Raw genomic sequence first — 144,179 nt, 5'->3', positions numbered from 1 at the left:
AGTGTATAAAATATTTATTTAGACAGAAGACCCAGGTGCCTTCTGTCACCACTGCCATTTGGGGACACCGCATGGTTTCACATCTTGCTGGGAACCCCGCAGGCAGCCTCCTGTGGTCATTTCACCTTTTCAGATTGGGGGGATATCTCTCCCTTCAGGGAGATCTGGATGGCTCATGTGGACATCGACTCTCTGACCCAGGTATATCTCTGGGTCATAATATGGAATGCCCTCTAGTGGCCGGGCATATACTTGCGCTCTTTTGTCGACAATTTATTTCAGGTCTTCAGAGCAACCTTTAAAAAACAACATGATACTCGCTTACCATGTTGCCCATACAGCCTGATTAGTCGTCCAGGTCATAGTTGGCGCAAAAACTTTTTTTTGACAGATTTTCTTTTTGTAAAGAGGCATAATTTGCTTTTCGCTGAGGGTCTAACTGCTGGTGTCGCTGTTCCATTGGACAGAACCTGGCAGAGGTCATATTACATATTATACAGAGCAGTAAAAATGCTCCTCTTACAAATTTTGAGGATTATTTTTAGCCAAGGAAAAGGACATAATTTGCAGTAACTCAAATCTAGAGTACATGGATATAAGTTGTGGTAAGACGATTCACTCGGCCACTTTCGGAAGTAGACTGGGGAACAGATTTTTCTCTGCAGGCTTTATTGTATGGCATAAAGCCCTGCAGCTCCAGCAAAAGAAACACAGCCTTACTGGCAAAGCTACAAAACAAAAGATAAATGATAGGACAGGTTCGCCCACACAGGTTGTAGCCCAGCCTTTAGCTCCTTCCTGAGCTATGGCATTTCAGTCTGGAGACCTTGCCTCTCCAAACTCAACAACAGAAAAAAAAATAGTGACTGAGCATTTAAGCTTGATCAGCAACACCCTGAGGGGAGGTAGGGTGAATGACTTCTCACCCTCTTTGCCATTCACATAAAACCACACCCTTTAGGGGAGTTAACCCCCAACATATAACATGCTGGAGGAAAGTTTGCAGGTTTCAGTTCACACAGGTTAGCAGCCGAAGTGACAACCTCCCCTCGCATATAACACCAGTGACTGTGTCACATGTTCGCCCCCTCTGCCCAAAGCTGGGGGTTTGGGCACCTTCAGACACCAGACAGGGAATTCTAGACAGGGCATCATCGTTCCCATGCAACTTACCAGGCCTATGCTCCACATGAAAATTAAAGTCTGGAAGACCTAAGAACCATCTAGTTACCCTAGCATTTTTACCCCTCTTTTCCCTCAACCATCTCAAAGGGGCATGGTCTGACACTAATTTAAACTTCTGGCCTAGTAGGTAATATCACAGTGCATCTAAGGCCAATTTTATGGCTAAACACTCTTTTTCTACTATTGCGTAGTTGTTCTCGCAGGACAAGAGCTTCTGGCTCAGATAGAGAATGGGATGTTCTTCTCCATTTATCTCTTGAGAGAGTACGGCTCCTAGACCAACCTCTGAAGCGTCTGTCTGGGCCACAAATTCTTTCTTAAAGTCTGGTGCGACCAGGACCGGCTGCTTACACAGTGCTAGCTTCAACTGTTGAAACGCGATCTCTGTTTCCTCCGTCCACTTCACCATGGTTGATCTGGTGCCTTTTAAGAGGTATGTAAGTGGCGCGGCCATCATGGCAAAGCTTGGGATAAACCGGCGGTAATATCCCACCATTCCCAGGAACAATCTCACTTGATTCTTGGAGAGCGGTTGCTGACAGGTCTGGATTGCCTCCACTTTATTGACTTGTGGGTTTATTTCGCCTCTCTAGATGACATAGCTCAAGTACTTGGCTTCCTCTTTTCCAATGGCACATTTGCTCGGATTTTAGTAAATCCCGCCTTCCTCAGAGCATCCAGAATGGCCTGTAGTTTAGGTAAATGACTAGCCCAGTCTGGGCTAAAGACTACAGTGTCATCAAGGTAGACTGCGGCATACTCCTTATGTGGGGCTATGATCTGATCCATAGCCCTCTGGAAGGTGTCTGGGGCCCCCTGTAGTCCGAACGGCATACGAGTGTATTGAAAGAACCCATGAGGTGTCGAGAAAGCTGTCTTCTCCTTGGCCGTCTGGGACATAAGGATCTTCCAATAGCACTTTGTTTGGTTGAGGGTGGTAATATACCTCGCTGGTCCCAGCCTCTCGATGAGCTCGTCGACGTGGGGCATCACACTTGGACACCTCATTCAGCCGGTGGTGGTCGTCACAAATCCTCCACTCTCCGTTGGGTTTTGGCACGAGGACGATGGGGCTCAACCATCCACTTTGACTCCTCTATCACTCCGAGGTCTAACATCCTCTTCACCTTGGCCGAAATCACCTCCTGGCGTGCTTCAGGAATCCTTTACGGCTTCAGGTTCACCATTACATGCGGCTCATTTAACACATTATGTTCTACCACCTGGGTATACCCCAGCAAGTCAGAGAACAGGCCCCGATTCTGCTGGAGAAGTTCTCGACACTTTGCTTCTGGGCTGGCAAAAGGGTCTTCGCTATCGTGACATCTTCGACCGGACCTTCGGGAGTGGCTCCCAGGCAAGGAGTTCTAACGGGTTCCCAATGCCGCCACGACTTGAGCAGGTTTACATGGTACACCTGGTGTGGTTTTCTTCAGCCAGGCTGATGGACTCTGTAGTTCACTTCACTGAGTTTCTCCACCACCTCATAAGGTCCTTGCCACTTGGCCAGGAGCTTACTTTCAACGGTGGGAATGAGAACCAAAACGCGATCCAGAGGCTGGAACTGTCTCAGTCTTGCCGACCAGTTAAAGACCCTCGCGTGGGCTTCCTGCTCCTGAAGGAGATGTTCCTTCCCGATGGGCATCATCTTCGCCATTCTCCCCTGTAACTGGACTACATGTTCAATGATTCTCCGGTGGGGTGTGACCTCGGCCTCCCAGGTTTCCTTGGCAATGTCAAGGAGACCTCCTGGATGCCGTCCATACAGGAGCTCAACTGGAGAGAAGCCAGTGGAGGCTTGAGGAACTTATATGATGGAGAAAAGTAGAAATCGGAGCAGGTCTGTCAAAATCTCTTTTGGCAGACCTGTCCGAGCAAAAATATGGACCAGCTCTTGGTCTATACTTTTACTGGATGAGTTCCTTAGGGGTACCGGGTCGCATAGTCCATGACCACCAGGATATATTGGTGGCCCTAGGCCAATTTAACTAAGGGACCCACGAGGTCCATGGCAATCCTCTCAAATGGGACCTCTATCATAGGTAGTAGAACTAAGGGACTGCGGAAGAGGGAGGTTGGCACGGTTATCTGGCAGGTGGGGCAGGACCTACAAATAGTTTAAGATTTCCCAGTAACATTCTGGCCAATAGAACCTCCTCATTATTCTCTCCTGGGTTTTCTCAACTGTTGCTGTCCCGCCAGGATATGTGAGTTGGCCATGTCTAATACCCTCCGACGGTATGACCCTGGAACTAACAGCTGTTCCACTACCTCTTCACCATTTAGTTAGTCACCCAGTATAAAAGCTCCCCCTGAACTGGAAAGTGTGGGTACCTGGTGTTCGCCCCCGGCACTTGAGCAACACCATTACAAACAGTAAAATTGTTTCACGCCCCTTTCAAGGTCACTTCCCGAACTTGAGCTGACCCAAAGTTCTCTCCGGGCACCTCCAATTCAGAGAGGTCGGCCACCTTGGTCACAGTCTGGTCCTCGTCGCCGGCAAGGAGACACAGTGGGAACTCATCCACTTCCGATGTCGACCGGGGTATTTCTCTCGGGTCCTGGCTTTTGTCCACGTAACTCAGTCTCGATCCCTTCCCTCACAAGTCCCAGAACAAGAGAAAATCACGCTCCAATATGACGGGATGTATCAGGTCCTTGACCACCCCGACCTCGTGGGATTGGGCGCCACAGTCTGTTCCAACTGTCACTCTGGCCACCGGGTAGTTCTTGGCGTCCCCATGTATGCAGCAGACGCCCACAGATTTGGTAGGGATCCAGACTCCCATAGTCCAACAACCCCAGGACCATCACCCCATTAACAGAAATGGCACACGCCTGCAGCCCCTTGCTGGGTTGACAGTCCACACTGCAGGCTGGGTAAGCATAATATGAACCTTGTCTGCCTAGGCTGCAGTCCATTGACTCAACAGATGTATGACACTGGGCGGCTACGTGTCCTGGATTGTGACACGGCCAACAGATTACATCCTTAACAGTCCTTGCGGCACCTTCAGTGGAAGTGGGGCGCCCCCCAGTTGTGGCTCTGAACCCCTTCCGTAGTAAACCCACCCCCTTTTGGGCACTCCAGAACAGGGAGGGATTTTTCGACCATTTGGTACCTCTCTACCAGACCCACAAGGTCGTCGGTGTTCCGAGGGTTGCCCTGGGCAACCCAGGTCTGCACCGGCCTGGGTAGGGAATGGATGAACCTGTTCATCACCACACGCTCAACCATCTGGGCAGGAGAGGAAGACTGTGGCTGCAACCACATCTGGACTAGATGTAGCAAGTCAAACATCTGTGAGCGTGGAGGTTTGTCGCCAGCATACGCCCAGTGGTGGACCCTTTGCGCTTTGACAGACAGTCACTCCTGAGCGCACCAATATCTCGGTTTTCAATTTGGCGTATTCCTTTGCGTCTTGTAAAGTCAGATCATAATAGGCCTTCTGCGGCTCCTCGGTCAAATATGGCGCCAAAACCTCCGCCCACTGCTCCAGTGGCAATCTCTCCCATTCCGCCACCCTCTCAAAAACAGTCAGGAACGCCTCAACATCATCCCCCGGGGTCATCTTCTATAATGCTCTCCTTACTCTCTCCAGTAGGTAACTAATTAAAAATGGTTACCTACAGGCCAGCTATTTAAAACTGTGGTTTTCCGTCACACGTATCACATATCACTGCGGTTCAAATCCAGCCATTTGTACTGAACGTGGAAAATATTGTCCTCCATTTAAAATGGGCAAGGCGCGTGGCAAGGGACGGGAAAGTGGACGTGATGGTGACGATGGTGCATGCAGAGGACGAGGACAAAGACGAGGACAAGGCAGAGGCCGTGGGCTAGCTGAAATTGTGCCACAACACCCACATCTTCTCGCTCGACCTTCCTGTCCCAATTAATAGAGGACCGCAGAACAGCACTATCGAACAAAGAACAGTGTGAAAAGGTTATTGGTTGGATAGCAGATTCCATGCTTCCAGTCACTTAGCCACCACCACCCTGTCTTCCACACGGTCAAGTCTCAGTGACCGTGAGTCTGGACCGTATATTCCTCACCCTGATCCTCCTTCCTCCCACCATTCCGAGTGCCTGGAGACAACTGATCCCACACTTGGACAGTCTGAAGAGATGTTCACTATTCCATTTATAGATTCGGGCCTCTCGCCCGGTCCACTTGAAATGGGGCAAGAGGAGATCGCATGTAACAATGCCCAAATATTTGAGCAGCCATGGTCACAAGAAGGCGACGGTGGGAAACTGTCACAAGAGGTGGACGATGATGAGACACAATTGTCAGAAAGTCAGCAGGAGGACCAGGGTGCGGAATTGGAAGACGAGGTGGTGGATGATATAGTAACTGACCCAACCTGGCAAGGGAACATACAGAGAGAGGACAGCAGCACACGGGGGAGGGAGGCGTAGCACCACAACAGGCAGGAAGAAACAGTGTGGTGGCCGCAGACAGAAGGCGGGCAACCGTTCCCCGTAACATCAACAAGACGGATGTTGCCAGTATAACTGTTGGGTCTTCCCGAGTCTGGTTGTTTTTTAAAGACTCTGCCGATAACCCCAAAAAGGCCATTTGCACCACCTGCCAGGCCAGCATCAGCAGGGGTAGCAAAACTAGCAGCCTGACCACCACCAGCATGATCAGGCAGATGGCAGCAAAGCACCTGACTAAGTGGCCCGAACCCAAGGGTCCAGGAACAGTGTCTGCGGGTGGCATCACTGCTTCTTCCGCTGTTGTGCGTGCAAGCCAATCCCCTGTCCATGGCGCATGCGAAGATGCCTCCTGCCTTACACCGGTCGTTGCACACTCTCAACTAGCACCATCAGCAAGCATGTCCACGTCCTTGTCCCAGCGTAGTGTTCAGTTGTCCCTACCCCAGTCCTTGGAAAGCAAGCGCAAATACGCAGCCAACGTCTCACAGGCCACACTACTAAATTCACACATTTTGCGACGGCTTGCGCTCGAAATGTTGCCCTTTAGGCTCGTGGAGACGGAAGCTTTCTGCAACCTGATGAAGGCAGCCGTTCCTCGGTACTCGGTCCCCAGCCGCCACTATTTCTCCCCGTGTGCCGCCCCAGCATTACGCAAGCATGTGTCCCACAACAATGTAGTTACTGGGAAAGTCCACCTAACCACGGACACGTGGACAAGTGCTTCTGAGCAGGGACGGTACATCTCGCTGATGGCACACTGGGTTAATATAGTGGAATCTTGGACACAGTCGGACCTTGGGATGGAACACGTCCAAACAATTTTTTTGCTTTAGGAGCAGTTCGTTTTTTAATGCTTATTTTGGGACTTTGATTTTCCTTATTAGTCAGTAATGAATCAGAAGACAGGACCTGTTTCAAAGGATCAGATGACAGATCTTTGCTGTGAAGGGATGATGGTATATCTGGAGTAATGGCATTCACTTCAGTTTTATCCTGTGGGATCTCAAGATCATCTGATTTAAAAATTGCAGATGTCAGCTGTCCCTCTGATCTCCTGGTACAGTCATCTGCCAAGAAGAAAATATTATATTTTGAATAAAATATCCTTAAATTTTATATTTTTGAACATTTCTACTTAACGTGATTGTAGAAATGGCAAGTTATGTAAAAACATTAAATTATTCTCCAAGACAATGACAGTTCACAGTCTAATAGAAAATCTCCTACCATGAACCAGTGGAGTGTGGTGTTCAACTGTTGGGCAATAAAATGGTCTATTTGCAATTTTCACTCTCCAACATCCCCCTTTCGCCCCATTCAAACTAAATCAATAATAAAAAAAAATCATTCTTTACATACAGATAATTATAGGTTGTGTGTATTCAGTCCTGTCTATTACCTGGTGATGTGAGGGGCTGGGGAACCTCCATCATGACGTCCTTGTACAGATCATTGTGTCCTTCTAAATACTCCCACTCCTCCATGGAGAAATAGACGGCGACATCCCGACACCTTATAGGAACCTGACACATACAATGATACCGTCATCCCCCCGATCCCTCCATAGCGTTACTGTATAATGTCCCAGCATTCCCAGCAGTGTCACCTCTCCAGTCAGCAGCTCAATCATCTTGTAGGTGAGTTCTAGGATCTTCTGGTCATTGATGTCCTCGTGTATCAGGGGGTGAGGTGGAGGTCCTGTGACTGGGCTCAGGGGTCTTCCCCATCCCTCAGACACAGGGTCCTGACAGCGCTCACTAGAGGTCTTCTTCACTACTGTGTAATCCTGGTTATGGAGAGACACATTAATAAATCTCACTCCAGACATTTCCAGAGTCCTCACCTCTCCAGTTCTGTCCATCTGTTATTCCCATAGATAAGAATGATGTAATGTGACGTCATCAGAATCTCTCACCTCTCCAGTAAGCCGGAAGATGATCTCTAGGGTGAGGTGGAATATCCTCTCCGCCATCTTCTTTCTGTCCATATCCATCCTTGATGGGTAAATCAGAAAAATTCTCTTATATAGAAGATCTCCACTGAGAGGATCCGATATTGTAGGGACCTGAATGAGAAGATGTAACAAGTAGATGTAAAAAAGATAAATACTGTAAATTAAATACCTATAATCGCAATCGTAAGGCTCATATTCATCATATCAACAACAACCCAAATTTAAAAAATGCAAGCCAAAATATATTAAAAACATCTGATTTATTTAGAATATATAACAAGTAGAACAAAAAATAACATAGGATAATAATAAGACAACACAGGTAGGAAAAAGGGGGCACACCCAGTATACAAACAGGTGCATCTCACTAAATTAGAATATCATCAAAAAGTTAATTTATTTCAGCTCTTCAGTGCAAAAAGTGAAACTCCTATATTATATAGAGTCATTACACACAGAGGGATCTATTATATAGAGTCATTACACACAGAGGGATCTATTATATAGAGTCATTACACAGAGGGATCTATTATACAGAGTCATTACACACAGAGGGATCTATTATATAGAGTCATTACACACAGAGGGATCTATTATATAGAGTCATTACACAGAGGGATCTATTATATAGAGTCATTACACACAGAGGGATCTATTATATAGAGTCATTACACACAGAGGGATCTATTATATAGAGTCATTACACACAGAGTGATCTATTATATAGAGTCATTACACGCAGAGGGATCTATTATATAGAGTCATTAGACGCAGAGGGATCTATTATATAGAGTCATTAGACGCAGAGGGATCTATTATATAGAGTCATTAGACGCAGAGGGATCTATTATATAGAGTCATTAGACGCAGAGGGATCTATTATATAGAGTCATTAGACGCAGAGGGATCTATTATATAGAGTCATTAGACGCAGAGGGATCTATTATATAGAGTCATTAGACGCAGAGGGATCTATTATATAGAGTCATTAGACGCAGAGGGATCTATTATATAGAGTCATTAGACACAGAGGGATCTATTATATAGAGTCATTAGACACAGAGGGATCTATTATATAGAGTCATTAGACACAGAGGGATCTATTATATAGAGCCATTAGACACAGAGGGATCTATTATATAGAGCCATTAGACACAGAGGGATCTATTATATAGAGCCATTAGACACAGAGGGATCTATTATATAGAGCCATTACACACAGAGGGATCTATTATATAGAGCCATTACACACAGAGGGATCTATTATATAGAGCCATTACACACAGAGGGATCTATTATATAGAGTCATTACACACAGAGGGATCTATTATATAGAGTCATTACACAGAGGGATCTATTATATAGAGTCATTACACAGAGGGATCTATTATATAGAGTCATTAGACACAGAGGGATCTATTATACAGAGTCATTACACGCAGAGGGGTCTATTATACAGAGTCATTACACGCAGAGGGATCTATTATACAGAGTCATTACACGCAGAGGGATCTATTATATAGAGTCATTACACGCAGAGGGATCTATTATATAGAGTCATTACACGCAGAGGGATCTATTATATAGAGTCATTACACGCAGAGGGATCTATTATATAGAGTCATTACACGCAGAGGGATCTATTATATAGAGTCATTAGACGCAGAGGGATGTATTATATAGAGTCATTAGACGCAGAGGGATGTATTATATAGAGTCATTACACGCAGAGGGATCTATTATAGAGTCATTACACGCAGAGGGATCTATTATAGAGTCATTACACGCAGAGGGATCTATTATATAGAGTCATTACACGCAGAGGGATCTATTATATAGAGTCATTAGACGCAGAGGGATCTATTATATAGAGTCATTAGACGCAGAGGGATCTATTATATAGAGTCATTAGACGCAGAGGGATCTATTATATAGAGTCATTAGACGCAGAGGGATCTATTATATAGAGTCATTAGACGCAGAGGGATCTATTATATAGAGCCATTAGACGCAGAGGGATCTATTATATAGAGCCATTACACGCAGAGGGATCTATTATATAGAGTCATTACACACAGAGGGATCTATTATATAGAGTCATTACACACAGAGGGATCTATTATATAGAGTCATTACACACAGAGGGATCTATTATATAGAGTCATTACACAGAGGGATCTATTATATAGAGTCATTAGACACAGAGGGATCTATTATATAGAGTCATTAGACACAGAGGGATCTATTATATAGAGTCATTAGACACAGAGGGATCTATTATATAGAGTCATTAGACACAGAGGGATCTATTATATAGAGTCATTAGACACAGAGGGATCTATTATATAGTCATTAGACACAGAGGGATCTATTATATAGAGTCATTAGACACAGAGGGATCTATTATATAGAGTCATTAGACACAGAGGGATCTATTATATAGAGTCATTAGACACAGTGGGATCTATTATATAGAGTCATTAGACACAGAGGGATCTATTATATAGAGTCATTAGACACAGAGGGATCTATTATATAGAGTCATTAGACACAGAGGGATCTATTATATAGAGTCATTAGACACAGAGGGATCTATTATATAGAGTCATTAGACACAGAGGGATCTATTATATAGAGTCATTAGACGCAGAGGGATCTATTATATAGAGTCATTAGACACAGAGGGATCTATTATATAGGGTCATTAGACGCAGAGGGATCTATTATATAGAGTCATTAGACACAGAGGGATCTATTATATAGTCATTAGACACAGAGGGATCTATTATATAGAGTCATTAGACGCAGAGGGATCTATTATATAGAGTCATTAGACGCAGAGGGATCTATTATATAGAGTCATTAGACGCAGAGGGATCTATTATATAGAGTCATTAGACGCAGAGGGATCTATTATATAGAGTCATTAGACGCAGAGGGATCTATTATATAGAGTCATTAGACGCAGAGGGATCTATTATAGAGTCATTAGACACAGAGGGATCTATTATATAGAGTCATTACACACAGAGGGATCTATTATAGAGTCATTACACACAGAGGGATCTATTATAGAGAGTCATTACACACAGAGGGATCTATTATATAGAGTCATTACACACAGAGGGATCTATTATATAGAGTCATTACACACAGAGGGATCTATTATATAGAGTCATTACACACAGAGGGATCTATTATATAGAGTCATTACACACAGAGGGATCTATTATATAGAGTCATTACACACAGAGGGATCTATTATATAGAGTCATTCCCCGTTCTAGGCAGAGACGCCGTCCCTCTCACCTCCCCGCTCCTGGCGCGGCGTCCTCCAGCGCTGCTCTCCCCGCTGCTTCCGGCACGCGCTCCTTCCCCGGCAGTGTGCTTAGGGCGCGCGCGCTCCCCCTCTCTTAAAGGGACCGCGCGCGCGCCGTCCTAAGGAGTCCCCGGCCAATTGCCGGAGGACCTCCCATATAAAAGGCACCTCCTCCAAAATGGAGGTGCCCGAGCAATGTTGTAGCACTGTTCACTACTCTGCTTCAGCCCTCAGGTCCCGTTGCCAGTTACCTGCCAGATTCCTGCCAGTCTGCTGTCTAATTCCTGCCTGATATCCTGCTACCTGCCTGCTAGCCCGAGATCCGACGGTCTGCCTTCCAACTTCTGTCAGTCTGTCTAAGGACCAGCTTGCCCGCTCACCTGTGAGCGCACATCTTCTACCTGCCTGCTTGCCTACCAGGAGGCTCTGCCGTCACGTGCTGTGACCACCCGCCTGTCCAGAGATTCCTGCCCGCTCACCTGGGAGCGCTCATCTGCTACCTGTCTGTTGGTCTTCACTTGCCGTGACCTCCTGCCCGTTCATCCAGAGACTGCCCCGGTCACTTGCCGTGACCTCCTGCCCGTTCATCCAGAGACTGCCCCGGTCACTTGCCGTGACCTCCTGTTCGTTCATTCAGAGACTGTCCCAGTCACCTGCTGTGACTGCCTGCCCGTCCACCCTGGTCGCCACCCGCTCCCTTACAAGGACCGCCCCCTTGTATAGTAGCTCAGAGGTTCCGCCTCCCTGACCCGTTACAGTTTGCTCGGGCCATGGAACCCGGTGGCACCCAAGCTCCCTCGCTCTCGGACCTGTGTCATGAACTGTCCCGTCAGAGGTCCCAACAGGAGTCCATCCTGGGTCACCTGCGGAATGTCAATTCTCGCCTGGACACTCTGACTGCTCTGCCTGCAACCACCGCCAGTGCCATGACTCGCAATCCGGCAGCTCCACTGCCCACTAATAACATGGTATCCTACCCCGGACCCCGGCTTTCTGCACCTCCTCGTTTCGGAGGCGACTCCGCCCAGGCTTGGGGCTTCATAAATCAGTGCACCAGTTTAACTCCGACCGGGCCAAAATTGCCTTCATCATGTCCCATCTCACCGGAGAGGCCCTGGCCTGGCTAAATCCTCTATGGGAGAGAGGAGACCCCCTGGTGTCCGACTTACCTGCCTTTCTCACGGCTTTCCGGAAAGTCTTCGACGAACCCGGACGGAAGACCTCATCCGCATCATCTCTGCTACGCCTCCGTCAGGGAAGTCTCACCGTGGGCCAACATGCCATACGGTTCCGTACCCTTGCCTCGGAGCTGGCCTGGGATAATGACGCTCTGGTTTCTGTCTTCTGGGAGGGTCTGTCTGGCCGTATTAAAGATGAACTTGCCGGTCGGGACATTCCTACCACTCTCGATGACCTAATAACTCTTGCCACCCGGATTGACCTGCGGTTCCAGGAGCGTGCCAAAGAGGTCACCCGTGAGAGGAGGTTTCCACGTCTAGCTCCTACTTTTCAGAAACCCGTCACTCCCTCCGTCTCTCCTGAGCCTATGCAGGTCGACCAGACCAAGATGGTCGGTTCTCGCCAAGAATCTCGCCGAGCCGAGGGAAGCTGTTTCTATTGTGGCAGTATGAAGCACTTCACCCGTTCCTGCCCGGAAAAGCCGGGAAACGCCAGTGTCTAGGACCACTCGGAGAGGTCGTCCTAGACAAAAGTAAGCCCTCTCCGTCTCTGACCTTACCGGTCTCTATTGCTTGGGGAGAAAACCGTCTCTTTGAACTCGCCCATCTGGATTCTGGAGCTGCTGGAAACCTCATCTCCCAGTCTCTGGTAGAGAGATACCATATTCCCACCAAGTCCCTGGCTGAACCATTGTCAGTCGCCTCCGTGGATGGAAGACTTCTCTCGGAGACCATCCTGCTCGTCACCGAACCCATAACCCTGCAGGTGGGAATGCTGCACTCTGAGGAGATCTCTTTCCATGTGCTGTCCGGACTTTCTCACTACCTGTTGCTAGGTCTACCTTGGCTCCAGACACATGAACCCGTATTGAACTGGCGGTCCGGTGAAGTACTCCGATGGGGTCCTGACTGCCATAGGACCTGCCTGGTCCCGGTCCGTCCACTTCGCCCTCAGCCTACTCCAGCTAACTTACCTGGTCTCCCGGCTCCCTACTGGCCCTATGCGGACGTCTTCGGTAAGAAGGAAGCTGAGACGTTGCCACCCCATAGGCCATACGATTGCCCGATCGACCTGGTACCTGGCACCACTCCTTCCCGTTGGCGTATCTACCCGTTGTCTGCAGCCGAGACCCGAGCCATGTCTGAGTACATTGAAGAGAATCTGGCTAGGGGATTTATCCGAAAATCTACCTCCCCGTCTGGAGCCGGATTCTTCTTTGTCAAAAAGAAAGACGGCTCGCTACGTCCCTGTATTGACTACAGAGGACTCAATCTCATCACGGTAAAAAACAAATATCCCCTGCCACTCATCTCCGAATTGTTTGACCGTCTCAAGGGCGCCAGGATCTTCTCCAAGCTGGATCTACGAGGAGCGTATAATCTGGTCCGTATCCGTCAAGGAGACGAGTGGAAGACGGCATTTAATACCCGGGACGGTCACTACGAGTACCTTGTGATGCCCTTCGGTCTCTGTAATGCTCCCGCGGTCTTTCAGGAACTAGTCAACGACATCTTCCGTGACCTCCTGTACTCCTGCGTAGTTGTATACCTGGACGATATCTTGGTCTTCTCTCCGGATCTCCCCACACACCGGAGGGATGTTCGTCAGGTCCTGCTTAGGCTTCGGCAGAACCACCTTTACGCCAAATACGAGAAGTGCCTCTTCGATCAGACCTCCCTTCCGTTCTTGGGCTATGTCATCTCCCAAACAGGTCTGCAAATGGATCCCGAGAAGCTCTCTTCCGTTCTAAAATGGCCTCGTCCTGAAGGTTTGAAGGCGATACAGCGATTCCTGGGCTTCGCTAATTATTATCGTCTTTTCATCCCACATTTCTCGACTCGGACTGCTCCCATATCTGCACTTACCCGTAAGGGGGCTAACCCCAGGACATGGTCGCCTGAAGCCGAGGAGGCCTTCCTTTCCCTAAAGAAAGCCTTCGCCTCTGCTCCCGTCCTGCACCGTCCGGACTGTAATAAACAATTCTACCTGGAGGTGGATGCCTCCTCCTCCGGAGCCGGAGCGGTGCTCACCCAGAAGTCTTCTACCGGGAGAATGGTAACGTGCGGCTTCTTCTCCAAAATCTTCTCCTCGTCGGAGCGCAACTACTCCATTGGAGACCGGGAATTGCTAGCCATCAAATTGGCACTGGGAGAGTGGCGCTATCTGCTTGAAGGGGCTCTCTACCCGGTAATTATCTACACGGATCACAAAAACCTGGCATATCTCCAAAATGCCCAGAGACTCAATCCTCGCCAGGCCCGGTGGTCGTTGTTTTTTGTCCGCTTCGACTTCATTCTTCATTTCCGTCCGGCGGACAAGAACGTCAAAGCTGATGCCTTGTCCCGGTCCTTCCTGTCCTCCGATCAAGAGGAGGAACCTACGCACATCATCGACTCCTCCAAGGTGATGAATGTGGCCCCCTTGGATCTGACTCGTCTTCCACCCGGTAAGACGTTCATAGCTGTGCCAGATCGGGAGAGGGTTCTTCGCTGGGGACATTCTTCTAAACTAGCTGGCCATGCTGGCCAAAAGAAGACCTTCCAACTTATTACCCGGCATTACTGGTGGCCTACCCTGCGTAAGGACGTGGTAGACTTCGTCGCGGCCTGTTCATCCTGTGCCCGTAACAAAGTTCCCCGACATCTACCTGCCGGCCATCTCCTGCCCCTTCCCGTACCTGCTGCTCCTTGGCAACACATCGCTATGGACTTTATCACCGACCTTCCAGTTTCTGCCGGTTGTACTGTCATTTGGGTTGTCGCTGACCGTTTTTCTAAGATGGCCCACTTCATTCCCCTGCCTGGTCTTCCGTCTGCACCCGAGCTGGCTAAAGACTTTATCCGCCACATCTTCCGTCTCCATGGTCTGCCCCTCCACATCGTGTCGGATCGTGGGGTTCAGTTCACCTCTCGCTTCTGGAGAGCCACATGTAAGCTGCTGGACATTACCCTGGATTTCTCCTCCGCTTACCACCCTCAGTCCAATGGTCAAGTGGAGCGGATCAATCAGATCTTGTCCAGCTACCTCCGGCACTTCGTTGATGCTCACCACTTGGACTGGGTGGATCTCCTACCATGGGCCGAGTTCTCTTATAACAACCATGAGAGCGAGTCCTCTTCCAAATCCCCGTTCTTTATAGTCGGTGGCCAACATCCCCGGATTCCACTTCCTGTCTCCGTTTCTGTGGACAACCCTGCTGCGGAGTCTCTTGTCAGTGAATTTTCTTCTATTTGGGAGAGCACCAGGTCCGCTCTTCTTCTCTCCTCTGAGCGGATGAAGAGATATGCTGATAAGAGACGTCTGGATCCGCCCCAATTCCGTCCGGGAGACAAGGTTTGGCTCTCATCCAAACATGTGCGGCTCAAAGTACCCTCCTACAAGTTGGGTCCTCGATTCATCGGCCCCTTCGAAGTCCTCAGGCAAATTAACCCTGTGGCCTACAAATTAAAACTCCCGGCCACCCTACGGATCCCCAACTCCTTCCACGTATCTCTCCTCAAACCCGTTGTCTTTAACTTTTTTTCCAAAAATCCAGGTGCCCCTCCTGCTCCGATTTCCGCTGATGACATCTTTGAGGTAGAGAGTATTTTGGCCTCCAAGAGGGTAAGAGGAAAAACCTTTTTTCTGGTAGATTGGAAGGGGTTTGGTCCTGAGGAGAGAACTTGGGAACCCAGGGAGAACATCAACGCCCCGCTTCTCCTTGAGAAATTTCTTTCTGGCCAAAAAAAGAGGGGGCCTAAAGGGGGGGGTACTGTAGCATCGGCGTCTCTGCCCCGTTCTAGGCAGAGACGCCGTCCCTCTCACCTCCCCGCTCCTGGCGCGGCGTCCTCCAGCGCTGCTCTCCCCGCTGCTTCCGGCACGCGCTCCTTCCCCGGCAGTGTGCTTAGGGCGCGCGCGCGCTCCCCCTCTCTTAAAGGGACCGCGCGCGCGCCGTCCTAAGGAGTCCCCGGCCAATTGCCGGAGGACCTCCCATATAAAAGGCACCTCCTCCAAAATGGAGGTGCCCGAGCAATGTTGTAGCACTGTTCACTACTCTGCTTCAGCCCTCAGGTCCCGTTGCCAGTTACCTGCCAGATACCTGCCAGATTCCTGCCAGTCTGCTGTCTAAGTCCTGCCTGATATCCTGCTAGCCTGAGGTCCGACAGTCTGCCTTCCAACTTCTGTCAGTCTGTCTAAGGACCAGCTTGCCCGCTCACCTGTGAGCACACATCTTCTACCTGCCTGCTTGCCTACCAGGAGGCTCTGCCGTCACGTGCTGTGACCACCCGCCTGTCCAGAGATTCCTGCCCGCTCACCTGGGAGCGCTCATCTGCTACCTGTCTGTTGGTCTTCCTGGAGGCTCCGCCGTCACATGCTGTGACCACCCGATTATCCAGAGACTCTCGCCTGCTCACCTGGGAGCTCACGTCTATCATCTGCCGCCACAGGTCGTACCAATCCTTTACCCAGAGACTGCCCCGGTCACTTGCCGTGACCTCCTGCCCGTTCATTCAGAGACTGCCCCGGTCACTTGCCGTGACCTCCTGCCCGTTTACCCAGAGACTGTCCCGGTCACTTGCCGTGACCTCCTGCCCGTTTACCCAGAGACTGCCCCGGTCACTTGCCGTGACCTACTGCCCGTTCATCCAGAGACTGCCCCGGTCACTTGCCGTGACTTCCTGCCCGTTCATCCAGAGACTGCCCCGGTCACTTGCCGTGACCTCCTGTCCGTTCATTCAGAGACTGTCCCAGTCACCTGCTGTGACTGTCTGCCCGTCCACCCTGGTCGCCACCCGCTCCCTTACAAGGACCGCCCCCTTGTATAGTAGCTCAGAGGTTCCGCCTCCCTGACCCGTTACATATAATAGATCCCTCTGCGTGTAATGACTCTATATAATAGATCCCTCTGCGTGTAATGACTCTATATAATAGATCCCTCTGCGTGTAATGACTCTATATAATAGATCCCTCTGCGTGTAATGACTCTATATAATAGATCCCTCTGTGTGTAATGACTCTATATAATATAGGAGTTTCACTTTTTGTATTGAAGAACTGAAATAAATTAACTTTTTGATGATATTCTAATTTAGTGAGATGCACCTGTATATGATAAAGAGCTAAATAGAAACAGCCAGAGTATGTGCATATAGATAATCAAATATAGGTGCAGGCCCCTGAACATACACTCAGTATAGACAAGACCCCAAAAGGAGAGAAGGCAAAAGCAGAGAAGACGTTCCAAGGGGCGCACCTACTAGCTGTTTCTATTATCTTCTATTTAGCTCTTTGTCATATATCAGGGCTGTGTAAGTAGCAGCCCACAGAACGGGACAGACAGAGACCATAACCTATGGGAGCTAATGCAGGGGCCATTATACAGTGTGAGAGCTAATGTGGGGGCCATTATACAGCGTGGGAGCTAATGTGGGGGGCCATTATACAGTGTGGGAGCTAATGCGGGGGCCATTATACAGCGTGGGAGCCAATGCCGGGGCCATTATACAGCGTGGGAGCCAATGCCGGGGCCATTATACAGCGTGGGAGCCAATGCCGGGGCCATTATACAGCGTGGGAGCCAATGCCGGGGCCACTATACAGCGTGGGAGCCAATGCCGGGGCCATTATACAGCGTGGGAGCAAATGCGGGGGCCATTATACAGCATGAGCGCTAATGTGGGGGCCATTATACAGCGTGGGTGCCAATGAGGGTGCCATTATACAGAGTAGGAGCCAATGCGGGGGCCATTATACAGCATGAGAGCTAATGTGGGGGCCATTATACAGCATGAGCGCTAATATGGGGGCCATTATACAGCATGAGCGCTAATATGGGGGCCATTATACAGCGTGGGAGCTAATGTGGGGGCCATTATACAGCATGAGCGCTAATGTGAGGGCCATTATACAGCGTGGGAGCTAATGCGGGGGCCATTATACAGCGTGGGCGCCAATGCGGGTGCCATTATACAGCGTGGGAGCCAATGCGGGGGCCATTATACAGCGTGGGAGCTAATGTGGGGGCCATTATACAGCATGAGAGCTAATGTGGGGGCCATTATACAGCATGAGAGCTAATGTGGGGGCCATTATACAGCATGAGAGCTAATGTGGGGGCCATTATACCGCATGAGAGCTAATGTGGGGGCCATTATACCGCATGAGAGCTAATGTGGGGGCCATTATACAGCATGAGAGCTAATGTGGGGGCCATTATACCGCATGAGAGCTAATGTGGGGGCCATTATACAGCGTGGGAGCCAATGTGGGGGCCATTATACAGCATGAGAGCTAATGTGGGGCCATTATACAGCATGAGCGCTAATGTGGGGGCCATTATACAGCGTGGGAGCCAATGCGGGGGCCATTATACAGAGTAGGAGCCAATGCGGGGGCCATTATACAGCATGAGAGCTAATGTGGGGGCCATTATACAGCATGAGCGCTAATGTGAGGGCCATTATACAGCGTGGGAGCTAATGCGGGGGCCATTATACAGCGTGGGCGCCAATGCGGGTGCCATTATAAAGCGTGGGAGCTAATGTGGGTGCCATTAGACAGTGTGGGAGCTAATGAAGGGGCGCCAATGCGGGGGCCATTATACAGCATGAGAGCTAATGTGGGGGCCATTATACAGCATCAGATCCATTGAGGGGGCCATAATACAGTGTTGGAGCAAATGCGAGGGCCATTATACAGTTTGAAGGTTACTGGGGGACCATCATACAGTATGGGGTCCTATACACAGTGTGGGAGTTACTGTGGGGGGCTTTATGCAGTGTGGGAGCTACTGTAGGAATCATTAAAGAGTGTGGAGGCTACTGTGAAGGAACAAAGAGACATTTTACTATATAAGGGGCACAGTGGTGGCATTAGTATGTGGGGCAGTGAGAGGATCTCTGCTTTTATACCACAGCAGTAATAAGGACACATACGGCAGCCGCAGCTCAGCATTGGGGTATCGTCAGGATGCGGAGATTGTGCAGGTTGGGAATAGATGGGGACGGGGGGTGAGGAGTCAGATGTGTCTGTGCTGTAATCTCCGCAGACGAGTCCTGGCTGGAGAAGTCACAATGTCTTTCTGAGAAAGATGGAAAAGTGAACGACTCCATCAGAAAGAACATCAGCTGTGATTATCTGCAACTGTGCTGTGCCTTCTGTCACTGTATGGCGGGAATAGTGTTGGGTTTTGTGGAGATTTTTCTTTTAGTTACAGCGCGGTCATCAGCTGAGGTTCTCCTATACCCACTAATAGGCCACGGACCCACTATCAGTATTCGGTCAGTATTCGGTCAGTATTTTTTCTCAGGAGTGGGAGCTCCCACTCCTGAGAAAAAATACTGACCGAATACTGATAGTGGGGCTGTGGCCTAAGGCTGCACCAGCATAGCTGGAATCAGGGTTACCAGTAAGGGCCCACTAAGATACTGTGCCCCCCGGAGCTAAACACCTAGATATGCCTCTGCAAGTGTTACGTAAAGGGCATAATGGGGGCATTACACTGTGTGGGGGCATCATACATCCTGCATAAGGGGCATAATGGGGGCATTATACTGTGTGGGGGCATCATACATCCTGCATAAGGGGCATAATGGGGGCATTACACTGTGTGGGGGCATCATACATCCTGCATAAGGGGCATAATGGGGGCATTACACTGTGTGGGTGCATCATACATACTGCATAAGGGGCATAATGGAGGCATTACACACTGTGGGGGGCATCATACATCCTGCATAAGGGGCATAATGGGGGCATTACACTGTGTGGGTGCATCATACATACTGCATAAGGGGCATAATGGAGGCATTACACAGTGTGGGGGCATCATACATCCTGCATAAGGGGCATAATGAGGGCATTACACTGTGTGGGGGCATCATACATACTGCATAAGGGGCATAATGGGGGCATTACACTGTGTGGGGGCATCATATATACTGCATAAGGGGCATAATGGGGGCATTACACTGTGTGGGGGCATCATACATACTGCATAAGGGGCATAATGGGGGCATTACACTGTGTGGGGGCATCATACATACTGCATAAGGGGCATAATGGGGGCATTACACTGTGTGGGGGCATCATACATACTGCATAAGGGGCATAATGGGGGCATTACACTGTGTGGGGGCATCATACATACTGCATAAGGGGCATAATGGGGGCATTACACTGTGTGGGGGCATCATACATACTGCATAAGGGGCATAATGGGGGCATTACACTGTGTGGGTGCATCATACATCCTGCATAAGGGGCATAATGGGGGCATTACACTGTGGGGGGCATCATTCATCCTGCATAAGGGGCATAATGGAGGCATTACACTGTGTGGGTGCATCATACATCCTGCATAAGGGGCATTACACTGTGTGGGGGCATCATTCATCCTGCATAAGGGGCATAATGGAGGCATTACACTGTGTGGGTGCATCATACATCCTGCATAAGGGGCATAATGGGGGCATTACACTGTGGGGGGGCATCATTCATCCTGCATAAGGGGAATAATGGGGGCATTACACTGTGTGGGGCATCATACATCCTGCATAAGGGGCATAATGGGGGCATTACACTGTGTGGGGGCATCATTCATCCTGCATAAGGGGCATAATGGAGGCATTACACTGTGTGGGTGCATCATACATCCTGCATAAGGGGCATAATGGGGGTATTACACTGTGTGGGGGGATCATACATACTGCATAAGGGGCATAATGGGGGCATTACACTGTGTGGGGGCATCATACATACTGCATAAGGGGCATAATGGGGGCATTACACTGTGTGGGGGCATCATACATACTGCATAAGGGGCATAATGGGGGCATTACACTGTGTGGGGGCATCATACATACTGCATAAGGGGCATAATGGGGGCATTACACTGTGTGGGGGCATCATACATACTGCATAAGGGGCATAATGGGGGCATTACACTGTGTGGGTGCATCATACATCCTGCATAAGGGGCATAATGGGGGCATTACACTGTGGGGGGCATCATTCATCCTGCATAAGGGGCATAATGGAGGCATTACACTGTGTGGGTGCATCATACATCCTGCATAAGGGGCATTACACTGTGTGGGGGCATCATTCATCCTGCATAAGGGGCATAATGGAGGCATTACACTGTGTGGGTGCATCATACATCCTGCATAAGGGGCATAATGGGGGCATTACACTGTGGGGGGGCATCATTCATCCTGCATAAGGGGAATAATGGGGGCATTACACTGTGTGGGGCATCATACATCCTGCATAAGGGGCATAATGGGGGCATTACACTGTGTGGGGGCATCATTCATCCTGCATAAGGGGCATAATGGAGGCATTACACTGTGTGGGTGCATCATACATCCTGCATAAGGGGCATAATGGGGGTATTACACTGTGTGGGGGGATCATACATCCTGCATAAGGGACATAATGGGGGCATTACACTGTGTGGGGGGCATCATACATACTGCATAAGGGGCATAATGGGGGCATTACACTGTGTGGGGGCATCATACATCCTGCATAAGGGGCATAATGGGGGCATCATACATCCTGCATAAGGGGCATAATGGGGGCATTACACTGTGTGGGGGCATCATACATCCTGCATAAGGGGCATAATGGGGGCATTACACTGTGTGGGGGCATCATACATCCTGCATAAGGGGCATAATGGGGGCATTACACTGTGTGGGGGCATCATACATCCTGCATAAGGGGCATAATGGGGGCATTACACTGTGTGGGGGCATCATACATACTACATAAGGGGCATAATGGGGGCATTACACTGTGTGGGGGCATCATAAATACTGCATAAGGGGCATAATGGGGCATTACACTGTGTGTGGGCATCATACATCCTGTATAAGGGGCATAATGGGGGCATTACACTGTGTGGGGGCATCATACATCCTGCATAAGGGGCATAATGGGGGCATTACACTGTGGGGGCATCATACATCCTGCATAAGGGGCATAATGGGGGCATTACACTGTGGGGGGGCATCATACATACTACATAAGGGGCATAATGGGGGCATTACACTGTGTGGGGGCATCATACATACTGCATAAGGGGCATAATGGGGGCATTACACTGTGGGGGGCATCATACATCCTGCATAAGGGGCATAATGGGGGCATTACACTGTGTGGGTGCATCATACATACTGCATAAGGGGCATAATGGAGGCATTACACAGTGTGGGGGCATCATACATCCTGCATAAGGGGCATAATGGGGGCATTACACTGTGTGGGGGCATCATACATACTGCATAAGGGGCATAATGGGGGCATTACACTGTGTGGGGGCATCATACATACTGCATAAGGGGCATAATGGGGGCATTACACTGTGTGGGGGCATCATACATACTGCATAAGGGGCATAATGGGGGCATTACACTGTGTGGGGGCATCATACATACTGCATAAGGGGCATAATGGGGGCATTACACTGTGTGGGGGCATCATACATACTGCATAAGGGGCATAATGGGGGCATTACACTGTGTGGGGGCATCATACATACTGCATAAGGGGCATAATGGGGGCATTACACTGTGTGGGGGCATCATACATACTGCATAAGGGGCATAATGGGGGCATTACACTGTGTGGGTGCATCATACATCCTGCATAAGGGGCATAATGGGGGCATTACACTGTGGGGGGCATCATTCATCCTGCATAAGGGGCATAATGGAGGCATTACACTGTGTGGGTGCATCATACATCCTGCATAAGGGGCATTACACTGTGTGGGGGCATCATTCATCCTGCATAAGGGGCATAATGGAGGCATTACACTGTGTGGGTGCATCATACATCCTGCATAAGGGGCATAATGGGGGCATTACACTGTGGGGGGGCATCATTCATCCTGCATAAGGGGAATAATGGGGGCATTACACTGTGTGGGGCATCATACATCCTGCATAAGGGGCATAATGGGGGCATTACACTGTGTGGGGGCATCATTCATCCTGCATAAGGGGCATAATGGAGGCATTACACTGTGTGGGTGCATCATACATCCTGCATAAGGGGCATAATGGGGGCATTACACTGTGGGGGGGCATCATTCATCCTGCATAAGGGGAATAATGGGGGCATTACACTGTGTGGGGCATCATACATCCTGCATAAGGGGCATAATGGGGGCATTACACTGTGTGGGGGGCATCATACATACTGCATAAGGGGCATAATGGGGGAATTACACTGTGTGGGGGGATCATACATCCTGCATAAGGGACATAATGGGGGCATTACACTGTGTGGGGGGCATCATACATCCTGCATAAGGGGCATAATGGGGGCATTACACTGTGTGGGGGCATCATACATCCTGCATAAGGGGCATAATGGGGGCATCATACATCCTGCATAAGGGGCATAATGGGGGCATTACACTGTGTGGGGGCATCATACATCCTGCATAAGGGGCATAATGGGGGCATTACACTGTGTGGGGGCATCATACATCCTGCATAAGGGGCATAATGGGGGCATTACACTGTGTGGGGGCATCATACATCCTGCATAAGGGGCATAATGGGGGCATTACACTGTGTGGGGGCATCATACATACTACATAAGGGGCATAATGGGGGCATTACACTGTGTGGGGGCATCATAAATACTGCATAAGGGGCATAATGGGGCATTACACTGTGTGTGGGCATCATACATCCTGTATAAGGGGCATAATGGGGGCATTACACTGTGTGGGGGCATCATACATCCTGCATAAGGGGCATAATGGGGGCATTACACTGTGGGGGGGCATCATACATACTACATAAGGGGCATAATGGGGGCATTACACTGTGTGGGGGCATCATACATACTGCATAAGGGGCATAATGGGGGCATTACACTGTGCGGGGGCATCATACATCCTGCATAAGGGGTATTACACTGTGGGGGGGGCATCATACATCCTGCATAAGGGGGATAATGGGGGCATTACACTGTGTGAGGGCATCATACATCCTGCATAAGGGGCATAATGGGGGTATTACACTGTGTGGGGGCATCATACATCCTGCATAAGGGGCATAATGGGGGTATTACACTGTGTGGGGGCATCATACATCCTGCATAAGGAGCATAATGGGGACATTACACTGTGTGGGGGCATCATAGATCCTGCATAAGGGGCATAATGGGGGCATTACACTGTGGGGCATCATACATCCTGCATAAGGGGCATAATGGGGGTATTACACTGTGTGGGGGCATCATACATCCTGCATAAGGGGCATAATGGGGGCATTACACTGTGGGGGGCATCATACATCCGGCATAATGGGGACATTACACTGTGGGGCCAGTAAAGGGGTCCTGTACTAAGGGGCAACACAAGACCCCAAAAGAGTCTCGGTGCTGAAGGGGTTAATGCCCCCTGCGCCCAGTAATGGGGGTCTCCACATACCTCCACCTGCAGAGCCGCCACCACATATATGGCTGCTCTGTGCGCACAGGAGCTGTGATGAGGTCACAGGAGGGGAGGAGTCAGGGGTCACATGATCAGGGGCCTCAGTGGATGCAGGAGTGACAGCAGCGTTACACTTATACATCACAGTCAGACGGGACAGGGGGGATGAGGCTGCAGTTTGGGGTAATAGATGGAGGATTTCTGCCTCCTAGTAATCTTTGTTGTTGCTTTGTACAGTGGGGGCAGAAAGGAGCTGTGGAGAGATCTAGGTACAGAGTATAATAAGCCCACCCTGAGGGTCACACGTGGCCAAACCAGGAATATATATACAGTATAAAGAATAGCAATAAATAAAATAAACAAACAAACATGTATACATAACATTCCAATAATTTTGGAGTCGGATGTCAATTGGACATCCTAACCAAAACATCAGTACTGATGTTAATTCAAAAATAAAGAAAATTATATGTAACCCCCAAAAATATATAGATACACATGGTCACTACCATTCTACACTGTGTTCCAGATTATTATGCAAATATTTTCTCAGATTTTCCCAAATTACCTATATGAATTGCAGTCATTGTAATTTTCCAGTCAAATAACTATTAGAGTACAATTGAAAGGTTTTTGTACAAACTGCCTATGATAACAGTATATTTAAAAAAATAAAACACTCAAACTGCACTCAAAATGCATGTTCCAAATTATTATGCACAGCAGAGTTTTCAACCTTTTCGTTTTAATAAAGAACAAAAAAATGGTCATTTTTGAAATTATAAGCATTAGCAGGTTATTACACACTGAAATCAACTCAAAACTTTATTCTAGGTGATGTTACATTTGAACATAGGACCGCTTGTTCAAAAGGAGCTTCTGAACTCTCTCGTCCATTGAATTTGTCAGGTTTTGGATGGTTTCTGCTTCAATTGTCCGGTGGTGGAACCTTTGTGCTTCGGTGCAAGGAGGGACCAGAGGGGCGTGACTAAGTGCCTACTCAGCCTGACCAATTTTGCACGGCGGCTCAATCGACTCCGTGAACCAGGTAGGGACCGAGCAGGGGGACCAGGTGCCACTCTGGGACCGACCTAGTGTGAGAGCAGGTGACTCCCACGGGTCTGATGTCAGGAACTGACCAGTACAGCGGATGGGCATGGCAGGCAAGCTGACGGGTGGTCCGGGTAGATAAGCAGGCTAGTTCGTCAGATAGCCAGCCGGGTGCTTCGGGTAGGCAAGCTGGCGGGCACGACAGGTAACCGGTAGGTGCTCCAGGTAGGCTGACTAGCGAGCAAGACCGGTAACTGGCAGGTGCTCCAGGTAGGTAGGCTGGCGGGCACTAGTTAACAGACAGGTGCTTCCAGGTAAGCAGGCTGGCAGGCACTACAAGTAACAGACAGGTGCTTCCAGGTAACCAGACTGGTGGGCAGAACTATAGACAGACTTGCCGCCTGGACTGTAGACAGACTGAGGAGCAGGACTGACAGGCAGCGGGACCTGAGGGCTGAAGCAAGTGTTAGCACACAGAACAACAACTTTGCACAGGCACCTCCATTTTGGAGGCGGTGCCTTATATAGGGGCAGTCCTCCGGACATTGGCCGGGGACTCTATAGGACTCTATAGAGGGAGGGAGCGCGCGCGCCCTAAGCACAGAGCCCGGGAAGCTGCGCACAGTGCGCGCCACAGCAGCAGGGGAGTGGGAGGACGCCGGAACTGGACAGCGGCGGTGAGGGGAACGGCGTCTCTGCAGGGAGTAGGCAGAGACGCCGATGGTACAGAAGTGTCCCCCCTCTTGGGTTTAGGTTGTAAAAGATCAATCCTATCAAGTTCTCTGACCCTCTTCAATGTGCCGGTGAGGACCTTTTTCAGGTATCCTCTAGCTCTCAGGCGCAAGGTCAAGTCGTTAGCTTCTGAAGCAAAATCAACAGTGTTACTACAGCTCCGTTTTGTCCTAATGAATTGACTGAAGGGAATACCCTTTTTTTGATGTAATGGATGAAAACTACTGTAGTGTAGTAAATTGTTAGTCGAAGTAGTCTTATGGTATATATTCGTACAAATACTCTGATTCTCCAATGTAAGTTGTACGTCCAAAAAAGTAACCAAACTGGATGAAATTTGATGGGTAAGATGTACATTGAATCACAATTCTTTTGGACCCGTTCAGAAAAACAAAATGTCATCAGTGTACCTATGCCATTTGACAACATACTTCTGGTATAACTCCAACGGGTACACATGAGCCCCCTCCCACCAACCAAGGAAAAGGTTGGCATTGGAGGGGGCGCAATGTGCACCCATCGCAGTGCCAGAGACCTGCCTGTAGTAAATAAAATCAAATATGAAATAATTCTGTCTCAAAATGTAGGACAGAAGCTCCAAGAGAAAGGACCAATGGACCAAGTCAGCCGACTCCAACTCAAGCAACAATGAATCAGCCGCTGTAAACCTAGTTTGTGTGGTATATTTGTGTAGAGGGACTCCAAGGACACCAAAAGGGTGCCAACTGGGACAGGGAGCCCCCTCCAAACCACTCAACAGGTGCATGATGTCTCGAATATAGGACTGGAGTTCCAGTACATGTGGCTGTAAATAAAAGTCAACATATTCACAAGGTCTCTCACTCAATGCCCACCACAATAGGTCTCCCAGGGGGCACTGACAAAGATTTATGGACCTTTGGCAGAAGGTAAAAAGTTGGAGTAACTGGTTTTGGGGTGATTAAAAAATCACGTTCACCCTTATCTATAACTCTCCGCCTGAAGGCCCCTTCCAAAAGGGAATCCAATTTCTTTTTAAATATTTTTGTGGGATCCGGAGGAAGGACTGTGTTAAAATCCCTATTACTCAGCTGTCTCTTGGCCTCAATAAGGTATTGTTCAACAGGCCACAGAACTATATTGCCAAACTTGTCCGCCTCATTGATGACGAACAAGGGATTCTACTTAAGGGTGGCAATAGCTTGTTTTTGTTAACGATAAATTATTGTCCATATTCTTAACCGAGTCAAGCCTATCAACATCAAGGGTCACAGATCTGAAGAATGTTTGGATAGCTGGTAATGTGCCTAATGAGGGTGTCACTCTGGAAGGGAGACGTGAATTAAATTTTCTCCTACCCAGTGGTTCTTCACTTTCTCTCAATAGATCCAAAAGATCACGGAAGACTTGTCGTTCGTCAGGCGGCAGATCATGCAAAACCGAAGGTTGTTGATACATATATTTAAATGTTACATTTCTGGAAAACAAATAAGTATCCTTAATAAATGTTAATTTATCATGTGTTTGCATGGGGGAGAATGTACCGTATTTTTCGGACCATAAGACACACTTTTTTCCCCAAACATTTTGGGGGAAAAGAGGGGTGCGTCTTATGGTCCGAATGTACCGTTTTTTGTTCTGTGGGTGGCGGCTGGAGTTGTGGCAGTGGAGGGGGCTGGGGCAGCTGGGGCCGCGTTAGACATAAGGAGGTGGGCGGTGTCCCGTCCAGATGTCGCACTGCAGTGATGTTACTGCAGCCACAGCCCCCTCAGCAGCCTACTCCGCAGCCACAGCCCCCCCACAGCCCCCTCCACAGCCCCAGCCACCTCCGCAGCCCCCAGCCAGCCAGTGTGACCCCGCTCCCTGCCTATCCAGGCAAGCATTATAAGGTAGAAGTAAAGTATAAAGTGAAAAAGCACATGTCATTACATACTGTACCACTCCTGTGGTGAACTATAACTCCCAGCACATCCTTCAGCTCTTAACTCCCAGCATGATATATAGTTCACCTCAGAGCAACCACATGATAAATGTGTGGTGAACTATAAGTCCCAGCAGGGCAAAAGAGCTGAAGGACATGCTGGGAGTTATAGTTCTCTGGGCAAATCCTAGTTTACATTCTCACCAGTGCTCAGTAAATGATCGGTTAATTAGTGGGTGTGTATAAAGAGAAACCCAGCACCCCAGACCTTCACTTGAACTGCAACTTGAGCTCTGACAATATGCCAAAAATCCACCCTGCGACCAAAGCCTTGATTATCAAGAGGCTGAAGACCAGATCCACTGCAGAGGTGGCTGGCACCTTTAATGAGTCTCAGCGTTAAGTACAAAGAATTAAAAAAAGATTTGAAGAGACTGGAGATGTGTTTGACAAGCCCAGGTCCGGCAGACCCCGCAAGACAACTGCTCAGGAGGAACGTTTGTTGGTTAGAAAATCCAAAGCAAGCCCCTCTTCCACTGCAGCAGAGCTCCAACAGGCCTGGTCACCTCAAGTCCCTGTGTCAACTAGAACAGTTTGTAGGATTTTGTCTCGAAATGGTCTCCATGGTCGAATTAGTGCCCAAAAGCCAGCACTAAACAAAAGGCAAATAAAAAAACGCGTGGCATTTGCAAAGTCCCACAGCCTGCTAAACAGATGGACACTGGAAAAGTGGCAGAAGGTGGATTTCTCTGATGAATCTTCAGTAGAATTACACCACAGCCGCCGCAAATAATGCAGGAGACCTACTGGAGCCCGTATGGATCCAAAATACACCCAGAAAACAGTTAAATTTGGTGGTGGAAAGATCATGGTCTGGGGTTACATTCAGTATGGGGGTGTGCGAAACATCTGCAAGGTGGAAGGCAATATCAATAACCTAAAATATCAAGAAGTCTTAGCTGCCTCTTACATTCCAAATCATAAAAGGGGTCAAATTCTGCAGCAGGATGGTGCTCCATCTCATACATCCATCTCTACAAAAGTTCCTCCAGGCAAAAAAGATCAAGGTGCTCAAGGACTGGCCAGCCCATTCACCAGACATGAACATCATTGAGCATGTTTGGGGTAGGATGAAAGAGGAAGCTTGGAAGACAAAACCAAAGAATCTAGATGACCTCTGGGAGGCATGTAAGATGGCATTCTCTGCTATTCCTGATGACTTCATCAATAAATTGTATGAATCATTGTTGAGCCGCATGGATGCAGTCCTTCAAGCTCATGGAAGTCACAAAATATTAAATATGACTAATAGCACCAGAACTTCATTCACCAATGTTATGCAACATATATTTGTATTTTAAGATAATTATTTGTTTGAACATCACATTACTTTCTGTGGGCGACAAAACTTTTGTCTTGCCAAAATCTGACCATTCTGTGTTCATTAAATGATCAATATTTCAGCATTGATGCCAATTTATTTTCTTAACCTAAACCAAATTTGGGAGGGTTTCAGCTTTCAAAAGAGTAATTTATAAAACCAATGGATGAATATAACATCAGGTTATAAGATTTTATTGACATAACATGGATAAGTGACATAACGTCTGTCAGGGAGTGTACAGAGCGCATATTTGCAGGTGTGCCGCCGTGTGACTTGCTGCTGTCAGAGAGTGAACAAGACACCCGCTGCCTTCTTTGTCAACACGGATCCCATAGGTCGTCCCGGTCGGCACTGAATATTAATAGTGCTTTGCAATGATAAAAAGACCATATTTTTCGATAGTTACAGGTTCGAGCCAAATAATATTTTATTTCCCCGTGATTTTGCGACATTCTTGAATAGGAACTATGCGGCATATGCCTATCAAAATCGGCAGTTGCATGATACATTTAGTAGTGTGTGCGGACATTTCTGTGTATTTTTTCTGAATCATTTTGCCCGGGGGCTGACCTATAAGAAGATATTGAGCTTCTTCAATACAAATTTAAATCAAATTGGGCAAATAGTGACCCCGTTTCTGAAGAATAATCTATGTCCTGCACATTCATCCTATAGAACAAGCTACCTTTATAAGCAGCGTTGTTTGGCCCTTTGTGATAAAAGCTAAAATTATCGTTCTAGTTGCTAATGCGATAATGAATTCTTTGATTGCAGACATAAATTAGGTTTATTTTCTAGTGAGTAAAAATACACTTTTTCTGTGTTACCCTAGCATGGCGGTGTTTAGCTGACAATGTGATGTGGAATTGCTTTGAGCTGACCACACTGCGGCATCACGCTATCAGATGATAACACTGGACACTATCTGGTCAGGAGGAGGCGTTGCTGGGTTAGTGGTCATTTTATCTGGTAGCCAGGGCACCTAGCTGGTAATCGCTCTAAAACAGTCTCTGACCATGCGGAAAATGATGCTGGCCCTGCGACATCCTCAATGTGTAGAGGTCAGCGGTCTGAGACGCGCTTGTAAAATGCCTGTGCTACTACATATTATGAAATACTTTTTATATTATTCTGAACACTTGTAAAACATATTTTTTCAAATTCAACACCTTATGTTATTGTAATGCTTTACATCACTCTGTAATTTGTCTGAAATGTGTCTGATACATTCTATTTTTTAATAAAATCATTAAAACTCATAAAGTGCCTTTCATATTCACTGTGCAGTACAACAACATAATAATAATAGTGAATTTGATAGTGACATACATAATATGCCACGATCAAATTCAAAACAACATTATAATAATAATAATAATAGCCCCCGGACATTTAATTGATAGTAACACTATCAAATCTATTTTAATTGTGTCACTATCAATTTCATTGTGCAGCACAGACCCAAAAATAATAATAAACCCCGGAAATTGATAGTAACATTATCAAATCAATTAATTTATCAAAATTAAATGATTTGATAATGACCCTATCAATTTTAATTGATACACTAATAACACTATCAATTTCATAGTGTCAAAGGGGAGGGGTCAAGCTCTGCAAAAAGGGGAGGGGTTAGACAGTTTGATACACTTTGATGGGGACGGGGCACCTGTCAGATTGAGTTTGATGGATTATATGAATTCTCTACTACTACTATTTTAACTCAGGAGTGAGAGCCAAAACCAGATGAGGAACAATCAGAGAAAAGGTATAATAGAAACAAGTGCACCACTTCTGAATTTTTGACCCACTTCTGGTTTTGGCTCCCACTTTTTATGGATCCGGGTGATGGAGCCTCTGTGCTGCGGTGCAAGGAGGGACCAGAGGGGCGTAACTAAGTATTTACTTGGACTGACCAAGGTCGCACGGCGGTTCAATCGACTCCGTGAACCAGGGAGGGACTGAGCAGAGGGACCAGGTGCCACTCTGGGCCAGACCTTGTATGAGAGCAGGTGACTTCCACGGGTCAGATGGCAGGGACTGACCGGTACAGCAGATGAGCACGGCAGGCAGGCTGACGGGTGGTCCGGGTAGACGGACCGGCGGACACCATGGGTAACTGGCAGGAGATTCTAGGTAGGCAGGGTGGCCAGCACGACTGGTAACAGGCAGGAGCCTCCAGGCAGGCAGGCTGGTAGGCACACCAGGTAACAGGCAGGAGCCTCCAGGTAGGCCGGCTGGTAGGCACGGCGGGTAGCAGGCAAGAGCCTCCAGGTAGGCAGACTGGTAGGCACGGCAGGTAACAGGCAGGAGCTTCCAGGTAGGCAGGCTGGTAGGCACGACAGGTAACAGGCAGGAGCCTCCAGGTAGGCAGGCTGGTAGGCACGAAAGGTAACAGGCAGGAGCCTATAGGTAGGCTGGCTGGCAGGCACCACAGGTTACTGGTAAGTTCTCCGGGTTGGCAGACTGGCCAAGCCCATAGACAGACTGGCGGGTTGGACCGTTGGCAGACTGTCGGGCTGGAGTGTGTACTGGCTGGCGGAGACAGGTAACAGGTAAAGGCTCCGGATAAGCGAACTGGCCAAGCCCATAGACAGACTGGCGGTTAAAAAAGGTTGGAGGGTAGCATTTGTGCTTGGATTTTAGAGAGCTCAATAAAATAACGGTTCACAATCCCTATCCTTTACCCCTTATACCGGACCAGTTTAACCAATTATCTGGAGCTGCATGGTTTTCCAAATGTGACTTGAGAGGGGTATACAACCTTATACTCATACGTCAGGGTGACGAATGGAAGACCGCATTCAATACCAGGGCTGTGGAGTCGATAAGCTAAACCTCTGACTCAGACTCCTCAATTTCCATGACACCAACTCCGACTCCCTCATACATGGCTCATGTTTAATTTACTGTAGCACAGGTTCATCTCAGCTAAAAGTCTAGACCCTTAGATCAGGGATAGGACAGATATTTACAGGACATTTCATAACTTTCCCAAATTCTTATGAAAAAAATATTCCCCACAAACTGCATTGAACTACTGTACCCAATTTATTATATATTTTAGGAGTTGGAGTCGGTTCATTTTATACCGACTCCATCAAAATGGAATCGGACTTTGACTCCACAGCCCTGTTCAATACTCCTCAATGTAATTTTGAAAATTTAGTGATGTAATTTGGGTTAACCAATGCTCTGGCCGTCTTTCAAACTTTCATACATTTTTTGCTTATTGGTGGGTAGATTTGTGGTGATTTACCCAGATGACATTGATTAATTCACATACTCTGGAGGAGCATTGTGAGCATGTCAGACAGTTTCTCCAGGTTCCATATGACAACCATTTATTTGCCAAACTGGAGAAATGTAAATTTGAGATCCAGCACATAAGGTGACTGTCTTGACCGATCATAAGAACCTGTTGTATATTGATGGTGCTAAGTGCATAAACACCAGACAGGCTTGGTGGGCCCTGTATTTTTTGCCCGCTTAGATTTTGCCATTACTTATCTCCCCAGATCTAAGAATGCTAACACGAAATTCCAGTCAAGATTCTTAGTGAGGTGGTGAAGATCTCAGGCACCATATTCAGGATGCTGAGGACAGTGTGAAGGAAGGTTTACCTATAAACAAACTTTATGTACCTCCCTCTTTACGCGTAGATCTTCTTAATGAAGTACATGATTCCGTTTTAGCTATGGGGGTTCGTCTGCCACTTGGAGATCTCTTTCTAGGTCCTTTGGTTTCAGAATGCTCTTAAGGATATTGAAGGGTATGTCTGTAAATACAAAGTCTGTGCCAGGGCTAAAGCCTCTCATCAAGGTCAGCGGGTTATCTCTTTCCTAACGATGTTCCGTCGCAGCCCTGGACCCACGTCCATGTACTTTGTCACCGATTTGCTGAACACTGGTAGTAACACTGTAGTGTTGTTGGTGGTGTACAGTTTTAGCAAAATGGTTCTTTTGGTCCCTCTTCAAAAGCTGCTTGGGTATCAAGCTGTCTTTTCTCTCAGTCTATCATCCCGAGACTAATGGACAAACGGAAAGAATGAACCAGGGAATAGAGCAGTATTAGGGAATTAGGGATGTTTTGTCTGCTCTAATCAGGAAGACTGGGTGGAATTTCTGCCCCTTACAAAGTGTGCGCTAAATAAACATTCCTCAAAGGGTACTTAGACCTTGCCTTTTTTAGCTGCGGTAGTTTTCATCCAGTGTTTGGGATTTTTTCAGGATTACAGTCCTCTATGCCAGAGGAGGAGAGATTTTGTTCCCAATTAATTAAGGTGTGGAGGGAGGTCGAAAGGTATCTTTTGGTAACTGGTGACCAGGCCAAAAGAGGTGCTAATCGCAGACGTAGGAAGGCTCCTGTCTTTAGGGTGGGGGGATTTTGTGTGGTTGTCCTCAAAAACTCTGCGCTTAAAGATCACAGCTAGAAAGTTTGCACTTAAATTTGTAAGTTCTTATAAAATTAAAATTTTAAATCCTGTGATATTTAAGTTGCAACTTCCTTTTGCCTGGAAAATCAATAATTCTTTCCATTCTTCTCTTTTAAAAAAAATTTGAGGGGACCTCAAGACATAATTGAGGTGGATTTGGAAGGGTATCGGGAGTATGAGGTAGGGCGAGTTCTTGGTTCCAGGTGGGTCAGGTGCTGTCTGCATTATCTCATTAAGTAAAAGATAATGGTCCTTAAGATAATTCCTAGAGGGAGCTTAAGGAGATAATTAAGTAGCAGGAAGAAAGGGTTTGGGTTCATGGAGAACTAGGCAGACTTTTCTGTCAGCTACAGGCTCTACGATAGAGACAGGCTGCAGTTCTAATGGGGAGGGTGCAGCTGTGCTGGGGAAAAACTGGCTAGATGGATGGAGGAGCTTTCAAACTAGGATGTGGGGGAGGGAGGGTAGCTGTGCAAATAAGGGGGTAGAGTAGACAGAGTGACACAGTAGGGGTCAATGAGGATTTAGGGGGGCTGGAACATTCAAGTGCTAATAGTATTAAATGTCTGCAGACAAATGCAAGAAGTCTTGAAAACAAAATGAATGAATTAGAGACTCTTCTGTCAGCCACAGATTACGATGTAGTGGCCATTACGGAAACCTGGCTGGATGAAAGCTTGGGTGATAAACAGAGAGGGTTACACTACATTCAAAAGGATAGGAAAGAAAAGAAGGTAGAGGGGTGGGTAATTTTGTTAAATCCAACTTAAGACCTTTTAGCTCAATGACAACATAAGGGGAAGCTTCGACAATGTAGAGCACACATGCCCAACTTTGGGTGATTATATTTGGCCTGCGATATCAGAACCACCACACCTATGTGGGGTTATTATTCTGCATAGAGGACTTTGTGTAGCCCATTATACTGTATGGAAAGCTATGTAGGGCCCATTATACTGTATGGAAAGCTATACGGGGCCCACTAAACTGTATGGAGGACTATGTGGGGCTCATTATACTGTATACTGGTTGGCCCACGACTTTGTTCAAGTTTTTCATTTTGGCCTTCTGCGTGTTTTGAGTTTTACATTCCTGATGTAAAATCAGTATGGGTAATGTACATGGAAATGGCAATAATGGAAAGCTGCTAATTGGACTTTGCTACAAGCCTCCTAATATAGCTGAACACGTAGAGGATGATATGCCACAACAAATTAAAAAGGAAACAAAAACAAGTCATGTTCAAAAGTGTTGGCTCCCTTGAAATTGTTCCAGAAAATGAAGTAATTCTCCCAGAAAATTATTGCAATTACACGTTTTGTTATACACGTTTATTTTCTTTGTGTGTATTGGAACAACACAAGAAAACAGAGAAAAAAAGGCAAATTGAACAAAATTTCACACAAAACCACATAAAATGGGCCTGAAAAAATTGTTGGCACCTTGCCAAAATTGTGGGTAAACAACTTTTTTTCAAGCACGTGAAGCTTGTTCAAACGCAATTGTGGCAAGTAACAGGTGTGGGCAATGTGAAAATCACACCTAAAACCAGATAAAAAAGGGAGAAGTTGATTCAATCTTTGCATTGTGTGCATGCATATGCCACACTAAGCATGGAGAAATCAGAAGAAGAAGAGAACTGTCTGAGGACTTGAGAACCAAAATTGTTGAAAAATATCAACAATTTCAAGATTACAAGTCCATCTTCAGAGATCCGGATGTTCCTTTGTCCATGGTGCGCAATATAATCAATACATTTACAATTCATACAGTCAAATAGGGTGGAGGTTCAAAGATGTTTTGGGGTTGTTTTTCTGCCTCTGGCACTTGGCACCCTGACTGTGTGCAAGGCATCATAAAATCTGAAGATTAGCAAAGGATTTGGGGTCACAATGTAGTGCCTAGTGTCAGAAAGCTGGGTTTGCGTCCTAGGTCATGTGTCTTCCAGCATGACAATGACATACTTCAAGAAGAACCTAGAAATGGATGGAAACAAAGTGCTTGAGCGTTCTGACCAGCAAGGAGTCAGGAGCTAAATCCCATTGAACACATGTGGAAAGATCTTAAAATTGCTGTTTGGAGAAAAATACTAAAATTTGGGAGTCCTCAGTGGTTGATACCTTTTAATGGCTAACTGAAAAGGTTGCAAATTGCAAGCTTTTGAGACTACTCAGGTCTCTTTATCAACACGAAATCTGAAGTCTCATATTTATACACAACAGGGCACAGGAATAATGCAATAGATAAGACAAGTGACGTGAAGCAGAACTATCAGTATGGGAGAGGGAGAAGCAGTTGTGGCCGTAAATATTGGAACAGTTCAAAGATAAAGAGTGCGAAAGTTTTATTGTCCTGTGTCTGAGGTTTGGTTCATGATTGTGATGCCCTTAAATGGATTTGTCTTAGCTGATGTAAAAAGACAAATCCATGTGTCACATTCATTCCTGCTCTGTGTCAAAGGTTGTCATAACTCTGTCTCTCTGAGATTTGAAGTTACCTTTTAATACAAATAGTTTCATGTCCATGATGCTGTGATCAGGGATACAAAAATATTTTGTAACAAGTAGGTCTATTCTTTAATTGTATGGCGATGAGAATTCATCCGTGTTCTAAGTTTTTGCCCTGTCTCCCCTACATACAGACCCCCAGTTGGACATTTGCTACATATAATTAAGTACACTACATTAGATGTGATGCATCTGAAAGTACCTGGGATCTTGTGGTCCTGATGTGAGTTGGGAATCTTTATCTTGTCCGTGGTCATTATAAATGGACAGGTTTACATTTACAGTTGGTGACGATGAATTTTGTAAGTTTCACCACAAAGGTGAAACTATCCTCCCGGTCAGTTTGCTTTCCCTCCCAGTATCTTTTCATGCTAACAATGTTAGGTTTCTGGGAGATTATACTTGTTCCTTTTATTTTAGGTTCTCCTTAGCTTGCCTTCTTTGCCCTATATGAATATGTTTTACTTTCTCACTCAGGGTTTTCATATATTTCTTCATATTTTCCTTTCCCCTTGTTCACAGTGTTGCGACCTCCCCTCTGGTTCCTCAGGAGGCACGAGAAACTCATCAACGGCCTATTAGGGAGTTAGGTCCATGGTGGTGTTTTTGGTTGTGCAGCTAGGGCCTTTCTAGTCTGTACAGAGACTAGTTGGGTGTGGCTGCAGCATTCTTACCTGGGTGGTTTCTCCGGTGGCTATCAAGATGCCCTTACAGGTTAAAACATTTTCCACATACTGAACATGAAAAAGGCTTTTCCCCTGTGTGGGTTCTCTGATGTGTATTAAGTTGTGATTTCTGTACAAAACATTTTCCACAATCTGAACATGATAAAGGCTTCTCCCCTGTGTGAGTTCTCTGGTGCTTAACAAAATCTGATTTCTGGCTAAAACATTTTCCACATTCTGAACAGGAAAAAGGCTTCTCCCCTGTGTGAGTTCTCTGATGTTTGGTAAGATTTGATTTCTTTGAAAAACATTTCCCACATTCTGAACATGAAAATGGCTTCTCCCCTGTGTGAGTTCTCTGGTGCCTAACAAGATCCGATTTCTGCTTAAAACATTTTTCACATTCTGAACATGAAAAAGGCTTCTCTCCTGTGTGAGTTCTCTGGTGCTTAACAAAATCTGATTTCTGGTTAAAACATTTTCCACATTCTGAACATGGAAAAGGCTTCTTCCCTGTGTGAGTTCTCTGATGTTTGCAAAGATTTGATTTCTTTGCAAAACATTTCCCACATTCTGAACATGAAAATGGCTTCTCTCCTGTGTGAGTTCTCTGATGTGTGATAAGATTTGATTTCTCTGTAAAGCAGTTCCCACATTCGGAACATGAAAATGGCTTCTCTCCTGTGTGGGTTTTCTGGTGCCTAACAAGATCTGATTTCTGGTTAAAACATTTTTCACATTCTGAACATGAAAAAGGCTTCTCTCCTGTGTGAGTTCTCTGGTGCCTAACAAGATCTGATTTCTGATTAAAACATCTCCAACATGTGGAACAAGAAAATCTATTCTTCGCTGTGTGAATTTTTTTATGTTTATGAAAACACTTTTTAAGGGAAAAACTATTTCTATATTCTGAACCTGAAAATGGCTTCTTTGCTTTAGGAGCAATTTGTTTTTTAATGCTTATTTTGTGACTTTCATTTTCCTGAGTAGTCTGTAATGAATCAGAAGATAGAACCTGTTTCAAAGGATCAGATGACAGATCTTTGCTGTGAAGGGATGATGGTATATCTGGAGAAATGGCATTAATTTCAATTGTATTCTGTTGGATATCAAAATTATCTGATTTGAAAATTGAAGATGTCAGCTGTCCCTCTGATCTCCTGGTACAGTCATCTGCCAAGAATAAAAACAATTATTATTTTTTAATAAAAAATTGTTGAATTTTATATTTTTGAACATCTCTACTTAAACTGTCTGAAAAAATGGCAAGTTTTGCAAAAAAATTTACTCCTCACCTCGACAATGACAGTTCACAGTCTAATAGACAACCTCATAGCATGAACCAGTATAGTGTGGTGTTCAATTGTTTGTTCATTCTGCCTCCCAAATATGGAATAAAAAGCCACCAATGTTATGTAGGCGAAAATAATACCAATAAAAACTTCTACTCATCTCACAAAAAAACAAGTCCCCACTCAGGTCCATCATCTGTCAATGGAAAAACAGAGGTTTCCACATTATTAGTGGCTCCAAGGCTCTTGAAAAGCAACATGGCTTCCATAAACCAATCCAGCAATATCCGCTCTCCCAAAGTCAGATCTCCCCCTCACTTCTGAGCCTTGCAGTGTGCCAAACCATATTTAGCATCTATGAATTCGGCATTACTATAATGAGAAGAACCCACTTAATTTACGGTTTGTGTGTCTCCTAAAGCACAATCTGGGCACTATGTGTTGGGTTATAAAACGACAAATGTGCAATTTTCACTCTACAACATCCGCTGCGTGCTAATTTCAGGAAAGTGACTGTGGAGTCAAAATAGTCACTACTCCTATAGATTAATTCACTGAGGATTATAATTTCCAAAATGGAGTCACTTCATGGTGATTTATACTGCTCTGGTTTTCGGCCATTTTGTAACATTAGGGCTTCTGAAAATGGTGTGTCCCATCTCCTCTGGGATCTCCTTGTGCGACGTCTGTTTCTGTCACCAGGAAGCGTCTTATTCAATATGTAGGCGGCGCTGGAGGAGACATCAGAAAAAGAAGCTCTGGGCGGTGCAGGCTCTGTTCAGCCACTAATAACCCCAGCCCCCTGAGGAAGCCAGACATGGCGAAACTTGTTGGGGAGGATATGTATATATTTTAGTTAGCACTATGGAACCTGTGTATGTCCTAAATAATCTGACCAACCAATCTATGAACTACAGGCACAGAGTAAGACTATAATGAATATAATGAGCTCATGATATCAGATGTATTCTAATACTATACAGTTTCAAGAGACTTATTATTATAGTAAGGAAAACAAAAGCAGTTGGAGTGCCAATGGGGAAGAGCCTGACGTTTGGGGGGGGGAATGAAGGGGGAGGATGTTGTGACCACTCACCTGGTCCTGTTGTGCAAAGGGGCCCCGCACAACAAGGGAAAAAGCTTCCAGGTGGGAGTCTGTAAGATGACCGCAGCTTAGCAGAGACTGCTGTAAGGAGTTTCTGTCGGCTACAGAGGTCACATGACCGGGACCATGTGACCAAAGTGGGCGTTCCACAATGACATCACGGCAGGTCCTGTAGTAGGCTAGTTGTAAACAGAGCAGCTTCCACCGCTCTCCACAGGGGAGATTAGCAATCAAGAAAGAAAGAAGTGTGCGGTGTTAGGGAAGCGCTAGAACAACTAGACAGGGGATTAGGTTATAACACACAAACCTTTTATTGTTTAATACGCTCTCTAACGCCACGACGCGTTTCGATAGCAGAAGCTATCTTCCTCAGCTAGATACTATCTGATCTACCTGAGATAGGAGGTCCTCCTCCACAGCAACACCCTCAAGTTGAGTAAGCAGGTGAGGTGTATGCCGAACATATGAAGGCAGGGAGATCTCAAAAGGACGCAATATTCTGTCAATGTAAATACCGTTATTTTGTGATAGCGAATCTACTCCAGCAACCATAGGGAGACTTTTTAATGGACTGAGGACCTTATGGACCTTCGGGAGTGCATAGAAGGTAGGTACTGTTGGTGTTTCAGGTTTGAGATATTCAAATTCATTATTTGAGAATAGACGTCTTTTTCTGCCCTCTTCTAAGTTATCAAGCAAGATAACCCTTCAGGTGTTTCACAGGAATTGATGGTATGTGGAAGGAAAAAAAAATGAACATTTAACTATTTTTCACAGAAATATTAATTTACACCCAATTTTTTTTTGTCTTATAAGGGTAACAGGAGAAAATGGACACCAAAATTAGTTGTGCTTTTTCTACTGAGCGCGCCGATACCCCTCATGGGGGAAACAACTGTTTGAAGTATGGTGAGCACCTTGAACCCACATGTTCGTCACAGAAAAAGTTTATAATGTTGAGACGTGAAAATACAGAAAATCTAATTTTTCCCACAAAAATGTTTTTATTTGGCCCCAAATTTAGCTTTTTCACAAGGGTAACAAGTAAAATTGCACCACACAATTTGTTGTCCAATTTCTCCTGAGTACGCAGATACCCCATATGTGGGGGAAAACTACTGTGGGGGCGCATGCCACGCCTCAGAAAGGAAGGAGTGACGTTTCTTTGATGGAATGGTCCGCGGGTGTCATGTCATGTTTGGAGAGCCCCTGATGTGCCTAAACAGAGGAAAACTTCCACAAGTGACCCCATTTTGGAAACTAGACCCCTTAAGGAATTTATCTACCATATTTTTTGGACTATAAGAAAAATTAGTTAAAAAGTGTGTGCGTCATAGTCCGGAGGCAGCTTCCTATGATGGATGAGAACGCTGACACCGCGTTCTCCCCGATCACAGAGAGAGCTGCTGTTTACTCTCCTTCTCTGCACTAATCTATGTGATTGTTGCAGAGCAGGAGAGAAAGCTTACCGACAGAACAGAGGCTGCAGGAGCTGAGCAGCTGAAGTACCTTCTGCAACAAGAATTCCACACCTTTCAGGTCATGTGACCAATCACATATCCTGAAATGTACTTAACTTAATCAAGTGGAATGTCCAGCAGATGCTCTTCTGTTGCAGCCTCCGTACAGGTCCCGATCAGGAACTGCAGGATGTGGTAATGTATAGTGTGTGTGTGTGTGTGTGTGTGTGTGTGTGTGTGTGTGTGTGTGTGTGTGTGTGTATATGTGCATACAGCAGAGCGGTTTGTGTGTGTATGTGCATACAGCAGAGCTGTTTGTGTGTGTATATGTGCATACAGCAGAGCTGTTTGTGTGTGTATATGTGCATACAGCAGAGCTGTTTGTGTGTGTATATGTGCATACAGCAGAGCTGTTTGTGTGTGTATATGTGCATACAGCAGAGCTGTTTGTGTGTGTATATGTGCATTTGTAAGAGAATGAGAAGTCCTAATATTCTGAGCAGCCATGATAAACCTAGCAGCCATCTTGTTCAGAAGTTTGAGAACTGAGTTTTGCAGCTAATGAGATGCATGTCCTACACATGTCCTAGTCACAATGGCGCCATAAAATGATGTCAGTGCCATTAGCAGGTATGGTTAGTATTCACAAAGGTTAATGGGAACATCTGCAGATCATTGTGAAAGTAAATAAGTGGTGTTATAAGGTAGTAAATAATGTTATTGTAATAGTGGTATAGAAATTAGGACAATATAGTTGTCAATATGTCATTTCTTAAGTAAGGACATGGGAATTTATGGATTGAATGGAGTTTGGTAAAAATACTCATGAATATTGTCATGTTGCATTATCACATTGTTGTTCTAAAATGCACGTCCTCCCTGCAGTATGATGATATCATGTATACGCCTTTTGCCACAATATGTAGTTCCTTTGTTTAAGCTATGCATAAAAAGGCTCGGATACTGTTGTACGGGGCAATTCTATCGCCAGTCTACAGGTAGTTCATCGCCAAGGCCACACCATGGCCAGATATCCCAATGCTGTTTTGCTTATCTAGATACCTGTGAGTGTCAAGTGTATTTTCCCTGCCTGCATTCTGAACTGTTCTGCCGTGTAACTCTGAATAAACTTCATTCTCTGCTTTGAAGAATTATCTACACTATTTTCCAGGATCTTCCAGTTCTCAGTAAGGACTTTCTTACAATTGGCGCAGCCAGCCAAGAGGAGCGGCTCAGGAGAGCTGCCTGCAGAAGAACCAAAGGAGAGGATTGTAGATGAGCAGCTAGAGACTGGAAAGGTAGAAAAGGCGTGGCGCCACGTGTAAATCGCTCAAAGTAAGCCAACCGGATAGAGGACCCCTCGTGGAGCGCTTCAAGCCTGCCAGAATTTATAAGAAAACTACAAAAGCGAAGGACTATAAAAATATATGTGCAACAAAGAAGAAACCTCTACGTGAGTTATCTACAAGGACGTGAAGAAGACGTTGTGAGCCCTGTAGCAATGAGGCTTTAAAAGGCGGAGGGAAACGCCTGGCAAGCGTAGCGAGAGAGGCTGGAAACGCGGCCACACCTCTTTTGGTCGACTCAGACCGGCAAAGGGTCTTCCAGACAGAGAGGTGTGAGTATCTAACTTTTGCTTAAATTGCACTTATTAATACCCGAACAGAGAAAACGCGTCCTTGTAGTCCTCCAGTATGGAGTGGTTACAGAAAGCAGGCAGATAAGCATACTGGCACACCCTAGCTGGAGGGGGTTAATGTTAAATCCACTTGGCTAAATTGTTTGCAGTGGTTAACAAAAGAAAGCAGAGAACTAGATGAGAAAAGGGCTTTGGGGAAAGATAGTAGCCAAACAGTGGCTTTGTGTAAGAGAGTTATTGCTTTTGATCAGTCCATTGACAGATTTCCTGCAAGGCTGCATGTTAATGTGATCACCCAGGGAGGGGCAGTGTTCAGAGAGAAAGTAGAAAAGCTGGATGAAACTCTAAAGGAAGCAGAGATAGTAGGGAAAGATGGGTATGAATACTGGGCTTTACAAATAGTCATTGATGAGATGGCAGGGGTAGCAGAGATTGACAGGAATAAGATTGAGGACAGGAGACATAGAATAGAAGAACGGACATTTAGAAAAACAGAATGTGGTGATAAGACATCTTGAAAGCGTTGAGGAACAGTTTAGAAAAGAGTTTATGTAATTTTTATAGAAAATACCCTTAGAGGCGGCTTTCAAGTCAGGAGTCTTGCAGAATGCTGAATCTATTGATGATGTTGTAGAGACTTTGTTAACCAGTAATCTCCTTGTCCTGCTGTAAATTATCCTAGGCAATATCAGCGGTATAAAGGTCTTCAGATCGTTAACCCTGTCTCTCAGGCGCCTTCTGCTCCTGCTTTCTCTCCAGAAGCCCCAGCTGTCCAGCACTGAGATCAATGTTATTCAGGGAAGAGTCACCCCTCCTAATCTCCATGCTCCTTTAATGAAGGAACTGCGTGACCATGAGGACTGGTTTCTTACTGAAGAGCTCTTTGGGGCGGAGGTGGGAGCAGCAGGATGGAAAACTTTCTCAGATGAGAATGATGGATTTTTCGGGCTTCCCACCGCAGGTAACACCGACTGATAATGTGCTTCCCCTGTTCCCCTTGCCTTCCTTGTCCCTCTTTCCCTGAGCAAGGATGGAAGACCTTATGTCAAAGGGATAATAGAGGGACTGCCATGGTAAGACATCCTCATCGATACAGAAGCCTCAGTTTCAGTAACAGGACACAAATTGCAGTCACCCCCTGGACTGCCTGAGACTACCACTTTGGTAGGATTTGAGGGCTCCTGTATTCAAGCAGTAAAAAAACGTCCAGTGAACCTGAAATTTCAGGATGCAGGGGGATCGAAGAAAAGGGATTTTCGAAGCACTTTTTGGGTAAATCTACAATTATGGTCCACTATTCTGGGTACCAATGTTGTGGGAGTAATGGGAATTGTTGTTGATTTATGTAACAAAGTTCTGTGGAACAAAGAAGCAAATATTTGTTCTATAATTGTACCTGTGGAGGAGAAGTTGGAGAGTCACAAATTACCCATTGCCAGTCTAAGTTTATGTACTTGCTGATGAAAATGTTGATAATGATGTTCTTAAAAATGAATTGAAACAAAGATTCCCTGAATTATGGATCTCAAAAGAAAACTCATCATGTGTTAATGCAAACTTAAAATTGATAAAGAAGTACCACCTGTCCAGCATCAGCACCAAATTCCTGAGGATGCAATGCCTCACATAAGGGTTGCTTTCGAATGGTTGTAGAGTTGAGATTTGTAAATAAGTACACTCCCTTAGCTGCTCACCTTGTTGCATCTGTCCCTGAAGTTATGTCACAGCTGAGGAGTGATTGTAAAGTGTTTTCTTGTTTAGACATTGCAAATGGCTTTTTCTCAGTACCCCTATCACCTGAATCTGCCCTCCGCTTTGCATTCATGTTTGAGAATGTGCAGTACTTGTTCATGCGGTTGCCCATTGGATTCCACAGTTCCCCTGTGTATTTCCATCAGGCATTGGCTCAGGTCTTAGAACCCCTTGGTTATGGAGACAAAGTCTTATAATATGTTGATAATTTGTTAATTCAAACTGTTGATGAATATGAACACAAAGAGACCCTTAAAACTTGACACTGGACTCAAAATGAGCCTGACAAAGTACAATTGATGAAGTCAGAGGTTAAATTTCTGGGTGTGTCAATTCCAGCAGAAAACAAAAAAAAAACAAAAAATGCATGCTAGGGTTAATGCTACTGAAGCTGTTCCCATACCAACTAATATTATTGAGCTTTGAAAATTTTGAGTCTTGTAAATTTTTCCAGAGAATTTGACTTTGCTCATCTGGCTAAACCATTGTATGATTTGTTAAAAGAAGTTGATAATGATCACGCCCCTGTCATTATAGAGGGAGAAGCCTTACAAGCTTTTGAAGGTATGAAGTAAGTCCTTACGGCAGCCACTGCGTTAATCAGCCCTGACCCTTCCCAGTCCTTTCACATTCAAGCCCACACCGGTGATATATCTATTTCCTCTGTGCTTTTACAAAAATGGCCCAAAGATAGTCCTGAAGTGTCCAGTCAGTTGTATGCCCAGGGTTACTGCTCCAGGTTGCTTAACCCCATGGAGTAAGATTTTACTTCGTGCATGCAGCACTTACTGGGTGTGCACTGGACGATGAATCAAGTAAGACACATAGTGGGATTTGCTCCGTTAATTCTACAAACCCACATTTTACTCTAAAAACTCTGTTGAAAGGAAAAGCCTTGGGGGTAAATTCACAGAGAATGGCTCAATGGATCGTTGACTTTGAGACCAGAGACTTACAAGTTGAAGTGGGTGAAAATATCATTTAGCCCAGATGGTGCAGTACACAGGAAAATGTCACGACTGTCAAGTTGAACAGCTAATGTCACTCCCTCCCCCTTCCGAGCAGACTTTCAGGAGGGCGTCCCTTGTGCCTGTATTGATGGAGCTTGATATTGGTATAATGGATGCTATGCCACAGGTTATGCTGTATGCTTTCCCGATAAACAGTTGTCGCTGCACTACAGACTCCCAGGTCACTTCTCTGCCCAGTAAGATGAATTAGAAGCAGCTCTACAAGTTATTCTAGCGTTCACTGAAACTATGAATATTTTCAGTGACAGTGCCTATGTTGTTTCCTCCGTCACTTTGTATCTAAATGTTGCGGCCCTGAGGAGGATGATTGATTCACAGAACAAGCCCTTACAACATGCAGAGATTCTCAGACAAATTGTGCAGCGGGGCAAAGAATTCCCAAATTTATGGTCCTTTTGTAAAATCAAAGGTCACCAAAAACTAACTCCTGACCCCCACACCCTTGGCAATGCATATGTAGATCATGAAGCCAAGGAAGCCGCCCTTACAGGGGAGGAAAAATACCCTCATTAGTCATTAAGTGATCGCTGCTGTTACTAAAAAGCCTCAAGAGCCCCCCCTTGTTTTTTCTCCTTGTCAGGACCTTATAAAAGCACAGGAGAAGGATGGAGACTCATCCTTGTTTAATTCCCTCGAGTTTAAGTCCATGGAAAAAGGGGAGTGTCTGTACTACAAAAGGGTTAATGATAAGCTCGTGCCTTACATCTCCACAACAATGATCAAGCCCCTGATTAAATTTAATCATTCAGTTTTTTCTCACCTGGGACCAGAGGCTTTACTAGAGCTTGTACAACACAAAATGTGGCATCCCCACTTGAGAGCTTTGTGTCATGAGATACACGATGAATGCCTTATCTGTTTACAAAATAATCCCAAAGAAAAAGGCAAGCCCCATCTCCGGAGAATACAAGTAGAAGAGGGTCCCTGGCAGTCTACTCAGATTGATTTTATTGGTCCCTTCCCTCCAGCAAAAGGAGGTTTTAAATATGCCGTTGTGTTAGTTGATGTCTCTTCTAAATGAGTAGTGGCACTCCCAGCCACAAACAATACTGCCCTGACTACAGCTAGACTTCTGTGGAAAAATGTCTTCTCACATTGGAGTCTCCCTAAAATAATTGAAAGTAACAATGGCCCTCACTTTGTGCGACAGGTTATGACCCAGCTTTTTGCTCTGCTGGGGATCCAGCAGCGGTTTCATGTCCCCTATCATGAGCAGTCTGCAGGAAAGGTAGAGCGCACGAACAGAACCCTAAAGTCGAAAATGTCCATGATGATTCAGGAAAAAGGCAATGATTGGGTCAATCATTTACCGTCCGTTCTGTTAGCCATCTATGCTGCGGCATTCAAGCCAACCGGCATTTCCCCATTTGAATTAATGACTGGGAGACAGATGCCTGTTCAGTTGCCAAGTGATATTGTACTTCCTAGTCCTGAGCAAGTCGTAGTCAAGAGGGATCAGTGGTTACCACAAATACAACAACACATTAAGCACCTTCAGCAGTATGCTGCTTTTCAGGTGGCTAAGAGTTGTGCAGATCCTACGAGTCTAAATTTGTTGAAGGCGCTCAGGTGATGATTAACAATTTCAGAAAAACAGGACCCTGGGAAGCTAATTGGGAAGGTCCCTTTGCTACTCAAATTATTGGCCCCATGGTTTTATGAGTGAGAAGGGTTAACAAACCAGGGGACAAAGGTGTTAAAATTGTTATTGTTGGTGTTAAAATTGTTCATATTGATCAGTGTAGACTTTTTAATTATCTTACTGAGATTTCTTGTAAGGATTGATACTCCACATTTTTTCTGCTCAGGTCAGCCGAAGATTTTCATATTCGACTCCTGTGACCATGAACCTACCAGATGATCAGGAGAAGGTGTTTCACACTATACAGTGGGAATCTTATAGTGTGACAGGGGGAGAAGACCAGGAAAATCCGGAATCCAAAGAATAAGAAGAAAAAAAAGGAAGACACCGATCAAAATACATAACTATTAGAGGACTTATTATCTTGGGACTAATACTGTAATGACTTTGTATTATTTTTTGCTTTTTTTAGGGATTTTTGCCGCTCCAGACACAAGTTTATAAAATGATGAATTACCGTAAAAATCATGTTTATAATAATTAATCTTTTCACATTACATCAATGTAAAGTTGTACTCTGGAAAGAGTACAAGAGGGGGGGACTTGTAAGAGAATGAGAAATCCTAATATTCTGAGCAGCCATGTTAAACCTAGCAGCCATCTTGTTCAGAAGTTTGAGAACTGAGTTTTGCAGCTAATGAGATGCATGTCCTACACATGTCCTAGTCACAATGCAGCCATAAAATGATGTCAGTGCCATTAGCAGGTATGGTTAGTATACACAAAGGTTAATAGCAGCAGCTGCAGGTCAATGTGAGAGTAAATAAGTGGTGTTAAATGGTAGTAAATATTGTTATTGTAATTGTTGTATAGAAATTAGGACAATACAGTTGTCAATATGTAATTTCTTAAGTAAGGACATGGGGATTTATGGATTTAATGGAGTTTGGTAAAAATACTCATGAATATTGTCATGTTGCATTATCACATTGTTGTCTAAAATGCACGTCCTCCCTGCAGTATGATGTTATCATGTATACGCCTTTTGCCGCAATATGTAGTTCCTTTGTTTAAGCTATGCATAAAAAGGCTCTGATACTGTTGTCCGGGGCCATTCTATCGCCAGTCTACAGGCAGTCCATGAAAGTCCATCGCCAAGGCCACACCATGGCCAGACCGAAGCCACTCCATGGCCAGACCATCGCCAGATATCCCAATGCTGTTTTGCTTATCTAGACACCTGCGAGTGTCAAGTGTATTTTCCCTGCCTGCATTCTGAACTGTTCTGCCGCGTACCTCTGAGTAAACTTCATTCTCTGCTTTGAAGAATTACAGTCATATGAAAAAGTTTGGGCACCCCTATTAATCTTAAGCTTAATGTTTTATAAAAATTGGTGTTTTTGCAACAGCTATTTCAGTTTGATATATGTAATAACTGTTGAACACAGTAATGTTTCTGCCTTGAAATGAGGTTTATTGTACTAACAGAAAATGTGCAATCTGCATTCAAACAAAATTTGACAGGTGCATAAGTATGGGCACCTCACCAGAAAAGTGACATTAATATTTAGTAGATCCTCCTTTTGCAAAAATAACAGCCTCTAGTCGCTTCCTGTAGCTTTTAATGAGTTCCTGGATCCTGGATGAAGGTATTTTTGACCATTCCTCTTTACAAAACAATTCCAGTTCAGTTAAGTTTGATGGTCGCCGAGCATGGACAGCCCTCTTCAAATGATCCCACAGATGTTCAATGATATTTAGGTCTGGGGACTGGGATGACCATTCCAGAACATTGTAATTGTTCCTATGCATGAATGCCTGAGTAGATCTGGAGCGGTGTTTTGGATCATTGTCTTGCTGAAAGATCCATCCACTGCGTAACTTCAACTTTATCACTGATTCTTGAACACTATTGCCAAGAATCTGCTGATACTGAGTGGAATCCATGCGTCCCTCAACTTTAACAAGATTCCCAGTGCCGGCATTGACCACACAGCCCCAAAGCATGATGGAACCTCCATCAAATTTTACTGTGGGTAGCAAGTGTTTTTCTTGGAATGCTGTGTTTTTTTGCCACCATGCATAGCGCCTTTTTGTATGACCAAACAACTCAATCTTGGTTTCATCAGTCCACAGGACCTTCTTCCAAAAAGAAATAGGCTTCTTCAAATGTGCTTTTGCATACCTCAGCCGACTCTGTTTGTGCGTACTTGCAGAAACGGCTTCTTTCGCATCACTCTCCCATACAGCTTCTCCTTGTGCAAAGTGCGTTGTATAGTTGACCGATGCACAGTGACACCATCTGCAGCAAGTTGATGCTGCAGCTCTCTGGAGGTGGTTTGAGGATTGTCCTTGACTGATCTCACCATTCTTCTTCTCTGCCTTTCTGATGTTTTTCTTGTCCTGACACTTCTGGCCTTAACAAGAACTGTCCCTATGTTCTTCCATTTCCTTACTATGTTCCTCACAGTGGAAACTGACAGGTTAAATCTCTGAGACAGCTTTTTGTATCCTTCCCCTGAACAACTATGTTGAATAATCTTTGTTTTCAGATCATTTGACAGTTGTTTTGAGGAGCCCATGATGCCACTCTTCAGAGGAGATTCAAACAGGAGAACAACTTGCAAGTGGCCACTTTAAGTAGCTTTTCTCATGATTGCATACACCTGGCTATAAAGTTCAAAGCTCAATGAGGTTACAAAACCAAAAAAAGTGCTTTAGTAAGTCAGTAAAAAGTAGGCAGAAGTATTTAAAACAAGAAAATGATAAGGGTGCCCATACTTATGCACCGGTCAAATTTTGTTTGAATGCAGATTGCACATTTTCTGTTAGCACAATAAACCTCATTTCAAGGCAGAAACATTACTGTGTCCAACAGTTATTACATATATCAAACTGAAATAGCTGTTGCAAAAACACCAATTTTTATAAAACATTAAGCTTAAGATTAATAGGGGTGCCCAAACTTTTTCATATGACTGTATCTACACTGTTTTCCAGGATCTTCTAGTTCTCAGTAAGGACTTTCTTACACATTCAGCAGAGCTGTGTGTGTGTGTATATATGTGCATGTAGCAGAGCTGTTTGTGTGTGTGTACATATGTGCATGTAGCAGAGCTGTTTGTGTGTGTATATATGTGCATGTAGCAGAGCTGTTTGTGTGTGTATACAGTACAGACCAAAAGTTTGGACACACCTTCTCATTTAAAGATTTTTCTGTATTTTCATGACTATGAAAATTGTACATTCACACTGAAGGCATCAAAACTATGAATTAACACATGTGGAATTATATACTTAACAAAAAAGTGTGAAACAACTGAAAATATGTCTTATATTCTAGGTTCTTCAAAGTAGCCACCTTTTGCTTTGATGACTGCTTTGCACACTCTTTAAATGAGAAGGTGTGTCCAAACTTTTGGTCTGTACTGTACATGTGCATGTAGCAGAGCTGTTTGTGTGTGTATATATGTGCATGTAGCAGAGCTGTTTGTGTGTGGATATGTGCATACAGCAGAGCTGTTTGTGTGGATATGTGCATACAGCAGAGCTGTTTGTGTGGCTAAGTGCATACAGCAGAGATGTTTGTGTGGATAAGTGCATACAGCAGAGCTGTTTGTGTGTGTATGTGTGCATGTAGCAAAGCTGTTTGTGTTTTTATCTGCATGTAGCAGAGCTGTTTGTGTGTATATGTGCATGTACCAGAGCTATGTGTGTACATGTGCATGTATTAGAGCTATGTGTGTGTGTGTGTGTGTGTGTGTATATATGTGCATGCAGCAGAGCTATGTTGTGTATATAACACTGCAGAGAGACACTAACAATAGATTTATTACATCCCTATTCTACCCCAGTACATAAAATTTGTGATACTGACCCCTCCATTTTACACCACCAGGGAAGTTTTAATTAATAGGAAATAAATTATTTCCTATTATATTATTATAGCACCATTTATTCCATGGCGCTTTACATGTGAAAAGGGGGTATATATAGCAAATACACTTACAATAATCTTGAACAAAATGAGTTAGCAACTGGTACAGGATGAGAGAGGACCCTGCCCGCAAGGGCTCACAATGGGTGCGGATACAGTAGGTGAGGGTAGTGCAGCTGTATGGTGGAGCGGTGGGTTTTCTTTTTTCTGCTGTCTAAAGTTGAGGTGCGTCTTATAGTCTGAAAAATGTGGTATATGTGTGGTGAGCACATTGAGCCCCCAGGTGTTTCACAGAAGTTTATAATATTAAGCTGTGAATATACAGAAAATTAAATTTTTCCCACAAAAATGTTTTTTAGCCCTAAATTTTGGATTTTCACAAGTGTAACAGGAGAAACTGCACCATGTAATTTGTTGTGCAATTTCTTCTGAGTACGCCGATACCCAATATGTGGATGAAAACTACTGTTTGGGCTCACAGCAGGACTTGTAAGGGAAGAAGCATCAAAATTTGCTGGAATAATTAGCGGATGCCATGTCGCGTTTGGAGAGCCATTTCACTTTTCCAGAGCCTCTGTGCTTCCAGTACCGTGGAAGCTCCAATATTTCCATTGACAGATGACGGACCTGAGTGAGGGCTTTTTTGTGGATTGATTTGAATCTTTTATTAGGAACATTTTACATAACATTTGGGATCACATTTATCCTACATTCTACACTGAGCACTTACATCGGGGTTTCCATATAAATCTCTGAGTGACGGGATTCAGATGAAACCCCCAAGGGATCCATTAACTATAATGAGGCAGCAGAGTTACTCTGGACTCCGTCTGGCGTCTGTTCAGCGTCATCCCTTCTTTTCAGAAGTGCACAAAACTGTGGCCGTCCATACTTTTATGCACGCCTAAATAGACAGGACACTGCCGGATCATAAGCTAGACTGCATTCACAGTGCCTTCATCTGCCTCATTACATTGAGTCTTCCGCCGAGAGTTCTGTCTGTATCACATATTTCAGAGATTTACATGGAAACCCTGGTGTAAGCGCTCAGCACAGGATAAATGTGAGCCAAGCTTTACTGCAATCTTTGAGAGGCAGAATGAACAAATCAGCAGCAGATGAAGAATTGTTTTTATTTATTTTTTACACCGTTCATCGTGCAGCATGAGTGACTAGGCGACATTATTCTTCGGGGCGGTGCAATAACAGCAATACCATATTTATATAGTTTTTTTAAGTTTGGCTTTTGTCACACACTAAAAGATGAAAAGATGATTTTTTTGCAAAAATTAGTATCGCCATATTTTGAAAGCTATAATTTTTCCATATTTCTGCCGACAGTCATGCAATAGCTTATTTTTTGCGGAACGAGTTGATTCTTTTATTGGTAACATTTTTGGGCACATAACATTTTTTGATCACTTTCTATTGCAATTTTTGGGAGGCAGAATCAATAAAAAACAGAAATTCAGGAATTGTTTTTTTTTTTAATGTTGTTCCGCATGTGGTAAAATTGATAAGGCAGGATTATTCTTCGGGTCAGTACGATTACAGCGATACCACATTTATTTCTTGTTTTTTTATGTTTTGGCGCTTTTACACAATAAAAACTATTTTATAAAAAAAATATTTTTGCATCACTTTATTTTAAGAGAGCTATAACTTTTTTTATGTTTCCACTGAAGGAGCTGTCTGGCAGCTTGTTTTTTGCAGGACAAGATGACGTTTTCAGAGATACCATATTTATTTACATTTCTATTTTTGATCACTGTGAAGAAACGGCACCAGGGGGGCCCCTCAGAATCCCGCTGTCACCGCTTCTTCTGGTGGATCCACACCCCGCCATCCGCCTGACGTCACACTACGCCAGATGGAGCACATGATACGGATCTACCCTTTGCACCGTGACGTTCCGCACCCCCCTCAGGGACGCGTAAGGTCAGATCGGCACAGTTCTACACCGTCACCTCCTGTCCATGCGGGTACAGAGAGGCACCAGGGAGTGGGACAAGGTGGTCCACTCAGACGCTGATGTGGCCCCACACCCTCCCACACTCTTGACAGGCTGAGAGACTCTTTCACTACTCCAGTGAAGTAGAGCCTTGTAGGCCTGGATAGAGCTGCCACCAGTTTCTATTTGATATAACAGACTTATATTGAGCTAGAAACCAGCCCGGTAGTGCATTCGTTGGACCAAACAACAGACGTAAGGGTCGTGGTTCGAGATAAAAGAACAGCCCAAGATTAAAAGTATATATTTAATCGCCATAAGGGCTCACTAAACAATCTACTATATACATCAGGCTTTATATATACAGTGGGCAGAGTTACAAATACAAAAGCATGGTACATCAAGCATAACAGATCTTAAAGTCAATTACCGGTTAGATGGAAAGCATGCCTCGGGGATTGGGCGACCACATGGGGAAGAATGTGTGCCCTGCTTGGTTGCTGGACTTGTCCCTCAAGTCTGCATGTCACAAGCTTCCCCAGGGAAAAGACAATAGGCTTTTGCTACACAGACCTTCCAACTCTCTGGGAACTCCCACTACCTGCCCCCTGTTCATCCCAAGTCTCCGCCCCCTGTTCCTTCCTGGCTAAGAGACTCCCAGAACTAACATGGCCCATACCTCCTTACTGGATGGTCCCAGGGAACCGATTCTGGTGTCAATGGACCCGGCTGGGCCCCTGCTACGTGTGAGTACCAAACACAGCAGTTGTAGGAGGTTTCAAAAGGCTAAGACGTGTATCTCCTTGTCCCTACATGCTAGAGTGGGCTAGGATGCAGTCTGGCGTTCACTATCTTCCCCTGAGCTAGAAAATCCATTTTGTGAAGAGCTGGGACATATAGTTCTTCCACAGCTCGGTATTGAAGTATAGTACCTTACACAACATAGCACATGTTGAGAACAAAGAGAGGATCTCGGCAGGAAGCCTGCCTGTAGCTCAGCTCACAGCTGCCAGGGGAGGGGGATTTCTCACCCCTCTTTGCTGGCTACAAAGGAATTCAAGAGAGTCGGATTACACTATGCCTGGAGACCTGACAACCAGGGCACATGTGATTATTCTAGAATATTCTTCATAATCACATTTTATTCCACTTTTTGTTTGGCAGTATGATGATAAAACATCATTTTTTGGCTTGTTTTTATTTTTTAATTTTTTACGGTGTTCAATAAAGGGGTTAACTGGCGGGAAGTTTTATAGGTCGGGTCATTCCAGACGCAGCAATACCAATTATGTGTACTTTATTTGTTTATTTTTTTATCGTAAAAATATTTATGTACAAAATATATATATTTTATTATTTTGTGATTTTTTTTTTGATATTTTTAAAATTTTTTTACTTTGTTCCACTATGAAACTTTCACTTTTTGCAGTCTGATCGCTTATAAAGAATAGCAATGCAATAGCTTTGCTATGCTTTACAAACTGTCAGCGCTGCACTGGCAGACAAACTTGCTCTGAGCATGGTGTGATAAGTTTGCTAGCTCTGATGACCCGGATGTCGTCATGATGACATCGGTTCAGCATGGCGCGGGGGGCGCCGATTGGAGGGCAGAGGGGGCTCCCTCCTAAATGCTGGGATGGATATCAATAGCAGCTGTGAGAGGCTAAAGTAGCAGGAGCGGTGCACTGAGTGCCGGGTGTCAGCTGTCAGATCAGTTATTAACTAAGTGCAATAAGGCAAATGATCCCTAACTCAAGATTCTCTATTAATATATAACGTTTATTTACCAATAACAATAAAAGAAAAATTGTGCAATTTTTAAATGACAGTGAATGTGTGGTCTTTATATAGTCTTGATGTAAAGCGTTCTAATTTATTGATTTGTCACCAGTGAGAGAAACTATATTGTCTTTTCCAACTTATCGTCTATATTCATTGATAATGAACACATCCATTAGAGGACGTCTCCTACTAGTCTGTTGTCTCACTGCCAAAATGTATGATTTTTTTAAAGTATGATTGTTTTGCACATTCTGCACTTTAATATTATATTTTATATTGGAGTTCTTGTGCATGCACTATTCACTTTATGTATTATATCTCATACATCACGTTGCACTTTTTTTTTTATCATGTTTAACCATTGCACTATGCACTTTACGAACTGATCTAATGAACACCCACCTATGCATTTCTTGAATTTTTCTTTCATATATTTTGCACATTTAAGTGTCCCTAATCTTATAATTGCACCATAATGTCTATTCTTCAGGCAGTTATGTACTTGATGAATTCTTCTCAAATGCATTCAGTTTATTTGTATCATTCGCTCACTCTTTTGACATATTTGGGCTGGATTCCCTGGCTACGTGTCCTGCTTTGCCTCTCTCCTCCCGCATTGTGTTTACACGTGTGGACGGGCGAGGGGTGACATGGGTTTATCCCCTCCTACCTGGATGGGTTGCCATGGTCTGCGTGTCCCTGTCTTTCCTCTCCCCACCCACATTCGGATCTAGTGCGTGGGTGGTATTAGGTGGCTTGGGTCACAGGTCCTTTGTTCTGTGCCAGCTGGGCTTCTGTGGTTAGGCGTCCCAGCTTTGCCTCTCCCCGCCCGCACTGTGGTCACGTGTGTGGGAGGGCGGAGGTGACAGATCGCCATGGCAACGCATCCCTACCTTGTCTCTCCCCGTCCACATCAAAATTTCTTCCAGTGTGGGTTGGCGGAGGTGACGTGGGACGCCGACCCTGGTTGTTCCAGCGTGGGATACAGGCAACGTGAACATCTCAAACACCTGTCATTGGTAAGCCATGATATATAAACCTTCTCCTGACACCTTTGCATCACCCCTCAGAGGAAGCTGCACGTGAAACGCGCATCAGGGGTGTCCCATTGGCAGTCACACAGGTCACCTTATATCTTCATATTTTAGGTATACTCTGGGCCTTTTCTTTACTTGGATTCATCCATATAACATATTTCAGGCAGACATTCAACTCTTTTTACCTAAGTTCCTGTGTCACCATATTTGTGTGTTGTTAAGGACACACTGATTCCTTGCTTTATTTTATTTGACTCGCTCAGGTCAGTCGTATATCATGGTTTGGTTTAGTGCATAAGGAAATCTCCTTTGTTAGGATTTATTGCCACCATTGTATTCATTCATTTATTTATAAGCATGAATATGTAGACCATGCATAGTGTTTTTTTGGGAATCATTGTCTATGACTATGATTGCAGCATTTTTTCCTTCATGATGCTGTTGGTGTCCAACATTCTTCCTGAGTGACATTGCCTATGTCTAATACTCTCTTTTTACCAGTAATGTATTGTGTTAGTTGTGTTAATAAACAGTCTTATGTTTGGCTTATACTCCTGTGTATTTATTATGATTTTGTAATCTTCTAATCCCAGGGAGTAGGTGGCTCCTCCAGGTTGTAAGTTCTATAGAAAAGGGCTTTTAATGCACAAAGTCATTCAAACAGTTTTGGGTGGAGGAGAACGTTGTGGTCTAGAAGAAAAATGGTAATCACACGATTGTGATAAGGCCGGACTACACCATTGATAAAGCAGCCACAGCCGGTGACTGAGAAGAATCTGTAAATGTTTTGGATTTTCAGATGATTATGAATTTCAGAAATACCTTATGACAGTTTTTCATTAATACTTTTTATGTTTTTGTCTGATATTTGTAGTTTTTATTTTTTTGTCTTTATGCTGTAGTACACACTGATGACGGTCTTGAGGACCGAAACAATTGTACCTGTGTTGGACTGCAATTAAATACTTTAAAATTATGCCTGTTTGATTGCCAAGTTTCATTTGCCTTTTGTATGGTTTTAGACCCTACTTGCGCACCTATTCCAGCAGTGCTGCAGTTTTCTACACTATTATCTACTCCAGTATGTAAGCACGCTGAAGTGTCATGTCCTCTTCCACGTTCTCGTATAACGTTGAGGAAACATCAAATATCATTGCACAATATAACCTATTGTGTGATTTCTTAAAAGTCCCCCCGAAGGAGATGTGAGGATGGAACTTATAGCGAGAATTTCGCCACCTCACCAGCATCGAGTTGCATTGTGCCACATTGTTGGAATACTTGAGAGTACAAAGGATCCCAAGGGCATTGAGGGTCCCAATTTGTCCAACCCTGTTTAGCGATCAGTCTGAGTACTGCATAAAATTTGAACATATACTTAATAAATGTTCTTTTGATATTATTACCCTAACAAATGACTACTTACAGAAGGCTATTGTATCTACCAAGGAACAGGTAAAAAATATTGAAACTCAGCTTGCTGCTACTATCTCTACACAAGAACTCATCACTCTACAAAACAAGATGAGCATCAACGAGATACGGAGAGCAAAAAAAGGAATAAGTTTGCGAGATAATGAAGATTATGAGCAAGACTGGGTCTATAGATGGCAAGACAGATACACCTCAAGAAATTATCCTCCCAGATTTGCCAAATCCACTACAGATCCTTCTACCTCCGGTTCGGACACAGGCAGGAGGGACCTTTTCACCACTTCTGCTCGTTTTTTTTAGATCAAGGAAAAAGATATTCTCAACACAGAAGAACAGAAGAGGTGGCCAACACAAGGGAAAACACTGACTTCATCTGAGTGACCCGCTCCCAGGGACACAGCACCCTTGGTGGTAAATATCTCCTCTAGGACTTTGAGTATTGCACAACTTTCTGTACCACAGAAGGGGTTATCTTTTTGTCCCACTAACAAGTACAAAATGTTCAATCTTGATATGGAGTTACAGCGATTTTGTCGCTCACTACGCCTTAGGACACACTTTACCAATGACACACCAGGCAATACCTTGTCTATTCCCTCTACCCTCTCTGATGATAATACCTCCATCACGGCGCCAGTCTCGTCCTACACCCCAAAAGTGCATACAGACCCCCACATGACTCACATGCGCTTGAGACCTTCATTGGTTTCGTGGATAGTGCCTTTACAGACTTACATTCCAAGGTAGACAAAGGGCTGCTTCATTACCAGTCCAATCTTTCTCCCCTTGACCTTCAGGCCCTCAGAAGCCTTCAGGAAGAGAGTAATCTTATCATCAAACTGGCATACAAAGGGGACACCATAGTAGTGATGAATAAAGGGGATTATCTCCTGGAAGTCAATAGACAACTTAACTCCACATACCATAGACTACCCCATGACCCAACACACCAAGTCAGGACAGCAATAGCATCTGTGTTGGAACATTTTCTCACCAGAGGAGTGATTGATAGTAAGACAAGTGATTTTCTCACTAAGCAACATCCTATCACACCTGTCTTTTATGTACTCCCCAAAATTCACAAAAGCCTTGACCATCCCCCCGGTCATCCTATAGTAACCTCGACAGACTTGCTTCTTTAACCTTTATCAATTTTCATAGAGAAAATATTGATACCATTGATTAAAAAAGTCCCTCCTTTTTACTAGATACAGGAGCTTTTCTCAGTTTTATCACCGACCTAAAATGTGTCCCCCCTGAATCCGTCTAGGTTTCTTTTAAAGTCAACAGACTCTATGTTTGCATTCCACATTCCGAAGGTGTACGTGCTGTACAGTCTGTTGCTTGAGTCACAGACATATGCCCTTATCATTGAACTTTGAATTGAACTCCTGATGTTAGTTCTTACCAAAAATAATTTCTTGTTCCAAGATACTTTCTTCCTACACACTAAAGGGACAGTGATGGGCTCTAACGTGGCCCCCGCTTATGCAAACTGTTATATGGCCACCTTTGAGGCCCAAGTAGTTTACTCCAATCCATTCTTTCGTAATCACTCCATCGCATGGAAACATTACATCAATGACATTTTTTGCATATGGGGGTGCCCACAGGAATCTCTAAATGAGTTCTATGACCTCCTGAATTCCAGACCTGGGCTTTACCATGACTCACAGTTCTCATCAAATCAGTTTCCTGGATACCATAGTCCTCAAGGACCAACAAGGATTACTAACCACTGACTTTTACACAAAACCTACCGATCTAACTGGTCTCTTACACTTTAAGAATAATCACGCTTTACAAATGAAACAGTCAATTCCAAATCCCAGCTCCAGCGGGTAAATAGGATAGTGGCAATGATCAATTACGCTCAGAGAGGCTACAGGATATGTGCCACAAATTTGAGAAAAGGGGCTATTCCCCCGAAATCCTACACCAACATAACACATATTCAGCCCACACCAGTCCTAAACCCATGAACCGGAGTCTGGTTGTCCACACTTACCATCCGTTCCCATACATCTTGCACAAAACCATCCGGAGGCATTGGAACATTCTACAATCCGCTTATCCCCACATCCCAGAGTTCCAACAACCATTTTTTCCGCGTTTCAAACGGGCACCCAGTCTCAAGGATTCACTACTTCGTGCTGACGTGGGCCCCACACATACAGGGGTCAAACAACGTTTTTTACTAATCCCTAAGAGGGGGACCTTCCCCTGCTTGCAGTGCCACCAATGCAACAACGTCCTACATGGGAACACCATTTACCATCCCCATACCAGTAAACAATACCAGATTAAAGGGTATTTTACGTGTTACACCAACTTCGCAGTATACCTCATTAAATTCCCTTGTGGTCTGGCATACATTGGTGAGACAACACAACCACAAGCATAAGTCCACAATTAGATGTAAGAATCTGCTACTACTCTTGCTACAACATTTCATTATATTAGGCCATAACCAATCTCAACTCAAGTTCCAGGTCATTGAACAGGTGCTTCCCACTATTCGCAGAGGTGACCGTGTACGCCTACCGAAGGGAGGCCTTTTGGATCCATGAACTTCAAGCCCTTACCCCCAGGGGGCTCAATATGGATTATGATTTGTCAGTCCTGTGATAATTTTAGGGAGAACTGCATAAGATGTACCACATTGTTGTTGTTAACCTTGAGTTTTTTCACTGTTGGAGTGTACATATATGTGTTTTGAGACACAGTATTTGCATGTCATTTAAGAGAGATTAATTTTCTTTCATTATCATGGTACTAATTTTGTATTCTTTATTCACTGATCATCATCCTCCACGGCCCACAGGCTGCTCTACTTACACCTGTTCACCTCCTGTCACATTTCCAGGCTTATTATTCTTTCCTCCACTTCTTGGAACGTTGCACCAGCGGTTCACCCTGATTGGTCTCCTGGGACATTAGTTCCCGCCCTCTGACCACATATACTAGGCTTTCTCCTCCCTTGACATGGCAACCTTAGGAACCAGCGGCGGATGCCACGTTCCACGCCTGTCACACTTCCTACACTCACTACTGGGTATGTTTCTACATATAATTGCTGGTCCCTATTGGATAACCCCTATGGGGCTGATGTTCTTATGGCTGTTTGACTCCCTAGATCCTGTCTTTCCACTGAGACACTGTGTCCTTCCTGCTTTTACCTTTAACTATATTCCTAGCAGTCTGGTAGGTCACACTTATTATACAGTCATTATGTGTACTCTATTGCAATGTTTTGGATTTTCAGATGATTATGAATTTCAGAAATACGACAGTTTGTTTCTAGTACTTTTTATGCTTTTGTCTGATATATGTAGTTTTTACTTTTTTTGTTTTTATGCTGCAGTACACACTGATGAAGGTCTTGAAGACCAAACCAATTGTACCTGTGTTGAACTGCAATTAAATACTTTATAATTATGCCTGTTTGAGTGCCAAGTTTCATTTGATATTGAATGGCTTTGGGCCCTACTTACGCACCTATTCCACCAGTGTTGCAGTTTTCTACACTATTATCTGAGAAGAATCTGTGACTTCTCTGCATTTAGTGGTTGCTACTCACTTTGGCGGTTATCTGTAGGAATCTCCTCTTTACACCGCTCATCATCCCTCACATATGTCTCTGTAGTATTAATATGGGTCAGATCTTCACCCTGAAACAAATATCGTAAAAGTCACAGACAGCTGGAGAAGTCCCATCTATGATCAGCTCTAATCCTGCCATCTCCACCGTTCTCATTACCAAAGTATAAAACATATAATACTGGTGGATAAAACAAGACTGAACACAAGACCTTCACAGCCGTCTACACATCATAGGGGAGATCTCATGACATCTTCTCTCCATCTACCTGATGATCCTGAGGAACATTAGGATCTTCTGGTTTACAGTCTTGTGGAAGAAGAGGATGGGGACATCTCTCTGGTGTTGTCCTCTTACTGGATAGATCTGGAGGAAACACATACAGGGACTGAATTCATTCTTTACATACAGATAATTATAGGCTGTGTGTATTTAGTCCTGTCTATTACCTGGTGATGTGAGGGGCTGGGGAACCTCCATCATGACGTTCTTGTACAGATCTTTGTGTCCTTCTAAATACTTCCACTCCTCCATGGAGAAATAGACAGCGACATCCCGACACCTTATAGGAACCTGACACATACAATGGTAGAGTCATCCCCCGATCCCTTCATAGCATTACTGTATAATGTCCCAGCATTCCCAGCAGTGTCACCTCTCCAGTCAGCAGCTCAATCATCTTGTAGGTGAGTTCTAGGATCTTCTGGTCATTGATGTCCTCATGTATCAGGGGGTGAGGTGGAGGCCCTGTGATTGGGCTCAGGGGTCTTCCCCATCCCTCAGACACAGGGTCCTGACAGCGTTCACTAGAGGTCCTCTTCACTACTGTGTAATCCTGGTTATGGAGAGACACATTAATAAATATGACTACAGACATTTCCAGAGTCCTCACCTCTCCAGTTCTGACCATCTGTTATTCCCAGACAACAATGGTGTAATGTGATATCATCAGAATCTCTCACCTCTCCAGTAAGCCGGAAGAGGATCTCTAGGGTGAGGTGTAATATCCTCTCCGCCATCTTGTCCCTGTCCATATCCATGCTTAATGAATGAATCAGAAAAATTTTCTTATTTAGGGGGATCCGATATTGTAGAGACCTGAATAGGAAAATGAGACGATGTAAATTCATAAAAATCTTGTGTAATAATACAATCACTAGAGATAATAAGGGAAACATATGAGATTTATTATTTTACAGTATTTAGTTTTCTTCTTTACATCTACTAATAAAACCTATATATTTTAGGCCACAGACAACAAGCAGTTTCTTCCTCAGAGTCTGCAGATGAATACGTTTCTCATAGACTCATCTTCCTTATTGCTAATTCTCGTCTCATTTACCGACACTGGAATCGGCATTAGTAATACTGCAGGAGATATTCATTACACGTGACATGAGAAATAACTACTTCATGAGGAGGACGACATCTTCATCTTCTACTATGGCTCCAGAAACATATTTGGCCAGAGTCCTGTCACCCACTACATCCCCACCAGCCGTCTATATGAATGTTTCCCGTCTTCCCCAGACTGTAATCTTCTATCATGTTAGATCTCAGGTCTGATTCACACACAGAAGTTTGAGACATTATAAAAGCTTGTTTGTAAGAACACCAAGACAGGAGGTATTTGATGCCAAATTCTCCATATACAATGTATATTTTTCTCTGGATATGATAGGATTTTTTTTAGCATTTTCATGTAGGTTTCCAAATATTACATGAAAAACACCCCCAAAAAATACAATTGGGAATGGAGATACTGTGGGAACATTATACAGAGTGTGAGTGGATGGCGGTACTAGGGGAACAGTATTCTGTGTGTGGGGGCCAAGAAAGGGGCACTGTACTATGGGAGCAATACATGATTCCTTCACAAAAACACCCTAAATATAACATTTTTAAAACCATCCCACAATTTGTGAATCTTCAGGGTAAATCGCTATATAACCATTTGATTAGAGCTGATACTATTACGCTAAAGTATCTAAACAGACTTTCTTTCAGATCCATAAAGGGGCACTTTTCCATGTTTGTCATGCCAGAACTGTTGGAGGATTATTACAGGTGACAGTTTTCCCACCAATTAGAAGGGACACCTGTGGATATTGGTGTTTTTTTTTACCAGCTACAGTTCTGATGTGATTTACTCGGTAAAGTTCCCTTGTGGTAAAGTGGACAAACGTCATGATCAATGAAATCAGCCTGAAGGAACATCGCTCCTCTATTCAGCTCTATGAACCTAGGATGAAATCCACTGCGGCCCCTGCAAGAAAAAGAATGAAGAAGAGCAGAAGTTTGGTGAGACCACCGTGGCCAGACATTTCTCGGAGATAGTGATAAAAGTTCTGATCTCCGATGGTCGGTGGTAGAAGAGACGACCGCAGCGGATTCACAATCACAACGCAGTAAACTTCTACAGAGACGTGTTCTGGATTTACTCCCTGGAATCACTTTTGCCCAAAGGGTTAAATGACATCTGTAACTTCCATGTCCTTCTATGAAGCTTCTTCTCTGAACTTTATTCCTCTGTTCTCTGCAGTATTTATATTACTCTCCAGAATCAGAAATGTATTAAGTCCTATAGAAACTGCTGAGAAATAATCATCTAATTCTGTGTTCCCAGGATTATTCTTGTGGGAATTGGCTGCGATATCCCCTGAGTAATATATTTCTAGTATTAACCCCTTTACGTCCTTGCCCGTAATAGTACGTAGCTGCGCCCTGGGCTTTATAGACCAGCTATGTACTATTACGCGTGTGGCGATGGAGCCCGCACACAAGCAGTGCGGGGCGATCGCCGCCGGGTGTCAGCTGATGGTCACAGCTGACAGCCGGTGCTATGTGCCAGCTCCCACAATGCTGCGATTGAAGTTGATTGCAGCATTGCGGAACTAAGCATCGGTACTCACCTCCTCTCCCGGCGTCCCGTGGCATCTGAGTCTGGTCTCGGATGTCGTCATGACAACATCCGGGTCAACAGGAGGCAGGAAGTTACTTTGGTCATGCGCAGTGCATGACCAAAGTAACCTCCCTGGGTGCAGCGCTGACAGGCTGCATAGCATAGGGAGCTGCTGCTGCTCTCTGTGCTATACAGCCGATCAGGCTGCAAAAAGTGAAAGTCCCATAATAGGACAATGTAAAAGAAAAAAAATTGTAAAAATATAAAAAAAAAAAAGATGAAAAAAATAATACCCAAAAAATAAAAATATAATATACCCATCAATAAATATTATTATGAAAAAAACAAAACAATAAAAAGTAAACTTATTTAGTATCGCCGCGTCCGGAACGAACTGACCTATAAAACTGTCTCACTAGTTAACCCCTTTAGTGAACACTGTAAAAAAAAATAAAAAAAAGAAGCAAAAAATGATGCTTTATCATCATAAAACCAAACAAAAAATGGAATAAAACGCGAGCAAACAAACGAATGTAAATAAAAATGGTACCGCTGAAAACTTCATCTTGTCCTGCAAAAAACAAGCCGCCATACAGCTCCATCAGCCGAAAAAATAAAAAAAGTTAGAGCTCTCAGAATAAAGCGATACAAAAAAATTCTTTTTTTTTATAAAATAGTTTTTATTGTGTAAAAGCGCCAAAACATAAAAAAACTATATAAATGTGGTACCGCTGTAAATGTACTGACCCGAAGAATAAAGCTGCATTATCAATTTCACCATACGCGGAACGGCATAAAAAAAAAAAACAATTCCTGAATTGTTGGTTTTTGTTTATTCTGCCTCCCAAAAATCAGAATAGAAAGTGATCAAAAAATGTCACATGCCTGAAAATGGCACCAATAAAAACATCAACTCGTTCCGCAAAAAACAAGCCGTCACATGACTCTGTCGGCCGAAATATGGAAAAATTATAGCTCTCAAAATATGGCGATGCAAAAAATAGTCTTTGCAAAAAAATGCGTCTTTAGTGTGTGACAGCTGTCAATCATAAAAACCCGATAAGAATAAAGTCGTCTAATCACTTATACCGCACGAGGAACGGCGTAAAAAATAAACTCTAGGGTTAGGGTTGTGCTAGGGTTGGGATTTTTTCATAAGTAAAAAAAAATAAAAATAAAAATGATGACGATATGGTGACTAGTGTTGAGTGCCGGGTGCTTGGGTATGCACTGAGTATCGCGGGTGCTTGAATAACATGCTTGAGTTTCCGCCCCATATGCTTAGCGGCCAAAAAAAACTCGCGGGGATTGCCTGCCATGCATGAGCGAACCCCGCGTGTTTTTTTTGGGTGTCAAATAACCGTGAAACATGCGGGGCGGGGACTCAAGCATGTTACTGCACACCTGAGTACCTGGTGCAAACTCAAGTAGCGAGCACTTGCGCTCAAGACTAGTGTTGAGCCACCCCCGTAGTGTTCGAGTTCGGTTCGGTTCGTCGAACACCCGTGTGTTCGCCGAACTGTTCGTCGAACTGTTCGTCGAACACCTTCGAACACCGTTAAAACCAATGGCAGGCAAACAAAAACACATAGAAACACATAGAAAACACCTTCAAAGGTGTCCAAAAGCTGACAAACTGCTCAGAAGACACAACTAACACATGGAAAAGTGACAAGTACATATAGTCATGCGAAAAGAAAAGAGGTGGAGGAGTAAAAGGAGGGGGAGACACAGATATAGGCATGTCATGCCCTTCTAAAATCCAAAAAGTGAGAAGCCGAGACGGCCAGTCCGCTCCTGCCCGTGCCACCTCCGTGTCGCCGGGTTTGTGCCAGAGCCGCGGTGAACCCTGACGGCCAGCCCCCCTCTCCCAATACTGGTGCCTGTCCGCTGGTGGGTCGAGAGAGCCCCCCTGTGGTGGAGGCAGCTCTAAGCTTTTTAATTTAAATTGTCCCTCTAATTTGAATGAATACACTTTAAATCCATTTACAAGGATCTATTGGAGGGCAAGTCTCATGCCAGCAGCCGCGTAATTCCAGCTCCAGTAGCGTCCACTAAAGCTGCTGCAGTTAAAAAGCTTTTATAAGGATCGAGCTCGGCTGTCCACCGCAAGGCATCCTAGTGCCAGTCCCAGCCCCTATGCCTTGGGGTGCCTCCTGATGCTCTTCACTAAGTATCCCGTGGTCCCGAAGCATTTCCTTTGAAAAAATTAAGTGTCCAAACTACAGGTGGTGTAGCTTGCTTAACAGCCGGGATAATCCGCTGACTAGCAGACACTGCTACTAGGCACAAAGTATTTCCTGGGCTAGATGCAGTTAAAAATTTGTAAGTAGATACTCTCGTTGGATGCTGAGAAAGCATTCCATAGAGTCTCCTGGCACGCCATATATGATTCTCTTAAAAAGCTTGGGGTAGGGGTCTAGGGGACCCTTTTATAGCCAAAATCACGGCCCTGTATCACAATACGTCACCTAGGCTGAAGATAAATGGAACTGTAGCACCGAGGGCTAGGTTGCTACAGACGTATTGCACCTCACCCAGAGGTGTGATATCTCACTCTCAGATAAGGATGGAGTGTGGATCAGGACCCGACACCTGCATGCATTACACCACATTGCCGTGGGGCAGGGCGACCAATATGCCCCTGAGATGGGCACGACAGTCCCTGTCCCTGGCTGGAGTGGGGGGAGGGAACACTGAGGAAGGGGAACCCTGCAGTGCAGGAGCAGGGAGGAAGCAGTTCCTGGGTGCATTGAGAAGGGAGTATAAAAGGTGGGCACCATCTTAGTTCAGTGCAGAGAAGTCTGAGCAGAAGTGGCAGGGAGCAGGGGCTCTGCATGAGCTCTGCTCCGGAGGCGGGCCTAGTAACAGAGGCCCAGGCCTGCAAGAGGGAGAAGGAAGGAAGAGGAGCGGAGAAGGCTCCAGGAACGAGGAATGAAGGGATCCCAGGGGTGCGGACGGGCGAGTCGCCACCGCACGCCCGAATCCACCTGCGTGGAGGGGTCAGGCCAAAGGGGGAGACCGGTCCCCGAACTAGTGGAGGCAGGAAACGACCCTCAGCTAGAAACCGGAGGCTCTGACATTTTATGTGGCGCAGCCCCTTGCTCCACCCGCTAGGAAGGCACCACATAGGGTCAGGGAAACTGGCGCCAAGTTTACCAAGAGGAGGCCCGAGGCAGCCGGACAGAAGTGTTGGTAAGAAAGGCCAGACAAAGGACACACAAAGGGGGTCCTGTGAAGCGCTCCAAAGTTATCTGGGAGTTGTCTGAGCCCCTCACCTGGTGAGCACAGTACGACGTGGGCAGCCGTTACCTGCAGACGTGGTCTGGATAATAAGAACTGTGAGTAAAGGCCCTGAACTGCATCACTGACTCCGTGTCGTTACTGCTGCTGCCCTGCACCATCACCCCCATCCTCCGCATACACTGCCCTGAGGCTATACTCCTTCCGTGGGGAGTTATGCTACGCTCTGCTGCACCCACAACACCAGCCTTAGCGGTCTGCCCTGTAGCGGCGGTTCACTCTGACCGCAATCCACGGGTGGCGTAGTCGGACATTTAAACATCAAAACCACATAAATAGTTCCGCCACTGGTTTGACCGCCCTGAGCCACGGAACCGGATCGCCGCCACGAAGACTACAACCACCAGCATCCACCAAAAAGGGTCCGGCTCCGGGTGTCCCAAGGCCCAGGGGGTGCGTCAGAACATTTTCATCACCTTTCACAATCACCAATGGGACAAGGCAGGGATGTCCTCTGTCCCCTCTCTTATACATCCTAGTGACGGAGCACCTGCTCTCATCAATTCGCCATAACCCCAATATTAGGTGGATTGAGGTGGGAGGCACCGAGTACAAGTGCTCTCTATTTGCTGATGATGTCCTAGTATATATCACTCAATCACATATATCCATCCCTGCTGTTATGGCTGAAATAGATCACTTTGTTACATGGTAAAATTTTAAAATCAATGCAGCGAAGTCTGAGGCCCTCGATGTCTCCCTCCCTAAATCCATATAGGATTCCATCCAGTCCAACTTTCCCTTTGCCTGGCCCTCACAGGGTATCAAATACTTAGGAATTCCTATTCATAGAGACCTCTCCCATCTATGTTATCTTAATTTTGGGCCCTTTATTGAACAATTCCATACAGACCACGGTTGGCAAGTTAGAACTGTAAGATTCACTACGTGAACCACTGGTGTTTTGTGGAAAAGCACATGTACACCGCGTTCCAAATTATTATGCAAAAAGTGTTTAGGAGTGATAAGGGAAGAATTTGTTTGTTTGTCAGTTAAACTCATTGATGGTGATGTGTGTCAGGGCTCTTTATATCACTGTAAGCAATTGCAGACACCTGTGCTAATTAGTTTGGCAGGTGTGTCCAATGAAAGGCAAGACTACTTAAGAAGGCTCTCTCACATTATTAAGCAGCCTACATTTTCTGCCAAAATGGGAAAGAAAAAGGATGTGTCGGCTGCTGAGAAGCAACAAATTGTGGAGTGTTTAGGTCAAGGCATGACTACAATCAACATTGTGCGATGATCAGGATGAAGTGTCTTGGCAATCAAGAAGTATGTAGCTGATTCACAGTACACACGTGTGCGTGCTGATAAGGGCAAATTGAGGACTCTTTCCTACAGGCAATTACGTCAGGTTGAAACAGCAGCGGCAAAAAAGCCTTGTCATAGCAGCAGACAAGTTTTTGAAGCTGCTTGTGCCTCCAACGTCCCCCGAACAACAAGATGCAGGGTCCTTCAGAGGTTTGCAGCTGTGCATATGCCATCCTGTCGACCTCCTCTATCCACTTCACACAAGCAGAAACGGCTCCAGTGGGCCAAACATTACATGAAGACTGATTTCAAAACTGTTTTGTTCACGGATGAGTGCCGTGCAGCGCTCGATGGTCCAGATGAATGGAGTGGAGGATGGCTGGTTGATGGACACCCCACGCAAACACGGCTACAGCGCCAACAAGGAGGAGGTGGAGTAATGTTTTGGGCTGGAATCATGGGGAGAAAGATTGTCGGCCCCTTTAGGATCCCTGAAGGCGCTAAAGATGAACTCCATAATGTATGTGGATTTTCTCAAACAGCACTTCCTGCCATGGTTCAAGAAGAAGAACTGTGTATTTCACAGCAAGATCATTTTTCTGCATGATAATGCACCATCTCATGCTGCACATAAAACATCTGCATCTCTGGCTGATATGGGCATAAAAGGGGACAAACTTATGGTGTGACCCCCATGCTCCCCTGACCTCTACCCCATTCAGAACCTTTGGAGCATCATTAAAAGGAGTGTCTATGATGGCGGGAGGCAGTTCACATCTAAGCAACAGCTCTGGGAGGGTATTCTGTCCTCATGCAAAACAATTGAAGCAGAAACCATCCAAAACCTGACAAATTCAATGGACGAGAGAGTTCAGAAGCTCCTTTCGAACAAGGGGTCCTATGTGAAAATGTAACATCACCTAGAATAAAGTTTTGAGTTGAAAACTGTTTGATTTCAGTTTCTAACAACCTGCTAATGCTTATAATTTCAAAAATGACCATTTTTTTGGTCTTTATTAAAATGAAAAGGTTGATCGAAAAGTTTGGGGGATCTAAGAGTGTGGCAACCCAGTAGTCATGATTACTTCGAATTCTGACAATATGAGGGTCATGCTGCAGGTAGTGCAGCAAGAAGGCACTTATGTGTCTTGCGCATCTCGGAGCCCCAAAATTATTTTCCGGGCTAGATGCAGCTAAAAATTATTTTTAATTTTAAATCTGGTGAAGCTTATTATAGATGGCCTAATAGGATCAGTGCTGCACACTGCTACAAAGCCCAAATTATTTTCCAGTCAAGATACAGATAAACATGATTAGTAATTTGAAAGCTTAAAACGGTTGGTAGGGTGATTTTAACCAATCATCAAGCTTTTACTCTCCCCAGGATGACACAGGGGTAGAAAAGTCGTTTCGGATCCATGATTTGTTCATCTTTATGAACGTGAGTCTGTCTACATTATCAGTGGAGAGCCGCGTGCGCTTATCTGTCAGCACACCACCAGCAGCGCTGAACACACATTCAGACAGAACGCTGGCTGCGGGGCATGACAAGATCTCCAAGGCGTAAGTGGCTAGCTCCGGCCATTTATCCAGATTGGAAGCCCAAAAAGAGCAAGGGTCCAGTGACACAGTCGTGGCTTCAATGTTTACTTGGAGATACTCCTGTACCATCGTCTCTAGGCGTTGACTATGTGTCAGACTTCTTGTCTCCTGTGGCCTTGCAAAGGATGGGCTAAAAAAGTGGTGAAATGATTCCGCAAAATTGATGTTACCAGCAGATACTGTGGTTCTGTTACGGTTTGAGTGCTGAACACTTGACGGTCCCACGGTTGGCAAGTTGGAACTGTGAGATTCACTACGTGCACCACTGGTATTTTGTGGAAAAGCACATGTAAGATTCTGCAACAGTCTCTGCTGATACTCCTGCATGCGTGCATCCCTTTCTATGGCAGGAATAATTTCTGCAAATTTACTTTTGTACCGGGGATCTAACAGTGTGGCAACCCAGTAGTTAGGATTATTTCTAATTCTCACAATTCGAGGGTCATGTTGCAGGTAGTGCAGCAAGAAGGCACTCATGTGTGTTGCGCATCCAGGAGCACCAAGTCCCTGTTGTGTTGGTGGCGAGGTAACAATCATGCTTCCTTCCTCTGTCCTCTCCCCCCAACCTCGCACAACAGAAATGTGATCAAGGTCTCCCTCATCTGATGAGTCTTCCATCAGTTCGTCCTCCACTTCTTCCTGGGCTCCTGCACCTTCCTCACTAGTTTGGCTGCTACCATGCGCCCTGGTAAAACCATCTCCCCCACCCTCACATGCCTGCCGCCTTGGTGCTGCCGACCGTCTGGACCTTGCAGATGTTAGCCCTTCCGCATACAACTCCTCCTCCTCTACTTCCTCCACCTCCTCTTGTGCCACCACCTGACTCCGAATTCTGTTTAACATGTGCTCCAGCATGTAAATCACCGGAATAGTCATGCTGATAATGGCATCGTCAGCACTAAACATCTTCGTCGCCATTTCAAAACTGTGCAGAAGGGTGCATAGGTTCCTGATCTGAGACCACTCCTCCAGCGTGATTTGCCCCACCTCTGAATCTCGTTGGCCCAGGCTATACGTCAGAACGTATTGCACCAGGGCTTGTCGGTGCTGCCACAGTCGCTGCAACATGTGCAGAGTTGAATTCCACCGGGTAGGCACATCGCATTTTAGCCGGTGAAGTGGCAGGCCCAACGACTTCTGTAGAGATGTAAGTCGCTGAGCTGCGGGATGCGAACGGCGGAAGTGAGCACACAGCGACCGTGCCCTCTGCAGAAGGCCATCTAGTCTGGGATAGTGGGCTAAAAATTGCTGGACAACCAGGTTCAACACGTGAGCCATACAAGGCACGTGTGTGACATTGCCCCGGCGAAGGGCCGCACCCAGGTTTGCAGCATTGTCGCACACGGCCTTCCCTGGTTTCAGGTCCAGTGGAGACAACCATTCATGAAATTGGTTCTCCAGAGCTGACCACAACTCCTCAGCTGTGTGACTCACATTTCCCAGACATTTCAATGTAAAAACGGCCTGATGACGTTGAGCCCTACTGCCAGCATAGTAAGGAGGTGTGCAGGATCCCTTCTGCGCAGTTAGAAAGCTTGTGGCATGACCAGACAGGCTTTGGGTGCAGGTGGAAGACCGAGAGGAGGTTGAGGAGGCAGAAGCAGTGGAGGAACTTTGACATAAAGAGGATTGACGCACAACTCGTGGGGACGGCAAGACTTGGACAGCAGCCCCTTGTCCTGCTGTCACCATAGTTACCCAGTGCCCAGTCAGCGACATGTAACGCCCCTGTCCATGCCTACTCGTCCAAGTGTCTGTGGTGAAATGCACCCTGTCACACACAGAGTTTCTCAAAGAAGCGGTGATGTTGTGTGCGACATGCTGGTGGAGCGCAGGCACACCTTTCTTTGAGAAGTAGTGCCGACTGGGCATCTGGTACTGGGGCACTGCGACGGACATAAGGTCTCGAAAATCCTCTGTGTCCACCAGGCGGAAAGGCAGCATTTCTGTAGCCAAGAGCTTGCAGATGGTGAAATTCAACCTCTTAGCTTTCTCATGGCTAGGAGGAAATGGTCTTTTACTTGTCCACATCTGAGGGACCGAGGGCTGGCTATTGTGCTTAGACGGGGTTGATAAGGGTGTCCCCGGCAAACTGCCGGTCTGTGAGGAAGATGCAGGCGGACATGTTAGGTTGCCTTGATCCAAAGGTGGTGCTATCGATGTCGGACAGCGCTCAACACCAGCTGGTGTTACCACCTCCAAAGAAAATGATGACCTGCCAATCACGCTGGCTGTTGCGGGTAAAGAGGTGGCAGGTCTGCGCCCCAAAACAGGTGTGACTGCTGTCCCCCCAGTCACAGAGGATGAAGAGGCCGCGGATGCACAAGATATGGCAGACGGTGGTTGGCCCGGCCGGCTAGGCCGCATTGTAGCACACTGAGCTTCCCACTGCAACTTATGCTTCATGTCCATGTGCCGGTTCATGCATGAAGTACTCAAACTATGTATTTTTTGGCCTCTACTTAGCTTTTGCTGACAAATGTTACAGATAACACGAGTTGGGTCATCTTTATCGATCTGAAAAAATGCCCAGGCTATGCAAGGCTTAGCACCCATGCGACCTGAAGAGCCACCACGACTTGTGGTCAGAGGCAGAGTTGTGTTTGAGGATGCAGTTGTTGACGTGCTTCCAGTACTACGTCTCTGTCCAGGAAGGCGCAACCTGACCTCGTCGTCACTAGCATCTTCCTCCACCTCCTCTGCTGACCTCATCTCTTGGCTGACTGTGGGCTGACAGTAAGTGGGATCTCCAACCTCATCATCATCACCCTGTGCGTTATCACACCCGTCGTCCTCAGAACCAACCTGTTCCTGCCCTGATAAAAAACTAAAGTTGTCGCTCCAATCAGGTATTTGAGTCTTATCATCGTCTTCCTCATTGTCTCCACCAACAGGAGTTACAGTTTGGGAATGAGGGTCTACATTATGGTCAGAACCTTCTGCGTCTGGTCCTGGATCCGACTCATAAAGATTCTGGGCATCAGTGCAGATCATTTCCTCGTCTGGATTCACAGAAGCGCTGGAGTCGACCTCTGATTCCCAGGCTATAGTATGAGTAAACAGCTCTGCAGACTCAACCATCTGTTCTACCTCATACTCAGACGGGCAGCTGGAGATTTGGGAGCTGTGAGGAAGCAAGTGCGATTTGGGTGACACCTTTGAGGACTGGAGTATTTGTGATGTTGAAGTTGATGTGGAGGAGAGCCCACTTAAAGGAGCACTTGATATCCGTTGAAGCACCTGCTGTTTTTGTGCCTCATCTGGAATTTGTAGCGATTGGCGTGGCCGTAAGAAAGGGATCTTATCACATTGTCCGCTAAAAGAAGTAGACATTTTAGTTTGGCTGGAAGATGGTCTTTCTTCTGCACCTACCCCACGGACACAACCTTTTTTCCCCTTCCCAACACGCCTATTCCCCTTTCCACCAGCAGCAGGCCTTTTTCCACTCATTTTGGTGGTTAACTAATTCACAACTCTGGAGTTGTTTGCACAAAAAAACAATGGATGGTAACCGAGCAGAGCTGAGTGGCCAAACTGTGGTATTAGGCCAAAACTATTGGCTGGGCTAGATGCAGAAAAAAATTATTTTTAATTTGCAACCTGATGGAGGTCAGTATAGATGGACTAATAGAACAAGTCCCACACGCTGCTAGAAGCCCAAATATTTTTTCAGAGATAAATGAAGAAAAAAATTATTTTTAATTTGCAACCTGATGGAGGTCAGTATAGATGGACTAATAGACCAAGTCCCACACACTGCTAGAAGCCCAAATATTTTTTCAGAGCTAGATGCAGAAAAAAATTATTTTTAATTTGCAACCTGATGGAGGTCAGTATAGATGGACTAATAGACCAAGTCCCACACACTGCTAGAAGCCCAAATATTTTTTCAGAGCTAGATGCAGAAAAAAATTATTTTTAATTTGCAACCTGATGGAGGTCAGTATAGATGGACTAATAGACCAAGTCCCACACGCTGCTAGAAGCCCAAATATTTTTTCAGAGATAAATGAAGAAAAAAATTATTTTTAATTTGCAACCTGATGGAGGTCAGTATAGATGGACTAATAGACCAAGTCCCACACACTGCTAGAAGCCCAAATATTTTTTCAGAGCTAGATGCAGAAAAAAATTATTTTTAATTTGCAACCTGATGGAGGTCAGTATAGATGGACTAATAGACCAAGTCCCACACACTGCTAGAAGCCCAAATATTTTTTCAGAGCTAGATGCAGAAAAAAATTATTTTTAATTTGCAACCTGATGGAGGTCAGTATAGATGGACTAATAGACCAAGTCCCACACACCGCTAGAAGCCCAAATATTTTTTCAGAGCTAGATGCAGAAAATTTTTTTATTCAATTTGCAACCTGATGGAGGTCAGTATAGATGGACTAATAGACCAAGTCCCACACACTGCTAGAAGCCCAAATATTTTTTCAGAGCTAGATGCAGAAATTTTTTTTATTCAATTTGCAACCTGATGGAGGTCAGTATAGATGGATTAATAGACCAAGTCCCACACACTGCTAGAAGCCCAAATATTTTTTCAGAGCTAGATGCAGAAAAAAATTATTTTTAATTTGCAACCTGATGGAGGTCAGTATAGATGGACTAATAGACCAAGTCCCACACACTGCTAGAAGCCCAAATATTTTTTCAGAGCTACATGCAGAAAAAAATTATTTTTAATTTGCAACCTGATGGAGGTCAGTATAGATGGACTAATAGAACAAGTCCCACACGCTGCTAGAAGCCCAAATATTTTTTCAGAGATAAATGAAGAAAAAAATTATTTTTAATTTGCAACCTGATGGAGGTCAGTATAGATGGACTAATAGACCAAGTCCCACACACTGCTAGAAGCCCAAATATTTTTTCAGAGCTAGATGCAGAAAAAAATTATTTTTAATTTGCAACCTGATGGAGGTCAGTATAGATGGACTAATAGACCAAGTCCCACACACTGCTAGAAGCCCAAATATTTTTTCAGAGCTAGATGCAGAAAAAAATTATTTTTAATTTGCAACCTGATGGAGGTCAGTATAGATGGACTAATAGACCAAGTCCCACACACTGCTAGAAGCCCAAATATTTTTTCAGAGCTAGATGCAGAAAAAAATTATTTTTAATTTGCAACCTGATGGAGGTCAGTATAGATGGACTAATAGACCAAGTCCCACACACTGCTAGAAGCCCAAATATTTTTTCAGAGCTAGATGCAGAAAAAAATTATTTTTAATTTGCAACCTGATGGAGGTCAGTATAGATGGACTAATAGACCAAGTCCCACACACCGCTAGAAGCCCAAATATTTTTTCAGAGCTAGATGCAGAAAAAAATTATATTCAGTTTGCAACCTGATGGAGGTCAGTATAGATGGACTAATAGAATGATGCTATGCCCAAAAGATTTTACTTCACTAGGTGCAGTAAAAAAATTGGTATTCTATACACAGGTGGTATATCTTGCAACACAGATAGGCTACTCCACTGACTAACACACTCTGCAATAGGCCAAAAAGGATTAGCTTTGCTAGATTCAGCCAAATGCTGTGAAAAAAACTTGCACAGCACTGGCACAGACCTGCCTGGCAAAAACTGATAGGAACTGATGTAACCTAGTCCTGAAAAGGACTCCAATTACAATTAGTCTTTACTCCCACAATCTATCTATTTAAGAGCACAGACCTGCCTGATAAAAGTCGTAGGAAATGCTGTAACCTAGTCCTTAAAAGGACTGCAATCACAACTCTTCCCTACTCCCAAGCTATCTGTAGATTTGTGCGAAAATTGGCTTGAAATTAACAAGGTATAGCGCACACAGCAACAGCGGTGCCGTCTAACACGCAGCTGCAGCAGTGAGAAAATGGTGGCGACGGGGAAAATGGCTTGGTCTTATAGGGCAAGGACATGTGACATACACTGCCAATCACACATGCCCTTGCTTGTGTGAAAAAAAGCACTTCGCTCCGTGTGTGCGCTGCTGATAGGCTGACAGATTGCACCTCCCCACTGCAAATGCGGGAAAGAGAAAAAAAAATGGAGATCTTCATTGTTCCTGCAGAGATCCATCCCCTGCCCCTCCCCCCGCCCCGCTGTACACTCAAACTGCGTATTAACATTAATTTTCATCATTACTGAGAAAAAATCCAGTTATGATTTTGGTGCACGAACAGTTATCGAACATAACCTCGAACAGCCGAATTTTTCTCAAATTGTTCGTGTTCGCCGACCGGCTCGAACACCGCCCAAAACAGCTCGAATTTGAGATTGGCGAACAGTTCGAGTAGAACAACGCTCATCTCTACTCAAGACTGATGACAGCTTATTCAATATGATGACCTAATGCTATCAAATTCTGTGTCGTACTTCTGGGTTCAAAATGTTCACTACACCCCTTGAAAAAATCCTGGAGGGGTGTAGTTTCCAAAATGGGGTCACTTGTGATGGGGTTTCCACTATTTAGGCACATCAGGGGCTCTCCAAATGCGACATGGCGTCCGCTCTCAATTCCAGCCAATTTTGCGTTCAAAAAGTCACACAGTGCTCCTTCCCTTCTGAACTCTGCCGTGCGCCCAAACACTGTATTTTCCCCACATATGGGGTATCGGCGTACTCAGGAGAAATTGCACAAAAGGTTTTGGGGTCCATTTTCTCCTCTTACCCTTGTGAAAATATAAAAATTAGGGCTAAAACATAATTTTTGTGGAAAAAGTTTGATTTTTTTATTTTCACAGCTCCATGTTATAAACTTCTGTGAAGCACCTGGGGGGTTCAAGGTGTTCACCACACATCTAGATAAGTTCCCTGAGGGGTCTAGTTTCCAAAATTGTGTCACTTCTGGGGGTTTCCACTGTTTAGGCACATCAGGGGCTCCCCAAATGCGACATGGCGTCCTCTAATTATTCACGCAAATTTTACATTCAAAAAGTCAAATGGCGTTCCTTCCCTTCCGAACCCTGCCGTGCGCCCAAGCAGTGGTTTTTCCCCACTATCTGCGTACTCAGGGGAAATTGCACAACAAATTTTGTCCATTTTTTCCTGTTACCCCTGCGAAAATAAAAAAAATTGGGCCTAAAGTAACATTTTTGTGAAATAAGTTAAATGTTCATTTTTTTCTTCCCCATTCCAAAAAATCCTGTGAAGCACGTGAATGTAAATGTAGTTTTGAGCACCTTGAGGGTTGCAGTTTTTAGAATGGTGTCACTTTTGGGTATTTTCTGTCATATAGACCCCTCAAAGTCACTTCAAATGTGATGTGGTCCCTAAAAAAATGGTTTTGTAAATTTTGTTGTAAAAATGAGAAATCGCTGGTCGACTTTTAACCCTTATAGCTCCCTAACAAAAAAAAATTTTGGATCCAAAACTGTGCTGATGTAAAGTAGACATGTGGGAAATGTTATTTATTAACTATTTTGTGTGACATATCTCTCTGATTTAAAGGAATAAAAATTCAAATTTTGAAAATTGCAAAATTCTCTAAATTTTCACCAAATTTCAATTTTTTTCACAAATAAACGCAAGTGATATCGAAGAAATTTTACCACAATCATGAAGTACAATATGTCCCGAAAAACAATCTCAGAATCAGGGGGATCCGTTGAAGCGTTTCAGAGTAATTACCTCAAAAAGAGACAGTGGTCAGAATTGTAAAAATTGGCCTGGTCATTAACGTGCAAACCACCCTCGGGGTGAATGCGCCAATAATGGGGAATCTCCACATACCTCCACCTGCAGAGCCGCCACCACATATATGGCTGCTCTGTGCGCACAGGACCTGTGATGAGGTCACAGGAGGGGAGGAGTCAGGGGTCACATGATCAGGGGCCTCAGTGGATGCAGGACTCTGCTGTGCTGGTTGTCATGGTGCTGGATGAGCTGAAGTTTATGTGTGGGGTCAGGAGGGGTTTACAGTGTGGATGTAGCAGAGCCGCGTGTGTACGAGGTGTACGGAGCGGAGCCGCGCGTGTACGAGGTGTACGGAGCAGAGCCGCGTGTGTACGAGGTGTACGGAGCGGAGCCATGTGTGTACGAGGCGTACGGAGCAGAGCCGTGTGTGTACGAGGTGTACGGAGCGGAGCCGCGTGTGTACGAGGTGTACGGAGCGGAGCCGTGTGTACGAGGTGTACGGAGCGGAACCGCGTGTGTACGAGGTGTACGGAGCGAAGTCGCATGTGTAAGAGGTGTACGGAGCGAAGTCGCGTGTGTACGAGGTGTACGGAGCGGAGCCGCGTGTGTACGAGGCGTACGGAGAGGAGCCGCGTGTGTACGAGGCGTACGGAGCGGAGCCGCGTGTGTACGAGGTGTACGGAGCGGAGCCGCGCGTGTACGAGGTGTACGGAGCGGAGCCGCGCGTGTACGAGGTGTACGGAGCGGAGCCGCGCGTGTACGAGGTGTACGGAGCAGAGCCGTGTGTGTACGAGGTGTACGGAGCGGAGCCGCGTGTGTACGAGGTGTACGGAGCGGAGCCGTGTGTACGAGGTGTACGGAGCGGAACCGCGTGTGTACGAGGTGTACGGAGCGAAGTCGCATGTGTAAGAGGTGTACGGAGCGAAGTCGCGTGTGTACGAGGTGTACGGAGCGGAGCCGCGTGTGTACGAGGCGTACGGAGAGGAGCCGCGTGTGTACGAGGCGTACGGAGCGGAGCCGCGTGTGTACGAGGCGTACGGAGCGGAGCCGCGCGTGTACGAGGTGTACGGAGCGGAGCCGCGCGTGTACGAGGTGTACGGAGCGGAGCCGCGCGTGTACGAGGTGTACGGAGAGGAGCCGCGAGTGTACGAGGTGTACGGAGCGGAGCCGCGCGTGTACGAGGTGTACGGAGCGGAGCCGCGCGTGTACGAGGTGTACGGAGCGGAGCCGCGCGTGTACGAGGTGTACGGAGCGGAGCCGCGCGTGTATGAGGTGTACGGAGCGGAGCCGCGCGTGTACGAGGTGTACGGAGCGGAGCCGCGCGTGTACGAGGTGTACGGAGCGGAGCCGCGCGTGTACGAGGTGTACGGAGCGGAGCCGCGCGTGTACGAGGTGTACGGAGCGGATCCGCGCGTGTACGAGGTGTACGAAGCGGAGCCGCGGGTGTACGAGGTGTACGGAGCGGAGCCGCGTGTGTACGAGGTGTACGGAGCGGATCTGCGTGTGTACGAGGTGTATGGAGCGGAGCCGTGTGTGTGCGGAGTGGAGCCGTGACTATAATCAGCTTTTGGGGGCTAAATGGTTTTTTAACCTTGACCTTAGAGGGGCTTACTACAGTTTGATTTGCACCAAGAACGGTGATGAATGGAAAATAGAGTTTTTATTGTCTGAGGGTTTACTCGATAATCTCGTTCTGCCATTTGGATTCTCCAATGCACCAACAGGATTTCACAGCTTTCTGAATGATATTTCTCAGATTACATTGGGAGATTTGTTGTGATTTACCTTGATTATATATATTTTTTTCTCGTGATTTGGATTCTCACCAGAAACATGTCGGTGTTTCTCCTCCAGAACCTACATCCTCCAGTCTACCTAAAGGCATTGCGGTTTTCTGTGATATCTTTGGAGTTGGAAGCTGAGATCCGTAAAGTCCAGTCATTGGCCCCTTCCACCACTTCTGGGTCCAAATTATTTGTAGCTGTGTACCTAAGATTGCGTCTGTTGCAGGAGTTTCATGATTCCATCTTGAGTGATCATCCTGGGGTCACAGCTATGCGGAAAGCTATTAATAGACTTTTTGGTGGCCATCTATGAATAATGATATTAAAGGTTTTGTATCCACTTGTGAAGTTTGTGCACAAGATAAAGTCTGTCATAACTGACCGGCCGGTAATTGGCACCATTGCTAATTCCTGAAAGACAGTGGACTCATCTGTCCATGGATTTCATCATGGATTTGCCTCGGTGTGGTGAGAAGACTGTTATTTGGGTGGTGGTTGACTGATTCAGTAAACAGGCTCATTTTGTTCCCTTGTCAGGGTTACCTAATGCTGAGACCCTCTCCAGGTTGTTTATTTGTCATGTTGTGAGATTGCATGGAATTCCTCTTAACATTGTGTCTGATAGGGGAGCGCAATTTGCTTCCAAATTCTGGAGAGCGTTTTGTAAAACACTGGGGATTGACTTGTCATGTTCCTGTGCCTACCACCCTGAAACCAACGGTCAGACAGAAAGGATAAATCAATCTTTGGAACAAATTTTAAGGTGTTTTGTTGCGGCTCAGCAGGAGGACTGGTCTTCATTCTTACCTATTGCTTATTTCGCCTTTAAGAGTCAGATCAATCAGTCCACTAGAACCTCACTGTTTTTTGCAATTATGGTTTTCATCCCTATTTTGGTGTATTTTATAAGATAAGTTCTGAATGTCCTGGGGTGGAGATCGCTATACAGAAAGTTGGGGATGTTACCTATGTTGAAAAAAGACCTAAGTCCATCAAGTTCAAGCTTTCTCCACCAATTACACATTTGTTGACACTAAATTATCTATAACCCACAATGTTATGTTTACTGAGGAAATCATCCAGCTCTTTTTTAAAAGTTGTTATAGTGTCTGCCATTATTACCTCTTATAGTAAAGCGTTCCACAGTCTGACTGCTCTAACTGTAAAAAGCCCTTTCCTGTTTGCCGGAATGATCATTCTGCCTCCCGTAATGAGTGCCCACTAGTCCTTAGCATCTTTGGAAGAAATAAGTCCGCTAGAGACTTATTCCTTATACCATTGTGCTGTCCAGAGACCACCAAGCATACCCTAGGTATAAGAGTAAATCAACGGCATACAATGGGTCCCATATTTAAATAAATTTATCTAAGATGTTTTACTAATTACTGCAGCAAGAACTTCAATTGCTATTGCAATCACTAAGGAAGACAGGGGGCATCCTTGTACCTCTGTGCAACAAAAAATGATTAGTCATAGAGCCATTCGCTCTTATTTTTGTCTTTGGGTCTGAATAAAGCAATTGCACCCATTATATAAATTTGTCACCAAAGCCAATCTGCCTCAACGTAGCCCACAAGTATTGCCATTCTACACTGTCAAAGGCCTTAGTGGCGTCCAAAGACAGGATCACCCTTTGACCAATATTATCAGCCCTTGCTTGCATATTAATATAAAGCCTTCTGAGATTGATCGTGGTGGACATATTGGGCATAAACCCAGACTGACCCGGATGTATTATTGAGATGACTTTTCAGAGTCTGTTTGCTAGCACCAGGGTCGGCTCCAGGTTTTCGTGGGCCCCGGGACGAAAGAGTCTCGGTGGGCCCCTTTAATACATACCACAATTCATGATGCACAGATAAGAAATATAAATAGTACAATGCCAAAGATTACACTTCTTACATTTCATGTGTGATATTTATTGTAAATTCTACAATAGCTCAGAAACCGGCAAATCCTTCTGGGTCCTCGTTTTCTTCGGGGTGGTCTTCAGGGTCCTCGTCTTCTTCGGGGTGGTCTTCAGGGTCCTCGTCTTCTTCGGGGTGGTCTTCAGGGTCCTCGTCTTCAGGGTCGTCGTCTTCGGGGTGGTCTTCAGGGTCCTCGTCTTCAGGGTCGTCGTCTTCGGGGTCCTCGTCTTCTTAGGGTTGGTCTTCAGGGTCCTCGTCTTCAGGGTCCTCGTCAGGGAGATCCAGAGTGATTACCAAGAACCATTTCAAAAAGCTTGAACTTGGAAATGTAGCAGAAGGTACAAGAAAGCTAGCGAACTACCGAGGACCAGTTGACGGTACTGGAACCCGGATGGGTAGCAGAAGGTACAAGAGCCAATGGAACTGCCGAAGACCAGCTGACGGTACTGGAACTCGGTTACTAAGCAGGAGGTACCTGTGCCAGAAAGCACTACCAAGGACCAGCAGACGTTGGTGGAACTTGGATACCGAGAAGGAGGCACCTAATCCAAAGGCACTGCCGAGAACCAGCTGACGGTACTGGAACCCGGATGGGTAGCAGAAGGTACCCATGTAAAAAAAAGTTCAAGGCCGCGAGCCGGCCGCAGTTACCAAAACCCACAGTCCTACAGGGGGTGCTTGTCCTATTGGCACTATGGAACCAGCCTTCATTGCCAGATCCCGCAGCCCACATAGGAGTCACCTAAACTGCTGGCACCATAGAGTCGGCTAACCCGACCGCAACACGACAGGACAACGCATTGGAGGCAAAGTGACGTTGACACTACCCGGAAACAGCTGGCGTGCTGGAACCAGGCTGGGCAGGAGGGAGTACCCGTGCCAAAGACACTGCTGAGAATCAGCTGACGGTACTGGAACCCGGATGGGTAGTAGAAGGTACAAGAGCCAATGGAACTGCCGAAGACCAGCTGACGGTACTGGAACTCGTTTACTAAGCAGGAGGTACCTGTGCCAGAAAGCACTACCAAGGACCAGCAGACGTTGGTGGAACTTGGATACCGAGAAGGAGGCACCTAATCCAAAGGCACTGCCGAGAACCAGCTGACGGTACTGGAACCCGGATGGGTAGCAGAAGGTACCCATGTAAAAAAAAGTTCAAGGCCGCGAGCCGGCCGCAGTTACCAAAACCCACAGTCCTACAGCGGGTGCTTGTCCTATTGGCACTATGGAACCAGCCTTCATTGCCAGATCCCGCAGCCCACATAGGAGTCACATAAACTGCAGGCACCATAGAGTCGGCTAACCCGACCGCAACATGACAGGACAACGCATTGGAGGCAAAGTGACGTTGACACTACCCGGAAACAGCTGGCGTGCTGGAACCAGGCTGGGCAGGAGGGAGTACCCGTGCCAAAGTCACTGTCGAGAACCAGCTGACGGTACTGGAACCCGGATGGGTAGTAGAAGGTACAAGAGCAAATGGAACTACCGAGGACCAGCTGACGGTACTGGAACCCGGATGGGTAGTAGAAGGTACAAGAGCCAATGGAACTGCCAAAGACCAGCTGACGGTACTGGAACTCGGTTACTAAGCAGGAGGTACCTGTGCCAGAAAGCACTACCAAGGACCAGCAGATGTTGGTGGAACTTGGATACCGAGAAGTAGGCACCTAATCCAAAGGCACTGCCGAGAACCTGCTGACGGTACTGGAACCTAGATGGGTAGCAAAAGGTACCCATGTAAAAAATAGTTCAAGGCCGCGAGCCGGCCGCAGTTACCAAAACCCACAGTCCTACAGGGGGTGCTTGTCCTATTGGCACTATGGAACCAGCCTTCATTGCCAGATCCCGCAGCCCACATAGGAGTCACCTAAACTGCTGGCACCATAGAGTCGGCTAACCCGACCGCAACACGACAGGACAACGCATTGGAGGCAAAGTGACGTTGACACTACCCGGAAACAGCTGGCGTGCTGGAACCAGGCTGGGCAGGAGGGAGTACCCGTGCCAAAGACACTGCCGAGAACCAGCTGATGGTACTGGAACCCGGATGGGTAGTAGAAGGTACAAGAGCCAATGGAACTGCCGAAGACCAGCTCACGGTACTGGAACTCGGTTACTAAGCAGGAGGTACCTGTGCCAGAAAGCACTACCAAGGACCAGCAGACGTTGGTGGAACTTGGATATCGAGAAGGAGGCACCTAATCCAAAGGCACTGCCGAGAACCAGCTGACGGTACTGGAACCCGGATGGGTAGCAGAAGGTACCCATGTAAAAAAAAGTTCAAGGCCGCGAGCCGGCCGCAGTTACCAAAACCCACAGTCCTACAGGGGGTGCTTGTCCTATTGGCACTATGGAACCAGCCTTCATTGCCAGATCCCGCAGCCCACATAGGAGTCACCTAAACTGCAGGCACCATAGAGTCGGCTAACCCGACCGCAACACGACAGGACAACGCATTGGAGGCAAAGTGACGTTGACACTACCCGGAAACAGCTGGCGTGCTGGAACCAGGCTGGGCAGGAGGGAGTACCGTGCCAAAGTCACTGCCGAGAACCAGCTGATGGTACTGGAACCCGGATGGGTAGTAGAAGGTACAAGAGCAAATGGAACTACCGAGGACCAGCTGACGGTACTGGAACCCGGATGGGTAGCAGAAGGTACAAGAGCCAATGGAACTCCCGAAGACCAGCTGACGGTACTGGAACTCGGTTACTAAGCAGGAGGTACCTGTGCCAGAAAGCACTACCAAGAACCAGCAGACGTTGGTGGAACTTGGATACCGAGAAGGAGGCGCCTAATCCAAAGGCACTGCCGAGAACCAGCTGACGGTACTGGAACCTGGATGGGTAGTAGAAGGTACAAGAGCAAATGGAACTACCGAGAACCAGCTGGCGGTGCTGGAACCCAGGGTAAATACTAAAAACAGAGTAGAGCCAGAGGTGTAATTGGAGCAAGTTTTAAATCAGTAGTACAGTGGATGTGGACAAAGCAGGAGAATTTGCCGGACACACAGCAGGGGAACAGCTGACGTTACTGAACCCCAATAACACTGGAGCAAGCGTTGACTGTGCAGACGGCACTTCTGAGCAGCAACTAGCGGTATTGGAGCCCAGGGTAAATACTAAAAACAGAGGAGCCAGAGGTGTATTTGGAGGAGGTTTTAAATCAGTAGTACAGTGGATGTGGACAAAGCAGGAGAAATTACCGTCCGCACAGCAGGGGAACAGCTGACGTTACCGAACCCCAATAACACGGCAGCAAGTGTTGACTGTGCAGACGGCACTTCCGAGCGCCAACTGGCGGTGTTGGAGCTCAGGGATAATACTGAGAACAGAGGAGCCAGAGGTGTATTTGGAGGAGGTTTTAAATCAGTAGTACAGTGGATGTGGACAGAGCAGGAGAAATTGCCGTCCGCACAGCAGGGGAACAGCTGACGTTACTGAACCCCAATAAAACGGCAGCAAGTGTTGACTGTGCAGACGGCACTTCCAAGCGCCAACTGGCGGTGTTGGAGCTCAGGGATAATACTGAAAACAGAGGAGCCAGAGGTGTAATTGGAGCAACTTTAAAATCTGTAGTAGTGAGAATGTGGACAGAGCAGGAGAAATTGCCGTCCGCACAGCCGGGGAACAGCTGACGTTACTGAACCCCAATGACACGGCAGCAAGTGTTGACTGTGCAGACGGCACTTCCGAGCGCCAACTGGCGGTGTTGGAGCTCAGGGATTACAGTTCAGGTGGTAGAAACATGAACAGAACAGGAGACCTGGATACTGTTGCCAACCAATTATTTATTCTGGAAGAGGACTGGCAAATTCATGAGAGATCCAGGCCTTGTTCATTTTGAGAAAAGTAAGCCGGTCAACGTTATCGGAGGATAGTCGCATGCGACGGTCTGTTAGTACACCACCTGCGGCACTAAAGACGCGTTCCGATAATACACTAGCAGCAGGGCAAGCTAGCACCTCCAATGCATACTGACTAAGCTCTGGCCATGTATCCAGCTTACAGACCCAAAACTTGAAGGGAGAAGAGCCGTCTGGGAGTACACTAAGAGGGCAAGACATGTAGTCTGTCACCATCTGACGGAAACGTTGCTTCCTGCTGACTGGAGCCGTCTGTGATGGTGTAGACATTTGTGGCGGCGGGGACACAAAACTTTGCCACATTTCGGCCATACTGGTCTTGCCTTGTGCTGAGGCGCTGCTTCTGCTCCCTCTTTGTGCAGAGCTTCCTCCACTGCCTCGACGCACTGAGCTGCTTTGTAAAGCACTAGCAGCACTGCTCTCGGTTGGAATGGAGAACATGATGGAATGCACCAGTGCGTCTTGGTACTCCTGCATTTTACGCTCCCGGTTCAACGGTGTTATGAGGCTTTGTAAGTTGTCCCGGTAGCGAGGATCTAGGAGGGTGGACACCAAATAATCAGCCGTGTTGAGAATGTGGGCGATGCGGCGGTCGTTTCTCAGGCACTGCAGCATGAAATCAACCATGTGCTGCAGACTGCCAACTGGCCAAGAAACGCTGTCCCCTGCTTGAGGCGTGATCTCTGCCTGCTCTGCATCACCCCACCCTCGCTCTAGATACTGACTACTAGAGCATTGTGTACCTCCCTCCTCTGGACAGATGTCTTCCTCATCCATTGACTCCTCCTCATCCTCCTCACAAAGTGTCCCCTGCCTAGGCCTTTGTGAGGAACCACGTTGCGCAGACTGTAGAGAAGCAGATGGCATTTGTGACTCCTCATCCTCCACCTCTTCCAAAACCTCGTCCCTTAGTGCTTGCAGTGTTTTTTCAAGCAGGCAGATAAGGGGGATAGTCATGCTGACTAGTGCATCATCTGCACTCGCCATAAGCGTGGAATAATCGAAGGCACGCAAAACGTGGCTAATGTCCTTCATGGAGGCCCACTCAGTGGTGGTGAAGTGTAAACGGCGCGCACTGCGACTTGTTTGCGCCTGCTGCAGCTGGTACTCCATTACTGCTGCCTGCTGCTCACACAACCTCTCCAACATATGTAACGTTGAATTCCACCTGGTGGGTAGGTCACATATGATGCGATGTTCCGGAAGACGTAATCGGCGCTGCAGAGCTGCAATGCGTGATCTTGCATTGCTGGAACGCCGCAAGTGAGCGCACTCTATTCGGACCTTGTGAAGCAGTGCATCAAGATCCGGATAGTCCCTCAAAAAACTCTGCACGACCAAGTTGAGCACATGTGCCAGACATGGGATGTGAGTGAGGTTGCCTAGGCCCAGAGCTGCCACCAGATTTCGGCCATTGTCACACACTACCATGCCTGGCTGGAGATTCGCTGGCACAAACCACACGTCGCTCTGCTGCTTGATGGCATTCCAGAGCTCCTGCGCTGTGTGGCTTCGATTCCCCAAAGAAATTAATTTTAATACGGCCTGTTGACGTTTGGCCACGGCTGTGCTCATATTGCTCACCATAACAGGTAACCGTTCACGGGTCGATGCGGAGGAAGACCGTGACGGCTCCTGCAGCGCTGATTCAGAGGAACTGGAGTATGAGGAGGAGTCAATGTGTACAGACTGGATTCCTGCAATCCTTGGAGTTGGCAGAACACGTACAGCGTCACTCTCAAGATCTGTACCCGGCTCCACAACATTTACCCAATGGGCAGTGAGGGAAAGGTATCGTCCCTGTCCATGCTTACTGGTCCACGCATCGGTGGTCAGGTGGACCTTGCTACTGACGGCGTTTTGTAGCGCATGTTTAATTTTTCCCTCCACATGATGTTGCAGGGCAGGGACGGCTTGCCTGCTGAAATAAAAGCGGCTGGGCACGTTGTATTGTGGGACTGCCAATGCCATAAAGTTACGGAATGTGTCAGTCTCCACCAGCCTGAATGATAGCATTTCAAGGGCCAGTAGTTTAGCAATGCCAGCATTCAGAGCCTGTGCTCGGGGGTGGTTTGCCGAGTATGGGCGCCTTTTCTCCCATGCCTGTGCTAACGATGGCTGTAGACTGGCATGGGAGTGTGAGGATGACTGGGAAAGTGGTGCTGTGGGTGGAATTACACTGTGTCTCTGTACAACAGTGCCAGAGATTCTTCCATGGCGATCCTGTGAGGAAGCCGAACCAGCTGTGTGTGAGCTGGAGGAAGAGGCTACAACACGAGCTGAATAGGTGGTAGGTGGCGCTGTAGGTTGGCCTAGGTCTTCAATGTGTTTTTGTAACTCCACCACGTGCTTGGTCCACACATGTTTCCACATATTTGTGGTATTGAGGTTGCTGACACTTTTTCCTCTTTTCACCTTCTGATTACACAGCTTGCATTTGACAAAGCAAATGTCATCTGCAACTGTGTCAAAAAAGGACCAGGCACTGCAAGTCTTGGGAGCGCCCGCTTTGGATTTTGGAAGAGCCATGCTCCTAATGGGTGCCGAAGTGGAGGCTACAGGCAACCAAGTCTGCCCCCTCCCTCTCCCTCCTTTTTGGGCTGTTCGGGGAATCTCTTCCTCAGAGCTGCTCCCACCACCTTCCTGTCCCTCACGCCATGATGGGTCAAGGACCTCATCATCTACACCACCCTCTTAAAACAACTGCTTCTCCTGGGTAGTCTCGACAGCACAGTACGCACCAGAAAGTGGCACCTGAGTCTCATCATCAGATGCGTACTGAGGTGTGCTGCTGACCATAGGCACTGGCCCACCCGCCTCTTCAGATTCAGAGAGACAAAACGGTTGCGCATCACTGCATACTACCTCTTCTTCAAATTCTCGAATTCTGCTTGGCTGGCCCCCTCTTTCCAAGCCAAGAGATTCAGAGAACAGAAGTAGAGATGGCTCCTGTCCAGGGCTCTCTGACTGCCTGGGCAATTTGGCAGGTGGAAGAGACAGATGGGTGCTCTTCAGCGCTCAGGACCTGAGAGGATCTGGAACTAATTGAAGTCGATGCGTTAGCTGCCATCCATCCGACAACGGCTTCAATTTGGTCCTCCCGCAGCAGTGGGGTACGGCTAGCTCCTACAAAGCTGCGCATAAAGGACTGTTCCCTGGTAAAACTGGGGGATGCTGAGTCACTGGTGCCCGCAGCAGGCACAGAATCCCCACGTCCTCTCCCTGCAGGCACAGAATCCTGACGTCCTCTCCCTGCAGAAACTCCACGCCCACGCCCACGACCACATGCCTTACTCCCTGCCTTCTTCATCTTGGTAGACTGATAAAGATAGGCAGAAAAGTACTAAGGGCTTAGTGTGCTTATTCCTGAACAGCTGCTAACAGGTATAAGAAACATTAATTTTATAAAGTGTGGACTAGACTTTAATATGAGCTAATGTGGCCTACACAACTATAAAGTGGAGTGTTTGGTGAACTTTATTTAGGTTTTTTTTGTCACAAAAAGACACTGGATGTGCCTAAAGATGTAATAACGATAGTATCACAAACTTTTTGTAGCTATTACAATGTAGGAAGGTAACCTACAATGCAATAGATGAGGCTACAAAAAATAGGCTAATACTAATCTGGCTGGGGCTGCAGGGCCCAATGCTGCAGAAAGGCTCCTCTAACTACTCCTATATAGTGTGTTTGGAACCAATTTAGCTAAATACGGATGGAACCACCACACTAATAGGAGATATCAGGAAAAATTATGAATTGGCAAAAAAGGACAATGTATGAGGCAGTGACACACACTGAGTGCACTACAACCAGACGTGGTTGAAGCACACACTACAGGGTGAGCTGCACTCACACACCAGACCTTGCAGACAGCGGTGAACAGTACAGATGCAGAGCACTGTGCACTAGCGCTGCAAGACCAAAAAAAATTCTCTATCTACTCCTATATAGTGTGTTTGGAACCAATTTAGCTGAATACGGATGGAACCACCACACTAATAGGAGATAATAGGAAAAATTATGAATTGGCAAAAAAGGACAATGTATGAGGCAGTGACACACACTGAGTGCACTATAACCAGACGTGGCTGAAGCACACATTACAGGGTGAGCTGCACTCACACACACAGAGACCTTGCAGAAAGCGGTGAACAGCACAGAGAACTGTGCACTAGCACTGCAAGGCACAGCGATTTATAAAGTAGCTTGGGTAAAGCAGAATAGACCAAATAGGTAGCTAAAACTGTCCCTCAGAACAACAGCGTCCTATCCCTAACTAAATTCACAGCAGAGTGAGCTGAAAATGGCGGCGGCGGCTTTTATAGTGCATCATGACATCATTTTAGCAGCCAATCACAGCCATGCCATTAGTTTAGATGCCTACATGCCTAACAGGATGTGCCCACACTTCTTAGGATCCTCATTGGCTGAATAAAATGAAAATGGCTCATTGCATTATGGGAACTTCCGATTCCGGTATACGATATTGCAAAAGTATCGGAATTAAGTATCGGAATTCCGATACCGCGAATATTGGCCGATACCCGATATTTCAGTATCGGAATGCTCAACACTACTAATAAGTGCTACAGATCATAAGTCTAAGAGATCTGATTTAGTGGTGACAGTAAAAGCCGATGCGAACTGCTGATTAAGGAAGGATATGGTGGAAGACCTATAGGACTAACTAGGATATAAACGATTACCAACTGTGATCTAAATAGTTTCCTACATATGGAAACTGTAGACTGCGGATTTACTATAGGATCAGTGTTGCTCCATTTGAGCAGTCCCTGTTGGTTATGTACTGCATAATTACCTATATCCTAGTTATGTACAGCACAATTCCCTATATCCTAGTCCCTTTATCCCAGTTATGTACAGCATAATTCCCTATATCCTAGTTATGTACTGCATACTTCCCTATATCCTAGTCCCTATATCCCAGTTATGTACAGCATAATTCCCTTTATCCTAGTTATGTACTGCATAATTCCCTATATCCTAGTCCCTATATCCCAGTTATGTACAGCATAATTCCCTATATCCTAGTCCCTATATCCCAGTTATGTACTGCATAATTCCCTATATCCTAGTCCCTATATCCCAGTTATGTACAGCATAATTCCCTATATCCTAGACCCTATATCCCAGTTATGTACAGCATAATTCCATTTGTCCTAGTTAAGTACTGCATAATTCCCTATATCCTAGTCCCTAAATCACAGTTATGTACAGCATAATTCCCTATATCCTAGCTATGTACTGCATAATTCCCTATATCCTAGTACCTATATCCTAGTTATGTACTGCATAATTCCCTATATCCTAGCTATGTACAGCATAATTCCCTATATCCTAGCTATGTACTGCATAATTCCCTATATCCTAGTCCCTATATCCTAGTTATGTACTGCATAATTCCCTATATCCTAGTCCCTATATCCTAGTTATGTACAGCATAATTCCCTATATCCTAGTCCCTATATCCCAGTTATGTACAGCATAATTCCCTATATCCTAGTCCCTTTATCCCAGTTATGTACAGCATAATTCCCTATATCCTAATCCCTATATCCCAGTTATGTACAGCATAATTCCCTTTATCCTAGTTATGTACTGCATAATTCCCTATATCCTAGTCCCTATATCCCAGTTATGTACAGCATAATTCCCTATATCCTAGACCCTATATCCCAGTTATGTACTGCATAATTCCCTATATCCTAGTCCCTATATCCCAGTTATGTACAGCATAATTCCCTATATCCTAGTTCCTATATCCTAGTTATGTACTGCATAATTCCCTATATCCTAGTTCCTATATCCTAGTTATGTACTGCATAATTCCCTATATCCTAGTCCCTATATCCTAGTTATGTACAGCATAATTCTCTATATCCTAGTCCCTATATTCCAGTTATGTACTGCATAATTCCCTATATCCTAGTCCCTATATCCCAGTTAAGTACTGCATAATTCTCTATATCCTAGTCCCTATATCCTAGTTATGTACTGCATAATTCTCTATATCCTAGTTATGTACTGCATAATTCCCTATATCCTAGTCCCTATATCCCAGTTATGTACAGCATAATTCCCTATATCCTAGTCCCCATATCCTAGTTATGTACAGCATAATTCCTTATATCCTAGTTATGTACAGCATAATTCCCTATATCCTAGTCCATATATCCTAGCTATGTACTGCATAATTCCCTATATCCTAGTCCCTATATCCCAGTTATGTACAGCATAATTCCCTATATCCTAGTTCCTATATCCTAGTTATGTACTGCATAATTCCCTATATCCTAGTTCCTATATCCTAGTTATGTACTGCATAATTCCCTATATCCTAGTCCCTATATCCTAGTTATGTACAGCATAATTCTCTATATCCTAGTCCCTATATTCCAGTTATGTACTGCATAATTCCCTATATCCTAGTCCCTATATCCCAGTTAAGTACTGCATAATTCTCTATATCCTAGTCCCCATATCCTAGTTATGTACAGCATAATTCCTTATATCCTAGTTATGTACAGCATAATTCCCTATATCCTAGTCCATATATCCTAGCTATGTACTGCATAATTCCCTATATCCTAGTCCCTATATACCAGTTATGTACAGCATAATTCCCTATATCCTGGTCCCTATATCCAAGTTATGTACTGCATAATTCCCTATATCCTAGTTATGTACAGCATAATTCCCTATATCCTAGTTATGTACAGCATAATTCCCTATATCCTAGTCCCTATATCCTAGTTATGTACTGCATAATTCCCTATATCCTAGTCCCTATATCCTAGTTATGTACAGCACAATTTCCTATATCCTAGTCCCTATATCCCAGTTATGTACAGCATAATTCCCTATATCCTAGTCCCTATATCCTAGTTATGTACAGCACAATTCCCTATATCCTAGTCCCTATATCCCAGTTACGTACAGCATAATTCCCTATATCCTAGTCCCTATATCCTAGTTATGTACAGCATAATTCCCTATATCCTAGTCCCTATATCCCAGTTATGTACAGCATAATTCCCTATATCCTAGTCCCTATATCCTAGTTATGTACAGCATGATTCCCTATATCCTAGTCCCTATATCCCAGTTATGTACTGCATAATTCCCTATATCCTAGTTATGTACAGCATAATTCCCTATATCCTAGTCCCTGTATCCTAGTTATGTACAGCAGAATTCCCTATATCCCAGTTATGTACAGCATAATTCCCTATATCCAAGTCTCTATATCCCAGTTATGTACAGCATAATTCCCTATATCCTAATCCCTATATCCCAGTTATGTACAGCATAATTCCCTATATCCTAGTCCCTATATCCTAGTTATGTACAGCATAATTCCCTATATCCTAGTCCCTATATCCTAGTTATGTACAGCATAATTCCCTATATCCTAGTCCCTATATCCTAGTTATGTACAGCATAATTCCCTATATCCCAGTCCCTATATCCCAGTTATGTACTGCATAATTCCCTATATCCTAGTCCCTATATCCCAGTTATGTACAGCATAATTTCCTATATCCTAGTCCCTTCATCCCAGTTATGTACAGCATAATTCCCTATATCCTAGTCCCTATATCCTAGTTATGTACAGCATAATTCCCTATATCCTAGTCCCTATATCCCAGTTATGTACAGCATAATTCCCTATATCCTAGTCCCTATATCCTAGTTATGTACAGCATGATTCCCTATATCCTAGTCCCTATATCCCAGTTATGTACTGCATAATTCCCTATATCCTAGTTATGTACAGCATAATTCCCTATATCCTAGTCCCTGTATCCTAGTTATGTACAGCAGAATTCCCTATATCCCAGTTATGTACAGCATAATTCCCTATATCCTAATCCCTATATCCCAGTTATGTACAGCATAATTTCCTATATCCTAGTCCCTTCATCCCAGTTATGTACAGCATAATTCCCTATATCCTAGTCCCTATATCCTAGTTATGTACAGCATAATTCCCTATATCCTAGTCCCTATATCCCAGTTATGTACAGCATAATTCCCTATATCCTAGTTATGTACAGCATGATTCCCTATATCCTAGTCCCTATATCCCAGTTATGTACAGCAGAATTCCCTATATCCCAGTTATGTACTGCATAATTCCCTATATCCTAATCCCTATATCCCAGTTATGTACAGCATAATTCCCTATATCCTAGTCCCTATATCCTAGTTATGTACAGCATAATTCCCTATATCCTAGTCCCTATATCCTAGTTATGTACGGCATAATTCCCTATATCCTAGTCCCTATATCCTAGTTATGTACAGCATAATTCCCTATATCCCAGTCCCTATATCCCAGTTATGTACTGCATAATTCCCTATATCCTAGTCCCTATATCCCAGTTATGTACAGCATAATTCCCTATATCCCAGTTATGTACAGCATAATTCCCTATATCCTAGTCCCTATATCCCAGTTATGTACTGCATAATTCCCTATATCCTAGTCCCTATATCCCAGTTATGTACAGCATAATTCCCTATATCCTAGTCATGTACAGCATAATTCCCTATATCCTAGTCCCTATATCCCAGTTATGTACAGCATAATTCCCTATATCCTAGTCCCTATATCCCAGTTATGTACAGCATAATTCCCTATATCCTAGTTCCTATATCCCAGTTATGTACAGCATAATTCCCTATATCCTAGTCCCTATATCCCAGTTATGTACAGCATAATTCCCTATATCCTAGTTCCTATATCCCAGTTATGTACAGCATAATTCCCTATATCCTAGTTCCTATATCCCAGTTATGTGCAGCATTATTCCCTATATTCTAGTCCCTATATCCTAGTTATGTACAGCATAATTCCCTATATCCTAGTCCCTATATCCCAGTTATGTACAGCATTATTCCCTATATCCTAGTCCCTATATCCTAGTTATGTACTCCATAATTCCCTACATCCTAGTCTAGGACAAATAAAAATCTCAATACTGAATGATCAGAACGCACGGAATAAGATTGGACTGAGGACTGGTCCCCAAGAATTATAATAAATAATTGATACACAACCATCAATATAGAAGCACAAGCACTTTAGTAGTTATGGGTTATGTAACCCTTCGCTGAAAGAATTACAATATCCAGCACTGTGTGTTTTTAGTGTATGTATCCTTCCGTTATATCTAATAAGTGAAATAAAAGTTCTGTTTTATTTTTAGGTCTATATTCGGGATCTCTATTGGCCTTTGGCAATCTGTGTGTGTATGAAGTAAACCCTAAGCTGACCTCTGAACAGATTTTTCTAGTGTATGGATAAAATCAATATCAACCCTACAATTCACAGCCACTTCACATAATGTCCGCTTTTATAATGGATATAACGGTTTGTGTCAACTTTTTAAAAAAAGGTTTTCGTACATATGGAATATTCCTTAATAAACACATTTATATCCAAAAAATTAATATTTACAAAATCATATAGGGGTGAGAAGGAAATACCCAATTATTAGAATTTATGTAGCTAATAAAGGATTGCATGTTATTGTTACAATTGTCCCATATAAAGAACGGGTCATCAATGAACCTTTTATATAAAGTTATATACTTTTTACATTTATTATTTTGAATAAAAATCTCCTCATATACCCCTATGAATAGATTTGCGTAGGTTGGTGCGACCTTTGAACCCATCGCAGTGCCTCGCGTCTGATGGTAATGTTCACCTTCAAATGTAAAATAATAATTTTTTTAAATAAAGGATAGCCCTGTGTAGATGAAGGATTTGTCTACTGTACAATCTGACAAAGGCCAAATATTTTTTGAAACATGTCAATCCAATAATTAATATATTTGAATATAAAGATGATACACCTAATGTGAGAAAAACATAATTCGGTTCCCATTGTATCTCATGTAGAAGTTGAATTAGTTGTGTAGAATCTTTTAGATATTTAGGTAGTTTTGACACATGATCCTGCATTATTTTGTCAATATATTCTGATAGATTGCTCATCAGAGATCCAATGCCTGATATTATAGGTCTTCCAGGGGGATTGGTAAGACTATTATGGATTTTTGGAAGGTGATAAAAGAAGGGACTAGAGGGATTTTTGATTAAGAGAAACCTTTTTTCTTTTAGATTTAATATATTTTCCTCCATTGCTCTGTTGAACAAACTATTGTTTATTGGCATCACTTTAGGTAAAGGTTCTGACGGAATTGTCTGATAGTATTCCACATCTGATATTATCCTGTATGCTTCCCTGCAATAATCTGTGCAGTTTTGTATTACTATACCCCCTCCCCCTTTGTCAGCAGCTCTAATGACTAAGTTGTCATTATTACATAAGGATTGTAGGGCTTTTTTCTCAGATATTGAATGATTATTTTTATTTTTTGTGGTGGGCCTCCTTTAATTGTAAGTTCTTTTAATTTATCAAGAACTATATCATGGAAGGTGCTAATGTGATGTCCCTTACTCTCGATCGGATAAAAATGGGATTTTGTTTATACATTCATATGAAATTGTAAATCAGTTTGTGATGAAGATAAAACAGGCTGTTCTCTCACTTTATTTATTGTAAAATGTTTTTGTAATCAGTCATTTTCCTCGTAAATACCTGAAGATTTAAAAAAAGATCAAAGCCTTTGGGTTTGTTTGTGCGACAAAAGGAAAGTTATTTTGATAACATCATTTGATAAAAGGTAGTCCGACAGATTAAAAATATTTGTGGGTATTATTGTTTGGGGCTTGGGGTAGGTTTATTTTCCCTCTTTTCTTCCTCCTCGCGTTCCTCTAGTAGTTTTTTTTTTCCTCTGGTTTGGGGGAGAAGTATTGGTTAATTGCCCTTTCTTGGGAGACACAGCTCGGGGTAAAAAAGGTACCAGAACTTTATTACCAGTTGTGGTATTGTCCACTATAATAGTATTGCTTGTTTTTTTAGTAGAGGAAACAATGTCTGATGTAGTGTCATATATTGAGAGGTCCAGTAGTGGAGTAGAAATGGGATCTTAGAATTCGATTAGAGCAAGAGATTCAATTTCATTAGGTGGAATTAGACATTTAATTTATTGCTACTAGTTGTCTCAGTTTTATTTTTACTTACACGAGCACTTTCCCTTTCTTCATTTATTCTATTTGTAGTCTAATGTTGTCTAGATGTTTTTTTACATTAAGAACCAAAATGAAGGTAGAGGTTTTCCATTCAGAAGATGGAAGCAGTGTATTTGAATTTTGTATAGGAGGAGTGTTTGTCAAATTTGTTCTCCTGTTCACAGTACTTTTTGTAGATTCAACTGTTGCAATTGATAAAGGTCCAATTCTATTTGGTAGGACTTTCTCAATTATTTTGTTATTTGTTATCTTCGGTTGAATCTTATTATTTTCATTTTTTTCAACATTTTTTTTTATCTGTATCAATACATTCATTAGCCTTGTCCTTTAGTTGTATAGGAAGAGAAATTTTAGATTTTTGTTCGATCACTCAGGGAACACTTTGTGTTTCTTTCTTTTTTTATAATACGATAATCATCCCTGTCTCGTTGCAGTTTTTTTAGATTTATTCATTATTGGCTCATGTTCCAATTGTAATATGGATGTGATAGTGTTAGAATTTTTTTTTTATATTATGGATGAGATTCAAACCTTAATAGGTCCTTTTGACAAAACAGCTTTTTATCTTAATCAGACATAAGTCTACATTTGTTAAGCCAAGAGAAATCCTCTATTCTGTTTGTGTTGACTTGTGAATGTATGTGTATTTCTGTGGCTGGTCAAGAAGGACATACGATTATTAGTATAAAGCTGAATGTTAATGTCTCTTTTTTTTTTAAACAATGATGTTTGTTACTATGCTAATTGCATATTGTACTAAAGCCATCTAGATGTTGATTTACAAGAGCCCCCTGCTATACCAACTATATAAATTGATTAAATGCTCAAACAATGAGACATGAGCCCTGTGGAATAATACCCTCCCTAATCCTTGACCTGTGGATGCGTACGTGAATAGTTACAACTGTAACTATTTAGGGGACATATGCCTCTGTAGCAGTGAGAATTGAAAGAGAGAATCAAAAATCAGTCACAGTCTTCTGGGCATCAGCTTGGTAGCACGGCTCAATCCAGAGAGACACAGATTTGGATTCTACACGATTCTGGCCTAAGGATGTACAGCCCTGACTGGAAGGATACGGATCTGCTCCATTGACCATCAGAGAACCCATGAATACATTTGGGGAGACCAGGTTGGGACAATGAAGTCACCTGGCCCCATTGATATGTTATTTGGGGTTGCCAGGTGGGACCTTCTGGTCGCCTGGAACCCATGGAAACTCTCGGAGAGGCCAGAGTGGGACTCTTGGGTCTCCTGGACTTGTACCTCAATGGACTGTCAGCTTCCTAGGCTTGCTGCTACCTCCTTTCTGTGGGCGCCCACCAAAAGTGGTGGCCACTGGTTGAGGTAGTTGACCCTGGAAGTCCCAAAATTACAGTTCTATCCACGACGGGTCAGCGGAAGGAAAGACTGTGTAATGTTGTACCACCTTGGGTATTTGCTTTGACTGTTCTGGTTAATGTCCGTTTGGTGGTTCAATAAAATATTGCCACGCTGATTTACCCTCACACTGTGTTGTCTGAGTAGTATTATGCCAACGGAAGACCCCAGGTCTTCAGTCCTTAGCTAAAGATATAAAACTTTTTCAGTTGCAGTTTCATACAATTGTGTTCTCTTTTTATGTAAACATGTTAACATAATGTGCAGACAATTATTTAAATTAGAGTCCCATTCAAGTGTAAACTTATTGTCATTAGGAAATGTTTGTAGAACTGTCCATGTCCATAATGGATCCTCCTGTTTGTCTAATAATTTGTAACATGAGCCGTTCCCTTGATAATAGAGAAATTTGTGGATAATTAGTGCTGCTGGTTTATTGAAGACGTCAATTCAGAAAGGTTTATTAAATATAATTATTGAATATGGAACGTGCAGATCTCTCAGATGTTTTTGATATCAATGAATCTGGCTCTATGTTTCTGCACTTCTATAGAATAATCTGTAAAGATCTAGATTTTGGACCCACTGATTGTTACATCTGGGTGATGCCTTGCCTGTCGCAGGATAATATCTTTGTCCCGGTAGTGTAAAACTTTAGCCAGCACAGGTCTTCGTGGAAGCCCAGGAGGAAGATGAGCACTCTATGAGCTCGTTCTACAGCTTATAGAGGGTTAAGGTTTCAAGCCTGATTATTAATTTCAGCCAGTTTTCAAAGAATTCAGTAGGAAAGGAGCCTTCTATTTTTTTCAGTCACACCAATAAGTGGTATATCATTGAGCCTTGACCTATTTTCAAGATCATCGGTTTCTGCCAGCAGTGCTGATATTTTCTGTTCTGCAAGCCTGTCCTCATTGCTTGCATCAGCTATCTGGTCCTCAATAGCACCGACTTAGCCTTCCACTGCCCCGGCTCTATTTTCTGCAGTTTCTGTCATATACCTGCTATCTCATCTTTAAGACCACCAAAATGTACATTGAAAGCAGAGAGAGAATTTACAATGTACCACTGCAATGAAAACATCTTTTAAAGTAGGTTCCTCAGGTACCTGTATGTCCCATTGGCGCAGATTAGGCCGTGGGGCAGTGAGTATTGTGCTACATGCAAATATGTGGTCTTTTCATCCCCTTCAAAGCAGCTGCCTCTCCCATCTCCTGCACACCCAACTCCTTCACTTGGAGCCCATGCACAGGTGTGGGGTAGCTGTTATAAGAAGGCCACTGTCACCTGCTGACACCTGTGTTTCTGTGCAGGCAAATTGCTACAGCCTAGCCACCACTTCCCTCCTCCTAGTCTCCCCTGCTCAATCTGTCTCTAGCGTGACAACCATGCTGTCATCTTGGAGCGGAGAGCCTGCTTCTCCCGAAGTCTTTATGTGGCTTTTCCTGGTCATTTTTTTCCCTTGGAGCAAAGTACTTCCACACTCAGACAGTTAACTAGTAGATGTATGCCGATTTTTAGGATGGTCGTCAAGTATTATATTGGATAAATAGCTAGATGCTCGGCAGGAGTTCCTACATCTGCTTGTTTACATATGTCGTCAGGGTTGTTGCCCAAAAGTACTGCTACTTTCTGTGTGAGTGGGATAGTCGTGCAAGAAAATATTGCTACAAAAAAAGGGACTGGCCTCTCCAACATTCACTTCTGCAAGGGAGTAAACTGTCCTGCATTCAGAAGTTGAGGATCCACCTAGGCAATGGTGGTAACAAAATCTTATCAAGTTGGGCCTAATGAAGAACTTTGTAAAGGCTATGGATAAAAATGTAAAAGCATTAATGCATCTGATTGATAACTTTCCAAGGTTAAGTGAAGCAAATATAAAAGAAGGAGTCTTTACTGGACTTCAGATTCGTAAGCTTCTTCAAGATGAGGAGTTTCTTCATTTGTTCCAGGGCAAGAAAAAGGCTGTATGGTTTACATTTGCAGTAACTAACTTTTTGAGAAACTCAAGAGTAGATACAGTAACTATGAAGAGTTGGTGTTATTTCTACTCAAAACATGTAAGGATCTTGGCTTTAACATGTCCTTAATGATTCATTTCTTATATTCTAGACTTTTCTTCTACCAAACTGTGGAGTAGTGAGAGACGAGGATGGTGAGAAATGTAACCAAGATATTGCAGCTATGGAGAAAAGATATAAAGGGAAATTAAATCCATCAATGCTTGCAGATTACTGTTGCATAATTTTAAGAGATGATCTGATACAGGAGTACAAGAAACAAGCAAAAAACAGTTGTCACTGAATAAGGACTAATTTTGTAGTGCAATTTCTGTAACTGTTTAAAATTCGCAATAGGGTTTACACAGGTTTTAGTTATTTGAATTGTTTCTAAGTTTTCTCTAAATAAATATCAGAAAATTGGCATAACAAAATATTCTGCATCTGTATATTTACAAGAATAATAATGTTTCAAAGTACTGGAACCTTTAGTCATTAAATTATATGTAGCAGTAAAAGGAAAACTCGTTGTCCAATTTGAATTCAGGAGGTCAAACTCATTAAGAAATGGCACAGTTCATAACGGAACCTGACAACTTTTAAAAATATGTAAAACAGTGTTACATGATCTGAAAGGTCCATAAGCTAGGTTCTTCAGCTGCTCAGTCAGGACGTCCAGCCTCTGTACAGGTCCCAGTACCTTCCTCTCCTCTTCTGCACCAATCAGTTAGATAAGTGTGGGGCTTGAGAAGAGAGCAGTTCTCTCACTGATCAGGAAGGACACTGTCTCATTGTTCTCAGTCACAGGAAGCTACCTTCAGTCTATAGGACACACTCACATATTAGCACAATTTTTTCTTGCTAAAAGTGTGTCTTTTCAAGTAAAACATTTTCCACATTAAGGATATAAAAAAGACTTCTCCCCGATGTGACTTCTCTGATGTCTATCAAGATAAGCTTTCCGGTGAAAACATTTCCCACATTCTGAACAGGAAAAAGGCTTCTCCCCTGTGTGCATTCTCTGGTGCTTAACAAGACTTGATTTCCTTGTAAAATATTTCCCACATTCTGAACATGAAAAAGGATTTTCCCCTCTGTGAGTTCTTTGATGTGTAACAAAATCTAATTTCTGGTTAAAACATTTCCCACATTCTGAACATGAAAAAGGCTTCTCCCCTGTGTGAGTTCTCTGATGTGTAACAAGATATGATTTCATTGTAAAACATTTCCCACATTCTGAACATGAAAAAGGCTTCTCCCCTGTGTGAGTTCTCTGATGTGTAACAAGATGTGATTTCTGGTTAAAACATTTCCCACATTCTGAACAGGAAAAAGGCTTCTCTCCTGTGTGAGTTCTCTGGTGCGTAACAAGACTTGATTTCCCCGTAAAACATTTCCCACATTCTGAACATGAAAAAGGTTTTTCCCCTGTGTGAGTTCTTTGATGTGTAACAAGACCTAATTTCTGGTTAAAACATTTCCCACATTCTGAACATGAAAAAGGCTTCTCCCCTGTGTGAATTCTCTTGTGCTTAACAAGACTTGATTTCTCTGTAAAATATTTCCCACAATCTGAACATGAAAAAGGCTTCTCTCCTGTGTGAGTTCTCTTGTGCTTAACAAGACTTGATTTCACTGTAAAACATTTCCCACATTCTGAACAGAAAAAAGGCTTCTCCCCTGTGTGAGTTCTCTGATGTGTAACAAGATCTGATTTCTTGATAAAAGATTTCCCACATTCTGAACATGAAAAAGGCATCTTCCCTGTGTGAGTTCTCTGATGTATATCAAGTGTCGCTTTCTGGAAAAAACATTTCCCACATTCTGAACAGGAAAAAGCCTTCTCCCCTGTGTGAATTCTCCAGTGCTTAACGAGATTTGATTTCACTGTAAAACATTTCCCACATTCTGAACATGAAAAAGGCTTCTCTCCTGTGTGAGTTCTCCGGTGATTAACAAGACTTGATTTCACTGTAAAACATTTCCCACATTCTGAACATGAAAAAGGTTTTTCCCCTGTGTGAGTTCTTTGATGTGTAACAAGATGTGATTTCTTGTTAAAACATTTCCCACATTCTGAACATGAAAAACGCATCTTCCCTGTGTGAGTTCTCTGGTGACTAAGAAGACTTGCTTTCATGTTAAAACATTTCATACACTTGAAACAAGAAAATCTATTCTTTGCTGTGTGAATTTTTTGATGTTTAAGAAAAAGCTTTTTGAGGGGAAAACTATTTCCATATTCTGACCATGCAAATGGCTTCTTAGCTTTAGGAGCAGTTCGTTTTTTAATGCTTAGTTTGTGACTTTGATTTTCCTTAGTAGTCGGTAATGAATCAGAAGATAGGACCTGTTTCAAAGGATCAGATGACACATCTTTGCTGTAAAGGGATGATGGTATATTTGGAGTAATAGCATTCCCTTCAATTGTATCCTGTGAGATCTCCAGCTCATCTGATTTGAAAATTGAAGATATCAGCTGTCCCTCTGATCTCCTAGTACAGTCATCTGCCAAGTAAAAAAAATATATTTGAATAAAATATTCTTGAAATTTATATTTTTGAACATTTCTAAACTGTTGGTACAAATGGCAAGTTATGTAAAAATATTGAATTATTCACCAAGACAATGATAGTTCACAGTCTAATAGAAAACCTCATAGCATGATCCAGTAGAGTTTGGTGTTCAACTGTTTGTTCATTCTGCCTCCCAAATATCAAATATGCGAAAATTATACCAATAAAAATTTCTACTCATATCACAAAAAACAAGCCTCCACTCAGGTCCATCATCTATCAACGGAAAAACAGAGGTTTCCACATCATTAGTGGCTCAAAAACTCTTGAAAAGCAACATGGCTTCCATAAACCAATCCAGCAAAATCCGCTCTTCCAAAGTCAAGTATGCTTCCTACTTAACTCAAATGGAAAGCACCACACCCTACTAAAGCTCATGCATAATGCCGGAAGCTGCCTGATACAGCCTTGTTCTCCGCTGGTTAAGTCTTCTGTGTTCAGCTCCCGTGTTGTGTATTTTCTTCTTCGTTTCTTCTTGTGATCCCAGCCCATTTACTGACTACTATTGTGTCTTCTGATTTTGTATTTTCTCTGCCCTCCTGGTTCTGATCAGGCCACCTGACTATTCTTCTTGTCATCTCACACCACAGAACAGCAGGCAACACCAAGTCCAAGCCTAGGGGTCTTTGTGTAAGTACAGATCCATGTACACTGTGTGCAGAATTATTAGGCAAGTTGTATTTTAGAGGATTATTTTTATTATTGATCAACAACTATGTTCTCAATCAACCCAAAAGACTCAAATATCCAAGCTTAATATTTTTGGAAGTTGGAGTGGTTTTTTTTTTTAGATTTGGCTATCTTAGGAGAATATCTGTTTGTGCAGGTAACCATTACTGTGCAGAATTATTAGGCAACTTAATAAAAACCAAATCTAATCCCATCTCACTTGTTTATTTTCACCAGGTAAACCAATATCAGTGCACAAAATTTAGAAATAAACATTTCTGACATGCAAAAACAAAAACCAAAAAAATTAGTGATCAGTATAGCCACTTTTCTTTATGATGACACTCAACAGCCTTCCATCCACAGATTCTGTCAGTTGCTTGATCTGTTTTCGATCAACATTGCGTGCAGCAGCCACCACAGCCTCCCAGACACTGTACTGAGAGATGTACTGTTTTCCCTCCCTGTAGATCTCACATTTTATGATGGACCACAGGTTCTCTATGGGGTTCAGATCAGGTGAACAAGGGGGCCATGTCATTATTTTTTCTTCTTTTAGACCTTTACTGGCCAGCCACTCTGTGGAGTAGTTGGATGCATGTGATGGAGCATTGTCCTGCATGAAAATCATGTTTTTCTTGAACAATACCGACTTCTTCCTGTACCACTGCTTGAAGAAGTTGTCTTCCAGAAGCTGGCAGTAGGTCTGGGAGGTGAGCTTCACTCCATCCTCAACCCGAAAAGGTCCCACAAGTTCATCTTTAATACTAGCCCATACCAGTACCCCACCTCCACCTTGCTGGCATCTGAGTCGGAGTGGAGCTCTCTGCCCTTTATTGGTCAACCCTCTGGCCCATCAAGAGTCACCCTCATTTCATCAGTCCATAAAACCTTTGAAAAATCAGTCTTAAGATATTTCTTGGCCCATTCTTGACATTTTATCTTATGTTTCTTGTTCAAAGGTGGTCATTTTTCAGCCTTCCTTATCTTGGCCATGTCCCTGAGTATCGCAAACCTTGTGCTTTTTGATACTCCAGTAACATTGCAGCTCTGATATATGGCAAAACTGGTGGAGAATGGCATCTTGGCAGCTTCACGCTTGATTTTCCTCAATTCATGGGCAGTTATTTTGCGCCTTTTTTGGCCAACACACTTCTTGCGACCCTGTTGGCTATTTGCCATGAAACGCTTGATTGTTCGGTGATCACGCTTCAAAAGTTTTGAAATTTCAAGACTGCTGCATCCCTCTGCAAGACATCTCACAATTTTGGACTTTTTAGAGCCCGTCAAATCTCTCTTCTGATCCATTTTGCCAAAGGAAAGGAAGTTGCCTAATAATTAAGCACACCTTATATATAGGGTGTTGATGTCATTAGACAACACCCCTCTTCATTACAGAGATGCACATCACCAGATTTACTTAATTAGTAGTTGGCTCTCAAGCCTATGCAGCTTGTAGTAGGATAACATGTATAAAAAGTATCATGTGATCAAAATACGCATTTGCTTAATAATTCTGCACACGGTGTAGAGGGGTTAAAGGGTGATGGGCAAAACTTTGACTATAGACAATAACACATCTAATGAGAAGATCAAAAAAAAGAGTAACTAGTGGTGAAACCTCTCCGGGATAATTAGAGTATGCTTCTTGATAGCTCCTGGCAATTTAAACTATAGTAAGGGCCAATATTTTATGTCAAATGAGTCTCAAAAAGAAATATACATTTAATGAGAACTTTTTATAATAGTGCAGAGCTGAGGTGTCTTAAATTTAGATCTCAGGCATTTGGAAGAGACAATAGAGACCTTTTTTGAAAGACTATCAGGGAATTACAGAGTTAAGTGAGGCAGGCCGATCCCACCACAATCAAACTATCATACAGAATGAACCTGTAAAAAAAAAAGACAGAATAAAAAAAAAACACATTACATCCCCAACAGGAATGCATGTTTGTGGGGGAGGGGGGGGACTCCAACACTAAACCGGAGTTGCACTTATTTATGGTAGACCGTTAGAGCTACTATGAGTCCTGACCAGAAGAGTAGAGAAAGTATTAGTGCCCCCATTTTAGGATAAATTGTATCTAAATTCTTTAGGATTGATAATATTATTTATGACGTGGAGTGAATCCATGAAACCAGGGCTCGAGTCATGCCAACACATCTCCTGCAGGCGTGAATAAATGTATATTACAGCCATCAGCCACGCACAGCTTAGAGATATATCATGGCACAAGTGTAATGTTTTTGTATACTTTATCTATTGGAAGTAATTTGGTTTAAAAAGAAATAGAAAAGTAAGGGTAACAGGAAACTCTGTTATTATACAGAAATTCACACTTGGCCTCACTGCACATTTAATGTTGTCGATCATAAAAGTGAGGTTTGGTCATAAAGACTGGACCTGGTCTTGTAGGGACCATATGAGCACATTCAGCAGCACAGAAGGGAGAGAGGGTAGATTCATCCAATAAGATAACAGGAATCTAGGAAGCCAACAGCATCATTACCCTCCGCTTTCTCTTACAGGCCCATCATAATATTTTTCTTCAAGTGATTTTTGTAACTTGTCAGCACATTCTACATACACTGTTATTTGGATTGGTAGCTTACAAATCTGGGCAGGTAAGAGTCAGGATCTTCCAATTTCAGTTGGTAGGTGGATCTTCCAGGTTGTAAGCTCTATAGAAAAGGAGATTCAATATCCAAAGTCATTTGAGGAGTTTCAATGTCCAAAGTCATTTGAGGAGTTTCAATGTCCAAAGTCATTTGAGGAGTTTCAATGTCCAAAGTCATTTGAACAGTTTTAGGTGGAGGACAATGTTTTGGTCTAGATGCAAAATGGTGATTACACAATTGTGATCCAGCTGGACTCTTTGACCGGTAAACCAGCCACAGCCGGTGACGGAGAAGAATCAGTGACTTCTCTGCATTTAGTAGTTACTACTCACCTGGGTAGCCATATGTAGGAATCTCCTCTTTACACCGCTCATCGCCCCTCACATATGTCTCTGTAGTATTAATATGGGTCAGATCTTCACCCTGAAACAAATGTTGTAAAAGTCACAGACAGATGGAGAAGTCACATCTATGATCAGTAGTGAAGAGCGAGTACCGTAATCGCTATAATCGTAACGAGCACTTTGTAATAATCGCTCCGAATAGCGAGTACAAGGTAAGTCAATGGGAAATGTGAGTAATTTTCTGATAGACCCTAAAAAGTGGTCTGGGGGCCTGAGGAAAAGGCTGATGGATGGGAAAGTGATGAAACAGAATGAGAAGAGCCTGGAGAATGTGCCTGCATGCATTTCTGACTCACATATGGTTTCTGGGAATAAGTTTGTTGCAGTGTTACGCCACTTTTACAGACACACAAGAACAACTATCAAACCTAACCTAAATTGCATTTAACAGGCCAAAAAGGTTAAGAAACAGTTTTCCTGCACAATCACTTGTATATAAGGCTAAATAAACCAGAGAAACCAAAAAATATCCCTTTTAGCCTTTGTTCACACATACTGTTGCGGCTTTTTTTCACCTTTTACAATTGAGAGGGTCCTGATACATTTTGTAGGTCCCTCTGTCATACATCATTTTTAGTTCACTATTCCCCAGCACTTTACAAGCACAGCAAGAACGTACTAGTAGGTATGTTGATCTTTGACCTGAGAGGCCTCAGGTGGCTCTGTAACATGCGTTTTGGAGGGACAGCTGTTCCTTAGACATTTGGGCGGTCCCTCCATCATTGACACTCAGATAGTGGAATACATATTCAATAGCAGTTTACAATGTGCCCATTGTAGCGTTGGGCTTGACCCTCCTCCTCCTCCACCACCAGCATGTGATACTGTGGCCCTAAATTCAAATGTTCAGAGGCCCTGCAGGAGGCAGGAATTTTGTGAGAGCCCTCGTGTGGCCCTGTAACATACATTTTGAAGTGCCCTCCTGTAGAGATTTTGGAGGTCCCTCGTGTACATCTGAGAGTGCCCTCACTTACTCATATTGTAAGGCCCTCACTGTATTATTTAACTCATTTAGGGGCAGAAACTACAGAGAAAAAGTCAAGAGACATGGAGTACTAGAAGGTAGCAGTGAGTACGGCCTGCGATCCTCAGGTATGGCTGAACTCAGTGAACTGGAAAAATAAAGCTGCACTAGTCAACTGGATGACGAGCTCAAATATATCACTTGTGCAAGTCAATGGACAAAGGATATATAGTGCCCCAACTCCAGGATGGGTTGGAGAAGCTTCTCCAAATGGCTCCGAGATTTTGATGGTCAATATTTCCCAGATTATATAGGCAGAGAAGACTTCTTGATATTGTACTACTTGGTCCAGTGCAGAATGTGCATTGTATTTCCAAAAATTACTCCTGGGGGCTGTGTCATAAGTGCAGGGAGATTCCTTGACAAGGGCCTCCCTTGTCAAACATTATCTACGATGGAGTACTGTAGTAGTTGTGGCCCTCAATTCAAATTTTCAGAGGGCCATCAGTCGGTCATCAACAGTCAGTGTAAATTTCTATTGAATATGTATCCCCTGTCTCAGTCACAATGTGGCACAAGCCAGGCATGTTTTTTGCCAAATAGGTTGACTGACAGTACATTTCTATTGAATATGTATTATCTACGAAAAAAGACAATTACCCATTAAAAATTTACTTTTAATTTAAACACACTAAAATAATGTACTCAATAGTACAGTTGGGACAAACTAACATATAAGAAAGGAGACATAGAGGGATATAAAGATGAAAAAGGAATAGAAATAGTGTCAGCTAGGCCGTAAATAATACGCTATAAGGGATAATAAACTAATCCCTTTCTGGCAGTGGAGTATATCAGCCCCCAATATTCAAATAGTGCCCCCACTGTACCCACGGCTATCCTTCACCTAGTCCCCAAGGAACCTTAATAATGCTATTCAACGAGTACACATATGAATTTTGCAAACAGCGTCCTCAGTAGCGTATTCAGCAAATATTCAATAATGACATCAATGGCATATAGAAAGCTAAATGTCCACAGTAATACTAACACCCCAAAAAGTCAAAAAAAAATTGAGGCGTATGGAAATGTAGTCCACCAGCATGCAGAGTCATGCAAGACCCAAAAAAAAAAAAAAAAAAAAAAAAGGCCAATTAAATCTTGAAAAAAAATATAAAGTCCAGAGATTTTTCAAAAAGCCATATCAGATGACCAGTGTAAAGCAAAATAATAGTCCAGTAATCACCAAAACAGTTACAGGAAATCTAAACGATATTAGAGGTGCTGATGGATACAAAGATGACAATGTCCCAAATAAAGAAAATCCAATGAGAAAAAAACGCTGCTAGTCAGAAAAAAACACGTATACATGTAATAAAAATCAATGACTTATCTTGTTGCATCCAAGAAGTGTTTAGGCTGGTGTAAAGTCAAGTTCCACTTGTTGATCCAAAAATATTCAGTTTGTAGAGATCAAATTCAACGATGCGATCACCAGAGGAAAGAGTTAACATATATCCAAAAAGACATCAGGCTTCACTTCAATATGAAAATATACCAATGGATCAAATGTTCCCATAATCTCTACGCGTTTCGCCCCCCCTCCTTGAATGTGGGGCTCATCAGGGGAAAAAAAGAAAGTTTAAATGAGGGATAGGGTGCATCGATAATAGATGCTACCAAACCGGAATGCAGTCACAGTATTACTGTGGACATTTAACTTTCTATATGCCATTGATGTCATTATTGGATATTTGCTGAATACGCTACTGAGGACGCTGTTTGTCAAATTCATATGTGTACTCGTTGAATTGCATTAGTAAGGTTCCTTGGGGACTAGGTGAAGGATAGCCGTGGGTACAGTGGGGGCACTATTTGAATATTGGGGGCTGATATACTCCACTGCCAGAAAGGGATTAGTCTATTATCCCTTATAGCGTATTATTTACGGCCTAGCTGACACTATTTCTATTCCTTTTTCACCTTTATATCCCTCTATGTCTCCTTTCTTATATGTTAGTTTGTCCCAACTGTACTATTGAGTACATTATTTTAGTGTGTTTAAATTAAAAGTTAATTTTTAATGGGTAATGGTCTTTTTTGGTAGATAATCTTTACTTACCCTCCTTCCAACGTATGTTGGTTATTTTCTGGTATTTGGTATTGAATATGTATTCCAAATCTCAGTCACAATGTGGCACAACCTGTGACAAGGGCCTCCATCCTCCAATGACAAATATTAGTTTGGTAGGACCACTGTACATTACAGATTTGTCCACTGCACAATGTGCATAGGGTTTGTAAAAATTAGCCCAATGGGCTGAGTCATGGTTGACACAAGAAGCCACCATCCCAAGGGTCTCCAATCACAAATAGTAGTTAGGCTGGAGTAGGAATACTGTCCTGGTTTGTCCACTGTACAATGTGCATAGTATGTAAAAATTAGCCCTATGGGCTGAGTCATGATTGACGATGGAAGGAATCTTGTTTTATGGGAAGGGGGTGACGTTAACAGCAGTAGCATGAATCTGCATGTTTGGTGAATTTAGGTTGGCTTGCTGTCATCTGGAGGGATTACAAACTGTGGATATATCCAGTCCTTACTGAATTTAATCAGAGCAAGTCTGTCTGCATTTTCCGTGGAGAGGCGTGTGCGCCTATCAGTGATGATTGCCCCAGTGGAACTGAAAACATGCTGAGACACCACACTAGCAGCCGGGCAGGCCAGCACCTCCAAGGCATATAAAGAGAGGTCGGGCCAAGTGTTCAGCTTAGACACCCAATAATTAAAGGGAACTGAAGCGTCAGAAAGGACACACGTATGGTCACTTAAAGTAACCCTTGACCATGTTCTGCAACTTATCCCTCCTAGGCATTTTTATAGGCAGATAGCCCTTGCTGTTTTGCTGGTATATTGAAAATTGCCCAATTTGGGCACATTTTCCCCCCTCCTCCGTTGGAGCTGGTGTTCGTGTCTCTCCCCATTATCCTTTGGTGTTGAAAAGAGCTGGTACCTCTGCTACCAGCATTATCTGAGGGTGATGTTTTCAGCAACTGATCTACAACGGCCCTCTTAAACGATTCCATTGTACAAGCCCTGGCAAAAATTATGGAATCACCGGGCTCGGAGGATGTTCATTCAGTTGTTTAATGTTGTTGAAAAAAAGGAGATCACAGACATGGCACAAAACTAAAGTAATTTCAAATGGCAACTTTAGGGCTTTAAGAAACACTAAAAGAAATCAAGATTAAAAATGTGGTACCCAGTAAGAGTAATTTTTTTCAGACCAAGCAGAGGGAAAAAATTATGAAATCACTCAATTCTGAGGAAAAAAATATGGAATCACCCTGTAAATTAAAATTTCCAAAACTAACAACTGCATCAAATTAGATCTGCTCGTTAGTCTGCATCTAAAAAGGAGTGATCACACCTTGGAGAGCTGTTGCACCATGGCTCCAACATGAGAGATGTCAATTGAAACAAATGGGTGGATTGGACAACCTTTCAGGGTAGGATCTGGTGTCCGTCAGGGCTGTCCTCTTAGCCCTTTGCTTTATGCCTTTGCAATTGATCCCTTCCCATCTTGAGGGTAGTGGCCTAAGCAGACGATGTCACCGTCTTTGTTTCTTCGCAAGATGAGGCAATGGTGGTGATGTCAGAAGAGGAGCGCTACTCGGAGGCATCCGGGTCCAAGGTTAACCAGGATAAGTGTGAAAGTCTATGGCTGGGAGGCGGAGATCCCGGGTTTGATCTTCCGGACACCCTCCCCGAACCCCAAGAACACGCCAAAGTCCTGGGCACTGAATTCGGCCAGGGTGATTACCCCATGAAAAACTGGGAAGGCAGAATCAAAAGTGTCGCCCAAAGAGTGGACCAATGGAAGGGTTGGTCTTTGAGCCTGAGGGAAAGGGTTGGCCTGTGCAAAGCTTTCCTGCTCCCCTTGCTAATCTACCTGGGCAGCGTCTGTGTCTTGCCAGAGCCTCTCTGGACACGGGTCTACAGTCTGTTCTTCCAGATGATATAGGGGAATAGACTGAACCTAGTCAAGCGGGAGGTCACTTACCGCACGAGGAGACTAGGGTGGTTGGATATGGTGAACCCGTCGTGTTCCTAGTGAACACCTTCTTGAAAGTTAACGTGGCAAACCTCTGGAAAGAGAGGGCTCCTCCATGGGTATTATCCTGCAAGGGATGGTTTCAGCCATCAATCTTCAGGGGGAAGATTGAAAGATCTTCACACACTGCATGGGCATCTCCCAGCTTATGTTACCCCGGTTCTGAAAATGATCCACCGGTGGGATCTGGGAATGTGGGAGGTGAGGTCCCTCCCGAGGAAACTCCTCGATAGGAGGGTCTTGCTTTCTCATTTCCCACCGTTGGGATCTGGAGGTTGGGTTGAGTTTGTTAAATTCTAGCAGGATCCCCAAGAAGTACTGGGACTTGACTTGGCGCTGCTTCCAAGGTAAGCTGTGTGTAAGGGGCAATTTGAAGTACAGGAGCTCAGAGGACAGGAATTGCCCCCGTGCAGCTTGTGCTAACATGCTGAAAGCATGGAGCACTTCCTTCTTCATTGTCCCTTTAATACAGAGGTGTACAACAGGGTGGGAGCTTCCATTGGTTGGCCATGGCTGGCTACTCTATCCTATGCCAGGTGGGCCTATGGAGCGTTCGGAGACCTTGGGAGAAGGGACCGAACCACTTTATTCATACTAAGTGTAGTGGTCAGGTATTTCACGTGGAAAGCACGAGTTTTAGTTTTGACGCAGAGTAAAATCCTAAGTGCAAATGAAGTTTGTAGGAACATCCTAGGTGACCTGGTGAAGGCACGTTCTCTGGAGTATGAAAGACTGGCTGACGGGAGGGTGGCCCGTCTCTGGAGGGGCTTTTCCTTCAGGGTGCCTTAGTCTGGTAGTACTCCTATATCCAGGTGGTGGGCTGATGTCTTTTGTTTTGTATTTATGTCTCCTGAATAGGTTTGCAAGCATCGAACTTGAGCCTTGGACGGTGAGCATGTAGGTTGCCTTTGCCCTGGCCTCTGCTTAACTTGGCATGGCAGATGCTACAGACTACAATGTTTTTCTCTGAAGGACTTTCAGAAAAAAAAATTCCACACAGCAGCTGAACGCCCCCTCGCCCTGACTTGGCGCACAGCGGCGGTGCTCTTGGGAACAGTTGACCCAGTTCTCACTCTGGGCAAACCACAACTCCTTGGTGCCTGTTTTGGTGCTACATATCCATCTTCCTCTGTGTTGCTGTCATGGCTATGCATGCCAACGGTCCAGGTCGGATCAGTGGACTCATAATCGACTACCTCGTCTTCCATCTCATCCTCCTTCCCAGTTGACATTGTAGGCTGACCTGACAGCAACTGTGTCTCATCATCATCAGCCTCCACCTCTGGAGAAAAAAAATGATGTTCCGCCAAGAGTCTTTCTTCTGGCCATAGGTCCTCAAATACATAAGCATAAACGCACGCCACCTCCTCTTGTCCCTCTTCAATGCTGCACAGTGATAGTCCAGAGCCAACCAAAGGATACGTACTAAACAGATCCTCAGAGTGGCCAAGCTTGGGGTCATATGTCTCCTGTGACTGAAAATTGTTGGAGGAAGGAGAACCAGCTTCAGGATTGGATGGGCCAGCCTTCTGTGTATCCACAGTAGACTGTGTGGTCGTGGAAGATTTGTTGCTGCTTGACAAATGCGTAGAGGCCTTGTCTTCTATCCAAGACAGAATCTGCTCTCGCTCTTCTGGCTTCCACACACGTTTACGTTCCAGACCGGGAAATTTTTCCAGGAACATAGTGGATGCATCAAGATTCTTCTGACCTGACACAGACTGAGTGCCTTCTTGCGCACCACTGACACGTCCCTTAACAACAGTCTTTTTTGGCATTTTGGGCTTTGTTGACAGATTTTCAGATGTTGATGGCACAAGTCAAGCTAGCTGTCACAGCCAAAATATTGGTTAAAATGGCCTGGTGCGTGCTTTGTAGCAGGCAGTAGGAAATGTTTGGACTACTGCTTAGTGTAGGGCACAAAACACTTTTTTAAGTGGACCAATATGGACAGAAGGCAGGCTCTGACCCCTAAAACAGCAGGGAAAATAGACCGGTGGTTAAAAAAAAAAAAAAAAGAAAGGCAGCACAAAAAGCTACTTCTGTGTGTACTGGAAAAATATTGCTTTCCTCTGACAAGAGCTGTTTTAATATGGACGCTGGAAGAACACTACCTAATACACTCCCTACCTAATACACAATCTCTCCCTCCTTGTACTCTGACTTCGTTGTGTGCCTTCAGCTCTGAAAAGAGCTATTTTTGGTGGTATTATGGAGCTAGTGAGCGGCTCCTTTAAACACAGAACTAGTTTACATTGCAGGTAGCCCTTAAAAGGGCTTTTGTTTTATCAAGAGGCCTAAACACTCTCCCTAGCAGCTCAGCGATCTCTTCCTATGCTTATAGAATGCAGGCTCCAGACGCAATGTGCACAAAATGGCGGCGGCAGGGCTTAAATAGACCCTATGTTGCTGGGCGGCCAGCCAATCACAGTAATGCCACAATCAAGATGTCTGCGGCATTACTGTGATTGGTTATGAAGCCCAGCATGTTTAGTGGCTGCAAAGGAGGCGCCAAAACTGCAGGGCGGGACATTCGAATATAGCGAAGCGAGTACACAAATACTAGCAATATAATGAGAAACCTGAATACCGTACTATCCGTGCGAATAGCGAATGGCAACGATACACTCACTCATCACTAATGATCAGCTCTAATCCTGCCATCGCCACCATTCTCATTATACAAGTATAAACCATATAATTCTAGTGGATAAAATAAGACCGAACACAAGACCTTCACAGTCGTCTACACATCACAGGAGAGATCTCATGACACCTTCTCTCCATCTACCTGATGATCCTGAGGAATATTGGGGGCTTCTTGTTTACAGTCCTGTGGAAGAAGAGGACGGGGACATCTCTCTGGTGTTGTCCTCTTACTGGATAGATCTAAAGGAAGCACATACAGGGACTGAATTAATTCTTTACATACAGATAATTATAGGTCGTGTGTATTCAGTCCTGTCTGTTACCTGGTGATGTGAGGGGCTGGGGAACCTCCATCATAACGTCCTTATACAGATCTTTGTGTCCTTCTAAATACTCCCACTCCTCCATGGAGAAATAGACAGCGACATCCTGACACCTTATAGGAACCTGACACATACAATGATAGAGTTATCCCTCCAATCCCTTCATAGCTTTACTTTAAAATGTCCCAGCATTCCTCATTCCTAGCAGTGTCACCTCTCCAGTCAGCAGCTCAATCATCTTGTAGGTGAGATCTAGGATCTTCTGGTCATTGATGTCCTCATGTATCAGGGGGTGAGGTGGAGGCCCCGTGATTAGGCTCAGGGGTCTTCCACATCCCTCAGACACAGGGTCCTGACAGCGCTCACTAGAGGTCTTCTTCACTACTGTGTAATCCTGGTTATGGAGAGACACATTAATAAATCTCACTATAGACATTTCCAGAGTCCTCACCTCTCCAGTTCTGTCCATCTGTTATTCCCATAGATAAGAATGATGTAATGTGACGTCATCAGAATCTCTCACATCTCCAGTAAGCCGGAAGAGGATCTCTAGGGTGAGGTGGAATATCATCTCCGCCATCTTGTCTGTGTCCATATCCATCTTTGATGCGTAATTCAGGAAAATTCTCTTATATAGAAGATCTTCACTGAGAGGATCTGATATTGTAGAGACCTGAATGAGAAGATGATGAGCCGATGTAACATCATAAAAATCTTGTGTAATAATACAATTACTGGAGATAATAAGGGAAACATTTGAGGAGATTTAGGTTTTACAGTATTTAGTTTTCTTCTTTACATCTAGTAATAAAACCTATATATTTTAGGCCACAGACAACAAGCAGTTTCTTCCTCAGAATCTGCCAGTGAATACCTTTCTCATAGACTCATCTTCCATAAAGCTAATTCTCGTCTCATTTACAGACACTGGAATCGGCATTAGCAATACTGCAGGAGATATTCATTACACGTGACATGAGAAATAACTACTTTATGATGAAGACGAAATCTTCATCTTCCACTACGGCTCTATAAACGTATTTGGCTAGAGTCCGTCACTGACTACATCACCACCGGCCGTCTATATGTTTCCCGTCTTCACCGGACTGTCATCCTCTATCACGTTAGATCTCAGGTCTGATTCACACTTAGAAGTTTGAGGCATTTATAAAAGCTTGTTTGTAAGACCACAAAGACAGGAGTTATTTGATACCACAATTTCCATGTACAGTGTTTTATGGGGTTTCAAAACAAAGTGTGAATCTCAAATTGAAATCATTGTTGTTGAGATTTTCTGCAAATTTCAACGCCTCCTCCTGTGGGCCACCCAACATCAGGAGGAGGTCGTCGATAAATCGACCGTACCATATGATTTTTTGGTCTGTAAATATTGCTCTCATGGTAAATGTATTGCTCCTCCCATTTGGACATTAATCCAATGACTATGAAAATTTGCTGCCCATACTTACTCCCCTCCTTTGTAAAAAAAAAATATATATATATATTGTCAAAGCGGAAATAATTATGATCCAGAAGAAATTTATCTGACATGATAATGAAATCTTTTATTTCTACTGTATACGTGCTATAGGTATCCAAGTGATAGCTCAGGCTAGTTAATGCTACACTGTGTGGTTGAATATAGAGGTACACATGTGGTCAAAATTGTTAATACCCCTCGTTTAACCCTTTACTGGCCTGGAGCATATTAGTACGCCCCAGGCCATCACCCCCGGTTCAGCACAGGCTTCGGCGCTGAGCTCGCACTGAACCGGGCACATTTCAGCTGATTCTTACAGCTGACATGTGCCCGCAACAGCCTCGGGTGGAATCGCGATCCACCCACGGCTGTTAACCACTTAAATGCCGCTGTCAATCTCTGACAGCAGCATTGAAGAGGGCCGCACCGGAAGTGTGCCACTTACCCCGCCCATAGGTGACCCCGTCATGTGATCGCGGGTCACTGATGGGTGGGCATGGCAATCCGGGATCTGCAGCAGACCCCAGTGGTTGTCATGAAAAGATTGCTATGGGCGCCACCTAGTGGTCAGCGCTAATAGCACAGGAGCATTTCTGCTACATAGAGGTGATCTGCTCATCGCCTCTATGTAGCAAAGGCAATCAGACAGTGGCTGCTTCTAGTCTCCTATGGAGACTATAGAAGCAAGCAAAAAGTGTGAAAAAAATGTTTTTAAAAATATTAAAAAATGTAAAAAATATAAAACTTTAAATCACCCCCCTTTTGCCCCATACAAAATAAAATAAAAAATACCCCCCCCCCCACACACATATTTGGTATCGCCCGTTCAGAAGTTACCAAAAAAATAATTAATCCGATCAGTAAATGGCGTAACAAGAAAAAAATTCCAAATGCCAGAATTACATTTTTTTGGTCGCCGCAACATTGCAATAAAATGCAATTATGGGCGATCAAAACATCGGATTTACCCCAAAATGGTATCAATAAAAACATCAGGCAAAAAATAAGCCCTCGCCCGGCCCCAGATCCCCAAAAAATGGAGACGCTGAGGGTCTCGGAAAATTGCGCCATTTTTTTCTGGAATTTTTTTTCACCACTTAAATAAAAAAGAACCTGTACATGTTTGGTGTCTACGAACTCATAATGACCTGGGGAATAATAATGGCAGGTCAGTTTTAGCACTCAATGAACGTGGAAAGAAAAAAAACAACAGTGGAATTGCATTTTTTTGCAATTTCACCGCACTTGGAATTTTTTTCCCCGTTTTCCAGTACACGATAGGGTCAAACTAGTAATGACGTTTAAAAGTAAAACTCGTCCCCCAAAAAATAAGCACTCACATGACCTTATGGACTGGTCATGAAGGGGTTAATGAAAGAAAAACCCACAATTGTCACAGAAATACCTTGAATCTGACAAAAGTAATAAATTAAAACTCTCTGAAAATGAACAAATTAAAGTCAGGATTTTCTTTTCAACACTGTTTCCACAGAATTTAAAAAAAAATAAACTGATGAAATAGGCCTGGACAGAAATGATGGTTCTTCTTAACTTAATATTTTGTTGAACAACCTTTTGAGGCAATCACTGCAATCAAACGATTCCTGTAACTGTCAATGAGACTCCTGCACCTCTCGACAGGTATTTTGGCCCACTCCTCATGAGCAAACTGCTCCAGTTGTCTCATGTTTGAAGGTTGCCTTTTCCAGGCAGCATGTTTCAGTTCTTTCCAAAGATGCGCAATAGGATTAAGGTCAGGGCTCATAGAAGGCCACTTCAGAATAGTCCACTGTTTTCCTCTTAGCCATTCCTGGGTGTTTTTAGCTGTGTGATATGGGTCATTATCCTGTTGCAAGACCGATGACTTGCAACTGAGAACAAGCTTTCTGACACTGGGCAGCACATTTCTCTCTAAAATCCCTTCATAGTCTTGATATAGGGAAAATATATATTCTTGTACCGTGTTGGCCAGTAGATAGAAAAATATTTAGATTTGAGAGTCCTCAATGGTTGATACCTTTTAATGGCTAACTGAAAAGATGGTAACAAATTGCAAGCTTTTGAGACTACTCGGGTCCCTTCATCAGGCATAGTATACCACAAAATCTGAAAAGTCACATATTTATACACAATAAGACATACAAAAAATGCAATAGGTAAGGCAGGTGATGAAAAGCATAGTTATTATGGAAGAGATAAACCGTTCTGGCTATAAATATGTTAGCAGTTAATAGATAAGGAGTGTGAAGGTTTTATTGTCCTGTGACTAGGTCCAGTGTAGCGATGACCTCACAAGTCTGAGGAGCAAATTCCTTAGTTGATGTAGAAAGACATAAATCCATGCGACACATTCATTGCTGATCTGAAAGTGAGGCCATCACTACACTGGACCTAGTCACAGGACAATAAAACCTTCACACTCCTTATCTATTAACTGCTAAAATATTTAGCAGTTAATAGATCTGTTTATATCTTCCATAATAACTCTGCTTTTCATCACCTGTCTTACCTATTGCATTTTTTGTATGTCTTATTGTGTATAAATATGTGACTTTTCAGATTTTGTGGTATAATATGCCTGATGAAGAGACCGGAGTAGTCTCGAAAGCTTGCAATTTGTTACCTTTTAATGGCTAACTGAAAAGATGGTATCAACCACTGAGTACTCTCAAATCTAAATATTTTTCATAGTCTTGAGATTTCATTGTACCCTGCACAGATTCAAGACACCCTGTGCCAGATGCAGCAAAGCAGCCCCAGAACATAACAGAGCCTCCTACATGTTTCACAGTAGGGACAGTGTTCTTTTCTTGATATGCTTCATTTTTACATCTGTGAACATAGAGCTGATGTGCCTTGCCAAAAACTTCCATTTTTGTCTCATCTGTCCATAGGACATTCTCCCAGAAGCTTTGTGACTTGTCAACATGTAGTTTGGCAAATTCCAGTCTGGCTTTTTTATGATTTTTTTTTCAACAATGGTGTTCTCCTTGGTCGTCTCCCATGAAGTCCACTTTGGATAAAACAACGACGGATGGTCCGATCTGACACTGATGTTCTTTGAGTTTGAAGTTCACCTTTAATCTCTTTTTAAAAGTTATCCTGGGCTCTTTTGTTACCATTTGTATAATCCGTCTCTTTGATTTGTCATCAATTTTCCTTTGCTTGTCAACTCTTTCCTTTGCTTCCTCTAGTCCATGTTGAGTGTGGTGCACAGCATGTCACCAAACAGCACAGTGAGTATCTGTAGCCCTATATACAGGCCCACTGACTGATTACAAGATTGTAGACACCTGTGATGCTAATTAGTGGACACAACTTAATTTAACATGTCTCTTTTGTCACAATATTTTCAGAGGTACCATCATTTCTGTCCAGGCCTCCAGGCTTCATTTTCATAGATTTTCAATTTATTATTACTTTTGTCAAATTCAAGTTATTTCTGTGACCATTGTGGGTTTTCTTTCATTAAACGAGGGGTACCAACAATTTTGACCACGTGTGTATAACATCGCATGATAGCCAATTTTCTTGCTATAAAAAAATGTTCAAATACAGTAACCACAAATTTAGAGTCCCTAATGTAGCTGGGAATTTCTTGCACTAGTGGTTGAAGATAGAAATCTATCCACACACCCAGTCTCTCTCCCGAGTCCCGTAGAACCTAAGCCCGCTACTATTGGTCTGAGTGGTGGTGGAAATATGTTTTAGTGGATCTTAGGAAATTAATGATATATAGGTATGAAAGGTTGTTCCACATAAAGCTGTTCCGCCAGTTTTTTTATCCAAGGCTCCTGTACTCAAACCTTCTTGTAGTAATCTATATAATTCCATATTGAAATCATTGGTGGGGTCTCTGGTTAGTTCCAAATACACATCCGTGTTTCTTGTTTCTTCAATCAATCAAATTGAGCTTGAGCTAAATAGAATGTAATACCACTATTGTGCCCCACTCGTCTGCTTGTCGCACTGTCAAATTCATATTAGTTTTGAGTTCCCTCAGGGCAATTTTTTCTTTTCTAGTTAGATTGTTATTTTTATTTCCTTTATGAGTGATTTCATTTGTTTAGAGAAACCAAATCCTTTTCAATAAGATCCTGAACTGGTCTAAAACCATGGAACATGATTGAAGTGGATTAAAGGATGGATTTCCCCTATGAAACAGACTATTCAGAGAGGAATCAGACTTCATAGATTCCCTCTCCAATGATTTCAATTGTAATAACACCTTTTGTTCTGAAAAAGATTTGTTAGGAGTAATATCAGAATTAACTGTTGCAACATCAGTAAGGCTGTGTGCCCACGATGCGTTTTTAATGCATTTCCGCAGCGTTTTTGCAGCTGCGGAAACGCATTAAAAACGCATGGTAGAAGGGCATCAATGTTCCCCAATGATAATCCGCATGTGCTGTGCACATGCTGCGGAAATTTCCGCTGCGGATTATCAGTGTGGAAAAAAACGCAGCCCTACCAATTATTTTGCGGAAGCGCTGCGTTTTCGCCGCCATTGACTTGCATTAGAACGCGCCAATTCCACAAGACTGCATCTGTATTTGCGTAATTGGCACGTTCTAATGTGCGTATGGTACCCGGGTGTAGAGGAGAGGAGAGTCTCCTCCACACCCAGCTACCATAGAAACTGTAAAAAAAAAAGAATAAAATAAAAAATAAAAATTATATTTACCTTATGGCGGCCCGCGCTACGCTCCTTCCCCTTTGCCGACAGATCGTGTTGGACTGTAGGACCTGCGCTGACATCACAGTCATGTGACGGCAGGTCTTTCAGTACAGGGAATCGCGATGTGCCGGCAGCCAGGAACGAGCGCAGCTACACACCCCGTGCCATCGGAAGGCAAGTATAGGTTTATTTTTTTATTTTTAACCATTCTAAAGGTCACACTATATAAATCCATGCTGTTTGCAAGGATTTATATAGTGTGACCTAGTTGTCAAGCACTTTCCAAGTGATGCTAAAATCGCCAGGAAAGAGCTTGTCAATCCGCATGCGGAAATGCATGTGAAGAACGCTTCATTTCCGCATGTCCCTGGCAGGAAAAACGCATGAACAATCCGCATGTACAATCCACTTTTGCAATCTGCATGCGTTTTTTTCTGCCAGGGAGATGCAGAAACGCTCAGGAAAAAATCCTGAGCATTTCTGCATCGTGGGCACATAGCCTAATATTTTCATCATCATTATCAGAGCTATCACAATGACATTTCCGCGCCAGTCTATTAACATCCAAAATTGCTCTAAATACATCAAAATCATTGGTAGGGGCAAAACTTAGGCCTTTCGCTAAAAGTGATAATTGTTCCTCTGATAACACAAAACTGGACAAATTCCAAATCAGTAGCTCTAATAAAGGTGGTTTCTGTTCCGGGTGGTATATATGTTTCCACTTGTGTTTGTGGCCCCCCTTCCTCCGTTTTTTGCCATGCTAGTAGATGTATTTTGTGGATGTTCATAATAAAATCTTCCATCTTCGCTAAATTAGCTTTCAGTTTGTCATTATTGCTAGTCAAATCCTCGTTGTGCACAAATTTTTCCAATGAGGATTGGATACAAAAACAGAAATAAAAAGTAAGTTCCAGCTCCTCATGTTTCAGGATTAACCCATCAACTTCAATGAACAATCTGTCTCATCATACAGGGCTGTGGCCATTTTTTTAGCCTTAATCCCCTTGGTATCATCTCGTTTTCACATACATTTCCAATTCTTGTAATAAGAAAAAAACATGCAAAAAGCACAAGACACATGTTAAACATTTGTTTTAAAAGAAATTAAGTCTTTTGAGCACCAGAACAGATGTACACCGCAGGGATGGCACAGGTACGACTGCTACACCAACCCTGGCAGTTTAACCACTTGCTGCTGTCAAATGCAAACATGGCATCTAAGAATGTTTGACAGAGTTCCGCTGAATGTCCCTCCTCCCCCAAGTACTCAATAGTATGGGGCTGCCTAGTTACTACGATACTTAAATGCCTAATAATGGTGTCTGGGCCTGCAATATACAAAAGTCTATTAACACGACTCCAAACACAGACTAAAACACACGCCCACAGGAAGAAGCAGGTGCAAAACGCGCGTGGGGGCTTCCGCCTAGCCAGTGGCTGCAACTATCCTAGGTACTAATCCTATACATGTATCTATGCTCTCATATTTTTATATGGTAGTTCTTTTAACCCCTTCAGCTTTTTAGCTGGTATGTCTATTGCACGCAAGGCAGTTTATGCATTTATTTATACGCTGTATTATAAGCATTTACTTATTAATATATACATATTCCTTATAGATTTAATTCTGATTTTTTGTTACTTAAACTACTCTAGTAGTGCATGATCTATTGAACTGGTACCATTGTGGGTCTGATTAATTTTTATATATTTCATTGCACTAGGAGTATGTTGTAATAGAACCACATGTTATATACTATCCACTTGGTGGCTACAATATAATTTTTTATTATTTTTATATCACATAAATGTTTGTAATTGTGACATACACAGGGGTACCATTTCTAATTTATACTGGGTGAGGTGTCACTCTGTCTTGTATCCCCTCCTCTTGAATTTTAATATATTTTTGTCTTTGTAAAATTCTATTAATAAAAATTTACGTTTTACTCTATTGGGTTTATACAGTGCTGGCCAAAAGTATTGGCACCCCTGCAATTCGGTCAGATAATACTCAGTTTCTTCCTGAAAATGATTGCAATCACAAATTTTTGGGTATTATTCTCTTCATTTAATTTGTCTTCAATGAAAAAAAAAACAAAAAGAATTGTCCTAAAGCCAAATTGGATATAATTCCACACCAAACCTAAAAAAGGGGGTGGACAAAAGTATTGGCACCCTTTGAAAAATCATGTGATGCTTCTCTAATTCGTGTAATTAACAGCATCTGTAACTTACCTGTGGCACTTAACAGGTGTTGGTAATAACTAAATCACACTTGCAGCCAGTTAACATGGATTAAAGTTGACTCAACCTCTGTCCTGTGTCCTTGTGTGTACCACATTGAGCATGGAGAAAAGAAAGAAGACCAAAGGACTGGCTGAGGACTTGAGAAACTAAATTGTGAGGAAGCATGAGCAATGTCAAGGCTACAAGTCCATCTCCAAAGACCTGAATGTTCCTGTGTCTTCAGTGCGCAGTGTCATCAAGAAGTTTAAAGCCCATGGCGCTGTGGCTAACCTCCCTAGATGTGGACGGAAAAGAAAAATTGACGAGAGATTTCAACGCAAGATTGTGCGGATGGTGGATAAAGAACCTCGACTAACATCCAAACAAGTTCAAGCTGCCCTGCAGTCCGAGGGTACAACAGTGTCAACCCGTACTATCCGTCGAAATCTGAATGAAAAGGGACTGTATGGTAGGATACCCAGGAAGACCCCATTTCTTACCCCGAGACATAAAAAAGCCAGGCTGGAGTTTGCCAAAACTTACCTGAGAAAGCCTAAAACGTTTTGGAAGAATGTTCTCTGGTCAGATGAGAGAAAAGTAGAGCTTTTTGGGAAAAAGCATCAACATAGAGTATACAGGAAAAAAAAAAAAGAGGCATTCAAAGAAAAGAACACGGTCCCTACAGTCAAACATGGCGGAGGTTCCCTGATGTTTTGGGGTTGCTTTGCTGCCTCTGGCACTGGACTGCTTGACCGTGTGCATGGCATTATGAAGTCTGAAGACTACCAACAAATTTTGCAGCATAATGTAGGGCCCAGTGTGAGAAAGCTGGGTCTCCCTCAGAGGTCATGGGTCTTCCAGCAGGACAATGACCCAAAACACACTTCCAAAAGCACTATAAAATGGTTTGAGAGAAAGCACTGGAGACTTCTAAGGTGGCTAGCAATGAGTCCAGACCTAAAACCCATAGAACACCTGTGGAGAGATCTCAAAATGGCAGTTTGGAGAAGGCACCCTTCAAATATCAGGGACCTGGAGCAGTTTGCCAAAGAAGAATGGTCTACAATTCCAGCAGAGCATTGTAAGAAACTCATTGATGGTTACCGGAAGCGGTTGTTCGCAGTTATTTTGGCTAAAGGTTGTGCAACCAAGTATTAGGCTGAGGGTGCCAATGCTTTTGTCCGGCCCTTTTTTGGAGTTTTGTGTGAAATGATCAATGATTTGATTTTTGCTTCATTCTCTTTTGTGTTTTTTCCTTGCAAGCAAATTAAATGAAGAGAATAATACCAAAGAATTTGTGATTGCAATCACTTTCAGGAAGAAACGGAGTATTATCTGACAGAATTGCAGGGGTGCTAATACTTTTGGCCAGCACTGTATACGCTCTGTCTTTTTTGGATGTCTATGTAATTTGGCAGTACCCATTTAATGTATGTGGTCAAATATAAGCACATTAGACTGAGGTTGAATGAAAGCACTGATTTCGGGGGTTTGGTTGACTATATAATGAATTTGGAGGCCTCCCGACAGATAATGTCAGGGCAGAGTAGGATCTGGCATCTTGAATTTCAGAGGCTAATCAGTTTGTTCTTCCTGTAGATAATCCTCCGCTAGAGAAGTCTGGAGGCGACCCTCATACAGATCACAGGAAAGCTGGAATATTTGTGTGTATGGGGGAGTCAGGAGAGATAGCCGTCTGCCAATGACCGTTCAGCCAACACTTAACTCATGTGTATGGGGCCGTTAGTATTACATGACAAGCAGTGATAATGCACTGTACTACTGTAGTGCTGTGTACTATCTGAGCAAGCAGAGGCTTGTATGTTGTATGATCACACTAAAGAGAGTTGTTTAACCCCTTAGAGCCAATTTTGACCTTATTGACCAAGCCAAATTTTACAATTCTGACCAGTGTCACTTTATGAGGCAATATCTCTGGAACGCTTCAACGGATCCTACTAATTCAAAGATTGTTTTTAGTGACATATTGTACTTCACGATAGTGGTAAAATTTATTCGATATGACTTACATTTATTTGTAAAAAAAATGGAAATTTGGTGAAAATTTTGCAATTTTCAAACTTTGAATTCTTATGCCCTTAAATCAGAGTTATGTCACATGCTTCACAGGAACTGAAGCAACGTGGAAGGAAAAAATAAACATTTAACTTTTTTCACATAAATTTTACTTCAGACCCAATTTTTTTTTTATTTTCACAAGGCTAATAATAGAAAATGGACCACAAAATGTGTTGTGCAATTTCTGCTGAGCATGCAGATATCCCATGTGTGGGGGAAAACCACTGTTTAGGCGCACGGCAGGGTTCAGAAGGGAAGGAGCATTGTTTGACTTTTTGAAAGCAAAAATGGCTATAAATAAGACCGGACACCATGTTGGGTTTGGAGAGCCCTTGATGTGACTAAAAATAGTGGAAACCCCCCTATAAGTCCCCCCATTTTGGAAACTACACCCCTCATGGAATGTATCTAGATATGTGGTGATCACATGATCACATTGAACCCCCAAGTTCAGAGCGTAGAGCAGTGATGATAAAAAATTCAACTATTTCAACAAAAATGTAATTTTAGCCCCAAATTTCTTTGTTTTCACAAGGGTAACAGAAGAGATTGAAGCCCAAAATTTGTTGTTCAATCTCTCGAGTACGCGGATACTACCTATATAGAGGAAAACTATTGTTTGGGTGCATGGCAGGGCTCAGAAAGGAAGGAGTGACGTTTTGGAACGCAGACTTTGATGGAATAGTCTGCGGGTGTCATTTTGCGTTTGGAGAGCCCCTGATGTGCCTAAACAGTGGAAAAGCCCAACAAGTGACCCCATTTTGGAAACTACACCCCTCAAGGATTTTATCCATGGGTACAGTGAGCATTTTGAACACACAGATACTACACATAATTTGATAACATTAGGTCGTCATATGGAAAATTTTATTTTTTTTCACGAAAATATTGTTTTAGCCCCAAATCTGTAATTTTCACGATGGATAATATAGTTGAAAATGGATCCCATAATTTGTTACATAATTTATTCCGAACGCGATGATACCGCATATGTGGTCAAAAACTTCTGTTTGGGGACATGGCAGGGCTAGGAAAGGAAAGAGTGCTATTTATCTGGAATAAATTGTGAATGCCACGTCGCATTTGGAGAGCCCCTGACATGCGAAAGCAGCAGAAACCCCCTGAGGTGACCACATATTTGAAAATTTACTGCCTAAGGAATTAATCTAGGGGTGTAGTGAGTGTTTTGAAGTCATAGGTGCCTCACAGAATTTTAGAACACTGAAACATGGAAATGACATTTTAGTGGTAAAAATATAATTATAGTATTTGCTGCAAATTTTCAGGTACACAAGGGTTAATAGGTGAAAATGGACCCCATAATTTATCGCACAATTTCTTCTGAACACGGTGAGCTCCATATGTCTTTTAGGCCACATGTCAGGGCTGAGAAGGAAGGAGCGCTATTTGGCTTTTGGAGCACAGATTTTGCTAGAATAGTTTGCGGGCGACATTTGCGGAGCCCTGAATGTGTCAGAACAGCAGAAAACCCCCAAAAGTAACCCCATTGTAGACGGCTGCAGTGACTATTTTGTAACATCCACGTCAGGCTTTTTCTGGAGAATTGCAAATCTGTCAGTTTAATGCCCACACATTGTGCCCCCATACAGTGTAGTTCCCCCATATATTGTAGCGCCCTCATGTAGCATCGGCGTCTCTCCCCCCTGCCAGGCAGAGACGCCGTCCCCCTTACCGCCTCGATCCTGCTCCAGCGTCTTCCGGCCTCCCTGCAGCTGCTGCTGGTGCACGCAGCTTCCCTGGCTCTGTGCTTAGGGCGCGCGCGCGCTCCCTCCCTCTTAAAGGGGCAGCGCGCACCGTCCTAAAAAGTCCCCGGCCAATCACCGGAGGGCTTTCCCTATAAGAGGCACCTCCTCCAATATGGAGGTGCCCGTGCAAGGTTGTTGCTTTGTGATTCTTACTTTGCTTCAGCCCCCAGGTCCTCTGCAAGTCAGTCCTGTTTGCCAGTCTGATCTTCTGCTCAGTCCGCTAGCCTGACTTCTCTTCTGCCTGACAGTCTGTCTACAGTCCAGTCCGCCAGTCTGTCTATGGGCTCTGCCCGCCTGCTTACCTGGAAGCACCTGCCTGTTACCTGCCGTGCCTGCCTGCCCGCTTACCTGGAAGCACCTGCCTGTTACCTGCCAGCACGCTTACCTGGAAGCACCTGCCGTGCCTGCCTGCCCGCTTACCTAGAAGAACCAGCCAGCTACCTGTTGTGCCGCCAGCTTGCCTACCCAGAACACTCGCCTGACTATCTGCCTAATCAGCCTGCTTGTCTACCCGGACCACCCGTCAGCCTGCCAGCCGAAGCTTATCCGCTGTACCGGTCAGTTCCTGCCTTCTGACCCGTGGGAGTCACCTGCTCATACATGGTCGGTCCCAGAGTGGCACCTGGTCCCTCTGCTCGGTTCCTCCCTCCACTGAGCCGCCGTGCGACCTCGCCGTGAGAGTTGATACTTACTCACGCCCCTCCTTGCACCGCAGCACAAAGGTTCCACTACTCGGATCCGTAACAGTTTGCACGGGCCATGGAACCCGGTGGCCCCCAGGCTCCTTCCCTTGCTGACTTGTACCAGGAGGTTTCTCGTCAGAGATCCCAACAGGAAACCATCCTGACCTACCTGTGGTCTGTCAACTCCCGCCTGGACACGCTGTCTGTCCCACCTGTGTCCGCCTCAAGCTGAGCGGCACCCGCTCTGGCGGCGCCTCAGCCTACTGGTGCCATGGCATCCAGCTCTGGACCCCGGCTCTCTGCGCCTCCTCGTTTTGGGGGTGACCCCGCCTTATGTCGGGGTTTTCTGAACCAGTGCACGCTGCACTTTGAACTCCTGGCACATCAGTTTCCCTCTGACCGGGCCAAGGTGGCATTCATCATGTCTCACCTCACCGGGGAAGCATTGGCATGGCTAAACCCTTTATGGGAGAGAGGGGATCCCCTGGTGTCAGATCTTCCGGCTTTCCTCACTGCCTTCCGGAAGGTCTTCGATGAGCCTGGACGAAGGACTTCTACTGCCTCCTCATTGCTCAGTCTCCGCCAAGGGAGTCTCACCGTGGGCCAGTATGCCATACAGTTCCGTATCCTCGCATCTGAGCTTGCCTAGAACAACGAGGCCCTGGTGTCCACCTTCTGGGAGGGTCTTTCTGGACGGAGCAAGGACGAGCTAGCCGGCCAGGACATTCCTACCACCCTGGATGACCTGGTGTCACAAGCTACCCGGATTGACATCAGTTTCTTGGAATGAGCTAAGGAGACTACCCGGGAGAGAAGATTTCCTCATCTTGCTACTGTTTTCCAGAAACCTGCCTCCCAACCAGCAACTCCCCGGGCACGCTCGCCCGAACCCATGCAGATCGACCAGACCAAGATGGTCAAGTCTCGCCAAGAAACACGCAGAGCCGAGGGGAGCTATTTTTACTGTGGTAGTAAGGAGCATCTGATCCGTTCCTGTCCGGTGAAGCCAGGAAACTCCAGCGTCTAGGACCGCTCGGAGGAGAGGTTGTCCTAAGCAAGAGTAAATCCACTCTGCATTTTCCGTGGAGAGGCGTGTGCGCCTACCAGTGATGATTGCCCCAGTGGAACTGAAATCACGCTCAGACACCACACTAGCAGCCAGGCAGGCCAGCACCTCCAAGGCATATAAGGAGAGGTTGGGCCAAGTGTTCAGTTTAGACACCCAATAATTAAAGGGAACTGAAGCGTCAGAAAGGACGCACGTATGGTCACTTAAGTAACCCTTGACCATGTTCTGCAACTTATCCCTCCTTGGCATTATTACAGGCACAGATAGCCCTTGCTGTTGTGCTGGTTTACTGAAAATAGCCCAATTTGTGCACATTTTCCTCCACCTCCATTGGAGCTGATGTTCGTGTCTCTCCCCATTATCCCTTAGTGTAGAAAAGAGCTGGTACCTCTGCCACCAGCATTGTCTGAGGGTGACGTTTTCAGCAACTGATCTACAACGGCCCTCTTGAACGATTCCATTGTAAAACTCTTTGGTGACTCCAAAAGGAAAGAAGGAAATTTCTCCTTGTACCGTGGATCGAGAAAGGTGGCCAAGCAGTATAGGTTGTTGGATAAAATGTGAATCACGCGAGGGTCTTGCCACAGACACTTACACATGAACTGTGCCATGTGGGCCAAGATGCAAAAAGGCAAATGTTCTGTGTCCCCAAAAGTACCCATCCTCTCCTCACGCTGACTTGCCTTCTCCTCCACCTCCTCGTTCTCCTCTCCAGCCCATCCAGCCTGGACAGACATGAAGCTTGGGTTGGGTGTCCCCTCTATAGCATTACAAGTCCCCTCATCACCCATTGTTGCCTCAGAATATTGAGTGGGCTGGGTAGTAACACCCATTGGGAAATCTGGCTCCATACCAACATGCTGGGCACTCAAAGCTTCCTCTCTGAGATTATGCAGTGATTGTTTCAAGAGACACAGCTGCGGGATGGTTATGCTAATAATAGCCTGATCACTGCTCACGAGGTGTGTGCAGTACTCAAAGTTGAAGAGGAAACGAGACTGGTGATTGATGGGCTTAGACCCAAAAAGTCACCAGGTCTGGATGGCTTAACATCCGAGTTCTTTAGGACCTTTAGGGACTATTTAGTCCCTCTCTTGACTCGGGTGTTTAATGAGTGTCTCTCCTCAGGCACTCTGCCGAGATCATTAAGGAGGTCAGCTTTGATCATTTTGTCGAAGGCTGAGGATCCGTCACGCATTGATAATTGGCATCCCATAGCACTTCTCAATGTGAACAGGAAGATTTTGGCTAAGATACTTTTCAACAGGCTGGTGAAGTTTGCACCCCGGCTCCTTTCGAAGGCTCAGCACTGTTGCGTTCCTGGCAGTAGCACTTTTACTGCTGTTCTTGTTGTCCAAGAGGCCATGGAGCAAGGCAGGGCAGGCCTTTGGAAGGGGTTCTTGCTGACCCTGGATCAGGCAAAAGCCTTTGATAGGGTTAACCATGAGTACCTCTGGTCCACTCTTGAGGTATGGTCTGCCTGGAGGGTTTGTGGACTGGCTTAAGACCTTGTATGCAAAGGCTGAGACTTTCCCTCTGGTAAATGGGTGGATTGGACAACCTTTCAGGGTAGGATCTGGTGTCCGTCAGGGCTGTCCTCTTAGCCCTTTGCTTTACGCCTTTGCAGTTGATCCCATTCTCAGACGGTTCGATTGTGGATCGTTGGCAGGGGTGCGGATGGGCAGGGAGGCGCCGGAGGCTATCCTGAGGGGTGGCCTATGCGGACGATGTCACCGTCTTTGTTTCTTCGCAAGAGGATGCAATAGTGGTGATGCCAGAAGTGGAGCGCTACTCTGAGGCATCCGGGTCAAAGGTCAACCAGGATAAGTGTGAAAGTCTCTGGCTGGGAGGCAGAGAACCGGGGTTTGATCTTCCGGACAACCTCCCCGAACACCAAGAACACGCCAAAGTTCTGGGCACCGAATTCAGCCAGGGTGATTACCCCATGAAAAACTGGGAAGGCAGAATCAAAAGGTGTCGCCCAAAGAGTGGACCAATGGAAGGGTTGGTCTTTGACCCTGAGGGAAAAGGTTGGCCTGTGCAAAGCTTTCCTGCTCCCCTTGATAATCTACCTAGGCAGCATCTGTGTCTTGCCAGAGCCTCTTTGGACACGGGTCTACAGTCTGTTCTTCCAGATGTTATGGGGGAATAGACTGAACCTAGTCAAGCGGGAGGTCACTTACCGCACAAGGAGACTAGGGTGGTTGGATATGGTGAGCTCCGTGGTGTTCCTAGTGAACACCTTCTTGAAAGTTAACGTGGCAAACCTCTGGAAAGAGAGGGCTCCTCCGTGGGTATTATCCTGCAAAGGATGGTTTCAGCCTTTCTTCCAGGAATGGGAGACAGGGGGAAGATTGATGGATCTTCGCACACCGCATGGGCATCTCCCCGCTTTTGTTACCCTGGTTCTGAAAATGATCCACCGGTAAGGTCTGGGAATGTGGGAGGTGAGGTCCCTCCCGAGGAAACTCCTCGATAGGAGGGTCTTGCCTTCTCATTTTCAGAGTCCATTGGTCCTCAAGGACTGCCCAAGTCAGGATCTGGAGGTTGGGTTGAGTTTGTTAAATTCTAGCAGGATCCCCAAGAAGTACTGGGACTTGACTTGCCGCTACTCCCGTGAGGCTTGTGCTAACATACTGGAAAGCATGAATCAATTCATACTTCATTGTCCCTTTAATACAGAGGTGTACAACAGGGTGGGAGTTAACATTGGTTGGCCGTGGCTGGCTACTCTGTTCTATGCCGGGTGGGCCTATGGAGCGTTCGGAGACCTTGGGAGAAGGGACCGAACCATTTCATTCATAGAAAGTGTAGTGGCCAGGTATTTCACGTGGAACACACAAGTCTTAGTTTTGATGCAGAGTAAAATCCTCAGTGTAGATGAAGTTTGGAGGAACATCCTAGGTGACCTGGTGAAGGTACGTTTTCTGGAGTATGAAAGACTGGGTGCCCGGAGGGCGGCCCGTCTCTGGAGGGGCTTTTCCTTCAGGGTGCCTTAGTCCGGTAGTACTGCTATATCCTGGTGGTGGGCTGATGTCTTCTCACCCTAGATTTTTGTTTTGTATTTATGTCTCCCGAATAGAAGGTTTTCAAGCATCGAACTTGAGCCTTGGATGGTGAGTGAGTATGTAGGTTGCCTTTGCCCTGGCCTCTGCTCAACTTGGTATGGCAGATGCTACAGACTACAATGTTTTTCTCTGAAGGACTTTCAGAAAAAAAAATTCCACACAGCAGCTGAACGCCCCCTTGCCCTGACTTGGCGCACAGCAAGGGTGCTCTTGGGAACAGTTGACCCAGTTCTCACTCTGGGCAAATCACGACCCCTTGGTGCCTGTGTTGGTGCTACTTATCCATCTTCCTCTGTGCTGCTGTCAAGGCTATGCATGCCAACGGTCCAGGTCGGATCAGTGGACTCATCATCGACTACCTCGTCTTCCATCTAATCCTCCTTCCCAGTTGACATTGTAGGCTGACTTGATAGCAACTGTGTCTCATCATTAGCCTCCACCTCTGGAGACTAAAAATGACGTTCCGCCAAGTGGCTTTCTTCTGGCCATAGGTCCTCAAATATTTGAGCATCAACGCACGCCACCTTCTCTTGTCCCTCTTCAATGCTGCACGGTGATAGTCCAGAGCCAACCAAAGGATACGTACCAAACAGATCCTCGGAGTGGCCAAGTTTGGGGTCATATGTATCCTGTGACTGATAATGGTTGGAGGAAGGAGAACCAGCTTCAGGACTGGATGGGCCTGTCTTCTGTGTATCCACAGTAGACTGTGTGGTCGTGGAAGATTTGTTGCTACTTGACAAATGTGTAGAGGCCTTGTCTGCTATCCATGACAGAATCTGCTCTTGCTCTTCTGGCTTCCACACACGTTTACGTTCCAAACCGGGAAATTTTTCCAAGAACATAGTGGATGCATCAAGCTTCTTCTAACCTGACACAGACAGAGTGCCTTCTCGCGCACCACTGAAAACACCACGTCCACGTCCCATAACAGGCTTTTTTGGCATTTTGGGTTTTGTTGACAGATTTTCAGATGTTGATGGCACAAGCCAAGCTAGCTGTCACAGCCAAAATAGTGGGTAAAATGGCCTGGTGCATGCTTTGTAGCAGGCAGTAGGAAATGTTTGGACTACTGCTTTGTTAAGGGAACGCTTTTTTAAGTGGACTAATATGGACAGAAGGTAGGCTCTGACCCCTAAAACAGCAGGGAAAATAGACCGGTGCTAAAAAAAAAGGCAGCACAAAATGCTACTTCTGTGTGTGCTGGAAAATATTGCTTTGCCTCTGACAAGAGCTGTTTTAAAATTGACACTGGAAGAACACATAATCTCTCCCTCCTTGTACTCTGACTTTGCTGTGTGCCTTCAGCTCTGAAAAGAGCTATTTTTTGGTGGTATTATGGAGCTAGTGAGCAGCTCCTTTAAACACAGAACTAGTATACATTGCAGGTAGCCCTTAAAAGGGCTTTTGTTTTATCAAAAGGCCTAAACACTCTCCCTAACAGCTCAGCAATCTCTCCCTATGCTTATAGAATGCAGGCTCCAGACGCAATGTGCACAAAATGGCGGCGGAAGCAGGGTTTAAATAGACCCTATGAAGCTGGGTGGCCAGCCAATCACAGTAATGCCACAACCAAGATGTCTGCGGCATTACTGTGATTGGTTATGAAGCCCAGCATGTTTAGTGGCTGCAAAGGAGGCACCAAAACTGCAGGGCGGGACATCCGAATATAGCGAAGCGAGTACACAAATACTCGCAATATAACTAGCAACCCGAATACCGTACTATCCGTGGGTATAGCGAATAGTAACGACTACACTCGCTCATCACTAACGATCAGCTCTAATCCAGCCATCTTCACCATTCTCATTATACAAGTATAAACCATATAATTCTGGTGGATAAATCAAGATCGAACACAAGACCTTCACAGCCGTATACACATCATAGGGGAGATCTCATGACACCTTCTCTCCATCTACCTGATGATCCTGAGGAACATTGGGATCTTCTTGTTTACAGTCCTGTGGAAGAAGAGGATGTGGACATCTCTCTGGTGTTGTCTTCTTACTGGATAGATCTGGAGGAAACGCATACAGGGACTGAATTCATTCTTTACATACAGATAATTATAGGCCGTGTGTATTCAGTCCTGTCTATTACCTGGTGATGTGAGGGGCTGGGGAACCGCCATCATGATGTCCTTGTACAGATCTTTGTGTCCTTCTAAATACTCCCACTCCTCCATGGAGAAATAGACAGCGACATCCTGACATCTTCTAGGAACCTGACACATACAATGATACAGTCATCCCCCTGATCCCTTCATAGCTTTACTATAAAATGTCCCAGCATTCCCAGCAGTGTCACCTCTCCAGTCAGCAGCTCAATCATCTTGTAGGTGAGTTCTAGGATCTTCTGGTCATTGATGTCCTCATGTATCAGGGGGTGAGGTGGAAGCTCCATGATTGGGCTCAGGGGTCTTCCCCATCCCTCAGACACAGGGTCCTGACAGCACTCACTAGAGGTCTTCTTTACTACTGTGTAATCCTGATTATGGAGAGACACATTAATAAATCTCACTACAGACATTTCCAGAGTCCTCACCTCTCCAGTTCTGTCCATCTGTTATTCCCATAGATAAGAATGATGTAATGTGACGTCATCAGAATCTCTCACCTCTCCAGTAAGCCGGAAGAGGATCTCTAGGGTGAGGTGGAATATCATCTCCGCCATCTTGTCTGTGTCCATATCCATCTTTGATGCGTAATTAAGGAAAATTCTCTTATATAGAAGATCTTCACTAAGAGGATCCGATATTGTAGAGACCTGAATGAGAAGTTGAGCAGATGTAAAGTCATAAAAATCCTGTGTAATAATACAATTACTGGAGATAATAAGGGAAACATTTGAGGAGATTTAAGTTTTACAGTATTTAGCTTTCTTCTTTACATCTACTGTAGTAATAAAATCTATATGTTTTAGGCCACAGACAACAAGCAGTTCCTTCCTTCGAGTCAGCAAGTGAATACCTTTCTCATAGACTCATCTTCCTTATTGCTAATTCTCGTCTCATTTACCGACACTGGAATCGGCATTAGCAATACTGCAGGAGATATTCATTACACGTGACATGAGAAATAACTATGGCTCTATAAACGTATTTGGCCAGAGTCCGTCACTGACTACATCTCCACAGGCCGTCTATATGAATGTTTCCCGTCTTCACCGGACTTTCATTTTCTATCACGTTAGATCTCAGGTCTGATTCACACTCAGAAGTTTGAGGCATTTATAAAAGATTGTTTGTAAGACCACAAAGACAGGAGTTATTTGATACCAAAGTTTCCATGTACAGTGTTTATGGGGTTTATTTCTGGCCTTAGGCTTTCCTATATTACAAGAAAAACTCCATAAAAAAAGCAGATATTAAAATCAGAAAATAAGAGGAATGATCCAGTGTATCAGGCTATAAACTTAAATAAAACATAGCTTTTATTGAGCCATTAAAAAATGCTGCTACCACCATAATAAGTCTTAGTGCACACAAGGATCACAGCTGTCTCGACCTATGCGTTTCGACGTGCAGTCTTAATCATGGTCTGTCTGAACTGTGGACTAGTGAGCATATAAAGGTAGGTTGTAATTAAAGATAATAGTTATGTGCTCACTAGTCTCTGAGGTCAGTATGATTACCATAGACAAAAGGGAAATAAAAAGGTTAGTGACACATTATTATTACCCTCTAAAATTAATATCATTGACATGTAGAAAAAACAAAAATATTTGTGATTCAAATATAGAATGAATATAAAAACTAGCGATATACCATGTCCAAGGTGTAAACAAAACAGTCATTAATATTGTAGCATTAGATCCTGCCTGAGATTCAATCCAAAGGGTACTCGGGTTTCTAACATAAAAATCCAATATGGTTCCCTATTTAGCAGTTTGCGTCTATGGTCTCCCCCCCCGGATAGGTCTATACACTCTTTCTATGCCTTGAAATTTCAGTGCTGAAACTTCCCATTTATGGAACGTTCGGAAGTGTGTTGACGCTGCTGAAATATTTGTGGCCAAAGGATTAACCACATCAGATATGTGTCCTCTAATCCGTAGTATTAAAGGGCCGGTAGTACAACCAATGTATTGGATCTTACAGGTAATACATGCAACAAGGTATATAAGCCAGAGTGTGCTGCAATTAATAAAGTCATGTATTTTGTATATACGATTATTATGCAGTGAGGTAAACATATCCTTTGTCACTGTGTGTGAACACGCTTTACAGCGGCTCGCTCCGCATTTGAAAAAACCACTAAGGTTTAACCAGGTAGTAGATTCAGAAAGCCTATGCTCTTCACTCAGGAAAAGACTGGGGGACAGGGTGGTACCACAGCCACAAACCGAATATCCTTGGTAAGAATATTATTAAGCCCCAGATCCTGGTGTAACATTGTATGTATTTCTTTATAATGGACACCACTTTGTTATACTGCGGACTATAAGTTGTAGAGAAGTTTCACATCCCAAATCTTTTTTTCGCTCCTTATTTTTGGGAAGATCCTTACGTTCTAGGCTCGATGCCATTTTGTATGATTTTATAAGATTCCAATCAAGATAACATTTTTTTGCCAATCTGTCACAAACTTCTCTGGCTTCCATATCAAACGCAGTATTATCAGTACAATTTTGTTTCGCCCTAATTAATTCCCCATATGGAATATTGCGCGTGATATGCAGCGGGTGGTAAGAATTGGCCTGCAGAATACTGTTACTGGCAGTCTCTTTTCTATAGGGTGCTATTTTTACTGTATTGAGATATTTGTCACCGTTCAATTTAAGATCCAAAAAATGCATTTCTCTAGAATCAAAACAATGTGTGAATCTCAAATTGAAATCATTGTTGTTGAGATTTTCTGCAAATTTCAACGCCTCCTCCTGTGTGCCTCCCCACATCAGGAGGAGGTCGTCGATAAATCGACCGTACCATGTGATTTTTGGGCTGTAAATATTGCTCTCATTGTAAATGTCTTGCTCCTCCCATTTGGACATTAATCCAATGACAGTGAAAATTTGCTAACCATACTTACTCCTCTTCTTCGTAAAAAAAAAAAAATGATTGTCAAGGAGAAATAATTATGATCTAGAAGAAATTCGACATGATAATGAATTATTTTATTTCTACTGTATATGTGCTATAGGTATCCAAGTGATAGTTCAGGCTAGTTAATGCTACACTCTGTGGTATGGATGGATATAGACCTACACATGTGATCAAAATTGTTGGTACCCCTCGTTTAATGAAAGAAAACCCCACAATGGTCACAGAAATAACTTGAATCTGACAAAAGTAATAAATTAAAAACCTTTGAAAATGAACAAATGAAAGTCAGACATTGCTTTTCAGCTTCCACAGAATTTTTAAAAAAATGAAAACTCATAAAATAGGCCTGGACAGAAATGATGGTACTCTTAACTTAATATTTTGTTGAACAACCTTTTGAGGCAATCACTGCAATCAAACAATTTCTGTAACTGTAAATGAGACTCCTGCACCTCTCGACAGGTATTCTGGCCGACTTCTCATGAGCAAACTGCTCCAGTTGTCTCGCGTTTGAAGGTTGCCTTTCCCAGACGGCATTTTTCAGCTCTTTACAAAGATGCTCAACAGGATTTAGGTCAGGGCTCATAGAAGCCACTTCAGAATAGTCCAATGTTTCCTCTTAGCCATTCTTGGGTGTTTTTAGCTGTGTGTTTTGGGTCATTATCTTGTTGCAAGACCCATGACCTGCGACTGAGACCAAGCTTTTTGACACTGGGCAGCACATTTCTCTCTAAAATCCCTTGATAGTCTTGAAATTTCATTGTACCCTGCACAGATTCAAGACACCCTGTGCCAGATGCAGCAAAGGAGCCCTAGAACATAACAGAGCCTCAACCATGTTTCACAGTAGGGACAGTGTTCTTTTCTTGATATGCTTCATTTTTCCGTCTGTCAACATAGAGCTGATGTGCCTTGCCAAAAACTTCCATTTTTGTCTCATCTGTCCATAGGACATTCTCCTAGAAGCGTTGTGGCTTGTCAACATGTAGTTTGGCAAATTCCAGTCTGGATTTTTTATGATTTTTTTTCCAACAATGGTGTTCTCCTTGGTTGTCTCCCATGAAGTCCACTTTGGATCAAACAACGACGGATGGTGCGATCTGACACTGATGTTCCTTGAGATTGAAGTTCACCTTTAATCTCTTTAGAAGTTATCCTGGGCTCTTTTGTTACCATTCGTATTATCCGTCTCTTTGATTTGTCATCAATTTTCCTCCTGCGGCCACGTCCAGGGAGGTTGGCTACAGTCCCATGGATCTTAAATTTCTGAATAATATGTGCAACTGTAGTCACAGAAACATCAAGCTGCTTGGAGATGGTCTTATAACCTTTACCTTTAACATGCTTGTCTATAATTTTCTCTTTCTAATCTCCTGAGACTACTTTTTCCTTTGCTTCCTCTAGTCCATGTTGAGTGTGGTACACACCATGTCACCAAACAGCACAGTGAGTATCTGTAGCCCTATATACAGGCCCACTGACTGATTACAAGATTGTAGACACCTGTGATGCTAATTAGTGGACACAACTTGATTTAACATGTCCCTTTTGTCACATTATTTTCAGGGGTACCATATTTTCTGTCCAGGCCTATTTCATGAGTTTATTTTTTTTCAAAAATCTGTGGAAGCAGGGTTGAAAAGCAATGTCTGATTTTCATTTGTTCATTTTCATGGGTTTTTAATTTATCATTACTTTTGTCAAATTCAAGTTATTTCTGTGACATTGTGAGTTTTTCTTTCATTAAACGAGGGGTACCAACAATTTTGACCACGTGTGTATAACATCGCATAATAGCCAGTGATAATTCTCTTGCTATAGAAAAATCTTCAAATACAGTAGCCACAAATTTAGAGTCCCTAATGTAGCTGGGAATTTCTTGCACTAGTGGTTGAAGATAGAAATCTATCCACACACCCAGTCTCTCTCCCATAGAACCTAAGCCCGCTACTATTGGTCTGAGTGGTGGTGGAAATATGTTTTTGTGGATCTTAGGAAATTAATGATATATAGGTATGAAAGGTTGTTCCACATAGAGCTGTTCCGCAAGTTTTTTTTTTATCCAAGGCTCCTGTACTCAAACCTTCTTGTAGCAATATATATAATTCCATATTGAAATCATTGGTGAGGTCTCGGATTAGTTCCAAATACACATCAGTATTTCTTGTTTCTTAAATTAATCAAATTGAGCTAAATCGAATGTAATACCACTATTGTGCCCCACTTGTCTGCTTGTCTGCTGTCAAATCCATATTAGTTTTGATTTCCCTCAGGGCAATTTTTTCTTTTCTAGTTAGATTGTTATTTTTATTTCCATTATGAGTGATTTCATTTGTTTAGAGAAACCAAATCCTTTTCAATAAGATCCTGAACTGGTCTAAAACCATGGGACGTGATTGAAGTGGATTAAAGGATGGATTTCCCCTATGAAACAGACTATTCAGAGAGGTATCAGACTTCATAGATTCCCTCTCCAATGATTTCAATTGTAATAACACCTTTTGTTCTGAAAAAGATTTGTTAGGAGTAATATCAGAATTAACTGTTGCAACATCAGTAATATTTTCAACATCAATATCAGAGCTATCAAAATGACATTTCACAGTAAGGGTCCGCGCCAGTCTATTAACATCCAAAATTGTTCTAATACAGCAAACTCGTTGGTAGGGGGAAAACTTAAAAGTGATAATTGTTCCTCTGATAACACAAAATTGGACAAATTCCAAATCGGTAGCTCTAATAGCGGTGGTTTCTGTTCCGGGTGGTATATGTGTTTCCGCTTGTGTTTGCGGCCCCCCTTTCCTCCGTTTTTTGGCATGCTAGTAGATGTATTTTGCTGGATACTTCTGCTGGTCATAAATTGCTGATTTTCACTTGCCGAGCTTACTGAGGAATCTGAATGTTCATCTGATTTGATGTAGGAAAGGTAGAAGAAAAATCTGTAGAAACAGCCATACCCTTCAAACTTACTTTGGCAGGTTTTGTTGTACGTTAGTAGGGACGTTTTTTTAGAATAGAAAATGGACCTTTATTCCAATCATACACTTTGTTCTGTGAGTAATCCTCACTATCATGTTTGAATTTCGTTTTTTTAAATGTTCATAATAAAATCTTCTATCTTCGCTAAATTAGCTTTCAGTTTGTCATTATGGCTAGTGAAATCCTTGTTGTGCACAAATTTGTCCAATGAGGATTGGATAATTTTTATTTCTGATTTAGTTTTTGTAAGTTCCAGCTCCTCATATTTCAGGATTAACCCATCAACTTCAATGAACAATCGCTAAGGCTGCAGTTCCACTCTGTGTGAAATGTCTCATCATACAGGGCTGTGGCCACTTATTTTAGCCTTAATCCCCTTGGTATCATCTCCTTTTTCACATACATTTCCAGAGTTGTAAAATCCCAGCAGATTATTAATTCTTGAGATTTTTAAATCTCAGGCAGGATCTAATACTACAATATTAGTGACAGTTTTCTTTACACCTTGGACATGGTATATCGCTAGTTTCTATATTTATTCTATATTTGTATCACAAATATTTTTATTTTTTCTACATGTCAATGATATTCATTTTAGAGGATAATAATATATGTGTCACTAACCTTTTTATTTCCCTTTTGTCTATGGTAATCATACTGACCTCAGAGACTAGTGAGCACATAACTATTATCTTTAATTACAACCTACCTTTATATGCTCACTAGTCCACAGTTCAGACAGACCATGATTAAGACTGCACGTCGAAACGCATAGGTCGAGACAGCTGTGATCCTTGTGTGCACTAAGACTTATTATGGTGGTAGCAGCATTTTTTTTAATGGCTCAATAAAAGCTATGTTTTATTCAAGTTCAAAGCCTGATACGATGGGTCATTCCTCCTATTTTATTATTCATGAACCAGGCTGCTCTGGCTGGATCTGAGCGAGGCTGAGACTGAGCGGACTTTACTGACCTTTTTTTTTCTCAGATATTAAAATGTTTCAAAAGAAAATTGGCACCAACAATTCTTGTAATAAGAAAAAAAAAACCTGCAAAAAGCACAAGACACATTTTGTTACTTTTTAACAAGTTAAACATTTGTTTTAAAAGAAATTAAGTCTTTTGAGCACCAGAACAGATGTACCCTGCAGGGATGGCACAGGTACGGCTGCTACACCAACCCTGGCAGTCTAACCATTTACTGCTGTCAAATGCAAACATGGCATCTAAGAAGGTTTGACAGAGTTCGGTCAATGCCCCTTCTCCCCCAAGTACTCGATATTATGTGGCTGCCTAGTTATTCCGATACTTAAATGCCTAATAATGGTGTCTGGGCCTGCAATGTACAAAAGTCTATTAGGCCGGGCCAGAGGCAGCGTCCAATAAGTTACCTTTTAACGCCTCCAAACACATTAGACTAAAACACACGTAACTTTTTTATTTTTTGGCAAACAGAGCTGTAAGATCGATTATTGTTTGCAGGTCGAGTGGCAGATTTTTTTGGTACCATTTTGCATATATTTTTTTGATCGCTTTTTATGCAGATTTTTCAGACATAAAATGAACAAAAACCAGCAATACAGTAATTTTTTCTATATTTTTTGCGCCATTCGCTGCGCAGTAAAAGTGATCAGACCGATTTGTTCATCGGGTCGGTGCGATTACAGCAATACCAGATTTATAATTTTTGTGCTTTGCTATTTTTACAGACTAAAAATAATATTTTACAAAAATGAATTTGTTTTAGCATTGCCATTTTCTGAGAGTTGAAACTTTTTTATTTTTTTTTTGCCGAATGAGCTATATTAGGGCTATTAGCTATATTAGGGCTTGTTTTTTGCGGTTTGGTGGTTTCATTTTTACCATTTTTTTTTTAACACAACTTTTTGATCACTAATCAGTATGATGAATAAGCAATGTTTTGGTGTGCATTTATTTTTATTTTTTTTACGGTGTCCGCGAAACAGAATAAATAACATGCCAGTTTTATAGAGCGGGTCATTCCGGATCCAGTGATACCAACTGTGTGTACTTTTTTTGTTGCTGTTGTTTATTTTGGTTGCATCACAATCGCTGCGTTTTAAATGGCGAAACGGCTTTTCGTGATGTGTGCGGTTTTTTGTGTCTTTTACATACTTAATTTCACTGTGGGACATGTATAATTTTATTTTTTTTATCACTGCTCTCATAAACTGCAGTGTATGAGAATAGTCAGCTTATAGCTAGATCTCACAGACCACTGTACCCTGGGGTCATCACGTGAAGTCAGGGTACCATAGTAAGCATCGGGACCAGCAATTCTCATTGCGGGGGTCCGGTGGTTACAAAGGGGGTCTTGTGACCCCCTTGTAACAACTTAAATAGTGCTGTCGCGATTAACAGCGGTATTTAAGGGGTTCATCGGTCGCAAAAACGTCTGGGGCCGATACTGCAGGGTGTCAGCTGTCATAATGTTGTTAATGAGCTGACTGCACAATTTTAGTTAAATCACATCCATAACAACTTTATTATACGCTATTATCCTATACACAGCAACGTAGATAGAAATCACAGGTCCCACAGGAATAGCTGTTCTTGGGCCCCCAACCTCAAAAGGGCAAAAAAATTATCATTATATATATATATATATATATATATATATATATATATATTTTATAGACCAAAAGTTTGGACACACCTTCTCATTTAAAGATTTTTCTGTATTTTCATGACTATGAAAATTGTACATTCACACTGAAGGCATCAAAACTATGAATTACCACATGTGGAATTATATACTTAACAAAAAAGTGTGAAACAACTGAAAATATGTCTTATATTCTAGGTTCTTCAAAGTAGCCACCTTTTGCTTTGATGACTGCTTTGCACACTCTTGGCATTCTCTTGATGAGCTTCAAGAGGTACTACATAAGGAGCATAATGGGGGCATTATACATACTGCATAAGGGGCATAATGGGGGCATTACACTGTGTGGGGGCATCATACATCCTGCATAAGGGGCATAATGGGGGCATTACACTGTGTGGGGGCATCATACATACTGCATAAGGGGCATAATGGGGGTATTACACTGTGTGGGGGCATCATACATCCTGCATAAGGGGCATAATGGGGGCATTACACTGTGTGGGGGGCATCATACATCCTGCATAAGGGGCATAATGGGGGCATTACACTGTGTGGGGGGCATCATACATCCTGCATAAGGGGCATAATGGGGGCATTACACTGTGTGGGGGGCATCATACATCCTGCATAAGGGGCATAATGGGGGCATTACACTGTATGGGGCATCATACATCCTGCATAAGGGGCATAATGGGGGCATTATACTGTGTGGGGGCATCATGGGGGCATTACACTGCGTGGGAGCATCATACATACTGTATAAGGGGCATAATGGGGGAATTACACTGTGTGGGGGCATCATACATCCTGCATAAGGGGCATAATGGGGGCATTACACTATGTGGGGGCATCATACATCCGGCATAAGGGGCATAATGGGGGCATTACACTGTGTGGGGGCATCATACATCCTACATAAGGGGCATAATGGGGGCATTACACTGTGTGGGGGCATCATACATCCTACATAAGGGGCATAATGGGGGCATTACACTGTATGGGGCATCATACATCCTGCATAAGGGGCATAATGGGGGCATTACACTGTGTGGGGGCATCATACATACTGCATAAGGGGCATAATGGGGGCATTACACTGTGTGGGGGCATCATACATCCTGCATAAGGGGTATAATGGGGGCATTACACTGTGTGGGGGCATCATACATACTGCATAAGGGGCATAATGGGGGCATTACACTGTGTGGGGGCATCATACATCCTGCATAAGGGGCATAATGGGGGCATTACACTGTGTGGGGGCATCATACATCCTGCATAAGGGGCATAATGGGGGCATTACACTGTGTGGGGGCATCATACATCCTGCATAAGGGGCATAATGGGGGCATTACACTGTGTGGGGGCATCATACATCCTGCATAAGGGGCATAATGGGGGCATTACACTGTGTGGGGGCATCATACATCCTGCATAAGGGGCATAATGGGGACATTACACTGTGTGGGGGCATCATACATCCTGCATAAGGGGCATAATGGGGGCATTACACTGTGTGGGGGCATCATACATCCTGCATAAGGGGCATCATGGGGGCATTACACTGTGTGGGGGCATCATACATCCTGCATAAGGGGCATAATGGGGGCATTACACTGTGGGCCAGTAAAGGGGTCCTGTACTATGAGAACAATACGTTTCCTCCCTTCCTGTCTCCATAGTTGAGTCGTATGTATCTATTACAGGAAACAGAACAAAAACCTTATGATTCTTATAAAGGGGCAACACAAGACCCCAAAAGAGTCTCCGTGCTGAAGGGGTTAATGCCCCCTGCGCCCAGTAATGGGGGTCTCCACATACCTCCACCTGCAGAGCCGCCACCACATATATGGCTGCTCTGTGCGCACAAGAGCTGTGATGAGGTCACAGGAGGGGAGGAGTCAGGGGTCACATGATCAGGGGCCTCAGTGGATGCAGGACTCTGCTGTGCTGGTTGTCATGGTGCTGGATGAGCTGAAGTTTATGTGTGGGGTCAGGAGGGGTTTACAGTGTGGATGTAGCAGAGCCGCGTGTGTACGAGGTGTGCGGAGAGGAGCCGCGTGTGTACGAGGTGTACGGAGCGGAGCCGCGTGTGTACGAGGTGTACGGAGCGGAGCCGCGTGTGTACGAGGTGTACGGAGCGGAGCCGCGTGTGTACGAGGTGTACGGAGCGGAGCCGCGTGTGTACGAGGTGTACGGAGAAGAGCCGCGCGTGTACGAGGTGTACGGAGCAGAGCCGCGTGTGTACGAGGTGTACGGAGCAGAGCCGCGTGTGTACGAGGTGTACGGAGCAGAGCCGCGTGTGTACGAGGTGTACGGAGCGGAGCGGAGCCGTGTGTGTACGAGGTGTACGGAGCGGAGCCGCGTGTGTACGGAGCGGAGCCACGTGTGTACGAGGTGTACGGAGCGGAGCCGCGAGTGTACGAGGTGTACGGAGCGGAGCCGCGCGTGTACGAGGTGTACGGAGCGGAGCCGCGCGTGTACGATGTGTACGGAGCGGAGCCGCATGTGTACGAGGTGTACGGAGCAGAGCCGCGTGTGTACGAGGTGTACGGAGCGGAGCCGCGTGTGTACGAGGTGTACGGAGCGGAGCCGCGTG

The 144,179-nt window shown here is 44.3% G+C and overlaps 3 protein-coding genes across 4 annotated transcripts; all 3 read right to left on the bottom strand.

The window, feature by feature from the left end:
- Window positions 1-6,898: 6,898 nt before the first annotated feature.
- Window positions 6,899-7,690, bottom strand: LOC141270855 (gastrula zinc finger protein XlCGF66.1-like). Its single transcript, XM_073680952.1, has 3 exons — window positions 7,545-7,690; window positions 7,236-7,415; window positions 6,899-7,152 (listed from the first exon to the last, which is right to left on the bottom strand). Exons 1-3 carry the CDS (start codon window positions 7,620-7,622, stop codon window positions 7,012-7,014), a joined length of 399 nt encoding a protein of 132 aa, XP_073537053.1. The 5' UTR covers window positions 7,623-7,690; the 3' UTR covers window positions 6,899-7,011.
- A 27,760-nt stretch (window positions 7,691-35,450) lies between these two features.
- LOC141270853 (uncharacterized) lies at window positions 35,451-77,631 on the bottom strand. The gene is made up of 7 exons (XM_073680951.1): window positions 77,477-77,631; window positions 61,756-61,891; window positions 61,449-61,628; window positions 61,243-61,366; window positions 61,062-61,159; window positions 60,773-60,863; window positions 35,451-38,363 (listed from the first exon to the last, which is right to left on the bottom strand). The coding sequence occupies exons 1-7, from the start codon at window positions 77,602-77,604 to the stop codon at window positions 37,234-37,236; spliced, it is 1,887 nt and encodes a 628-aa protein (XP_073537052.1). The 5' UTR covers window positions 77,605-77,631; the 3' UTR covers window positions 35,451-37,233.
- Window positions 77,632-99,713: 22,082 nt separating this feature from the next.
- Window positions 99,714-143,468, bottom strand: LOC141270852 (uncharacterized). Of its 2 annotated transcripts, XM_073680949.1 has the most exons (8): window positions 143,402-143,468; window positions 139,925-140,000; window positions 133,544-133,693; window positions 133,235-133,414; window positions 133,028-133,151; window positions 113,689-113,786; window positions 105,747-105,837; window positions 99,714-102,058 (listed from the first exon to the last, which is right to left on the bottom strand). In XM_073680949.1, the coding sequence occupies exons 3-8, from the start codon at window positions 133,619-133,621 to the stop codon at window positions 100,449-100,451; spliced, it is 2,181 nt and encodes a 726-aa protein (XP_073537050.1). In that variant the 5' UTR covers window positions 133,622-133,693; window positions 139,925-140,000; window positions 143,402-143,468; the 3' UTR covers window positions 99,714-100,448. The 2 variants fall into 2 exon arrangements, with proteins under 2 accessions (XP_073537050.1, XP_073537051.1); XM_073680950.1 differs by lacking the exons at window positions 133,028-133,151; window positions 133,235-133,414; window positions 133,544-133,693; window positions 139,925-140,000; window positions 143,402-143,468 and adding exons at window positions 113,870-113,993; window positions 114,084-114,453 and having other exon boundaries at window positions 99,715-102,058.
- Window positions 143,469-144,179: the final 711 nt, after the last annotated feature.

The sequence above is a fragment of the Phyllobates terribilis genome, unplaced genomic scaffold, assembly GCF_046119375.1.
Source record: "Phyllobates terribilis strain yellow unplaced genomic scaffold, ASM4611937v1 Scaffold_5__5_contigs__length_657084704, whole genome shotgun sequence".
Classification (NCBI taxonomy): Eukaryota; Metazoa; Chordata; class Amphibia; order Anura; family Dendrobatidae; genus Phyllobates; species Phyllobates terribilis.
The sequence above is the reverse complement of the archived record's forward strand: the minus strand, read 5'-3'. Positions and strand labels throughout refer to the sequence as shown.

What these genes read in the sequence shown, in the direction of transcription:
- LOC141270853 (XM_073680951.1), bottom strand. Translation starts at nt 77,604, where the DNA reads ATGTGGTGGCGGCTCTGCAGGTGGAGGTATGTGGAGATTCCCCATTAT. An exon ending in ATGTTCCTCAGGATCATCAG is followed by an intron (nt 60,864 to 61,061) that starts GTAGATGGAGAG and finishes TATTTGTTTCAG; the next exon opens with GGTGAAGATCTGACCCATAT. An exon ending in TCCTACAGATAACCGCCAAA is followed by an intron (nt 38,364 to 60,772) that starts GTGAGTAGCAAC and finishes TATTCTTGGCAG; the next exon opens with ATGACTGTACCAGGAGATCA.
- LOC141270855 (XM_073680952.1), bottom strand. Translation starts at nt 7,622, where the DNA reads ATGGATATGGACAGAAAGAAGATGGCGGAGAGGATATTCCACCTCACC. An exon ending in TCTTCCGGCTTACTGGAGAG is followed by an intron (nt 7,416 to 7,544) that starts GTGAGAGATTCT and finishes CTCCATAACCAG; the next exon opens with GATTACACAGTAGTGAAGAA. An exon ending in TTGAGCTGCTGACTGGAGAG is followed by an intron (nt 7,153 to 7,235) that starts GTGACACTGCTG and finishes TGTATGTGTCAG; the next exon opens with GTTCCTATAAGGTGTCGGGA.
- LOC141270852 (XM_073680949.1), bottom strand. Translation starts at nt 133,621, where the DNA reads ATGGATATGGACACAGACAAGATGGCGGAGATGATATTCCACCTCACC. An exon ending in TCTTCCGGCTTACTGGAGAG is followed by an intron (nt 133,415 to 133,543) that starts GTGAGAGATTCT and finishes CTCCATAATCAG; the next exon opens with GATTACACAGTAGTAAAGAA. An exon ending in ATATTCCTCAGGATCATCAG is followed by an intron (nt 105,838 to 113,688) that starts GTAGATGGAGAG and finishes CATTTGTTTCAG; the next exon opens with GGTGAAGATCTGACCCATAT.